Source organism: Bos mutus, chromosome 20 (assembly GCF_027580195.1).
Source record: "Bos mutus isolate GX-2022 chromosome 20, NWIPB_WYAK_1.1, whole genome shotgun sequence".
Lineage (NCBI taxonomy): Eukaryota > Metazoa > Chordata > Mammalia > Artiodactyla > Bovidae > Bos > Bos mutus.
In genome coordinates, this window is record NC_091636.1 from 21,153,809 (window position 1) to 21,275,704 (window position 121,896).

The 121,896-nt window shown below is 38.0% G+C and overlaps 2 protein-coding genes across 7 annotated transcripts; one reads left to right on the forward strand and one right to left on the reverse strand.

Annotated features, from left to right (window-relative positions):
* Positions 1-40,128: 40,128 nt before the first annotated feature.
* Positions 40,129-108,178, forward strand: KIF2A (kinesin family member 2A). Of its 4 annotated transcripts, none has more exons than XM_070357511.1 (20): positions 40,129-40,474; positions 78,537-78,631; positions 79,023-79,142; positions 80,876-80,930; positions 82,090-82,212; positions 82,756-82,874; positions 84,717-84,812; positions 86,596-86,650; positions 87,038-87,200; positions 89,102-89,192; positions 89,290-89,353; positions 90,204-90,295; positions 90,656-90,798; positions 91,107-91,311; positions 92,594-92,704; positions 93,762-93,829; positions 98,027-98,177; positions 101,349-101,450; positions 104,221-104,356; positions 106,463-108,178. In XM_070357511.1, the coding sequence occupies exons 1-20, from the start codon at positions 40,411-40,413 to the stop codon at positions 106,546-106,548; spliced, it is 2,139 nt and encodes a 712-aa protein (XP_070213612.1). In that variant the 5' UTR covers positions 40,129-40,410; the 3' UTR covers positions 106,549-108,178. The 4 variants fall into 4 exon arrangements, with proteins under 4 accessions (XP_070213612.1, XP_070213613.1, XP_070213614.1 ...); XM_070357512.1 differs by having other exon boundaries at positions 40,130-40,474; positions 82,774-82,874; XM_070357513.1 differs by having other exon boundaries at positions 40,130-40,474; positions 82,090-82,155; positions 82,774-82,874.
* A 1,394-nt stretch (positions 108,179-109,572) lies between these two features.
* Positions 109,573-120,136, reverse strand: DIMT1 (DIM1 rRNA methyltransferase and ribosome maturation factor). 3 transcript variants are annotated; one of them, XM_005900489.3, is made up of 12 exons: positions 119,872-120,136; positions 119,450-119,523; positions 118,113-118,199; positions 116,368-116,429; positions 116,191-116,284; positions 116,053-116,102; positions 115,169-115,292; positions 114,641-114,733; positions 113,491-113,555; positions 112,823-112,886; positions 111,580-111,686; positions 109,573-110,108 (listed from the first exon to the last, which is right to left on the reverse strand). In XM_005900489.3, the coding sequence occupies exons 1-12, from the start codon at positions 119,948-119,950 to the stop codon at positions 110,066-110,068; spliced, it is 942 nt and encodes a 313-aa protein (XP_005900551.1). In that variant the 5' UTR covers positions 119,951-120,136; the 3' UTR covers positions 109,573-110,065. The 3 variants fall into 3 exon arrangements, with proteins under 3 accessions (XP_005900551.1, XP_070213616.1, XP_070213617.1); XM_070357515.1 differs by lacking the exon at positions 119,450-119,523 and having other exon boundaries at positions 119,872-120,131; XM_070357516.1 differs by lacking the exons at positions 119,450-119,523; positions 119,872-120,136 and having other exon boundaries at positions 116,368-116,431; positions 118,114-118,177.
* Between the last annotated feature and the right edge of the window lie 1,760 nt (positions 120,137-121,896).

Here is a 121,896-nt window from a genome sequence, read left to right on the forward strand (position 1 = left end):
ATACAGGTTCCAGGACCCCGCCCCAGAAACTCTGAATCAGTGAGCATGCAGTAGGGGCCCAGAATGAAAACCAGTGATGCAGGGGTACACTGATGTGACTGCTTTCAGAGAGCCACTGTGCACATTTGTGTAGCAGATCCCACATGAGGGCCCTGGTTGTTGGGAGCTGACATCAGCCTACAATTCACTCCCACCAGCCCTTGAGACTTGACATTGAGCAACATCTCCTGGGAGAAGGAGTGACTTTCACTAATTTACACCAAAGCACCTTAAGACCAGAGGAGCCTGGAGGCCCGAAGTCCATAGGGTTCCAAAGAGTTGGACACAGCTGAAGCGACTTGGCACTCATGCACTGAGGTGGCTCTCTCCTGCTTGTCTGATTCTCTGCCACTTAGAACTTTGGGCTGTTGTCCTCACTGCCTTTACTGAGACTGAAACCTGAATCTGGGGGTTGAATTGGAGCTATGCTTTTTATATGACAAGCTTGCGGTGCTCAGTCATGTCCAACTCTTTGCAACCCCATGAAGTGTAGGCCTCCAGACTTCTCTGTCCATGGAATTTTCTAGGCAAGAATACTGGAGTGGGTTGCCATTTCCTACTCCAGGGAATCTTCCCGACATAGGGATCGAACACACGTCTCTTGCATCTCCTGCATTGGCAAGCAGATTCTTTACCACTGTGCCACCTAGGAATATATATATAAACTACCATGTGTAAAACAGCTAGCGGGAACCTGCTGTATAACCGAGGGAGCTCAGCCCAGTGTTCTGTGATGATCTAGAGGGATAGGTCACCCTGCTTATTTAACTTATATACACAGTACATCATGTGAAATGCCGGGCTGGATGAAGCACAAGCTGGAATCAAGATTGCTGGGAGAAATATCAATAAATTTAGATACGCAGATGACACCACCCCTATGGCAGAAAGCGAAGAAGAACTAAGAGCCTCTTGATGAAAGTGAAAGAGGAGAGTGGAAAAGTTGGCTTAAAACTCAACATTCAGAAAACTAAGATCATGGCATCCAGTCCCATTACTTCATGGCAAATGGATGGGGAAACAATGGAAACAGTGACAGATTTTATTTTCTTGGGCTCCAAAATCACTGCAGATGGTGACTACAGCCATGAAATTAAGAGATGCTTGCTCCTTGGAAGAAAAGTTATGACCAACATAGACTGCATATTAAAAAGTAGAGACATTTCTTTGCCAACAATGGTCCATCTAGTCAAAGCTATGGTTTTTCCAGTAGTCATGTATGGATGTGAGAGTTGGACTATAAAGAAAGCTGAGCACCAAAGAATTGATGCTTTTGAACGGTGGGGATGGAGAAGACTCTTGAGAGTCCTTTGGACTGCAAGGAGATCCAGCCAGTCAATCCTAAAGGATATCAGTCCTGAATATTCACTGGGAGGACTGTTGCTGAAGCTGAAACTTGCAATACTTTGACCACCTGATTCGAAGTACTGACTCGTTGGAAAAGACCCTGATGCCGCAAGATTGAAGGCAGGAGGATACAGGGACGACAGAGGATGAGATGGTTGGATGGCATCACCAACTTGATAGACTTGAGTTTGAGCAAGCTCTATGAGTTGGTGATGGACAGGGAATCTTGGCATGCTGCAGTCCATGGGGTCACAAAGAATCGGACACAACTGAGCAACTGAACTGAACTGAGAGGGATGGAATGGGGAAGTAGAAGGGAGACTCAAGAGAGTAGGATGTATGTATACTTACAGCTGATTTATGATGTACTGCAGAAACTAACACAACATTGTAAAACAATTATAGTCCAATTAAAAAAATAATTTAAAAAAAGAATTAGTTGTCTTTTTTTTTTTTTTGGCTGAATCAGGTCTTAGTTGCAGCACGCGGGATCCAGTTTCCTTACCAGGGATCAAACCTGGGCCCCTAGCTGCTGCTCCTGGGAACATGGAGTCTTAACCACTAGACCACCAGGGACGTCCCTGGAGCTAAGCTCTTGACACTTAGATCTTGCCTGTCTTTTTTTCTCACTCCACCCGAAACCCTGCTTGGATTAAGGCTGCTTAAATCCCCTGTCCCTTGGCCTTATTCTAGAGTTCTTTACTAGACTAAACTTCTGCCTTCTAATTTTTCTGGCCTAGCCCAATCCATTATTCTTTGAGTACCAGGTTAGAAACTGCAATAATTCTCTTGGAAATTTTCTCGAGTGTTTAAATAGCTGTTTAACACTTCTCTACCACTAACCAAGTTACCGAGAGTTACATAATCTGAATTTGTGCTCAGTCACTCAGTCGTGTCTGACTCTTTGCGGCCCCATGGACTGCAGCCTGCCAGGCTCCTCTGCCCATGGAATTTTTCAGGCAAGAAAATTGGAGTGATTTAGCTTGATTTTCAATCTCTATTCATATCTGATCTTTTTCTCCCCCATGAGTAGCTTCCATTTGAAGATACTTATTTTCCTTACCTTAATGGCCATGACTTACAATGTCACCACTGCGGCCATTTCTAAAACAGTCCCATCTGCCCCAACCCTGACTCAACAACCTGACTTTTTAATAAGCCATTCTATTCTGAACTGCTGCTGTTAAGTCGCTTCAGTCGTGTCCGACTCTGTGCGACCCCATAGACGGCAGCCCACCAGGCTCCACCGTCCCTGGGATTCTCCAGGCAAGAACACTGGACTGGGTTGCCATTGCCTTCTCTGATTCTGAACTATATGTTATAATTTCAAAGTAGTCATTAAAATATACATTTAAAAATGAGAGAGTATTCCTTAAGATCTCTCTACAATGACATTTTTTAATGATGAATACAATATCCATGGCTGTCTCCAATTTTCTAGAGGGTTCCCGAGTGAGCTGAGGTTCTGTTTACATTAATATTCCCTGGCACAGTTCCCTTTGACTCTCCCTGAGACAAAGAGGGTGGTTCAGGCCCAACCACATCTCCTCCTAGTCTTTGATTCACCTACAGAAGTTGCTTCACTACTTCTGGAAGCTCAGACATCAAATAACAAACTGAGGCTCCATTCACTTTTGGTTCAGCAGACTCATATTCCATTGTCTTTCCCTCCCACTCAGGAGCAAGATTTAGTTACTCATTAATTTTCAGGGGATTTCCTAAGAGACACCAGGAAAGATTTACTGGTGATGTGGGCTGACAGCTATGAAAGCACTAACAAGGGAAGTCATAAAATCTCTTCCCTGGGAGTCTTATGAAAAGCAAAATCAAATGAGTCTTGTTGAGAAGCTGTATTAGAAGGATGTGGGTAACTTGAAACAGGTGAAATGTCAGCTGATTCTATGATTTGGTAGTAACAAATGGACTGCTAATTCAAAATAAGCAACCATCAAGTGACAGAGTTCATGATTCCCATATTCCATGAGTCTTTTAACCACAGATTTATGCTCTAACTACATTCTCTACCTTCTTCAGACTTAAAAAAATGTCTACCTGAGTTACAGTGCAGTATTAACCATTACACAAATAGCAAGTTTAATTTGCTCTTTGATATCTGATAGCAACCTATCTCCCTCCTCCCACGTCATTCCAATTTCTAGTAGAACAAAGATTTTCTGATGTGAGTAGAATGTAGGATATGGCTATTTATTATTCAAGTTCCCTGTTAACTCCCTCTACCCTTCTTGTATAGGAAAGGATGAACCAAGAACACAGCTTGTCTGTTGTTGTTTAGTTGCTAAGTCGTGTCTGACTCCTTGTGGCCCCATGAACTAGAGCCCACCAGGCTCCTCTGTCCATGAAATTATCCAAGCAAAAATACTGGGGTGCGTAGCCATTCCCTTCTCCAGGGATCTTGCCTATCCAGGGACTGAACCCATGTGTCCTCCATTGCAGACTTCCCTAGTGGTTCAGACAGTAAAGAATCTGCCTCCAATGCAGGAGACCCAGGTTCAATCGCTGGGTCAGGAAGATTCCCTGGAGAAGGGAATTCTTGCCTGGAGAATTCCATGGACAGAGGAGCCTGGTGGGCTCCAGGTCCAAAGGATAGCAAAGAGTCTGACATGACTGAGTGACTAGCTCTTTCACCCCTCCACTGCAGGCAGATTCTTTACCACTGAGCCACCAGGGAAGCCCTTACAGTAGCTTTAATCATTATCAAAACTGGAAGCAACCAAGATTTCCTTCAGTTCAGTTCAGTCGCTCAGTCGTGTCCGACTCTTTGCGACCCCAGGCCTCCCTGTCCATCACCAACTCCCGGAGTTCACTCAGACTCACGTCCATCGAGTCAGTGATGCCATCCAGCCATCTCATCCTCTGTCATCCCCTTCTCCTCCTGCCCTCAATCCCTCCTAGCATCAGGGTCTTTTCCAATGAGTCAACTCTTCGCATGAGGTGGCCAAAGTATTAGAGTTTCAGCCTCAGCATCAGTCCTTCCAATGAACACCCAGGACTGGTCTCCTTTAGGATGGACTGGTTGGATCTCCTTGCAGTCCAAGTGACTCTCAAGAATCTTCTCCAGCACCACAGTTCAAAAGCATCAATTCTTCAGCGCTCAGCTTTCTTCACAGTCCAACTCTCACATCCATACATGACCACTGGAAAAATCATAGCCTTGACTAGATGGACCTTTGTTGGCAAAGTAATATCTCTGCTTTTTAATATGCTATCTAGGTTGGTCTAGATAGCATAATACTCCTTCCAAGAGGTAAGCATCTTTTAATTTCATAGCTGCAATCACCAACTGCAGTGATTTTGGAGCCCAAGAAAAGAAAGTCTGACACTGTTTCCACTGTTTACCCATCTATTTCCCATGAAGTGATGGGACCAGATGCCATGATCTTAGTTTTCTGAATGTTGAGCCTTGGGTGAATTAATAAACTGCAGTACATCCACAAGAAAAAAATAATTACTCAGCAATGAAAAGAAATGAGCTGTCACTCTATGAAAAGACATGGATGAATCTTAAAAGCTTACTGATAAACCAAGGAAGCCAGTCTGGAGAAAAGGCTACACACTACATGATTCTAAATATACGATATTCAGGAAAAGCAAAACTATAGGGATGGTGTGATTTCCTCTTGCTAAATCAAAATGGAATTCAGCTTTGACATAAGTTCTCACACCTGATTTCTCCATACAATTTACAATAGTAATCACATGCTTTAACCAAATTGTTGGCATCCAGTGAACATAGCAGCAATCCTTAACTTTACCTGTGAAATCAAATATTTATATCATTTGTACAGGAGAGGTCTCCAACTCCTGTTAGGAACTGGACTGCACAGCAGGAGATGAGCCCTGGGTGCTTGAGCTAAGCTCCATCTGCCACTCCCCATTGCTTGCGTTACTGCCTGAACAACTACCACCATCCGTGGAGAAGTGTCTTCCACTAAACTGGTCCCTGATGCCAAAATGTTAGGGACTGCTGTTTTACAAGTTTGCTGTGGTGACCCTATCAACATCGTGTACAAATGCCCCTACAGAGACATGTATCTGTGTTTTTCTTTTAAGGACTTTGTTACTACAATACAAATGATTTTAAACTATTCAAGTGAAAAAATGTTATAATTGTTGAGTCTCAAAAGCCAAGCACCTGAGAAGAAGAATCAGAGCAGAGATGTGGAGCTATATTTATCTATTGTACACTGAGTTTTTTTTAATTCTAACATTCACAGTAATAGAATAATATTCAATTATTGAGCACCTAGTATATGCCAAACGTTGTTCTAAGGGCTTTCTTATATACCTTATTTGAGTCTCTTAACAACCCTGCGAAATATTCCTGTTATTACCTCCGTATTAAAGACAGGAAAAAGAAACAATGAGGTTGAGCAACTTGCTCAAAGTCACAAACAAGGGAGTAGTAGAGCCATGATGAGCCACTTGAGGTTCAAGTAAGCTTTTATTATTCAAAAGGGCTTTTGCATCCAGAAAAGCATGTTTGTAATTGCTTATATTTTGATTAATATTCAGTTTAATAAAATATACCTTTTAAAATCCATTTTTGTTATGAATTTTTATACCAAAATAAGAACAATCATTTATACTTCTTCGATTGATGCTCATTTATTGTTATATTTGACAACCCTTATAAATATTCAGTAATTTACACATTTAATTAATCAGATTCTCTCAAACATTCTAAATTAGAATGACAAAAAACTCATCTGACACGTCAGTATCAAAAACTAGAAAAATTTTTCTCATAAGCAATTTTATGTACCTAATAAACACAGATCTTTACATTTAGGAGCTCAAATCCTCTTAAGCCTAAGACACAAACAGAATATACAAAAGTGGCTTGATTACAAACCTAGCTATTAAATATGTTCTTAGATTTAATATAAAAATATTAAACTATAAGCTTCTGATTTAGCAGTTCATTATTTCTTCCTGAAGTTACAAATTTATTTACCCAAACAAAGAGAACTGTTACCCCTCCAAAACTAGTTGTTTTAGGGGCACCAAGTATGAACACCTCTTCCAAGACTAAGCCAGTAAAGATTGGGGAGTGCCTCAGTTTGTGGTCGGATTTTATCTCCATATCTTCTGGGATTCCTAAACCTGTCCTTCCAGCTTGAATAGCTATATTTACAATCCCTCATCCCTTAAAATACTGGGGGCTTTCCAGGCTCTCGATTTTTAATTTCCTCTTGATTAACTACAGACTGTTTCAAGGCCTGGTTAATAATGAATATTTGAACCTGCTACTAGACTTCAATTTCCCCCCTCTCACTTTCATCTTTCTTATCAACCACTATTTTATGGCAATATTTCCCCTGTTCTAAATACCCTAAAGAACCTTCCTGTGCTTTCTGTAGCATCTCTACCTCTGGGAATGAGTTTCTAACCATTACTATCTTCAATAGCAAAGCAAAGTTGGAACACTTCTTTTTCACTGTGGAAGTCTTCAGGCTGTGCCTCCAGGAGGTACAGAACTGAATTGTCCTGTTCAGAGTTCCACGTGAAACCAGCAGAAAGGATTTTTCCCACCAGAGTCAGAACATAAGAATACCAAGAAACATTCAAGTGAGTGAAAGTCGCTCAGTCATGTCCATTTTTTTGACCATGCCACATGGCATGTGGGATTTTAGTGTCCCAACCAGGGATCAAACCCACAGCCCCCATACTGGAAGCATGGAGTCTTAACCAGTGGACCACCAGGGAACTCCCCACAGTGCTCCTTTAAGCTCTGTCCATATACTCTCAGGCCTAAAAGCCTTCTCAAGAAGTCATACTCAGTAAAGAGGCCCAGGAAACAGGGTCAGGCATGTCTGAGTAGGAAATTAAGGGGTTCCTTGATACCCAGAATGTGGTCAAAACATGGGAGAACAGCTTCCAAGCGGGCGTGTCCCACTGGCCCTGTGGACTCCTCACCCTATGCAGAGTGATAGGCCCAAAGGAGGTTAGAATGGAGGCCTACAGCCCATTCCTAGGGAAAATATCAGTGGTAGAGACACGAGTTTCCTGAAAAGTATACCCAGTTTATTTTACCAAACAAAGCTGCTCTGTTGGATGCTTCTGCTCCTGAATAACTCCTTTGCATTACATTTTTTCCCCAAGAACAATGGGAAAGAACTTAATTTACTTTTCAATGTAGCTTTTCCCAAAATAAAGAAAATGTCTGTTCCACAGGTAAGTTTAAGTCTCAAGCTTAGAAAATAAAAAATGCTTACAACTATGAAATGGCAAGTTTTAAAAAATGCTGCCACACCCATGAAGTTTTTCCCCAGAATTAATGTTTTGAGTACCCCAGCACACCACAGCACCCTATTACCTGAACTTCAAACTTTCTGGAGTCAATCTACATTTAAGAAGGGACAATGTAGAATGGATATTATTTTATCTTTGATGATATACAGAGCTGATACATTTGATACCCAGGAACAGATATTGGGCTCTGTACCAAATGATGTCTCTAAGACAGAAAGTCTTAAAACATAAAGCTATTTCCAGCTAACCATTAATGCAAACGTTTCACCATCCTTAAGATAAACGTTCCTGGAATGAAGACACAGCGCACTGCCTCCTTGATATCACCACTGCCTAGGACCCTGGACATTCCTCTTCATGAATGCCACGGTGGTGGCCACACGTGAAGTTGTCACCTAGACCTCTTCTCTGGGGACTGCTCCTAGCCCTGGCTTGTTTCCCAGAGGTCAAGCCTGTGTTATATAACTCTGCAGCCCTGGCAACAGTTTCTTGGTCTGGGGGCACCTGACTCCAACTGGGTCAGCTTGATTCCCTTTGAATTAGGAGAGAAAAAGAGAATGTTTCTCTATGTAGCTGAACCTGAAGTAGGCCAATTTGGGAGCTGAGGACCAGTGATGAATTGTCCCACACAGGTTGGGCACCAAGGAAGCCTATCTGCATAGACTTAAGTGAACCAGATGTTCAGAGAAGAGAAAGGAATACTCCCTGTGTTCCTACAGCAGCTGCATTCCTGGCTTTGTGTCCTGTGGGTCATCACTGGAACCTGACAGTAAATTCTTTGGAGGAGCTTAAGTGAACTCATAAGGGTTTTTGTTACTTGCCACTGTTCTGCCCAGAAAGGCACCATGAGTGATGTACTAATTGGATTCCACTCTCCCCTTTAGGCCACCATGCAAACACTCAGGAATTCCAATTCTTTTCAGCTCTTAATACTCTGTTCACTGCCATACCTTCATTTAGATACACAACTTGAAGTCACAGAGATCTAAATTCAAGTCCCAGTCTTGCCACTTACTAATTGTGTGACCTTGAGCAAGTTACTGAACCATCCCAAAATAGGGATAGTAGTAGTATTTGCCTCATGAGGTTGTTATAAAAATTGAACAATACTTCATGTAGCAAAACACATGACCCGTAATGCCCAATAAATATCTATTATCATGGCTATACCTCTACTAGTTTTACTTATGTTATACTATTATTAGGGCTTCGCTGGTGGCTCAGGCTGTAAAGAATCTGCCTGCAATGCAGGAGACCAGGGTTCGATCCCTGGGTCAGGAAGATCCCCTGGAAGAGGAAATGGCAAACCACTCCAGTATTCTTACCTGGAGAATCCTTTGGACAGAGGAGCCTGGCAGGCTATGGTCCATAGGGTCACATAGGGTCAGTCACGACTTAGTGACTGAACACACGTACTATTATTAAAGGAGAAAGTTTAAGTGACTTAGAGTTCCCAACTCAATTGCTAATAGACTCAATCATAATTTTTTTAGGAATCTATTTTAATGATTGTAATAATGTATATAAAAGACTTTGCTTTATTACAACATACTAAACTTATTTTAATTTAATTCAGGTTTCTAAAAGGTAGAAAATATTAATATTTATAGCAGATTTGATCTACCAGATACTCTAATAAGCATTTTATATACATTTTCTAATTTAATTTATAAAGATGATACTACTGCTGCTGCTAAGTCGCTTCAGTCGTGTCCGACTCTGTGCAACCCCATAGACGGAAGCTCACCAGGCTCCCCCTTCCCTGGGATTGTCCAGGCAAGAACACTGGAGCGGGTTGCCATTTCCTTCTCCAATGCATGAAAGAGAAAAGTGAAAGTGAAGTTGCTCAGTCGTGTCCGACTCTGAGCGACCCCATAGACTGCAGCCTACCAGGCTCCTCTGCCCATGGGATTTTCCAGGCAAGAGTATTGGAGTGGGGTGCCATCACCTTCTTTGAAAGATGATATTATCTTTATTTTAAAGATGGCAGAACCGAGGCTTACAAACATTAACTTACCAAGGGACAGATCTGGGGTCCAAATCCATGTCTGTCTGACTGCGAAGTACATACTCTCTGCACAGTACTTATTATTTAATCTCCTGATTCCTGGGTATATTTTTTAATATTCCTTTCACTGTGTCAAGTCTTAATTGAGGCGCGTGGGGTCTTTCTTGTGTCACACTGGGATCTTTCCATTGCAGTACATGACCTCTAGTTGTGGTCTGCGGGCTCGGTAGTGGCGGTGCACGGGCTCGGTAGTCGTGGTGCGGGCTCGGTAGTCATGGTGCGCGGGCTCGGTAGTCGTGGTCTGCGGGCTCGGTAGTCGCGGTGCGCGGGCTCGGTAGTCGCGGTGCGCTGGCTCGGTAGTCGCGGTGCGCGGGCTCGGTAGTCGTGGTGCGCGGGCTCGGTAGTCGTGGTGCGCGGGCTCGGTAGTCGTTGCACGCAGGCTTGGTAGTCGTTGCACGCAGGCTTCAGTAGTTGTGGCACCTGGGCTTAGTTGCTTCGCAGCATCTGGGATCTTAGTTCCCTGACCAGGGATCGAACCCAAGTCCCCTGCGTTGCAAGGTGGATTCTTAAACACTGGACCATCCTGGATATATTTTTATACCGGACAGATTTAGGAAGAATTCATGACAACAATTTTGGTATATGCTTTTGTAAACATATCATTTCAACCTCGTGTGATAGCTACCAAGAACCTATTTTTAAGGAAATAATCATCTGAGCATGTTGAGTACCCTGAAACTCTGCTATCCCTAAGTCGAACCCCTTCACTCAACCTTGCACAGTAAACTGAAATGACAGTAGAAGCCATTTAGATGGCGCTCTGGGCAGCTTTAAAATAAGCAAAAAGTTGAATTGCTGATGTAATAGATATAAAGAGTCTGTCAATATACCAGATGTTATAGAGGCATAGATATAGGTATAGATGGAAATACATACTGAATTCACAAGATATTTGGCATCTAAGGCTTTAATAATAGGTAATTAACATGAATTTGGAATACATACAATTTTTCTTCTTGGTAAGAAAATTTAGAATACTGCAACTTTTCCAGAACTTTCTCTTTTTTGATGGGAACCATTAATGCAGACATGTTTATAACTCTTCCTGTCTGAGGGTACATATTACTTTCAGATAAATTTAAGAAAAAGGAAACAAATTCAAAGGACTTTTGATGCATCAAAAATTAAAAATAAAAACTAAAAAAGGCGGATTCATTTTGATATTTGGCAAAACTAATACAATTATGTAAAGTTAAAAAAAAACTAAAAAAGGTATTTGCTTTTATCATTTCAAAGACTTCTGATGTTCTGAAGGTTATAAAAACAAGTTACACTCTAAGAAAATATTCTTTCCTTAAATACAAATTCAGATGAAATAAAAAGAAAATATTTTTAAAATGTGTGCTCTATGTTTAAAAAATCACTGTCCTCTTTAAGAACAAAGTTTAATTTGCTTCAATACAAAAAGCAAAACATATAGTTCATCTCATTCTTTAAAAATCTGACTGGTAGGTAAGTCATTTGGCCTAATGTGAAGAGAATATAATTTCTCCTACGCAGAGTTTTATGTTGAGTCCTGAGAATGTGAGAATGCCTTGCAACACAGACTACTGTTTATATCTTCCTGAAACCAAAATATGTTTGAGAGCGCACTTTTATTGTGGTGTTAAAAAAAAAAAAACAGCACTCAGGGATATTTTAAAATAGGAAAATATCCTTAGTTGAGAATGTTGATTGTATTGCTACTACTACTATGGTATTTCCTAATCCTATTTTCCCCTCCATAAGCTTCTTCAGTGTGCATTCTCTGCTAAAATTGAGGGTCAGAAGCGAATCACATTTCTGGTTCCTGCTGATAGTGTGAACCCAAAATAGCAGCCAATGAAAGCAATCATCTGTCAAAGCTTAGTTAGAGCAGTTACTCACTAGTAACATCTCTTGAAGTGCCCCTGCTTTTACTCTCAGAATAAAAGTCTGATGTCCTTGTTCAGTGTTTAGACCAGCACCCTCTAATCACCAAAGTTATCGTCTAGGGAAAGGATGTGTACAGAAAAATAGCCTTCCCACCAAAATTGAAGTGGGAGATAATGCACACCACCAAAAGTATTGAGAACTCAGTAGTACTGGCATCAATCAACACAAATGGGATACAGACATCAGATTTTCCAAATTCAAAATATTTTATGGCAAAGCCATACCCTTCATTAAATAAAATCATACATATTGATACAATTGGTGCTTTTCACTAAGTAAATATCACTGGTTAAGAGTGACACGTTAGTATTCAAATTCATCAACAATACACTGAACAAAAAATTTATTTCTCAGTTTTAAGGATACCGATGGAAGGATTGGATGCAAAAGGAATGACACTGATTCTCCCTTGTAGATGAGCTATCCAGGGAAAAATACCTCAGAAAACCAAAACTATCTACACATGGGGTATATATTTATAAATCTATGTAGATTTCCTAACAGATTCCTAGAGGTATGGCAAAATTCCTTCTTAAAACACTTTTGCTAACCATCCTTAACAGCAAGGAAAAGCACAGAATACCCCACCACAGACTCTAGCAATATCACAATGCCCATGAAATCCATTCATTCATCCAGCAATTCTTTATTGAATGAATTATTGGGACTTCCCTGATGGTCCCATGGTTAAGACTCCAAGCTATCATCGCAAGGGACACAGATTTGATCTCTGGTTGGGGAACAGACCCTGCATGCCATATGGTGTGACCAAAAAAAGTATTTTAAAAAAATAATAATCACTGATTATTAAGATATGATTAAGAAAAAATGTTATAGAAAGTCTCTTTACAAGTTATTCATACATCACAACTGGATCTGACTGATTTCTTGCACTTCTAGTCAATGTATTAGTAGTGTTGAAGTGAAGTGAAAGTCGCTCAGTTGTGTCCAACTCTTTGCGACACTATGGACTATACAGTGCATGGAATTCTCCAGGCCAGAAAACTGGAGTGGGTAGCCTTTCTCTTCTGGGATCTTCCCAACCCAGGGATCAAACCCAGATCTCCCGCATTGCAGGTGGATTCTTTACCAGCTGAGCCACAAACATCTATTTTACTAGATCAACTATCTTATCCTGAATCTGAAATTATACATTTGGGTTTCATTATTTTATGAGTAATTAGGGTCACCAGAAGTCAAACGATGGACACTCTTTGCTCCTGGCCTTGTTTTGATGCATTTTGCATGGCCAGCCCTATCAGGGTCAATTTCTTAGACTGCCTCACATCATTGACTCTACAAAGAAATTTGCTAAAAATGTGGATATGACATTCTTGAAATGACCTCTCCCATCCTCATTCTGTAGACTGTAATTTGCACATTGCTGCTGCTGCTGCTGCTAAGTTGCTTCAGTCATGTCTGACTCTGTGCAACCCCAGAGATGGCAGCCCACCAGGCTGCCCCATCCCTGGGATTCTCCAGGCAAGAACACTGGAGTGGGTTGCCATTTCCTTCTCCAATGCATGAAAGTGAAAAGTGAAAGTGAAGTCGTTTAGTCGTGTCCAACTCTTAGCAATCCCATGGACTGCAGCCTTCCAGGCTCCTCTGTCCATGGGATTTTCCAGGCAAGAGTACTGGAGTGGGGTGCCGTTGCCTTCTCCGAATTTGCACGTTATGTTGACCCTTTTAAAGTGGCCCTAGTGGTAAAGAACCTGCCTGCCCATGCAGGAGACAAAAGAGACTTGGGTTTGATCCCTGGGTCAGGAAGATCCCCTGGAGGAGGACACGGAAACCCACTCTAGTATTCATGCCTAGAGAATCCCATGAACAGAGGAGCCTGGTGGGCTATGATCCATAGGGTCACAAAGAGTCAGACACGACAGAGTAACTACCACTTTCACATGCATGCTTGAAATTAAGAGAAGTCAAAGAGGGATCTGGCTGTTGCACAAGGACACTGTGGTGGGTTTAAAAAAAATGGCTCCCTGAAGATCTGCCCATATCCTAATCTCCAGAACCTATGAATGTCATCTTTAGGTGAGATTGCCCTGGATTCTCTGGGTGGCCTTAATGCCAACATAAGTGTCTTTATAAGAAAAAAACAGAGGGAAGTTTAACACAGATACATAGAGGAGAAGATGATATGAAGATGGAGGCAAAGACTGGAGTGATGGGACCACAGGCCAAGGAAACTGAGGAATGCTGACAGCCACAAGAACCTGGAAGAAGCAAAGAAGAAATTGTCCTTAAAGCCTCTGGAGAGAAGTCCTTGATTTTTGAGCTTCTGGCCTCTAGAACTGGAGGAGAATACATTTCTTTTGTTTTAAGCCACAAAATCTGAGGCAATTTGTTACAGAAAACCTAGGAAACTAACACAAGTACCTTTACTCAATTCATCAACTTGACTTTGCTGGTCCTGAAAATACAGTTTCATTAGTCCAATCATACATGCACTGATTCTAGATGACTACATCCCACTAATCAAATTCACAAGAAATGAAATAAAAACCAGATTATTAATCTATTCATTTACCAAGGAAAACATCCATGCTTTAATAACTGGAGCTAATGATATACTTAGAACATGTTCTATGTTTAGAAAGAACAAGATTCCTTAGACTTGGGTATTAGATTTCTGGGACGTCATTAGCTTAGTCTGGGGAGAAGACAGACAAGACCTAGGGACAATGGGAGAGGTTAGGAGAAAACTGATCCTTCTGTAGAACCGGTGCTGGCAAAAGTGAAAGTATTAGTTGCTCAGTCATGTCTGACTCTTGGCAACCCCATGGACTGTAGCCTGCCAGGCTCCTCTATCCATGGAATTCTCCAGGCAAGAATACTGGAGTGGGTAGCCATTCCCTTCTCCAGGGGATCTTCCCAACCCAGGGATCAAACCTGGTTCTCCCACATTGCAGGCAGACACTTTACTGTCTGAGCCAGCAGGGAAGCCTGCTAAAGGCCACTGGAAAATAAAATGTCCAGTATTCTAAGAAATGGAAACAATCATACTTGGGACAGGAAGGTAATAGCATTGGTGAGAACAGATACAAACAACATGACAATGGGAGAAGAACCAACAAAGAACAAATCTCAAAGTCAAGGGGTAAAGTCATCAAGGTTCAGAACAATGAATCATTATTATTAGTAGGCTCTCCAGAGAAATAGAACCATTAGGATGGAAAAAGAGTGAGGTTTTAAGGAAGATGCTCACTTACCTGTGGAGGCTGGCAAGTATGGAATGGGCAGAGGGGCCAGCAGCCTAGAGACCCAAAGGCAGACTAGAGCCACAGCTCCTTCTTCCTCAGTCTTTTCTCTTAAGGACTTCAATCAGTTGGATGAGGCCCACCCACACATAATTTAAGGTAATCTACTCAAAGTATGTAGACATTACTTTGCCAACAAAGGTCCGTCTAGTCAAGGCTATGGTTTTTCCAGTGGTCATGTATGGATGTGAGAGTTGGACTGTGAAGAAAGCTTAGCACCAAAGAATTGATGCTTCTGAACTGTGGTGTTGGAGAAGACTCTTGAGAGTCCCTTGGACTGCAAGGAGATCAAACTAGTCAATCCTAAAGGAGATCAGTCCTGGGTGTTCTTTGGAAGGACTGATGCTAAAACTGAAACTCCAATACTTTGGCCACCTCATGTGAAGAGTTGACTCATTGGAAAAGACCCTGATGCTGGGAGGGATTGGGGCAGGAAGAGAAGGGGACGACAGAGGATGAGATGGTTGGATGGCATCACTGACTCGATGGACATGAGTCTGGGTGAACTCTGGGAGTTGGTGATGGACAGGGGGGCCCGGTGTGCTGCAATTCATGGGGTCGCTAAGAGTTGGACATGACTGAGCGACTGAACTGAACTGAACTGAACTCAAAGTGTGCTGATGTAAATGTTAATCACACCTTAAAAATACCTTCACGACAACACCCGGACTGATATTTGACCAAACAACTGGGTGACATACCCTAGCCAGGTTAATACATAAAGCTAACCATCACTCTGCCTGTTCATGGCAGGACTCCAACCAAGAGACAGAGAGCACAAAATGCAGGCGCTAGCTCTCCAGAGATGGTCAGGGAGTGAAGTAAAGGGCCCAGAGAAGCCAAGCCTGGGAATTATTGAAGATTATGAAGAGGAGTAAAGAGTGCTAAGGACTGAATCCTTATCTATGGCAACCTTAGTACAAGGCACTGTCACCAATAGAAAGAGAATATCTATCATATTTAAAGTGGGGTCAGGTCTTAGATAAAAGAGTTTGCTTCGAGTTTTACCTTAAAATATAGTTGCAATCCACTGACCTCTCTACATTTCGCATTAAGATGTAGGTGGCTGCCCAGTAAGTCTAGAGGCAACTGGAATCATCATTCCAGCCAGCTGGGTGACGACACAACTTCTGGGCTATGATGTCAGTAGGCACAGGGAGACACAATTAATATCAATTCCAAAATTCTGCAACCAGAATGACTGGAAACAAATCCAAAATTTAAAAGGTGATGCTGCCATCCAAAGAATTAAAGCCACACAGGGTGAAAAACAAAATCAGAAGTATGTCTTTAAGATTTTGTTGATTGGAGGGCAGGGAGGGCGTCGTAAATAAATGTTCCTTCACCTGTCTGAAATATCATTTATTCCTCTGGAGAGAGTGGCAATAGGGGAACTTCTGAGGGTTGCCTGCAGGGGATGAAAGGCAAAGAGCAGAAGTCTGAAGGGTCAACTTCCATGAGAGACTTTCAGAAACTCTGGGCACAAGTAAGGTTACTTTGGATCCCGAGATGGAAAGAACTCCATGACCCAGAGTCATGGAGCAGATGCCAACAACATCAGGAGACGGCAGCCTTAGTACAAGACACTGTCACCAACAGACATTTCAGATATTTTTATACCTCATTACAGTTGTTGCAGATATCTCAAAAAATCATTATAATCAGGACTGTAGCCCGTTAGGCTCCTCTGTCTATGGAATTCTCCAGGCAAGAAAACTGGAGCTGGTAGCCATTCCCTTCTCCAAGAGATCTTCCCAACCCAGGGCTCAGACCCAAGTCTCCTGCATTGCTGGCAGATTCTTTACCATTTGAGCCACCAGAGAAGCCCGTATTCATCACTATGTACTTCAAAATTATGGTAGTTATTGGACACAATCACTTGATTTAATGGATTGATTAAGAAATCCATGTATTATTTTATCTCAATTTTCAGAAATACTTTATTTCTTCAATATATTTGATTTCTTTTGTAATCTTGCATGTTTTATGTATTAAAGCATTATTCTGAAATGGGTCCATAGGCTTCATTAGACAGCCAAAGAAATTCAGACACAGTAAGTTAAGAAGCCAGACTAAAATAATCTATTATTCTGTCCCTATTTATATTTATTCATTTAACAAATATTTATTGGAACTTACTTTGTTTCATGCATGAATTCCTAAGTCAAAAGTGTTTGGGAGGAATTTGGGAGAAGGAGTTTAAAAAGAAAACATAGAAGATAGTACAGTATTAATTTAAACCACAACATAAATGCTACAAAAATAATGACACAATGAAAACCATGAATTTAGAGACAAATCCGTTTGAAGGATTTCTTAGCACTGTGTAATTTGTTACTGCTAAGCTTCTGATTACTATATAATCAGGCTGACAGATGACTAATACTGGGCAGGTCCAAACAAGTGAATTCTAGCTTTGTTTGGGACTCTGTCTCCTCATCTCTGTGCAGAGTCTTACAGAATGTAATGGCCCTACCCCACTTTGAGTTGTCTGTCTCTGTAGGACTGATAAAAGTTTTATAACTTTTCTTATCTAGACCACAGACACAGGATGGATTAATTACCCAGAAGCTTAGAACACATTTACTTTATTATTCATTTTTAAAAATTATATTCAGAAGTGGAGAGAATATACAGATTTTCCAAAATGTGAAACATTTTGATAATAAAATACTTGAAAATAAATAGAAGACAGAAAAAAGTGTAAATCTGCCAAAATTCATACAATTCACTTTTAGGAGTTGACCATTGATTATTTAAAGGAAACAGAATTATAATAATAATGAGCAGTAGATGTTGGCCTTGATGAGTCTGAGAAGAACATTACATCAAAATTTGAACCTCAAAGTAGATTTAAAAAATCAATGAATGAGAAGACTCTAGATGAAGGCTGGATCTTAATGGAAAAGCTAGTGGCATTAAACATAGTCCCAGAAATGTGAAAAAGCCTAAAGTCAGGAAACATGGAAGGCCAGCAGAAAATGAGCATGATAACGTAACAGGCAGCAGAGGTGGCTGGTATATGCTTCCTCCTCTTTCAGCCCTCACAAAGGCGGAAATGAGCAGAGAACACTGGTGTTGTGGCAAGCATTTTCCCTGGTTCTAATGTTGACTTCAGTGATACTACTAAAAGCATGGTGAGTATTGTCTATGATAAACAATAAAATGGATAGTTTTGACTGGGGGGCATTGAAGAAAGGATCTAATAGACTTCATTCTTCCTAGTTCCTCCCCTCAAAACACTCACACACACACACACACACACACACACACTATCTTATCCTTGCTGATTTGAAGCCATTTACTTGATAGTAAACTATTGGGGCTTAAATGCTTTTGATCCCCCAAAATTCATATGTTGAAATCTCAACCTCCAAGGTATTCGGAGGTAGAGTCTTCCGGAAGTAATTATGTCATGAAAGCAAAGCCCATGGAATCCACCCACGGAATTAATGCCTTTTTAAAGGAGACCCTGGGACTTGCCTGATGCTTTAGTGGTAAAGAATCTCCTGCCAATGCAGGGGACAAGATTCGATACTTGATCCTGGAAGATTCCACATGCCGCAGAGCAATTAAGCCTTTGTGTCCCAACTATTGAGCTGTGCTCAAGAGCGCGGGAACCACAGCTACTAAGCCAATGAGCCACAGCCACTGAAGCCTGTGCGCCCTAGAGCCTGCGCTCTGCAAGAAGAGAAGCCGCTGCAATGCCTGTGCACCGCAACTAGAGAAGAGCCCCTACTCACCTCAACTAGAGAAAAACCAGTGAAGCAACAGAGATCCAGCACAGATAAAATAAATCAATTAATACAATTATTTTAAAAGAGACCCTGAAAGTTTCCTTGCCTGTTCTGCCATGTGAAGTTATGACAAAAAGAGAGCCCTCAAAGACGCCAGCTCTCACCAGATACTGAATCTGCTAGTGCCTTGATCTTGGCCTTCCCAGCCTTCAGAACTGTGAGAAATAAATATTTGTTGTTTATAAGCTACCAGTATTTTGTTATAGCAGTCCAAAACAGACCAAGAAAGGAATGTTGTAAAGAAGTAACTTTAACGTGATCATAATTTCTATTCCTTTAAAAACTAGATCAAGAACATATTCTTCTATACTTTCACGTTCAATAATCTTACATTTTCTATTTTTACTGTAATAACATTTGTAATGGAAGTCTTAAGGCCTTTTAGAGACACTTTCTTTTTTGCCAAAGTACATGAAACAAAAAAGAGGAGGTAGCATCAAAAAACATTTGTGTTTAAACATAGGCATTAAACTCCCAGATGCTGAAGTCAGTTACTAGCAAATCTACCACTGTTGTCACCAAAATTTTAGAAGGAGGTAGGTGTTATAAAAGTCATCTGGATCCTCCTTTACAGCTAAAGAATGTAGTTAATGCTGTAATCTATAGTTAATCTCTTCTGACACCTTCCTCAACACATCAGCAAAGGAAATTAAAATCTTAAATAAACCCTTTTCATTACATGGAGCAATACAGACAGTGCTTTCACTCCAGCCAGGATGATGTTGTAATTATGACAAGAACATGAGAAATGTTACCCTGCCTCAGACCAAGATTCCAACCAATCATTTCTTACAGTGACATAGAGACTATCTTGGGACTTCACAGCAAGCTCCAGAGACTGTGTTGGACCTTGAACAAACCTCGTGTTTTATAGTGAATATGTCATCCTTTAACTTATCTAAATCTTCATGGAAGAGAAGCCTATTATTTTGTCTACCCAGCAGCTATTTTCCAGGAGTTGCCTCCACCCAATGGTCCAATCTCTAGGGTTGCAGCAGCTTTTGCAATATTTTTACAATGTGACACTGCCCCCCAAGCATGCTCAGTTTGTTTTGGGAAGGGAGACTTGACCTTAAAGGAGTCTATCGGTCATTTCCCACGAATTTTACAACTGGAACTGAGAGGAACAGATCATCTCTCTCTAATCTACTCTACTATAAATACTAACTTGAGACCCGTTCCTACTGACATGTGGTTTGAAAACAAGAAAGCTGGTCAACACTGAGAAAGTGAAGCAGATGTAGGAAGAGAGCAGAGATAAGGGTCATGAGGAGAAGAATTTCTGGGTTTCCTTTTGTGCTACAGTTAGTGGTTCTAGTCTTGAGGACCTGGAGCCTCTTGGATTCCATTAATTACTCCAGTGTACCCTTTTTTTTTATTGCTAAGCTAGTTTGAGCTAGGCTTCTGTTCCTGGCACCAACAAATAAAAGTCTTATCAAATTTTCATTTATTCAATAAATGTTATTTATTTAATGTTGAATGTAAATTATTCATACTCTAGCCTATTCTAACTTTTGAAGATATAAATTTCATAAACTTCTAACTCATTTCATCCAAAGAGCATGTCTTTCAAGTGTCAAGAAATGACTTCTAATCTGAGATTTGATGTTGATTCTAAATACTAACCATACCTTGAATTATTTAAGAACTCTGCTCATGTCCTATTGGAGAAGGAAATGGCAACCCACTCCAGTGTTCTTGCCTGGAGGATCCCAGAGATGGCGGAGCCTGGTGGGCTGCCGTCTACGGGGTTGCACAGAGTCGCACACGACTGAAGCGACTCAGCATAGCATAGCTCGTGTCCTCGTCTGCTTAGTTCCATTCAGTTCATGTATATTTGGTCATCTACTTTGTGCCAGATAACGTACTTGGTGATGTAGATTCAACATGAAAAAAGGGATCTCATAATCTAGTAGAAGAGAGATATTTGTAAATTGATGATTGGGATACAGAATGCCAAGAGGTACCACAGAGATTCATTCAAAGCATGAATAAGAGTGTTTTTAACACTGTGACTAGTAATCAACATTTATCTTTTCCCCAGCATTTTTCCCCAATTTTTCCAGATATTTCTTCTTCATCTACTCTGTCCATGTAGTGTCTCTTCTCTTCCCTTAAGGGACTTGAATGTTCTCCTGTGATATCATATTTTATCCTCACTCTGCCCACATAGACTAAGAACCTAATGCAAGCTGCGCAAATTACAAACACCTTGGGATCCATCCCCTCAAATTACCCCCAGTGAATCTCACCTCCTGGCATTCACACACGCAAATAGTCTCCTCCCACACTAAATGAGGCTGACCCATATAACTATTAGGATATTAAGGAAAAACAGAGTATGACTTCTATGTCTGCTGCTGCTACTGCTGCTGCTAAGTTGCTTCAGTCGTGCCCAACTCTGTGCGACCCCATAGACGGCAGTCCACCAGGCTCCCCCGTCCCTGGGATTCTCCAGGCAAGAACACTGGAGTGGGTTGCCATTTCCTTCTCCAATGCCTGAAAGTGAAAAGTGAAAGTGAAGTCGCTCAGTCGTGTCTGACTCTTAGTGACCCCATGGACTGCAGCCCACCAGGCTTCTCCGTCCATGGGATTTTCCAGGCAAGAGTACTGGAGTGGGGTGCCATTGGTAGGTCACAGAAAATATTATAGCTTCATAATATATGATTATATGTGTTATACCTCAATAAAAAATAAAAGTAAATTTTAATAAAAAATAAATTAAAAAAGAAAATATTACAGCATCTTTCTTGCTCCTTTAGGTCACTTACTCTGTGGGGGAGCCAGATGTCATGTCATGAGAACATTCAAGCCATTCAAGCAGCTATGAAGATTTCCACATGGCATGGAACTGAGGCCTCCAGCATTAACTTAGCAGGTGTGTAAATGAGTCCCATTGGAAGTGAATCCTTCAGCCTAGTCAAGCCTTCAGATCATTGCAGCTCCAACTGACATCTTGACTGCAATTTCATCAGAGATGCCTTCTACTTCTGCCCAAGACAGAAACCTAATGAAGCTGCTCCTAAATTCCTGTTGAACAGAAACTGTGAGATAGTTAGCCAGAACAGATAGCCTTTGCTTTCTAAAGCTTCTAAATTTTGAAGTAGTTTATTATACAAGAACAGATAATTAATATCATACTCCATCCTTTGATACTACATAATTTATCCAAGGATGGACAACTAACCCAAGTAAAACCTATGAGTAATTTCCCCCAGATTTTTTTTGATGGACTATCACAGAAAGTACAAAGACAATTTAATGATTTAAGTGACCACGTTTCTACCAAGTGAAAGAAAGCAGTTTTAAGTGAAAAAGGATGAAGTTGACACAGATAAACAGAATAGCAGGAAGAAAGTCATGGTGGTTTAAGATGTTAGTTCCAACTATTCCTGACACTCAGCTGAAACTTGCCTTTCCTTTGGCTTAGGTATTTGCTATTATTGCTTTAAGACCTTGGTATATCTTGGTCATTTTATTCTGTGGGTCCAATCTCCCACTTTAGTAGCTGTGAAAATGTCATCTCACCAATGAGACCACCCAGCCCAAACTAGATTATCCAATGTGTGCTGTGTTTCTTAATTTATCAACTTGGCTGAGTGGAACATTTCCTAGAATTCACTTTCTTTTATGTGTCCAGTTACAGTGGACCACGAGGAAGATTCTTGAAAGATTTAGAGGATGTTAGGGAAACAGCAACTGCTCTATCTTCCCTGGATCATCCTTTAGCTCCTCCAACTCCTGGTCCAAGTGTGTATTTTTTGTCTCCGTGCTGAAGAGCTCTAGCTCCCACAATATACACTTATCATCATCAGAGGCAACAAGAATAAAAATACAGGTTACTGTTTGTCCTTGTGGGATTGCACCTCAGGCTTATTGGATTCCTGCCTGCCCTTAGTCATCTTTCCCACTTCACATCTTTCTTCCCTCCCAGTATTAGCAGAGATAGAGACAGTAAGTCCTACATGGAGAGTGCTCAACTAGCTCCAACAGTTGCATAAGGCCAAATATAGATGATAGATAGGATTTGTGTGTGTGTATGTGTGTGTGTGTGTATCTACATTAAAGAGAGAGAGTGAAAGTAATAAGATTTTAAAGACTAAAATGGTTTTCATGAGCTTAAAGAGAGTTGAGGGAGAAAAATGCTCCAAACCAAGAAACAAGCATATTCAAAGACAAAGAAATATGAGACGGCTTATTAGGAAACATGTTTCCCAAAACAAAGATGGCAGTTATAGTGATAGCACAAAAAAATTAAAAAGCTGATAGAAGTCAAATGCTAAAGAGCCTTATATACTCTGAAAAGAAGTTTAGATTTATCTTACAGATTAGCATTCACACCAAAATTTGGGTATAAAAACCACTTTCTAAATATACAAGTCAAAAATGCAAACTTCGGGATTATGTCCCCAGAGATTCTAAGTCTTCCATCTGGCCTAGGAATTTGTATTTGTAATATGCCGTCCAAGTGATTCTAACCAAAGGTGTTCTAAGGACCACACTTTGATAAACAACACAGTACAGGCTTCCCTGGTGGCTCAGACTGTAAAGCATCTGCCTGCAAAGCACGAGACCTGGGTTTGATCCTTGGATCGGGAAGATGCACTGAAGAAGGAAATGGCTAGCCACTCCAGTATTCTTGCCTGAGAAATCACATGGACGGAGGAGTGTGGCAGGCTACAGTCCATGGGGTTGCACAGAGTCGGACACAACTGAGCGACTAACAAACAAACACAGCACAGTCGTGACCTGCGGGAGGGTTTTAGACAGGAGCATCACTTCGTGAGACCTGAATCTTAGAAAGACGGCACTAGGTGCAGTATGGGAAAATTTGGAGGTAAATCTGGATGTAGAGAAATTGATTTGAAGGTTGTTGCAATAATTCAAATGGGAAGTAGTCATAGCCTCAACTAAAGCAAGAGAAAGAGTGACGAGATTCTAGAGAGATGTAAAATATAAAATGTTGATTGACTGGGATAATGGGGAAGCTAAGGAGAATCCAAGATGATTTTTCTAGATTTTTTTCCATGAATAAGTATGTGGGCAATTAGATAAAAATACAGTTGAAAATACACGATTACAAGATTGGAATGTATTTGAAAATAATGAGTTCAGTATGATGGACTTTAAGTTCAATATACCTATGTGACATGTCTTACTGTAGCTGTATACTAGATAGTTACATGTAAACTATTAATCAGGAACATTTCTCCCCCCACCTGATGTTACCATGTCATGGTACTTCCGTTAGAGTAACACATCAGTCCTCCTTTTTCCTCATCACTCACTGACCTCCACAGAGCAGAGAGGCATCTGATTAATGAATTTGGAGGAAGAAATTAAGGCATGTTCAATTCAAACCATTCTTTCCTCTTCCTCTGAGATTTGCCCGCCTGTAGAATGCAAATATTGTATGTATGTGCCATTACATATAAAAAATGTATTAACGGAGGGGACTTGAGGACAGACGTTGTAAGGTTGTCCAGGCAACCACCAGCTGAAAGAGTTGATGTTCTTTCAGAGAAGGTCTTTGGAGTTGTCCTAGTCTACTCAGAGTGCTGCAACAGAATACTATGGACTGGATGGCTTATTTGTTAAACTTTATTTCCCACAGTTCTGGAGGCTGGGAGATCTTAGGAAGTCCAAGATCAAGGCACTGGCAGATTCATTGTCTGGTGAAGACTTGCTTCCTGGTCCATAGCTGGCCACCTTCACATTACATCCTCACACGGTGGAAGGGGTGAGGGAGCTCTCTGGATTGTCCTTTATAAGGGCTCAATTCCACTCATGAAGGCCCTTTCAAGAGCTAATCACTTTTCAAAACCCCAAGCTCCTAAAGCCATCATGCTGGAGGTTAGGATTTCAACATATAAATTGGAGGGGGAGGGGTACATAAACTTATTAACCCATAATGGGAGTAAAGGATGAAAGAGATCCTTAGCATCAGAGACAGCCAAGATGACTCTGAGAAGTACCCAGAGAAAGTCTCACTCACCATCTACAAGGTAGAAGCAGAGTCCAGCTGCTGAGTCCAGCTACTGAGCAGACACCGGGCAGAGTCCAGCTACTGAGAACAGGTCTGGACAGAGTCAGAGGAAGATCAGTTATACAAGGCAATCCCACCTCTCCTCCTAGAGAATTCTTACCCAGTGAATGAGAAGAGTGGGGTAGGGGAAAGAGCCAAAGAGCTGACTTTGAAGTTCCTTAGGCCACCGATCAAGTCTCAGTTGGTGGAAAAGTAGATATGTGGTTAGAGTTTAAAGTGGAGTCCACCACTGTTTTTAGTCTAGAAAGCTGTGGGCTGTTCCTGACACGTCATGAAGGACCTATTTTAAGGAAGAGTTGATATAACATTGTTAAAGACAGAGATGGGAGAAAAGTAAAATCTTTAATGTTGGTATTCTATTAAGTTATTATACTCAATAAATTGGTGATGTTTATATGGACAGTTTTCTGGGGTTGAAGGTCATCATATTCTCAAAGAGTTATATGAACCAATAAAGGAAAGGAATGCACAATGATTCATTGTGAGAAGAGAAGAGGACTAAGGGCAGAACCTAGGAAGTATCTCAACTTTAAAGAGTCAAGGATGGGAAGAAGAGCCAGTAAAGAAGACTGGAAAGTCAGAAGAAGCAAGCCAAGTGTGGGGGTCAGGAAGGAAGTTGTTCTGTAGTCATTTATGTTGCATTAATGCCAACTGACTGGCCCCAAGTCCCACCAGTCTACGGATATAAATCTCCTTGCATTCATTCCCAGACTTCACAGGCCTGACCGCTTATCTGTATAAGTGGTAACAGCCTTCCCCCATAAAGTCTTCTCTTCTGTGAGCTCTTCAAGGTAATATTGCCTCTTTGCTGCCTGTCAATTCTGCAATATCCAAAATCATGAAATCCTGAATAAGCTAAAAGGACTGCACTTCGTTTATTCTTCTGTGCAGTGAAACCACATTCTCTTCCCTACAAAAATGGGAAGCATGATAGAAACAGAGATAGCTGACTGTATTTGATGTCCTTTCTGTCTGTCTGCTGTTCTAGGCCACCACAAATAAAGGCTACATAATCCAGATTTCCTTGAAGCTAGGTATGGCAATGTGATTAGATTCTAGTAATGATTGAGCAGAAGTAGCATATGCAACTTCTGGGATATTTCCCTTTCATTCTCTCCGTTCTTCTAGCTGGTTGAATACTGGAGTTACAGCAGCCATCATGAACCACAGGTGACTTTGGGAATGAAGAGGCCACAGGAACTGATACTGAGATGTACCTCCCAGCATTTCTTCAATGAATGCTGCTAGGAGTGATGGCAGTAGATAGCCTAGAGCTCTTAGTCCCCTCAGCTGCAGAGAGCCACCTTGCTCAAGGTCACAGCCATTCCACGGTGGCCCACATCCAATGACAGGTCACTGTGAGAGTATAAAGGCCTGACCATTTGGACCTAACTCAAGACAACTCTGAGGGATTGGCCATGGCTGCATCACAGCTTGCGTCATCACCTCTGTTCACTCCTGCTCTTTCTCAAACCAACCAGAAGGACTTTGTGTGACTGCTTCCTCAGGCTGTGGTGCTCTTCGCCCATGTAGTCATGTAGTCACAGAGTTAAATTCCTTCAGATCCCTCTGGTCTGTGTTCACAACCCACTATTTCAATGAGTCTTGCCCAGATTCTCCTCCTTAATCCTGCAGATTATCTGCCCCACCAACACTTCTCATCCTTTTTATCCTGCTCTACTTTTTTTTCCCGTATACCTACCACCCTCTAATATACTATACCACTTAGTCACTTATTTATTACTTACTTTCTTTATAATAGGATGTCAGGTTCCAATAACTTGCGGACAAGGATCTTGGTTTTGTACACTGATGTGTCCCGTGCACCTACAATAATGCCTGGCACATAGCAGGTATTCAGTAGATATTTGTTGAATGAGTGAACAAGTGAATAATTTTTAAGGAAAATTTGGCAAAATTCACTTTTCAAGATCCCCATCTCAGAAACAGTTTAGGAAGGATTCCTTGGCAGCAGATTCACAAATATAATATATTCTACACTATCTAATAAGACAAAATTGGTCATGTATTTTTATGGAGTACCCTAAATCATTCCTTTTATAGTTTACATTCATCAGCATTTCATACACTGACTCACACATACACGTAAGTATTATGAAGCTTTATTTCATAGGTAAGGCCTATGACTTCTGTTCCAATGAGATAACCATCAAAAAGATTGATTGTCCCTAGAATAGGAAACTTAGAAAAAACAAACCTGAATTTCTCAAGTGTGGTAATCCAGGACAGTTTGCTGGGCTACATGATAGGGTACAGTTACTTCTAACAGGAACTGTCTGTTCCCAAGTACAATTCAATGCAACTGAGTTTGGAAACTTTGTTTTGCTTCATATTACCAGCTTCTGAAAGAGGTCAGTATTTGTGAGGTTTCAGGAAGTTTCCTTTGAAGTCAGCACTCCAGTAGAAACATGAACTAGATCAACTGTGCACCCTTGGAGTCGGTCTGAGGATTTATTTCTGTAGCTGTGAACTCTTAGGGGGATTTCCTCTCCTGGGCAAGTTCCCACTTTTTCCATTTGTCTTAAGAGTTAGTAAAGGTTATCTAAATGTCATTGTGTGAATTAGAAAGTCATGGGGTTATGAATGAATATAACTCAAACCAGTCATTTTTATAAAAAATAAAGAATATAACTTTAAAATATTTACAAGTTATAAAAGATCTTTAACTATGAATAAAATAATTATTATTTAGTAACAAATTATTAGCTATTAAAAGTACTGGTGCCAAGATATGGAATCAATCCAAGAGTCCATCAAAAGATTAATGTATTAAATAATGTTGCATACATATATGCAAATTTATACAAGTAATGGAAATAGTACTCAGTCACAAAAAAGATGAACCTTGCCATTCACAACAACATGAATGAACCTAGAGGGTATTACACTAAGTGAAATATCATAGGAAGACAAATACTATATAATTTCACTTATTTGTGAAATCTAGAAAAAAACAAATATAAACATAAGAAAACGGAAATAGACTCATAAGTACAGAGAACAAGTTGGCGGTTGCCAGAGGGGGATGAACGCAATAGATGAGAGAGATTAAAAAATATAAACTTCCAGTTAAGTCATGATACGTAATGTACAGCATAAGAATGTAGGCATTAACATTGTAATAATTTTGTATGGTGACAGTTGATAACTAGATTTATAGTGTGGTGATCATTTTGCAATATATAAACATATCAAATTCTTATGTTGTATGTTTGAAATTAACATAGTTTTGTAAATCAATTATACTTCAATAAAAAAGAAAGATTATATAACAATAAAAAAGTACTAGTGAGTATACCAGAGAAGGCAATGGCACCCCACTCCAGTACTCTTGCCTGGAAAATCCATGGACAGAGGAGCCTGGTAGGCTGCAGTCCATGGGGTCGATAAGAGTCAGACACGACTGAGTGACTTCACTTTCACTTTTCTCTTTCTTGCATTGGAGAAGGAAATGGCAACCCACTCCAGTATTCTTGCCTGGAGAATCCCAGGGATGGCGGAGCCTGGTGGGCTGCCGTCTATGGGGTCGCACAGAGTTGGACACGACTGAAGTGACTTAGCAGTGAGTATACAAATGTTAATTATATTCTTTTTTTGGGGGGAGGGTAATTTGAGGAAAATTACCTTAGAGGAAAAAAGGTAGATATTCCATCACTGCAGTTCTTTTGTTACCCCTGGAATATTATTGCCCTCAATCTACAACCTCAGTCGTTCAGACTCTATGAGGCAATCAGAGTTTGGGATGTAATTTTAAAACATTAGACTATGCTCCAAATGTAGTTTATCTTTGGGCAAATTTTCTACCCTCTCAAGACATTGTTCTGCAGCAAATACTAAAGATTCTTAAAGAGAAAGATTGCCTTCTTTAAAAATGTATTAAGAATCAAGTTTTAAAGACCTCACTGAACCTTTGTTTTGATCATTTTAATAGTCTTCAACTGGTTTTCAACGAAATATTATCATTAAATGGGTAATCAGAAAGTCAGTGGAGGGTAACATTTAGAAGCTGTGCTTGTATTTCAAGCTGTTGCTGCTGCTGCTAAGTCGCTTCAGTCGTGTCCGACTCCGAATGACCCCATAGACAGCAGCCCACCAGGCTCCCCCGTCCCTGGGATTCTCAAGGCAAGAACAATGGAGTGGGTTTATTTCAAGCAGTTATCTTTAACCAGGTCTTTTGGTTTTAACCAAAAGGAAGATTCCCCGACTTCCCCTATCTACCCATCTTCTGCTGTCTTAATATTATTTTCTCAAACTCCTTGACATTCAATACAGACTTTACTAATCCCTTGGCCTTAGTAGGCAGTCTCCTTAGTAAACAATAAATAGCTCCTTGGCTTATTCATTAAAAGCATATTGTCACTCACAACCCAGCTTCTGGAATATTTCTGAAGTGGATATGTATTGCACTGCCCAGACCCATCTTTAAGGCATTAATATCCTGTTACAGGAGTGTTGGCTACTGAGGACTCCCAGACGAATTCCTCTTCAGGCGCTGCCCACTGCCAAAGGAAGCTGCCTCAACCAACATCATCTCCCCTCCCCTAGGAAAACTCACATGCAAAACCTGGCCCACATACAGGGGTACAACTGCTTCCTCATTTCAACTCGAGAATCTTTGAAAGAATATCCTAGCTCTAAAGCTCTCCATGCAACTGGAGCGGCCTTTGTTGCCACTGCATCGAAATACAACTTCTCCTTCTGCCCAGTCCCACTTCTTATGCCCTCCAGAAGGTGTTGATCCTTAAGCCACTTTCTAGTAAATTTCCTGCTGCTGCTGCTAAGACACTTCCATCATGTCCGACTCTGTGTGACCCCATAGACAGCAGCCCATGAGGCTTCCCCGTCTCTGGGATTCTCCAGGCAAGAACACTGGAGTGGGTTGCCATTTCCTTCTCCAATGTATTCAAGTGAAAAGTGAAAGTGAAGAGTAATCTCTATTTCAGAGTCAGTTTCCTAGGAAACCTGTGCCCTATGAGAATTCTCTGGTCATAATCAAACCACCACTTTTAGTTATCATTTAATAATCTAAAATGTTGATGGTGACTTGTGTATTAATCATAACAGACTAACTTCTGTAATAAACAATACCAAACTGTTAGTGATGTAATCCAGTAAAAATCTGCTTGTTATCCAACACTGTATAGTGCACTGTAGTTCCGAGGGGAGAGGGACAGTCATTCAGGATCCAGGCTCCTTCCGGTTTTGGGCTTCACTAATTTCTAGGAGTTCTGTCCTTCAACTGAAAGGTGAGGGAAAAAATGAGAACAATGCAGGAAGGTTTGATGGCTTGAAAGAGTGCACATCAATTGTACTAACCTTCCGTTGGCCAGAACTCTATCATATGGCTGCGCTAAGACAGGGAGGCTGAGGATCAGCAGTTTCTGCTATTTATTTATAGAATTCTTGTGATTTTCATATCTTCCATTTTCCATGACATGTGACATTCTTGTATCAATCTTCAACTTGTAAGGACTGAAAATTTCATCTTTATTAAAGAGTTTAAAAGATTCACGGTGTCTCCCCTTTGATAAAAGTCTCTGTATGGTGTGAGTGTGCATGTGTGCAGATGCATGTGTGTGTGTATCTTTAACAAATAAGGGATATTTTTAAATAGCAATATTTAAAAAAAAACAGAACAATGATATATATCACTTTCACACTCAATAAAATTAAAGATGATTCTTTAACATATACAATATTCAGTACGTGTACACATTCTGACTGTTCCTCAAAAGTCTCTTTCTGAAGTTCTGTTAATTCCTGGACAGGTACTGATGGTTGTGTCAGAGTTCAGCAAAGTCTTCCCAAAACTTCTGCAGGATCCACTTATTCCTTCTCTTTGAACTGCTCTGAAGGCCTTTGTCACAATCAAAGCCATGCCTATTTAAAAACCATAAACTAAACGTGCCTGGATTCTCTAACATCAACTGATACTTTACTTATATTTTCTTTTCCTTCTTCAGATAGTTTTCATCCACTTTCTTAGTTATCACTCTTTCAAACATGGCTCTGGCCAGCCCTTCAACAGCAACTCTTACAAATGCAAGTCTTGGGGCCACTCCTGCTACAGTCCTTCCAGGTCTAACATGATTTATAGGAAACTGCTTCTACAGTTCGAGAAAAACCACTTTTTAAAAAAGGATTAAATCTTTAAGTTCAATAATAAGGGTATATGTTTCCTCAATGACTTGTTTCAAATAGCACCTTATATCTTCAGATTGTATTTGGGATCTTATGTAAAACCAAGTGAATTGATTTCAAAATGAAATCTTAAATTTCTATTTTTTTTTTACAGCTTCTAATGTAGTACAAATACTTCTCATCAAGAGGTTAGAAAATAAACTAAAATGACTGACCCAAACTACTTTACATCTTTAGCCCCATTTCTTCCAGTACTCAGTTAAAGGTAAAACGAAGCTTGATAGGAGATTGCTAAAAATAATTTCTAGAAGCCAACTGATAATAAATCTACTAGTGAGACTATTTTAAATTCTATACCCCTGTGGGAATTTGAACCTTAGGGACTTCAACTTCTGCTATAAACTCTGTCAAAGCACAAATTCAAACCCTAATGTTTGATCCATTTTCTGCACATGACAACCTCTTACAGAGTTCAGGACAGTACTAACATCCACAAGGGCTATGTCACTTGCATTTATTGGGATTTTTGGCTGCAGAAAGGAGAAAATTCAACTAGCTGAAACATTGAAGTGAATTTATGGATTATGTTGCAGGAAAACTCAGAGATAGATATGACTTCAGGTAAGCTTTCACTCAGCCCAGCAGGTCAAGAATCAGGGCAAGCACCCAGTTTCTCTCCCTCAAAATTTTGGCTCTGCTTTGTCGATGTTGAGTCCATTTTTTTCACCAGGCCCTCACTTTGTGGTCACAAAGATAGTTGCTAACAACTCTGGAGCTACCGTCTTCAGGTTCATTTTCTAGCAGAAAAGTGGGAGTTTGTTTCCCTAATTACTCAAACCAGTTTTGAGAACGGAGACTCTTTGCACCTTACTGGAGTATTTTCATCTATGAAACAATCATTGGGTCAGGGGGATGAAATCTACTGACTGGCTTATACTAATCAGGGCCTACCCTTGGAGCTGTTGGAGGAGGGGTCAGTCCCATTCAAACTGTATAATTGAGAAATTCAAGGTATTACTAGGAAGAAAGAAGAGATTATTGAGAAGGAAGCAACACATGTTCACTACAATACCAAATCTAAATTGACTGACTTGGGCATTCTATCAAAATAAAATACAAAGTAAATTATAGCTTTAAATAAATTGGGTTTTTGCTTTGTCATACCTGTCCTCAAAGGAATTCCCCACTGATGTCCCTACCAAGGGTGAACATCTCTGCACAATGTTCAAAGCCCATCACAATAATATCCACCTTCAAGGTGTACGTCTCTTATCAGCTATGTCTCTTCAATCTCCCTCCTGCAAACACTGGTGATTCTATACTTTTGTGAAAAAAAAAATCTGATTATAAAAAAATACATGCTAACTTAAAGGTCAAGCAATACCGAAGTGACCAAAGTAGAACACAGAAGTCCACCATATTTAGAGTGAGTATTAGAGACAGAATACAGATGTCTGGTTGTACACATCCACATTGGTTTAAGGCAGAAATCATGACTTTTACATTTTAACTGGGCTGTCCTACCTCTTGTCAAAATGGCTTCATCAAGTGGTTGTATCAAAAATATCCTACTTCTGTTTGTGGTTGGTTTTTTTTTGTTGTTTTTGCCTTGTTTCCTTTCTTCTCTGCTATTTAGATCTCTGTCTATATGGATCCCAGTCATCTTTCAGGGCCTAGCTTGATCCCTACTCCCTTTTTAAAACTGAACTTCTTCAATGGTCATAAACAAAATATAAAAACATAAAGGGTATTTTAAAAATTCTTTCCTGACTTCGCTAGTTCAAATGGACTTTCTTCTCTACTTAGAGCCTACACTACACAATCAGCATGTAACTACAAATTATTTATATAGTTTGTTATTGTTCCATATGTGTAGGAGTAGGTGAGAAGGATGTGGGTGGAACTGTTTTATGGAGTCCTGGGGTGGGGTGTGGACTTACAGAATCATGACATAGCAATGAGTACAAGGGAGGTGTGGAAACAGCTAGCCCTGGGAAATTACAGAAAACTGGGCCATAAATTTAAAGCAGGGGTCGGAATCAACTCCTAAAGCAGGCTTTGTACACAAGCTAGAAGTCAGAACAAGGCAGTATGTCAAGGCCAAGAATTTGGTTAGATATCTGGAAATCTACAGGAATGGGAGAGGGTATATCAGGGCATAGATTAACAATGAAAATGATGATATATTATGCTTAATTAAAATAATATGTGAAACATAATTGATGTATAACATCAAAAATATCAAAACAACACAAAAATTGCTCAATTTTACCCTGAATTGAAAATGTGATTATCTTTTGGCTCAGCAATTCTACTTCTAGGATGTTATCCTATAGAACAATTCACACAACAGGACAAAATGAATGTATTCAACACTGTTGATAAGAGCAAGAGATAAAATGGAAACAAATAATTATCTACATGCTTATCTGCCTATACTCTACTATTCAAACATACAGTGGAATAATAACCAGCTATTAAAACAGAGGTAGATCTGTGAACATTGTCATGGAAAGGGGTCCAAAATATATTTTAAAAGAAACTTTCAGAACAATATATAAAGCATGACTTCTTTAAAATATAAATTATAGGCATTACTCATATGTTAAATGAGTTTTTAAAAAGTTTTTGAAAGCATCATCATCTATTTGTATGAAAATCACCTAAAGTACCTAGAGTACATGTTAAAAATACATATTCTTGGACTTCATGTAAGATCTCCTGATCTATTAGACCATATAAGATCTTCTACTGAACTACATACTAGACCTGCTGAATCATAGTCTCTGGTGACTGAACCCTAGACTCTGCATAACAATCAACCCACATGAATCTTGTGCCCAATACAGTTTGAGGATTACTGGATTGATATAGTATTAACAGGGGTTCCACCCAAGCCAAGGAACTTGGAGGGCAAGCAAGGGTGAGGGAGTATGTGAGAGGTTGAGGGGGTGGGGTGGAGGGCTGAGAGTTTTCCCTTTCATTTTACTTTATACTCTTTTGCATTTAAAAATTCTTTATAAGAATTCATTACTTAGTAATTATCTATCTACTAGAGATTTTTGAGGTTTAGAAGACAAAAACATTAAATATGGATTTTCTAGGTCTTGTAAATAAGAAAATACATTACCAGTTCAGCTCATTCGAGAAAAGACTATCACATCAGCAAGTATAAATTTGGGTATTTTTTTTACTCATATCTGAAAGATAACAGAAACAAGTTGACAAGTTGAGCAAGAGTCACTATCTTGATCTGGGGAAGAGCTTGAAATATTTAAGGGAAAGTAAATAACTCAGTGAGGCTAGAGAAGAATGAGCAGGAGTGTGTGGTACCAGACTCGGGTGGAGAGATCACCAAAGCTAGATCATGTGTTGTTTTGTAAAGAATTTAGAGTTTATTCTAGGATGCTGGTGATTGGTTTTAAGAAGAAAGTGATGTTATCTCCTTTGCAATTTAAGTGATAACTTTCATATCTTTTGATGTGATATTTTCAGTTAGAGGAATTTTCCCACAAAAAAAGTTTTTCAAAGATGTTCCTAATTAGAATTTTACATTGAAGATAACCCAACAATACAGTGAATGTATAAGCAAAAAATGACTTAGAGATACATGGAATAGCAAGGGAATTCCCTGGCAGGAATTAGGACTCTGTGGTTAGGACTCTGCTTTTTTGCAGTAGCGGTCATGGGTCGGATCCCTGATTGAGAACTAAGATCTCATACGCCCCAGGGTGTGGCCTCCCCCAAAAAAGAAGAAGAAATATATGGAATAGATATGGCTATTAAAAATTATAAATATATGGGACTTCCCTGATGGCACAGTAGATAAGAATCCACCTGCCAATGCAGAGGACAGGAGTTCAATCCCTAGTCCAGAAGATTCCACACGCCACAGAGCAAGTAAGCCCATGCACAACTACTGAGACCTCGCTTAAAGCCTGCATGCCTCAACAAGATAAGTCTCCACAATAAGTCCATGCAACTAGCCCCACTCTCCGCAACTAGAGAAAGCCTGTGCGTAGCAGCGAAGACCCAGCGCAGTAAAACAAAAACCAAAATTATAAATATAGGGACTATAAAAACACACTGAAATAGTCATAAGAAGTGAAGTCAAGCAAAACAAATATTTTAAGAGATTAAATCTACAATGAAAAAATGTCTTTGTTTCCACTGTTATGTGTTTTCTTTGTCCTAGCTAGGTTCCAATCATGGTACAGAACATGTATGTTTCATTTAAAGGAATTCAAACAGCCATAAGAGTAAGTATGTATATTAACAAAGATTAGGGACATAAGGGATGTTTGGGGTCTTAATATTTACTGGAAACTTGGCTTTCTGTAAAGTTTTTTATTATTACATCATAACAGCAACCAAAAAAATCAGATGCTATCCTTTAATGACAAGAAATATTTCAGGGAACCTTATTCTCTCTAGTTAAACTTGACTTAGACTGAATATATTGAACAAACTAACACTGGTCATAGTTTTATAAAATAATGAGTATGTGTAGCACAACATCAATCATTCCATTTTACTTCATTGATGCTCCACAGCAACTCTATAAAAGAGTTTACTAAGCTCTTGAATTAATAACTGTTGTCAGTTCAGTTCAGTTGCTCAGTTGTGTCCGACTCTTTGTGACCCCATGGACTGCAGCACACCAGGCTTCCCTGTCCATCACCAACTCCCGGAGTTCACTCAAACTCATGTCCATTGAGTCAGTGATGCCATCCAACCATCTCATCCTCTGTCATCCCCTTCTCCTCCTGCCCTCAATCTTTCCCAGCATCAGGGTCTTTTCCAATGAGTCAGCTCTTCGCATCAGGTGGCCAAAGTATTGGAATTTCAGCTTCAATAACTATTGTAATACTATATAAAATAACTATTGTAAGGATATAGAAATGATTTTCACTTTGGATATATTACTCCAAATGGTGAAAAGACCATTTCTTGTTATTTATGAGTTATATTCATCAAATTACTGAAAATCTGATTTAAGGGAAAACCTCTATACTTCCTATTTTTGAGAGGAATCAGTCATGTAAATTAAAAGGCAAACACTTCATGAACAAGTATAAGGATTAGGAATACATCAAAGCAGACAATAATTGAATATGATACCACATTATTGATATTCCTATACAGATCTAAGTCCCATATGGACCTTAAAAGGCCTTAAAATTAGCTCTCTACCAAAAGTTTACTGTTAATATAATCCAAGACACTATCAAAAGGTATAGATGAAAGTATACTATCAATATAAGTTTGATAAGTAGACAATTGAAAAGTATACATGAAAGAATTTTAACCAAGAAGATGGACTAGATAAATAACCAATCAATGTCTATTCAGTACCTAGTCCCTAAGTGGCCAGTGTTTAGAAAATACCAAATTATGGAAATTCAGGCATAATCAATAGTTCTCAACCAGTTATACATGTATTTCAGAATCTTCCTGATAAGTTTTTTAAAAACAGACCACATTAAGCTCCCCACCCCTAGAAATTTTAAACTGTTAGGCCTGAAGTAGAATTTGTGTTTATGCATTTTTATTAAAATATTTCTTAAATGTGTCTGATGATCCTGGCTGGGGGAGAATCACTCAGACAGAGCAGTCATTATAGATTGGATTGAGCGGACAAAATACCATAAAGAAAGCCTGCATACCTACAGCTGTGCTTTGCCACATGGAAAAGTTTTAGACAGAGAATAATATGGGACTTCCCTGGCGGTCCAGTGGTTAGGACTCTGTGCTTCCACTGCGGGGGTCATATGTTCAATCGTGGTCGGGGAAATAAGATCCCACAAGCCATGCAGCACAGACTAAAAAAGAGGAGAGTAAATTATTTACTCTTTGAGCATAAACTGAGGTGGGAATGGGCAAGGTATTGTTTGGGAGAGAGCAGGTTGGCCATTCTCCAGTGAATTCAAGGTAAATAAAGATGGTAGTGTATACTGAATGAGGTAATTACAAGGTAATTGTTGACGTTAAAAAATATAATACAGTAGAGGACTGAATCCAGGTCTAGGGGTTAGGAAATGAGTGATGTGGAATCAAGGTAGTGAGCATTTAAAGCAGTCATTTGAGAATTTTGCAGGGGAGGGAAAGAAAAAAATAGAATGGAATTTGAATAGGAAGAGAAGAATCAAGAAAATTTTTTTCCAAGACAAAGGAGTCTGAAAATGTTTGCAGGCAGGAAGAGAAATCCAATAGAGAAGAAAAAAGCAGATATTATAGAGTGGGTACAATTGGGATTCATATCTCCCAAGTGTTTTTAATGTATTTGTTTAAGGACTAAAATATATTACAGTAAATTAGATATATATATATAAAATATATATACAGTAAATTATATATATATACTAATATATAAATATATTAGTAAATTAGTATATTACCAGTTTAATTAGAATTAAAATTTGAGTAAATTTAATGGCAATGGGAATCACTGACAACCAGAGTCTCCCAAACAGCCTAGGACAGAAAGTAGACAATAAAGTCAAAGAAAGTTTCTATCAACTCTATTATCCTTCCGTTCGATCCTAAATTCACAAACTTTGTGAAAGTAACTTAGATGCAAACATTGAATGGAAATTTTCAAATAAGAAGATGTAGACAAGTACATATAATTTGAGCTAGAACTGAAGCCAGGTCCTTCCTCTGCTTTTTGCCAGAGGAGCAGGTAACTGGTTCCGGTAAGTGCTGCCCTCTGCTTCAAATCTTGCTCACTGACTTAATAGCCTCTTTCTTGGAATAATCTCTTAACGTTTATGTACTAATGACTCCAAAGCAGACCAAAAAAAAAATTTAATCTAGACTTTATAAGGAGATTGGCTTGGCTTTATTACAGAAACTATGATTTTTTTGAAATGGTTTATCAATTCAGGATAGGGTAGGACAACAGCAGCCACTATTAAAAGGATATGACTTGATGGAAATTATCCTTGAGCAAATTATTCTGTAAATTAAGGTAGGAAGGACTTAAGTGGGTAAAAGAATACAGACGGGTCTGTTAAGCTCTTGCTATCCTCTCAGATATGAGTTGTTGAGGGGCAGAGCCAAATTGCAAAGTGTGTTTAATTTTATATCACTGGATATAAAATTTCAACTAATGATTTGAAGATTACAGTAAAGCATTAGGCTATGTTTTATAGGGTTGTTTACTCTCTTTTTTTAACTTGATTGTACGTATAAAATATTGTCACATTTTATTATTTCATTTGATCCTCATGAAAATTTTCTGCAATTGAGAGAATAGAAGTTATTTTTCCAGGCTGTTTAAGAAAGTAACCGAGATTTGGAGCAGTTTAACAAGTTAATTCATTGAACAAATGTCTGAGTGCCTACTATATGCCAGTCACTGTTCTAGTCAAGGTTATATAGTTTGCTAACGCTGGAGCCAGAGTCAGAATTCTTGATCTAGGATGTCGATGGAAACGTAGCTGCACTGCATTTATTTACCCGTGCTCTTCAGAAGGCCACTGGCGCAAGGCCCAAGATGCAAGTCTTGGGAAATACAGATGCTGGGTGGGGCATACAGAAAAACATACGCCTTTTGGGTATGACCTATAAAGGAAAGGTTTTTATGTTTGACAAGTAGCACATCTCATACATTTTTTATAGAGCAGATTAATGTATATATTTTTAAAATACCTTTGACTATGGATTAAAGGTTTAGGCTTCTTAATTATATAGCCCACGGAGGGCAAGGTATGTGTCAGCAACCATGATAAAACACATTTATGAAGCAATTTTAAATTTAATAGATGTATAGCTTGATTTATTTGTATTCTTTAAAGAATTTGCAAGCAAATACATAGATACTTTATACCTCAGTCATAGAGACATCAGAGGTGCTCTACTAGACAGAAGCTCAAAGAGTTCAGATAAAACGCTCAAGATAATTAAAAAAAACCAAAACAAATCCTGATTTGGTCAAATCTTATTTTGAAACAGAGGTCCTAAATTGAGATTTACAGTAATGTCATTTCTGATATGTAAAAGCTGGTTTTCAAAGTTGTCTGCCTAGTGTTTTTCTCACAGACATTATTTTTACTTTGGACTGGATCTAAGAAACTTTGTTCTTTGACAAGTATGCCTTCAATACATTTAAGTTACAGACTCCAAATCTTTCTCAACAAATTTTTTAGGGTCTACTTGACTTGATTATATTAGGATTAAAAACTCTAGCTATTTGCATATACTCCTACACACACTTAACACACATATATCCAGTTTCCAATTTTTTAATTTTAAAACTGTATGTTTTATATTATCATTACAGGGAGATTAACAATGACTAGAGAAAGCAGGGCACGATAAATGTGTTTCCTCCATATCAAGTCCTAAAACTAGAAGCAAATGTCACACGTTTGGAGGTTTGTACAGAATGCTGTAAACATAGTTTCCACGGTCCCTGTCCACAAGGCCTTCCTGTTCTGCCAGGATGAAGAATCCTGCTCTCCACACGCTGGTGTGGTCAAACTATCAACTGACTACCGAAAAGGCACATTTCTTCGTCAACTTTATTTGGCCCTCTGTCCTTGAATCATAGTTACTGGTTTTATGGTCCAGGGCAAATAGTCTTGAACTCTACAGCAGAGCCAAGACATCTGCATCCGATGCATCATAAATCCAGCAGTCAAATCCCCCACTCCCCGCCCACGCCGAGTTTCTTTTTGAATGGCGATGAGCCGTAAGCCGAGGCCATAAAAAGCGGATCTTCATTCCGACTAAGTGTGGGTGACAACTCAAAGGTGTTTCTTCTACCACTGGATGGGAAATCTTGGGACATCTCGCACAGGCCACCTCTAAGAAGCAATGGAGGTGACACTGTCAGATGAGACACTGAACCCATGCTGTCAATGGCCGACCCCTAAATGCACATCCCCCAGCCTCGCGCTCCAGCTGGAAAGCCCAGAAACCGCAGGGAGCTTAATCCATTCCAGCAACAATGCAAATTCTTGGAAGCGCAGATTCCCGCCTCTTCCAGGCCGCGCGCCGAAATCAAACTAGACGCAGGCTCCCTGGGGGCCTTGCCGCGCGCGCTCCGCTCCCTCCGCCGGCCTAGCCTCGGCCGCCGCCCGCCCAGCCGCGGAGCTGGGCGGGGCCGCCTCCAGGCAGCGGGGCAAGGCGGGCCGACCAGGAAAAGACGCGGGAGGCACGCTCTGCGCAGGCGCGCGGCGCCCCGCCTCCCCAGCGTCGGCTCTTGGGCGGGCGGCGCGGGCCCTCCCACTCTCCCCCGCGCCGCCGCACCGCCCCGGCCCTCGCTTCACCCCGACGCCCCGGCGTGCGCGTCCTCCCGCCGGCCTGCAGGCCCGGGGCCTCTGCCTGCTAGCCCGCCGCTGCTCCTCGCGGCCCCGGCTCGCGTTCACGCTGTCGCCCGGGCCGGCGCGGCCGCGGGCAACCGCTCCCCCTCCCACACCTACCCCGCCCCCTCCCCGCCTTTTCCGCCCTCCGGTCCCCCTCCCTCGGCCCGCCGCCGCTGCTCCAGATGAGGTGATGGCAACGGCCAACTTCGGCAAGATCCAGATCGGGATTTACGTGGAGATCAAGCGGAGCGATGGTGAGCCTCGCCGCCGCCCCTGCCGTCCGGCCCGGCTGTCGGCTGTGCGCGGCGGAGACGCGGGCGCCGGCCGCCTCATTGATTGCTCCGCCGGGCTGTGGGGGCGGGAAGGCGGCGGCCGCGGCGCTTTTGTGTGTGGCGTGTGTGCGAGTGAGGCCAGCTTGGGGTCCGCCCCGGGTGCCGCTGCAGTGCCGAACCGGGGAGGGGCCCTGCGGGGGCCTGGGCCGGGGGGAGGCCGACGGGGAAGGGCCCCGGGGTCTCCGGTTGTCTTCGGGTGGGTGCGCCGGAGGGTCCCGGGTCGGGGGGCCCCCCGCTCCTCCCCGCGATCTCCATCCTCCCCGGGGACCCCCGCCCGGGGACGGCAGGCTCCGATAGGATTGACCCAGCCTCGCGGCTCACCCCGGCCTTTTCATTTTCCGGCCTCATCTCTGAGGGGATGGGGGTGGGGAGAGCGTGAAGACCAGAGATTTCAGCATTTAGGGAACCGACTACTGGTCCGAGGCCAAGGTGGGAGAGAAAGGCCAACCCCATTGGTTTAAGCTGTTTGGTTGTCAGGTTTCTTCGTCTTTCATTTCTCGAGCATGCCTCTTTCTTTTTTGCCAGTCCCTTCCTTGGAAGAAGGATGGGGAGCCTGTGGTGCTCAGCCATGAATAAGGGTGGGGGAGCAAAGGGAAGAAGTATTCGATAAGCTTCTCAAAGGTGATGAGACTGAAAGGGAAGGAGCAGGATGATCCTTGTCTGTGCGAGGCACTCCTGAGAGGGTGGGGGTGGACGACCGGATGTTGATATTCTCACACCCTCCTGAGAGGTAACCGAGAGAAAAGTGTAAGACGAGGTGGAGGCACATGCCTAATTAAAATTATAAAGAGAGAAAAAGCCCTAGGCTTGTGTCTCTTTCTATAGGTTTCTCTTGGGGAAAATGTTTTACGCCCCTAGCCAGCCAGGATTGGAAGTCATTTATATTGTAAAGGAGAAAACGCATGGAGGCGGGTAAAATTATGTTTCAGTCCAAACATTGAACGAAGTAGAGGTGTGTAATACCGAGAGGCGTGCGGTGTATCTAATCCTGTGCCTTTAGGTTATGGCTTATTATCGTTTAGCCTAGTCAATGGTAACTGTCGCCGTCTCATCTACAGCCTCTACCGAGAGGCTTCTACAGGTTTGATCAAGTTATGTGAAGCTTAGATTGACTGCCTTGTTTATCTGTGATAACATATATTGGAAGACCCTGTGCAGCTAATGATTTTTTTCCCTTTCCTTATATCTGACATAATTTGTGTCAACATTATTATGCAGTATGTGAAAAGATAAATTATAACACATTGAGCTTTAGAAGTTACCCATAACACTAGCGGGGAAGAGATGTCTCTTACTTTGGTTGGGGTTTCTTCATATTTTCTCATTGCTTTCCTTAGGCTGTGCTGTTACTGTAATTTCATTTTTAGGTAAATGCAGGTTCACTGTATACTAGTAAAAGTAGGGTTTATATATATTATTTAAAATTTGGGGGAGAAGCAATAAAATGTGTGAGTTCTTTACATTCTAAGACTTTTAACTGTGATTGTAGGTTTAACTACAGAATTTATCAGAAAAAGTATCATGATACTTGAAAGGTTTGGTTAATTTTATGTTTTCTAGGCTAACATCTTTTTAAATGTGTCAGACTGCAGACAGTTTTGGTTTTTGGGGGGATTCTAGGATATTCTTTATTTAGTACTATATTTAGTACTCTTTCTGCCTTCATCTTCTGCCTATACCAGAAACCCAGACATCTAAGAGCTTTGTGTTCTTACATAAGTGCTAGTAACCTAAAATCATATTTCAAAGCAGTTTGCCCTGGAGAAATAATGGAAATCATTACAGTGTATTTCATCTTAACTTACAGTCATGTATGTATTTATGCTCCTCAGGTGCATAGTAGAGTTGAAGGTAACAGATAAGCAGAGAACTTAAGGAAATGATCATTTGCATTGGGTAGTGGTGTTTCACAGTAGAAATTGATGTCTGGGAGACTCACCGAAAGCCTTCCCTTTTTCACTTTAAAGAAGCTGTTTTGTTTCCGCCCATTTCTATGGTCTGTCTATTTGGATAAAACACTAGTGATCTTTGTAACAAATAAACTTTGTAGTTGGATGAGCACTAACGTAATGCCTGAGACAGAGGAAACCACATGAGTGAAGAGGGGTGTTCTAGACTGCTGTTCACTGGTGATTTTGATGTTTCTCTGCATGCTTGCTAAGTGGTGATCCTTGTCCTTGTTTCTGAGCATGCTTCTCCCATCCGCGATGCTCATATATAAAAAAAAAAATTTCTAGGTAATTAATGTGGACTTGTTAGTATCTTTCAACACCCTGCTCAAAACTAATTCCCAGTATGTTTTCACTAATTACTAAAACTGGATGGCCAGTCAGTCACTGGATTCCTAAGTCATTAGGAGACTCATGAGACAGCATATTTCCTCAAGTATTAATGTTTGGGTACATTTTTCTTAATATTATGTTTTCAGACTGCACCAGAGAAGGGGTGGTATGGAGAATGCTATTGATAGATGGCAGACTGCCCACTCCCACTTCAGCCACAGCCTGGGCATTACAGGATTTTAAATTCCCAGAATTCATCTGCTCCTCGATGAGTTCGTTGCATATAGTTTTGAGTGAATCACTCATTATTGGACTCAGTTTTCTAATGTTGTTTTGATTAATCATTACGACAAAATCTTACCTGGAAGGAAAACAGTTCCATCTATGCTTATCCTGTGCTGCTGCTTCTTTATTCTGCTCCCCACCCCCACCCTACTGCCTCATTCAGGCCTCTTAGTTCAAGATTCCCAGTGTTCATTGAAATTGAGTGATCTAGAAAAGGCTTACTGACTGTTTTGGTATTCTGAGATTAAAAGTGACAGAGGTTAGGCTTGGACTCCTAAGATTATTCCTACCCATAGGAAATAACCTGGCATGAGATTGGACTGGTTTGTGGAAATGAACACTCAATGTTTGTTTTCTTGCATGTGTCTTTCTATTATCTTTCTGATTCAGTTTCTTTTTGAATCTAATGACTCTAAAAACTGCAATCTTAACTGTTGTGTAGCTAGGTAGTCTTCATTAGGAGACCTCACACACACAAAACTGTACTGTTAAATTATTTCTTGTTTGTTCTACAGTAGCTTTGACTATCCTTTGGAGGCTGGGGGAATGATGAGAAATGTTTTGCATATTTGGAAGCTGCAGCCACGATGGAATTACTCTTCGAGGTGTCTTAGTCACGTAATTGATAAATGTGATCTGAAGAGACTCATGCACTATTTCAACCAGACAGATCCTTGGAGATAATCAAGTTCTCATTTTTTAAAGATGTGGAAATTGAGTCCCAAGTCACTGTAAGTGACTTGTCTAGATTCATACAGTGGAAGCCAAGAGCCTGGCTTAATGTAGCCTAGAAACCAAACTATCAACTGTGACAGGAAAGGAAGAATTCTCTATTCCAGTTGAGAAGTCGGAAATTGCTTCTCACTCATGGGAAAGCCATTGGAGAGCAGCGTTAGAGAGCCCAGTTGGAATGATCCGGTAAAAAGTGTTGTGGTATGTTTACTAGGTCACAAAACTCAAAAATTGTGAGAGGAAAAAATACATCTGTTTCTTAATTAAACAGTGAAAAGAGTGCTTTAATTAAGCATCTGAAATCCAGAGGAAAGATTTCAAAGGACCCATCAGGAATCTTGGAGTTTAGGGCAGGCCATCTTAGAAAAGATTTTAGTAACCTAATTCACTACCTGTTTTGCCACATTTATTCTTCTGCTCATTTACTTTTCCCTGTCATTAGACAGGCTTTTAGAGAATGGACTGTGAATTTAGTTAATAAAAATGAACCACATAGCAGTATAGTTCCTTTTGGTACAGTTATGTGATTTTGATTATGGAGTGAGTGGAATGGAGGGAATTGTGGATTCAGTTCAGGTCAATTCAGTCGCTCAGGCATGTCTGACTCTTTGCGACCCAGTGGACTCCAGTACGCCAGGCTTCCCCATCCATCACCAACTCCTGGAGCTTACTCAAACTCATGTCCATCAAGTCGGTGATGCCATCCAACCGTCTTATCCTCTGTTGTTCCCTTCTTCTGCCTTCAATCTTTCCCAGCATCAGGGTCTTTTAGTGAGTCAGTTCTTCACATCAGGTAGCCAAAGTATTGGAGTTTCAGCTTCAGCACCAGTCCTTCCAGTGAATATTCAGGACTGATATCCTTTAGGATGGACTGGTTGGATCTCCTTGCAGTCCAAGGGGCTCTCAAGAGTCTTCTCCAACACCACAGTTCAAAAGCATCAATTCTTTGGTGTTCAGCTTTCCTTATGTCCAACTCTTATATCCATACATGACTACTGAAAAAACCATAGCTTTGACTAGACAGATCTTTGTTGGCAAAGTAATGTCTCTGCTTTTTAATATGCTCTCTAGATTGATCATAGCTTTCCTTCCAAGGAGCAAGGATCTTTTAATTTCATGGCTGCAGTCACCATCTACAATGATTTTGGAGCCCCCCAAAATAAAGTCTCTCACTGTATCCATTGTTTCCCCATCTATTTGCCATGAAGTAATGGGACCAGATGCCATGATCTTGGTTTTCTGAATGTTGAGTTTTAAGCCAACTTTCTCACTCTCCTCTTCACTTTCATCAAGAGGCTCTTTAGTTCTTCGCTTTTTGTCATAAGGGTGGTGTCATCTGCATATCTGAGGTTATTGTGATTTCTCCTGGCAGTCTTGATTCCAGCTTGTGCTTCATCCAGCCTGGCATTTCACATAATGTAATAAGTTAAATAAGCAGGGTGACAATATACAGCCTTGATGTACTGCTTTCCCTGTTTGGGACCAGTCTGTTGTTCCATGTCCAGTTCTAACTGTTGCTTCTTGACCTGCATACAGATTTCTCAGGAGGCAGGTCAGGTGGTCTGGTGTTCCCATCTCTTTAAGAATTTTTCACAGTTTGTTGTGATCCACACAGTCAAAGGCGTTGGCATTGTCAATAAAGCAAAATTGTGGATTAATGATTTCTTTTTACATGGTGATCAGCGTGATGTTGGTTATATATTTTAGGTCTTCATAATTTTTCAAATAGGTTATCTACCTGGATCCTCCTAGAAACCCTGTGAGGTAAGTAGGGTAATTGGGTGGCAGATTCATTGCTTTATAGGTGAAGAATCTGAGGTTGGAGAACTTGGCAAGATCATATGGTTAATAAAGAGGCTTGACTTGGACCAAAACCTGAGTCCTTTTGCTCCCAGCTCACTTTAGATGCTGGCAAATGTTTGCTGATGATAGTATGAAGTTAATCACTTTTTATTTTTTGAGATATAAAAGCCTCTTTAGCTTTAGATAACCTACAATTAGTAATGTTGCTTAAATTTGCCCAACTAGTGAGATCAAATTGATTTGTCATATTGTATTAACTATAAATGTTAAGATTCTTGAATCTAAGGTTTTAAAGCCCCTTTTCAATAGTCTGTCACTTGTTGCTTCCAGAACTACCACAGAAAGAAATCTATATTCTTTGCCTAGTCACTTGAATTTTGTGACAAAAATTTTCCAACTGTGGGGAAAGGCTATTTGTTGTTAATGCGTGATAATTTTTTAAAATATCTAGAGAAAATAGCAAAGAGCCAATTAAGCTCATTTCCATACTTGTAGGAAGAAGGTACAAGTATGGAAAATCCAGACCAAGATTCCCTTGAGAGATATCCAGACCCATTCTTTCTAGTCACAAATAATACTTGTCATTAATATTACACTTATCTTTTGCAAAGCTTAATTCTTAGAATTAACCACCCACTTTGCTTTTAACACCTCTGTCCTGTAACTTGAAGTAATCTTTTAAGGTGTTTGTTTTGAGGTTGTAGTTTTGAGCTTGAGAATAGATACAGTTTTTAAATCCTGGGTAAAACTAGTTTTTCACTCTTGTGGTCCAGTTGTGGAGCAAATATAGGAGGGTTGCCCTTCTGTCACACACTAACTCTTGTAATTAAAATAGTACTAATATTGTTATAGTGTCTAAGTGAAAATAGATGTTAGAACCTCACCATATTAAGCATTTAAGTGCTTAATTACACATAGTGGATGCTGTGACATATACTGTGTGTATGAGAACTAAATACAAATTGCTGATCATGGGATATGTCTAGTGAAAGCTTACACAAACTGAAATGGAGTATCGTTTCATCGTTGGTTAACCTTTCATTTAACTTTTTGCTACTATCTCCCAAGGGTAAAGGCTTCCCAAGTGGCACTAGTGGTAAAGAATCCCCCTGCTAATGCAGGAGATGTAAGAGACGTGGGTTTGATCCCTGTGTTGGGAAGATCCTGTGGAGGAGAAAATGGCAACCCACTCCAGTATTGCCTAGAAAATTCCGTGGACAGAGGAGCCTGGCTGGCTACAGTCCATGGGGCACTCAGACATGACTGAGCAACTGAGCACATGCACACTCAAGATTAAAATGAGGGGAGGAGTGTCCCTTCTAAAAATTGTGCTTCTAAATCTAGTACTGGCCTTTCCCATTTGGAGTATTGCGTATTTTTCTCTGTACCTACTGCAATCAGCTTGCTGTTCAAATGGGCTTTTACTAGAGTGAGAGAGTATTTTTGTGTATAGACCTTAAGTGATTATGCCATATCACAAAATAATGTGATCTCATAATTCTTTGTTTCCTTATTACAGAGTTAATTAAATATACCTTTAAATACTTTATTTATTTATTTTTGGCTGTGCTGGGTCTTCGTTGCTGCTAGATGTGGCCAATGGGAGCGACTCTAGTGGTGATTCTCTCGTTGCGGAGCACAGGCTCTAGGGCACGCGGACTTCAGTAGTGCAGCAGGTGGGCTCAGTCGTTGGAACTCACGGGCTCTGGAGCCCAGGCTCAGTAGTTGTGGCACGCTAGCTTAGTTGTTCTGTGGCGTGTGGGAGCTTCCTGAATCAGGGAGCAAACCCGTGTTTCCTGCATTGGCAGGCAATTTCTTTACCACTGACCCATCAGGGAAGCCCGAAATATGCCTTTGTTCATAGTTGCATATAAGGCATTCTGATAGGTGTTGAAGTTCCTGCCCTCAGAAACAAATAAGTGATTTTTACGTAGTATGATGAGTTCTGATAGAACTGTGCTATTCTGTGTGTACATCATTGCCACTTACCTTTTCCGATACAGATTCTTAGATTATACTGTCTAAGTTATGAGCCTTCTGAATGGAAAATATCTGTCATCCAGGATGCTGCCCCTTTTGCATCCTCTGCCCATTACAGTATCCATTATCTCACATGGCATGCTTCCCTGATGAACCGGTATATTCACTCTCAGAATTCTTCTTAAAATACAGCACCACCAGTCCTGGTAGCCCTTGTCAGTCAGTTGAAATTGGCATTGTTATTCTTAGCCTATTTTCTGTTCTCTAATATTCATTTGATTTTTTTTTTTTTTTTTAGCCGAGAGCAGGTTTCCCTCACAACCACCTCTTCCCGGGCGCCAGGCGCTGCAGCGAGCGACAAGGAACACGGACGTCTGAAATTTTTACTTTATACCTTTTAATCTTTGTTTTGATGCCTAAAGGAGTGAAGTTTATTCCATTTTAAATTTCTGGCAGACCAGTCCCTGGCAGCAGGTTCCTCTCTGGATATCCTATGTTGGGATGCTTGTAAACACAGGGACCACGGAAGCAGATAGAGCCAGCTGCCGGTTCTTCTGTGTGAGAACAGCCTCCTCACATGATGTGGCCAAGGGCCTGTAAGAATCAGCCATGTCCCAGGGCTGTGTTTTACTTACTTTCGAAGACTTTGTCTCCAGGTTTTTTTTAAATTGGTTTTTGGCATTAATTTTAACCAGATTTCACCTAAATAGGATTTTTTTAAAGGAAAGTTTGGATCAGGATGGGACATTCTTGCGGTAAAAATTTGTCCAGTGTTTATACTATGAATGACCCTTTGATTAGAGCTCTTGGCCAGGAGCTCCCTACTCAGCCTCATCCAGATAGCTATGTCTTCCATACTGCCACTTAAGTGTTGTTTCTTAAAAAGTGAATCCATGTGTTATTCTTGATATCTGAAGGGGTTTAACGTTTGTGCCTTTTATAATTCTTTTGTTTTGCTAAGTGTATAATATCCAGTATCTTATTTGACTTTTGTGACATCCCTATAATGTATACAGTATCTTCCCCATTTTACAAAAGTGAAACCCTACACTTGAGTGTATAAACTACTGTAAAGTGCTTAAGCCTCATGATGGACTATTTTAGATATTCACATTATATGCGTTGGTCAAGGCTATGTAGTAAGTGTATTTTAGGGATGTGGATATGTTTAGGGAGCATAAATGTTACGGGAGTTCTGTTTCTAGCCTGGGTAGAGTTAATGTAGTGGTTCATGGCCCTGATTGCTTATTAAAATCACATGTAGGGCTTTGGAAAAAACAACCAAATATAAACAACTCCCCACCTGTCACCACCAGTATCTGGGTACTTTGCCCAGAGATTCTGTTTTAATTGGTCTGATATGAAGCCAGGGCCTCAGTATTTAAGACAACTACACTGGTGAAACAGCTTTATGCACATTGATGATTCTAGTATACACCCAGAGTTATGATCCATTATGTTAGAAAAAGTAGCATTTTCTAACAGTGATCTGACAAGACCTCATGGCAAGTGAAGTTAAAATGATGGAAGATGACCAGTAGACTGTCTTGGGGGGAATGAGGGATTCCAGGCACATGGCACCACATGTGAGTTGGAAGTGGAGGACTGTCAGGTAAAGGGCATTTAAACCTGGCATAGCAGGGCTTCCCCGGTGGCTCAGTGGTAAAGAATCAGCCTGCCAATGCAGGAGACATGGGTTCGATCCCTGGTCCGGGAAGATCCCCTGGAGAAGGAAATGGCAGCCCACTCCAGTATACTTGCCTGGGAATCACAGTGGACAGAGGAGCCTGGCAAGCTACAGTCCATGCGGGTCACAAAGAGTCGGACGTGACTTAGCAACTGAACTGCTGAACAATGAGAAGGTGATAGATGAGGAGAGGAAAAAGGAGGAGTAATCTGGGGCACCTTATTAAAGACTTGGCAACGAAGGTAAGGTAATGCATCTTGGAATTAACTGCTAGGACACTTGGAAACTACTGTAGGACTTAATCTCCTAAGAGCAGTAATAGGCAGCTAGTGATTAGTGATAGATTAGAGGGGGAGAAGTACTGAAAATGGAACTAGCAAGGCTAGGATTGCATCAGTCGAGGAGGGTAGGCAATGATTAAGAAACAGGTGAGATACAGAATACTGGAAAAAGAGTTGATGCTGTATGCATATATCACTTGTGCCGAGTAAAGGGCAGATGTGTTGAAAAGAATGGACTTAGCGTTTGAAAAGTCTGAGTGTGGGTTATAAAATCTCTTCAGTCTGTTTAATCAAGCTAATCCTATTCATGAATACAGCATAGAGAACTGTAGAGCCAGTGTACAGTGTGCTATCAGAGAGCATCCAGCTCGGGTGTTCATAGTTTTGCCACTAGTGTTTTAAAAGTGAGTGGGTCTAAGGTTTGAGTCACTTCCAGTAAATGTTTATATGGAGATCAGGAATTTACTTAAGCTATCACTGCTTTGCCTACTTAAGACTCAGTTATAGTGTATTAGCCAAGACCCTCTTAGAATTCCTAGAAGGAATGGAAAGGAAAAACCGTACTTAAAGGATCTGGCTTTGGCTCTTTAAGGGGTGGAGTGTTTTGATTCTTAAAATGCAGCTGCTCTCCTTTACTTTTCCTTTGCTCTTATTTTTGGCCTATTTTTTTCTGCCCTGACTTTTGCCTTCCGTTTTCATCCTCAAGATTCTGAATGTCATTTCAGCATTTAGAATCTCTTAGCTACTATTTGCAGTTTAGGAGTTAAAAATCGGTTTTTCAGTAGTCGTGTATGGATGTCAAAGTTGGACCGTCAAGAAGGATGAGTGCCGAAGAATTGATGCTTTCGAATTGTGATGCTGGAGAAGACTCTTGAGAGTCCCTTGGACAGCAAAATCAAACCAGTCAATCCTAAAGGAAATCAACCCTGAATATTCATTGGAAGGACTGATGCTGAGGCTGAAGCTCCAATACTTTGGCCACCTCCTGCAAAGAGCTGACTCACTGGAAGAGACCCTGATGCTGGGAAAGATTGAGGGCATGAGGAGAAGGGGGCAACAGAGGATGAGATGGTTGGGTGGCATCACTGACTCAGTGGAGACAGTGATGGACAGGGAATCCCGGTGTGCTGCAGTACGTGGGGTGGCAGAGAGTTGGACACAACTCAGCAACTGAACAACAACAAAGCAAAGGATGAGTAGACAGAACCCAGTGGATTTTTGGGGCAGTAAAATTATTCCTTATGATTTTGAAATGGTGGTTACATGTTGTAAATTTGTCAAAACTCAAGATACGATACCAAAAGTGAACTCTAGTGTAAAATATGTACTTTGAATAGTAATGATGTGCCGGTGTACGTTCATTGATTGTAACAAGTGTTCGCAGTGTGGGATGTTGACATTATATAGGAGGCTATGCGTATGTGCGGGCAAAGGATATATGGAAGATTTCTGTACCTTCTGACCAGTTTCGAAAACTACTGCTCTTAAAACTGCTTTTAAAGGAGGGAGGTGGATGCAAGCTTTAGGGGTGATGAATGACAAGGGTTTATACATTTTAAGAATAAGAACCCAATAGGGTTGTTTTTGCTCTTCATTTTTTGTTATCTTTAGTCTGTTGGCCAATATGAGAGACTTGGGGTTTGCTGACAGAATTTTTAAGTGAGCTGTAGTGCAATGAGAGGATTCAGATAATGCTTACCAGCTTCAGCTCCATCTCTTTACTTTGGCCCACAGACATTTTGAGTTATAATTCAAATACTATAACAAATGTCCAAGTAGTGTACTAGAAGCTTCTTCCTTGAAATTGGCCAAGGTCTAGTTTAAATAAGAGTTTACCTGTTCTAGTTAAACTTTAGGTAATTCGTGTTCTTAAGATATACATATGAAATCTAATTATGTGTCATCCTGTGAAAGCTTCGGAGAAGGCAGTGGCACCCCACTCCAGTACACTTGCCTGGAAAATCCCATGGATGGAGGAGCCTGGTGGGCTGCAGTCCATGGGGTTGATAGGAGTCAGACGCGACTGAGCGACTTCACTTTCTCTTTTCACTTTCATGCATTGGAGAAGGAAATGGCACCCCACTCCAGTGTTCTTGCCTGGAGAATCCCAGGGACGGGGGAGCCTGGTGTGCTGCCATCTGTGGGGTCACACAGAGTCGGACACGACTGAAGTGACTTAGCATAGCATAGCATAGCATGAAAGCTTAGTTGGGAGTGTAAATAGCATTGCATTTTGGAAGGTGAGGAACATGGTATTTTTAAGCCTGAAGTTTACTATGGACAGCCTAAAGAGAAATGGATATAGTGATTTACCTAAATGGTTCTTAGGAAATTGGAACAAATTTGAAACCCTGATTAATGAAGTAAGTCTTAAAATTTAAGCACAGACAGCTCTCTAATGAAATACTGCTATCGGTCAAAACTTGCTTGTTTTTCTGTAGTGAGGAAATTGACTTGTCCAAGGTCATACATAAAGTAGCAGAAATGGCACCCCACTCCAGTACTCTTGCCTGGGAAATCCCATGGACAGAGGAGCCTGGGAGGCTACAGTCCATGGGTTGCAAAGAGTTGGACACGACTGAGCGACTTCACGTTCACTTTATGGCTTCCCAGGTGGTGCTAATATTGAGGAATCTGCCTGCCACTGCGGGAGACACAAGAGACACAGGTTTCATCCCTGGGTTGTGAAGATCCCGTGGAGCAGGGTATGATAACATACTCCAGTATTCTTGCCTGGAAAATTCCATGGGTAGAGGAGCCTGATGGGCTACAGTCCATGGGGTTGCAAAGAGTCGGACACAACTGAAGCAACGTAGCACATACTTCATTAAAAAAAAACAAACTAAAAATCTCATTCCTGTGCGTATGTCCAGAAAAGATGAAAACTAATTCAAAAAGGTAGATGCACCCCAATGTTCATAGCAGCACTGTTTATAATAGTCAAGATGTGGATAAGTGTCCATCAACAGGTGAATGGTTAAAGATGTGTGTGTGTGTGCATGCACAAAAAGAATATTACTCAGCCATAAAAAAAGAATGAAGTATTGCCACTTGCAGCAACTTGGATGAACCTAGAAACTACCATACTGGGGAATTCCTGGCGATCCAGTGGTTAGGACTTGGCATTTCCAGTACAGTGGTCCAGTTCAATCCCTGGTCAGGGAACTAAGATCACACAAGCCATGAGGTTTGGCCAAAAAGAAAGAAGGAAATTATCACACTAAGCGAAGTAAGTCAGACAGAGAAAGACATGTTATATCACTATATGTGGACTTTAAAAAATAATACAAATGAACTTATTTATAGGACAGAAACAGACTCATAGACATAGAAAAAACTTGTTACCAAAGAGGAAGTTAGGGGAGAGATAAATTAGGAGTATGGGATTAACAGATACATGCCACTATATATAAAATAGATAAACAACAAGGATTTGCTGTATAACACAGGAAACTATATTCAGTGTCTTATAATAACCTAAAAATGGAAAAGAATCTGAAAAAGAATGTGTATAACTGAATCACTTTGCTGTACACCTGAAACTAACACAGTATTGTAAATCAGCTATAGTGCAATTGAAAAATTCTTGGTGTAAAACTAAAAACCCTCCCTGCTCTTTTGGGTTTAATTTTTTTTTTTTTTTGTCGTATTTTTTTTTTTAATTTTATTTTATTTTTAAACTTTACAATATTGTATTAGTTTTGCCAAATATCGAAATGAATCCGCCACATGGGTTTAATTAAGAGCCATTTCTTAACTAAAGTAAAAGTAAATAAAACTTATTTTCTTCCTACCCCTCATACCTTTCCTTCTTAATTTACGAAGATGCATCTTTCACTCTCGTTTCTAACTGTTGGTGTTCTTCAGGGCTTGGTCCTAACACTGCAGTACTTGCACACTATTCTCTCTGGGTGAACTTAACGCTCCTCCTCACCTCAGACTAGCTGAAGACCTGTACTATTTGTATGTCTAATGTGTTACTGATTATTTCCACTTGGATAGCTCATAAATACCACAAATCCAGCATGTCCAAAATTGAACCTATTACCTGTTCCCCAGATCTGTTTGTTCAGTATCTCTTATCACTTTCATTCACCCTGTTGCCCCAGTCAGAAACCTAGCTATCTTTCTTGACTCCTAGTTCTCTCTTAACCTCCTATCCTATCATCAGGTTCTCTTGATTTAACTGCTTAAGTGCTTCTTCAGTCCATACACTTTTTTCCCCAACCCTGTACTATACTTTGGTCAGGCTAGCATTATGTCTCATCTGCCACAAATTCATAACCCTAAAGTCTCTCTACCTATGGTTTGGTTACTCTTTCAGGATGACCTTTCAAACATGATCACCTACTTAAAACTTTTAAATAACTTCCTCTATCTCAATTACACTTTGGGTAAAGCCCAGGTCTGTAACATAGGTTACTGTATACGCTGAACCGTCTGCCTTCCTCTCCACTGTCATTCCTTGCCACTGACCTGAGGCACTCCAGACACACTGAACTCTTAGAATTTGTACCTAACGTATCTAACTGCTGTTGCTCCTTTTTGTCTCTGTTAAACATTTCATCCTTCTTTGATTCCTAGACTGGGATGGGTCCCCTGCTTTATGTTCTCTGAATCCACCTGTTTACTCTGTCAGAACAATCAGGACAGTCTTACGTGTTCTGTTGTCTCTGGTCATACTCCAGTTTTGTCATATCCACAGTGCCTAGCACAGGACCTCTATATACTTAATAAATGATCTATTTGCTAAATAAAGGAATAACTATCTGTGCTATTCTGTCACTATGTCTATTCAGATTTTGACATTCTGATAAGAGTCGATTTGTGTTCATCCTCCAGGTATTAAGAATATGACTTAACTCAGTACGTGTCATTGCTTTTCTTATCTATTCATTTGGCTGTGCTAGGTCTTCATTGCAGCACACAGCCTCTTTGTTGCTCGGAAGGCTTCTCTAGGTGGGGTGAGAGGGGTTCTCTAGACTCAGTACAGCGCACAGGCTTAGTTGCAATATGTAGGATCTTAGTTCCCTGAGCAGGGATCAAACCTCGGTCCCCTGCATTGGGAGTTTGGAGTCTTATCCATTGGACCGCTAGTGAAGTCCCAAATGTCATTGCTGTTTTAAAAAATTTATTTACTTAATTTTGGTTGTGCTGGGCCTTCATTGCTGCATAGGCTTTTCTCTGGTTGGGGCAAGTTGTAGTGCATAGGCTTCTCACTGCAGTGGCTTCTCTTGTAGAGCACAGGCTCTAGGGAAAGTGGGCTTCAGCAGTTGCAGCGAGTGGATTTGATAGCTGTGGCTCTCACGGGCTCCAGAGCGCTGGCTCAGTAATTACGGCACATGGGCTTAGTTGCCTCGCAGCAGGTGGGATCTTCCTGGAGCAGGGATTGGACCTTTGTCCCCTGCATTGGTGAGTGGATCCTTAACCATTGGACCACCAGGGAAGCCCTGCTTCGTGATTTTATTTTCATTTAATAATAACAATCTCTTGGAGAACCTTTGAGTATGTAAATAAAAATTATTTTTCTTTTTTTAATTTTTATTTTATATTGGAGTATAGTTGTGTTCATTACAAGTGTATTATTCTTTTTCAGATTCTTTCTCCATTTAGATTATTACAGAATATTAAGTAAGCAGAGTTCCCTGTGCTATCCAGTAGGTCCTTGTTGGTTATCTGTTTTAAATATAGTAGTGCGTACATGTCAATCCCAGACTCCCATTCTGCACTGTCCCCCCTTTCCTCCATGGTAACCATAAGTTCCTTCTCTGAGTCTGTTTCTTTTTTGTAAATAAGTTCATTTGTATCAGTTTTTTTTAGATTCCTATAAGCAATAGCATGTGATGTTTGTCTTCCTCTGACTTACCTCACTTATTCTTTTTCATAGCTGTATTTTATTAGTGATTTAATATGCCACTAAAGGTTATGCCCATTCTGTAGCTATTGTACAGCTAGTACAATAGTGAATAACCTTGAACTTACGTCATTTTTTACATGCATGATTATATCTGTAAGATAAAGTCCTAAAAGGATGGATGATCGCTGGGGCAGAAAATTGTATGTTTTAAAAGTTGACACATCTTGCCAGTTTGCTTTCATAAAGAGTATGTGAATTTACCTTCTTGTTTGCAAGCGTGCCTGTTTCCTCATACCCCTGTCCATACAGGATACAAAAATATATTTTTGAGCTTTGCTAGCTTGGATCATGGAATTCATACTGGGCCTAGAGAATGTTTTTTTCTGAAGTTAAATGGCCCATAGAAGGTGACAGGTAGTGTTTATGAGATCTGGACATATAATGAAAAACACTCAAGTTATTGTGTTGTGAAAGCCAGTATAAAAAAATAAGATTTCGTGTATTGTGTCTGATTATGAGCAGAAAGTGATTTTTTTAATTAAAAAATTTGAAAAATGGACATTATTGTTTTTAACCCAATAAACTTGAACAGCCTTACTAAAGAATTGGGATTTTTCAAACTCTGAGCACAGTAAAAGTAGATTATACTAATGAATTATTTGCCTATATTTCTATCAGTTTGTACTTGGTTAACTCACTTAAGTAAATTGTCTGATTGTTTTAGACCAGAATCAATTAACTTAATCTCTATAGAGACAAAAAGACTAGTGATTGCTTATGATTATTAGTGATTATTGGAGGAATGGGGAGGTAATAGCTAAGGATAAAAGGGTACTGTTTTGAGGATAAAAGGGTATCCTTTTGAGGTAATTAAAATGTTATAAAATTGACTATGGGAATTGTGTTTAAAGTCAAATCTTAGACCCACCAGAGATGCTTGGAGGGTGCAAACAAAGCCTTGTGCACACCAGGACCCAGGGAAAGGAGCAGTGACCTCCACAGGATACTGAACCAGACCTGCCTTTGAGTGTTTGAAGTGTCTCCTGCGGAGGCACCGGTCAGCAGTGACCTACCGCGGGGACAGGGGCTCTGGCTGCAGCAGACCTGGGTGGCATGGCCTATGGCGTGAAGTCCTCTTGGAGGAGGTCATCATTAGCTCCACTATAAAGCCGTAGAGCAGACGACCCACAAACTGGATGATAATTATACCAAAGAAGTTCTCGCATTATTGCAAAAGTTCTAGGACCCACAACAGATTTCCCAACCTGAGGATCCTACAAAGGGACTGAGAACCCCCAGGGAATTTGCCTTCGAAGGCCAGTGGGATTTGATTACAGAACTTCCATAGGACTGGGGAAATTGACTCTTAGAGGGCACAACAAAACCTTGTGTGCTTCGTGACCCAGGAGAAAGGAGCAGTGACTCCACAAGAGACTTACCAGACTTGCTGTTCCAAATCCTGAAAGATGATGCTGTTAAAGTGCTGCATTCACTATGCCAGCAAATTTGGAAAACTCAGCAGTGGCCACAGGACTGGAAAAGGTCTGTTTTCATTCCGATCCCAAAGAAGGGCAATGCCAAAGAGTGTTCAGACTATCGCACAATTGCACTCATTTTGCATGCTAGCAAAGTAAGGCTCAAAATTCTCCAAGCTAGTCTTCAACAGTATGTGAACCGAGAACTCCCAGAAGTTCAAGCTGGATTTAGAAAAGGCAGAGGAACCAGAGATCAAATTGCCAACATCTGTTGTATCATAGAAAAAGCAAGAGAATTCCAGAAAAACATCTCCTTCATTGACTACGCTACAGCCTTTAACTCTGTGGATCACAACAAACTGGAAAATTCTTAAAGAGGTGGGTATACTAGACCACTTTCCTGCCTTCTGAGAAACCTGTATGCAGGTCCAGAAGCAGCAGTTAGAATAGGACATGGAACAACGGACTGGTTCTACATTGGGAAAGGAGTACATCATAGCTGTGTGGTGTTACCCTTCTTATTTATCTTACATGCAGAGTACATCATGCAAAATGCTGAGCTGGATGAAACACCAGCCGGAATCAAGATTGCCAGGAGAAATATCAGTAACTTCAGATATGCAGATGACACTACTCTTAATGGCAGAAAGTGAAGAGGAACTAAAGAGCCTCTTAATGATGGTGAAAGAGGAGAGTGAAAAGGCTGGCTTAAAACTCAACATTCAAAAAACTTTATCATGACATCTGGTCCCATCACTTCATGGCAAATAGATGGGGAAACAATGGAAAGAGTGAGAGACATTATTTTCTTGGGCTCCAAAATCACTGCAGGTGGTGACTGCAGCCATGCAATTAGAGATGCTTGCTCCTTGGGAAAAAGCTATGACAGATCTATAGACAGCGTATTAAAAAGCAGAAACATTACTTTGCAGACAAAGGTCTGTCTAGTCAAAGCTATGGTTTTTCCAGTAGTCATGTATAGATGTGAGAGTTGAACCACAAAGAAGGTGAATGCCGAAGAATTGTTGTTTTTGATCTGTGGTGTTGGAGAAGAGAGTCCCCTGGACTGCAAGGAAAGCAAACCAATCCTACAGGAAATCAGTCCTGAATATTCAGGATGCTGAAACTGAAGCTCCAATGCTTTGGCCACCTGATGTGAAGAGCCGACTTATTGGGAAAGACCCTGATGCTGGGAAGGATTGAAGGCAGGAGGAGAAGGGGCTGACAGAGGACAAGAGGTTGGATGGCATCACTGACTTGATGGACATGAGTTTGAGCAAGCTCAGGAGATGGTAAAGGACAGGGAAATCTGACGTGCTGCAATCCATGGGATCACAAGGAGTCAGACACGACTGAGCAACTGAACAACAACAAAATTGGTGTGGCCACTATGAAAAACATTATGGAGGTCCCTCAAAAAATTAAAAATAAAACTACCATATAATGCAGCAATTCTATTTCTGGGTGTTTAGTGGAAACAAAGTTCTGTCTCGGAAAAATATCTGCCTTTTCCATGTTCATTGCAACAGTATTTATAATAGCCAGTGCATGAATTTGACTTAAGTGTCCATCAGTGGATGGATGGATAAAGCAGATACAAGGGGCGGGGGCGGTGTGTGTGTGTCTTCATATACGCAATGGAATATTCAGCTGTAAAAAAGAAAGAAATCTTAACTTTTGCAACAGCATGGATAGTCTTTGAGGGCATTATGTGAAGTGAAGTAAGAAAGAGAAAGACAAATACCATATAATCTCACCTATATATGAAATCGGAAAACAAAACATTTAACTCATGTGCCTGAAATAGATTGATAGTTGTTTAAAGTGGGAGGTAGAGGGGTTTGAGGGTTAGGAAAATGGGAGAAGGGTATCAAAAGGTACAAACTTCCAATTATTAAATAAGTAAATTATAGGATATAATATGCAATATGGTGACTAGTTAAAATTTTATTGTGTATTTGAAAATTGCTAAGACTATTCTCATCACCAGAAAAAAATTGTAGCTGTGTGTGGTGATGGATGTCAACTTATTGTGGTGATCATATCCCAGTAGATACAGATCATTATGTTGTACACCTGAAACTAATATAATGTTATATGTCAATTATGTCTTTGTAAATAAAAGGAAAAAAAGTAAACTTCCAGGTGAAGGGGGAAAATTTGCCATTTAAAAGTGTACAGTTCAGTGATTTTAAGTATATGCCAAAGTTGTGTGACTGTTACCACTGTCTGATTTCAGAACATTTGTATCACCCCAGAAAAGAAACCTATACCCCTTTAGTAGTCCATTAGTGGTCACTGCATTCTCCTTCACTTCAGCTCCCAACATCTATTAATCAGCTTTCTGTCTTTATGGATTTGCCTGTTCTGGACATTACATATAGGTGTGTTAGTGTTAGTCGCTTAGTCGTGTGCAATTCTTTGCAACCCCATGGACTGTATGTAGCCCACCAGTATCCTCTGTCCCTGGAATTCTCCAGGCAAGAATACTAGAGTAGGGAACCATTCTCCAGGGGATTGAACCTGGGTCTCCTGCGTTACAGGCAAATTCTTTACCATCTAAGCCACCAAGGTAGCCCCAAAAGTAAAATTATTAGTCACATCTGTCTCTGTGACCCTATGGACTGTAGCCTGCCAGGCTCCTCTTGTTCATGGAATTCTCCAGGCAAGAATATTGGAGTGGGTAGCCATTCCTTTCTCCAGTGTATCTTCCTGACCCATTGATCGAACCTGGATTTCTGCATTGCAGGGAGATTCTTTACCATCTGAGCCACCAAGGAAGAGCCTACATATAGGTAGAATCGTTCAATATGCAACCTTTAATGTCTAACTTCTTTGACTTAGCATAATCCATGCTCAGAGTTTATCCATGTTATAGTATGTTTCGCACTTTATTCTTATCTGTGTCTAAATAATAATTCATTTTACTTATTCAATCATCAATTGATATTTGAATTGCTTATTTTTTTTTTTTTTTTTTGCTATTGTGAGTAGCATTTACCTACAAGTTATTGTGTGGACATAATATTTTTAGTTTTTTGGGGTATATATATTTATACCTATGAGTGGAATTGCTGAATCATGTAAACTAATGTTTAACATTTAGAGGAACTGCCATGCTGTTTTCCATATTTTCCGTTTTACACTCTAACCAATAATAATTGAGGGTTCCAGTTTCTCCACATCTTTGCCAAAACTTGTGTATCTTCTTTGGAGAAATCTCTTCAAATCCTTTGCCCACTTAAAAAATTAGGTTATTTATCTTTTTATTGTTGAGTTGTAAAAGTTGTGTAAATATTCTAGATAGTGTTTTCTTCCCACATATGTGCTTTGCAGATACTTTCACCCATTGCATGGGTTGTCTTTTCTCTTTCTTGATTAGTATCCTTTGAAGCACAACAGTTTTGAATTTTGATGAAGTCCGGTCTGTCTGTCTTTTGTTGCTCTGCTTTTGTTATGTCTAAGAAGCCGTTGCCTAAATCAAAATGTGATCCACTTGTGTGTCCTCTTACTTCTGCAGTCCTTTTCTTGCCCTGTATCACCTGGAATATTTACGTATGTTCTGCTTTGATCCTAACACTCATTCTTGATCTTTTAACAGAGAGCAGATTAATTTAGCATTGTCAGCCAGTACACTGCAGTTTTTTTGATATGAGATGAATAAGGTTTTTTGACATATTGGAATCCTAATTGTGAAGTCAGCTGTGTTTGTTACCAGAGTTGAAAGATTGCTATAATATGTGTAGATATGCATATGTGATATAGTATGTCTAGTGTTAGTGGAACCTTAGTAAGCACAAAATCAAGCATAGAGTGGGAAGTAGACTTTAAACTTGAACTGTGGTAAAGGTGATTTATTTTGGTTTGGTTTCTCTCATGATCATATCCTTAATATTATTTTTAAACAGATCAATGGCATGTAGTTCGATTTATTTAAAACCCTTTTAGCTGTACTAAATCATCTGGGAGGAGAGAAAAAGTAAATTCATAAGAAGGAATTTCCTTTTAAAAAGAGAATGTGAAAACCCCATAAATTATATCTCCATACATACTGAAGTAAATATAGATAAATTGATATGATATCTGGGATTTGCTTCAAAATTGGTGGTGGGAGGAATGGCAATAGAATTGGCCATTTGGTAAAATTAATGGAACTGAATGAATGGTATCTGTATGTTTGTGATTTTCATAATGGCTTCCCTGGTGACTCAGTGGTAAAGAATCCACCTGCCAGTGCAGGAGAGATGGCTTCCTGATCTGCTATGATCCACTGGATAAGGAAATGGCTACCCACTCCAGTATTCTTGTCTGGAAAATTCCATGGACAGAGGAACCTGGCATGCTACGGTCCATGGGGTCTCAAAGAGTTGGACATGATTTAGCAACTGAACAATAACAAATTTTCATAATAGATTTAAATTTTTTAAATAAAAACTTTTTAAAAATGCCCCCTTAAACCTAATCTATCTCTTTAGTTTCAGATCCAACTTCCAAATATTACCATATGGACTTCCTCTGATATTTCTAATTAAAGTGGTCAAAAATGGAATCCATTGCCTTTATCTCCAGATTTCTGTATTTTCTGTATTCCTTATATTGATTCCTTGGTGGTTCAGATGGTAAAGACTGCCTGCAATGAGGGAGACCCAGGTTCAATGCCTGGGTCAGGAAGATTCCCCTGAAGAAGGCAGTGGCTAACCCACTCCAATATTCTTGCCTGGAGAATTCCATGGACAAGAGGAGCCTGGTGGGCTACAGTCTGGGGTCACAAAGAGTTGGACATGACTGAGTGACTAATACTTCACTAAATTGGTTGATGGAAGCACCATATACCTGGTTTTCCGAGATAGAAACTTGAGACATTGCCAACTTCCCTAATTCCTTGAAGGTTTTTGCTCCTGTTACTCTCTCCTGTGCTCTTCCTATCATAGTGTTTGGTAATTGCGTCATTCATATATAGATGATCTTTCTAGTACCCTCTCCTCTTGGTTCTTTGAGCTTGTTTCCTCGTTCTCTCCCATCTCCTCGGTTCCCCTCCCTTCCTCTCCCCTTCCTTCCTTCTAGTAATCTTGCCCTTCGCCTTAGGTCATCACATTCCTGACATCTCCATAATCTCAGTTTCAAGCATCCCAGTTTTTAGTCACCTTTCTGTCTTTCCAGCATACTCCTTCTCATATCCTGACTCAACTGATCTTTTGACCCCACGGCATTTATAATCCTACTACTTTTTTATTGTTCCTATCTTTCCCTCATGTCCTCACTTAACTTTCTTATGAACACTCCCTTATATGTCTAACTTAAACCCCCTTGTCCCCTCTTTTGATTAGCAGAACCTCAAATTATTCCCTTATATATGCTTTAAATCTCCTTCCCCTTCTAGATTGTTTGAAAATGACTGGAGGGGAAAAAATCATAATTATGCTAACTGGTCACAGTTTAAATTTACGATTACTTCCCTTTGAATAAGCAATCATATCTCTAGCCCATTCATTCTTTCCTAGCTGATTTGTCATAAAATCCTTAGTGTTTATTTACTTACCACATTCTGAGCAGATGACCTCGCTTGCCATTTCACCACTGAGAAATACAAGCAATCAGGAAAGAACTTTTACAAACCTACCATCTACCCAAGTACCAGTACCTGCACCTGTAAATCTTCCTTCCTTCTTTGCCATGGATAAGCTCTTTCCTACGCTTGTGTACTAGATCTTATCTCCATTTACTTGCCCAAAATTACTACTTCATCAGTTCTTTGTGCTGTATCATCAATGTTTTCTTTTGTACTGAGTTATTTCCATCAACATGTTGGACTGTTATTTTTCTCATCTGAAAAAATGGTAACTCTTACTCCCACTTTCACATTCAGGTGTTGCTTTTATTTTACTTGATCTGACAGCATTTGACACAGCTGACTCATTCTCTCATCCTTGAAATACCTTCTTAACTTGACTTTTAGAACTTTATTCTTTGGATTTTTTTTTTTTTTTTTTTCTGACAATTTTTTACCACTCTTATAACCTTATATCTGGTAGTACCTCATTGATTTCAAAAAACAAATGCCTGTGCTTTTTTCACTTACATCTTTCTAAAAGCTGAGCATAGTAAAGGACCTAAAAAAATCATTGGACTCAGCTCTCTGGCTAAGTTAGGAAATGTAGAGATTTTTCAGCGGCTACACTCAGAGGCAGCTTAGCTGGGTGGACAGAGCAAAGGCTTTGGAGAAAGTCTCTGGCAACTTCTTGGTCTCCTTTGCTGGTATCTCATTATGTCCTTGACTCTATGCATTGAAGATCTATAGACATCTACCTTTGTTCTTCTGGTAGTCATGTCTGCTTTCCCTGCCTTAAATACTATCTATATTAGTGTTTTTCAAATACTATCATTATTTGATAGTTTTTTCATTATTGTTCCTCTCCAAAGAGCCATTTTAGATTTTTTTCCCCACACCTAGTCATGCTTTGCCATGGTATTTTAATACTACATATACTGTGTTTATGTGTTATGTTCTTCTATGACTCTACTTTTCTTTATATACCTTTTACTCTGGCCACACCGAATTTACTATTCCACATTTTACCTTACTGGTAAAGGAGTTTAAAGGAGTGATTATCTGTGTTCTTAATCTCCATCGACCAGGCATTGAGAGTAGACATTTCCTTGGATCAGAGCCACTACCATCATAGGCTTCCATAGGTAGAGTGGAGCAGAGATTGTGATGACAGATTTCTGGAGGAAGTAGTGACATTGCAACTAGAGATTGAGATTTTGGCACAGAGCAGAGAATGGGCCTTATTTATCTTTGCATTCGTACTGCCTGATTATGTCTTTTACCATTTGAAAGAGGATATATTAGTCTGCATGGGCTGCTATAACAAAATACCATAGAGTGGGTGGCCTAAACAAGTTATTTATTTCTCACACTCCTTGAAGCTGGAAAATCCAACCAAGATTAAGGTGCTGGCCGATTGGATTCCTGGTAAGGGTCTTCTTCCTGTCTTGCAGGTGGCGGCCTTTTCACTGTGTCCTCATATGGTGGTGAGGGAACATCTCCCCTTAACCCTTTGCAAAACCACACATCCTCCTAACATCAGGACCCTGCCCTCGGACCTCATCTAACCCTCATTACCTTCCAAAGACACCATCTCCAAATACCATCTCATTGGGATTTAGAACTTCAACGTGTGAATTTGAAGGTGGGGCATGGGGAACACAATTCAGTCCATAGCAGAGGATCTATGGGTGACATTCTGAGTCTGGACCACTGTTTAAAACCACAGCAAGACAGTGTTGCACCAAAGAACACTTTTTTGTATAGTGGTTAAGAATGTGACTGTTTTAAAATTAAACTGGTTCATTTTCAGTGATGAGTAATTTAATAAAGGCTTGGCATTTTCAATTAAGCTTTCTATTACATCTGTAGCCGTTTTTAATGTTTAAGTTAGATACCATTATTTGTCTTGGATAGGTATTTCCCACATTCTCTTCTAGTGTTGGCGTGTATTACTGTTTCTAGAGCCAGTAGCAAGTTTTCTCTTCTAAGTGTTACAAGAATCACGTAAGATTTGCCTCCTAGTGGAATATTCAGATTGTTTAGCCTCTTTTTATCCGTGAGAGGTTTGGTGGTATTTTTGTTTTGGGGTTTTTGGCAGGGTGACAGGTGTTTTTTGTGTGTGTTTTTTGCTTTTTTTAAGATTGTAAAGTTACCAGTCTGCTTGAGTCCGCTTGGTGTTCACATTATCACATCTGCAAAGCACTTATTGCACTCCATCACCTGAATTCAGGTGACTCATCACCTTAAATTCCCTAATGAAAGTTAGGAGTATAGGTGAAAAACTATAGAGATGGTCAAACATTTTATAATGTTTTCAGCAGCTGTCTTAGTTGTTTAAATCTGTTAATAAATACATGTACAAATCTCCATTGCCTGGGTTACTGCTTTTGAAAACTGTTGAAAAGCATCCAAGAATATCCCTAGCTCTTGTTAGAGTGTAGTTAAGCATGAGAGAAGATGATATGTCTATGTAGATACAAAAAGTTCACAGACTAATGCAGCTATATTGGCATGGAATTCCCTTTTGAGTAAATCGGAATTTAAGTCAGGGAGCAATTAGGTAGCATTGCTCAATATATGCAGCAGATATCTATGAAAGTAGTTCTTCATAGCTTTGGATTAGTGCTTGCTTTGGGAGCACATATCCTGAAAAATTTTGAACTATCAGCAACATGTTGTTTTAACACCGCTACTTTTAAAACTTCACAAATCTTTTATTGTTATAAACAAATGAAGAAGGATGTATTTTGGATATTGTCACCTATGCGAATGACCTTTCATTAAAATGTGTTGAGATTTATTTAGTTATTCAACATTAGTTAATATACTCCAAGCCTTTATTTAATGCAGTTTTCCAAGGTTTGTTTGTTTAAATTTTCACTAGTTCAGTTAGCATCATAATCAGGTAAATTATTGTGATTTTAGAAATTCAGTTTTTATGTTTTCTTTATTAATGGTTTTGGACACTTTTTTAACCCTCTCTTCCCCCAACCCCAAATATGCAGCATACATAATGTTAGAAAACTGCAGTGATTTAATACTATTTAATGGAGTCATGGCCCCTTTGTGACATTTTTATTATTATCCTTGTGGATAAAAATGGATGGAAATTTCCTAAAAATCTGCACGGTGGGCTCTTCTAAATGATCATTTTACCCAAATTGTTAGTGTGCAGTGTGTTTCAAGCATTTCCATAAAAACCCAACAAGATTTGAAGTTCCCTATCAGCCCAGAGAAACTGAGCAGTGTTGAATTTTCACATGCCTTCTCAAAAACAATGGACAGATGAGGTAAGAAGTGCAAATTTTGTAGTTTGTTTACAATTAAATGAGGTTTGTCCCATTTTTAAGTTGTTATTTTCTGTATGAAAATTCTTAGCTGTACCATTCCCATTTTTCAAAGCTACAGCTTTGGGTAACACAAATTTTGTTGGGTAAACACAATTTTGTGTTTAAAATTGTGTCAGAATTCCAGCTTTGTGTTTAAAGTCTAAGAAAGGAAATGCTAGAACTTTTGAATTTAGTTATAAACAGTAACATCTTAAATGTGATAAACCACAACAAAAAGGTCCCTATGTTTGGCAAAGTCACATTCCCCAGGGATTCACTGAACAGCAGCAGCTCTGTCGCAGTGTCAGCTGAGGCTTTATTTGTGCCTTTCTCTAATGGCTCCTTGTTCCCCCAAAGCTGCTGAAGAAGGTGTGATGCTTGCATAGTCCTCATTAAGGATTCTTTTCATCACTGCTTAGATTAGCTTAGGAAACCTAGATATCAGAGTTTGGGAGTTTGACTTCTACTGGATCTGCTATAATGATCCCTGAAAAATCACCAGATTTTTTTTTCTGTCCTCATTTATTGGTTGGTGGCATCTAGGAACAGATTGACATCTACTGTTGGAGAGAATATAAATAATTTATCAATAGCTTTGCAGTAGCTGGCAAGATAAAAAATAATGTATGGATATTTGCATTTAACATTTTTCTAAATAGTGCTCATAGTAACATCCTTTGTCAAATCTAGTCTTTCTATTTTAAAGCAGCACTTTGGAAATCTCAGTTTTTCCCAGTTTTCTCCCATTGAAATATCATTATGTTCCTGAAAGAGCATCTTTTTAATAAGTTGAAGAAAGGAATTGTATGTTTTAAAAGACAGCTTTAAAACAAATCTCCTTAGATAACAAAAGTTAATTAACATGACATGTTTTGCTATGATTCTACTTGAAAAGATGCACTCAGATTTGCATTCTACGCTGGCACTGGTTCTTTTAGCTGAACATACAGGTGATTTATTGTACTGGAATCAATATTTTGTACAAAATTTAGAAATAATAAGAAACCTGTTTAAGACAGATTTTAATCACATGATACGAGGCTTCGAATGTTTTGGATTTAATGTGTTATAAGAAAATTTATCAGGATTCTCTTCTGTTAGGAACTGACTTGGAAGAAAGTGCTTCTTTCAAATATTTATTTACCAACTACTTTGAATTGAGTAAGCATATGCATTTTACTCATCGTCTGGAAACAATATTATGCCCAGCACTTGTTATGAATGTGTGATTTTATGATTCAGAGCAATATTTAATTTTTTGATTTTCCTGGTATGGATATTTATACTTTAGTCCCTGCTTGCAGAGAGTAGATAGTTTCTATTACCATTTTTTGAAAAGTCAGTGTAAAAAGAAGAGCCTTTCAAATTATGCAGTGGTGTTCTATTGAAAACTGAGGAGGTTACTAGATGTTTTACCAAGAATAGATATACTGGAGCACTATTTATTTAAAATTATTAGCATATAAGCCAGATTTGTTTTCCTTTCATTTTCACATGAATGATCAGTGACTACTAGTTTATCCAAAATTTGTGTAAAATGTTTTTAAAATATTTTTAACTAATGATATTTATAAAGCATTGATTTTTGTCATGTTTTTAAATTTATCAAACTTTAAACAAAAATAGATATTAACTTTTAAGGGTTTGTCAGTTGCCATTGTAAACCATTACCATGCAAGTTTTATTTCTACTAATCATTTTAGTTGTGTTATTCTTTCATGTTTAGTTTTGAAATGTTTATTTGCATCTTACTACTTTAGAAATATGAAAAGAAAATTTCACATAAACAGCTCAAGATGGACTGATAAAAATGATGTTTACTTGAAAGACTTGTTGCATGTATACTCATGTAATCAAACTCTGTGATTAGGGTAATTAGAAATAGGAAAAAAAAAGCATGGAGTTTGTAATCCTAGGTATGTCAAAAACAGCTGCAACTTTTTTTTTTTAAAGCATGGGTTTGAATTGTCGCTTTTTCATAATTTTCCTTACGTTCTACCACTGTATCCTTTTAATAATATATGTATATTTGTTAGCATTTTAAATATTCATACATTTACATACTTGTAATGATATTTTATTAGTATTCTTGGATGTTTTATTTTAGCTCTTGCCTTCTGCATTTGCAACCAAATTATACTTTATATGCTAGACAAGGTTTATGCCAGCCTAATTGGTTGCTGGCATTTCTTAGCCTCACAGCTGCTGTGAATTCAGCTGTGAACTACATATAATAGGATCCTGTTTTCAACGACCAAAAGGCAATTGTCAACATGTAAAACTTGTTTTTGATAAATAAATATATGAGGTTTTATGGCAAATTAAATAATACCAATAGCAACCTTAAGTAACCATCTTAATTTTAAAGATTAGAAAATCCTGAAATGTAGAATTCATATGTTTGTTATTTTTTCATCACTGGGGCAAAGGTGGCTTGAATTCAGGTGTTTGTTCTTCTGTTCCTTTGCAGGTTTTTTCTTTTTTAAAAAATCATTTGTCTTCATATTTACTAACAGATTTTTAAAAATTGAGAGCTGAACTTTTCCCCTTTTATTTCTCCATGACAGAAAGTTGAGGCTTAAAATGATGTACAGATATTTCTTAAAATGAACTAAACATAAAACTTTGAAATAAAAATTACAAATTCAAAATTTTTCTCTATTTACATTACTTGACTTAGTAAATAATACTTTTGTAAATTATTCTGACATCTATATTTGGGGTGAAATTTACATTTCTCTTAGGTTTAACCATATGAAATTGTCAATTTTTAGGTTAAAAATAAAAATATGGACTATTTTTTCCTTCTTATAGTTATGATAGTTCTTATGTGATTTAATTATATTTAAAACTCTGTTAGTTCTCAATAGTAGAAACCAAGAAGATCTCTTTTTAAACCATGCATTCATCTCCCACTGAGGTCAGTAATCTGTTTCTAAAAGTCAGATATTTTGTGTAGAAAATGCTGTCTGGAAATCTATCTGCCTTTATTATAAATAGGAAAAAATTGCAGTGTTAATCATCAACTCAGACTAGGACTTGCTCATGGCCCAGTGGTTAAATCTCTGCACTTCCAATGCAGGGGACGCGGGTTCTATCCCTGATTGCAGAAACTAAGATTCTGTTTGCCACGTAATATCATTAAAAAAAAAAAAGTAACTGACATTATAAATCCACCTGCATATAAGATACTGTTACGTTTGCTGCTGCTGCTGCTGCTCCTAAGTTGCTTCAGTCGTGTCCGACTCTGTGCCACCCCATAGACAGCAGCCCACCAGGCCTCCCCGTCCCTGGAATTCTCCAGGCAAGAACACTGGAGTGGGTTGCCATTTCCTTCTCCAATGCATGAAAGTGAAAAGTGAAAGTGAAGTCGCTCGGTTGTGTCTGAGTCTACCGACCCCATGGACTGCAGCCCACCAGGCTCCTCCGTCCGTGGGATTTTCCAGGCAAGAGTGCTGGAGTGGGGTGCCATTGCCTTCTCTGCTGTTACGATTAACAAACAATAAATAAGGGTACCAAATCCATTCTTTCAGTTCAGTTGCTCAGTCGTGTCCGACTCTTTGCGACCCAAATCCATTACATATACAGTAAAATCTTTTCTTCTATTATAATTGCTGTTTCCCTGTCCTCACTGTTTCCTTTCAACATTTTCTTAAATGTTTGGGACCTCATTCAGCACTGGGCCAAACAAGGACTGCTGCTGCTGCTAAGTCGCTTCAGTCGTGTCCGACTCTGTGCGACCCCGTAGGCAGCAGCCCACCAGGCTCCCCCGTCCCTGGGATTCTCCAGGCAAGAACACTGGAGTAAGTTGCCATTTCTTTCTTCAATGCGTGAAAGTGAAAAGTGAAAGTGAAGTCGCTCAGTCTTGTCCAACCCTCAGTGACCCCATGGACCGCAGCCTTCCAGGCTGCTCCATCCATGGGATTTTCCACGCAAGAGTACTGGAGTGGAGTAAATAAATATAAAAGGCTGTGGAAATACATTTAGGACAAGCACACCATGTCAGAAAGTAGCTGACACTGAGTATCACGCCCATGTTTTGTATCACTTTGATACTTGGTGTGCTTTTTTATTGTGATTCTGACCATCTATCAGTTATATTTGGAATGTAACTCAAGAACATTTCCTTGCACATTCTTGTTTAAAATGCAAATTAAGTTTTGGCATGTACAGATATAAACCTCCTATTTAAACACTGGCCAAAATATCTTACATTGAGAAATAATTTTTTGAAGTTTGGGTATTAAAAACCAAGAGGTGTTTTCATGGGAAAATGATTGGAAAGACATTTGCAGGATTTCCCTGTTTTTGTCAGAACTTTGCAACTATTTTTTTAACTTCTCTCTCAACAGATGACATTTTCTACACTGTAATTTATTTTTATAAGTAGGTTGAAGTAATGCTGAAAACTTTAAAATCCGTCTCTAGATTATTAAATTTTAAAAAGTAGTGTTTTGGAACTGTAAGAGTTATTGATTTACATAATAGTATTGATTTTAATATTAGTGTGAACTTAATAGCTTTCAAATCTAACTTTCATTTTCTGTGAATATGAAATATGACTTAAAGATGGATTGACACTTCTGGTCAAAATAGTAGAATAAAATTCATGTACTGGCATCCGTATACCCCAGATATGAGAAGACCTTTAAAAAGACATAGCTGAGCTCAAGAACAAGGTATCACCATGGATCAGAAATACTAAGGGATGAGTGAGGCTGAGCAGGTGGTGCTGGTGGTGGTGGCTTAGTCGCTAAGTTGTCTCCAGCTCTTGTGACCCCATGGACTATATACAGCCTGCCAGGATCCTCTGTCTGTGGGATTTCAGGCAAGGGTAGGTAGCTAAAGTTTGATTCTGAAGGATGATGGGGGACCAAAAAAAAGAATCAGAGTCAGGTTCACTGTTTGAAGACAAAGACTTATGACTCCTCTTTAAAGATGCTGATTAAAAAAAAAAAAATTCCTGGTGATTTGCTCCCCAGAGCTAGTTTTAAAGGAAATTTTCCTCCAAGGGAGGCAATCCAGTCTAATTAAGGTAGAAATACAAGGGCACTCCTCAGCCACCATGCACTGGGTAAATCAGACCGATTACTTGTGGCTTTGTCTGTTCTGATTGGTGATGGATCTCACAACAGGATTACTGAGAGTCAAAGAATCATAAAGAAAATTAGAAAAGAGTTTGAACAATAACAAAAATACTACCTATGAAAATTTTTAAGATGCTGCTAAAGCTGCCCTTGGAGAGAAATGTTTAGCTTTATTTGCTTATAAAGAAAAAAAAGATAAAGATGATTGAACTAAGCATCCACCTTAAGAATTTAAGAAAAAATACCCAAAGTAAGTTGAAAATAAGAAATAAGGACTAAAAGCAATAATTAAGTATTTAATAACATATAATAAAGGGGCTCAGCAAACAAGTGTTATTCTTGGGAAAGACAAAATTGACAAATCTCAGATGATTTATCAAGGAAAAAAGTTGAAAAAATAGGAATAAAAAGTGATTATTATTACAGATACCACAGGCATTCAACATAATTATGAACAACTGTGTGCCCCAAATGTGGAACCTTAAAAATATAATTATCAAAAACAATCATAGAAAACTACAGCAATCTTATATTAAGGAAATTGAGTCTTCTCACAAATAAAACCCTAAACCAAAGTGACTTTAACCAGTATCCACCAAACACTCAAGTTTCAAATAATTATTGTTTTATATGAAGTATTCCAGAATAAGGTTGGTATGAGAAGGAAAAACTTCTGGTCAGTATTAAGCTTGATAAATGATGTAAAAGTCTAAAACAAAATATTCAGTGCAATTCTAATCAGAATCTTAACAGGTGGTTTTTTTTTTTTTTTTTGCTAATTTTTTTTATTTTTGGAACTTGACAAGCTGATTCTAAAATGTATACAGATCTGCAAAAGTCTTAAGAAGACCCAAAGAAACTTTAAGAATATCTGGTAAAATAAGCTCTTACTTTACCAGATAGCAAGATTCATTGCAAAGCTATAAAAGTAATAAGACAAAGTAGTTTTGATCCAGGAGTAAAGAAATAGACTTGTGTGAATGCTGGAATTTGATGGATAGTTTTGCAGATAAGTAGAAGGAAGGGCTTTTCAGGAAATAGCACTGGAGAAATTTGTTTTTCATGGGGGAAAACTGGAAATTGTGTTACCATACACAGAGATCAAAATAACAGTGGATTATAGCCTTGAATATAAAAGGCTTTGTAAAATTTCATTTTTAAAAACATTTTTATTAGAGTGTAGTTAATTTACAATGTTGCATTTGTTTCTGCTCTGTTGCAAAGTGTATCTGTTATATATATATTCTCTTTAGATTCTTTTCCCATATTGATCATTACAGAGTATTGAAAAGAATTCCATGTGAGTCCCGTAAAACATCAGAAGAAAATATAAGAAACTTTCTTAATGACCTGAGTCTCAGGAAGAATTTTTTGACATAAAAACCCATAATTGAGAAATATATATATATATGACTACATTGAAATTAAAACTCATCTAGTTCATCAAAAGACACATTAAAAAAAAGTGAAAAGATAAGCCACAACTTTGGAGGAAGTGTTTGTTACCTATGTAACAGAAGATTATTACCAAGGAAATACATAGCGAATTTCTGTAGAGAAGTAGTTAAAAAAATTTTTTTAAAACACGTGAAAGGCCTGAATGCCCAATGAACTCAAAATAGGCATAACCTCATTAAGTTAGAGAAATTAGAACCGCAGTGTGATATATTAAATCTGACAAATATTTTAAGTATTAATTTGACTATGAAGTAATTGCTAGTGGGGTTACAAATCTTTACAGGTACAGCCACTGTAAGAAACATCATAACACTAACTGGTAAAGCTATAGATGTTTTTACTCTGTATTTCTTCTCATTGTATGTTCAGAATACTTGTATATTTGTATCAGTACACCTATGTAGGAATGCCTGCAGCACCAGTCCTAACAGTAGAACCATAAAAATAGATGTCCATCAACAGAATAAATTTTGGCATATTCATATATAGTGAAAATGAGTGGACATAAAGGGAGGCTTGGTGTGCTGCTGTTTATGGGGTCGCAAAGAGTCAGACACGACTGAGCGACTGAAGTGAACTGAAATGAGTCAACAGTGACATAAGTGAATCTTGGGGAAAAAATGTTATGCAAAAGAAAGAAGTTTTAAAAGTAGTGTCCATTTATGTACAGTTTAAAAATAGGCCAACTTTAGGTTGTTGTGGGTGTTACATTTATAAGTGAAAAAACTATAAAGAAAAGCCACAGTATAATTATCTCAGATATCAGAGTTTTGGTTACTTCAGATGGAGGGGGAAGGAAGGAGGAGTTTCACTGGGGTGGGGGGTGGAGTAGGGGGATATGAGGTTTCAAAGGTATTGATTCTTAACCTGCCTTATACACAGGTGTTTGCTCTATTATGTGTTAAAGTGTGTTAAAGTGTAGATGTGAGTGTGATAGAGCTTAAAAGTTACAAGTCGTTGGGGAATCAGAGTCAAATGACAATTTGGGATAGAGTATAGGAATATTTTCAAACCAGAGAAATGGGATGGTCACATGGAGGGCCACATGGGAAGATTGTCACAGGTTCTAGAAAAGGTATTTCTCATTGCAAAATTCAGACTTAAATTGAGGAAAGTAGAGAAAACCACTAGACCATTCAGTTATTACCTAAATCAAATCCCTTACGATTATACAGTGGAAATAACAAATAGATTCAGGGATTAAATCTGATAGATAGATAGAGTGCCTGAAGAACTGTGGTTGGAGGTTCGTAACATTGTATAGGAGGCCATGATCAAAACCATCCCCCCAAAAAAGAAATGCAAAAAGGCAAAATGGTTGTCTAAGGAGGCCTTACAAATAGCTGAGAAAAGAAGAGAAGCTAAAGGCAAAGGAGAAAAGGAAAGATATACCCATCTGAATGCAGAGTTCCAAAGAATAGCAAGGAGGGATAAGAATGCCTTCCTAAGTGATCAATGCAAAGAAATAGAGGAAAACAATAGAATGGGAGAGACTAGAGATCTCTTCAAGAAAATTAGAGATACCAAGGAACATTTCATGCAGATGGGCACAATAAAGGACAGAAATGGCATGGACCTAACAGAAGTAGAAATATTAAGAAGAGGTGGCAAGATTATACAGAAGAACTATACAAAAAAATCTTCACGACCCAGATAAGCACAATGGTGTGATCACTCACCTAGAACCAGACATCCTGGAATGTGAAGTCAAGTGGGCCTTAGAAAGTATCACAACAAGCAAAGCTAGTGGAGGTGATGGAATTCCAGCTGAGCTTTTTCAAATCTTAAAAGATAATGCTGTTAAAGTACTGCACTCAGCATACCAGCAAATTTGGAAAACTCAGCAGTTGGCCACAGGACTGGAAAAGGTCTGTTTTCATTCCAATCCCAAAGAAAGGCAATGCCAAAGAATGTTCAAACTACCACCCATTTGCACTCATCTGACATGCTAGTAAAGTAATGCTCAAAATTCTCCAAGCTAGGCTTCAACAGTACAGGAACTGAGAACTTCAAGATTTTCAAGCTGGATTTAGAAAAGGCAGGGGAACCAGAGATGAAATTGCCAATATCTGTTGGATCATCGAAAAAGCAAGAGAGTTCCACAGAAACATCTGCTTTATTGACTACGTCAAAGCCTTTGACTGTGTGGATCACAACAAACTGTGGAAAATTCTTCAAGAGATGGGAATACCAGACCACCTGACCTTCCTCCTGAGAAATCTGTATGCAGGACAAGAAGCAACAGTGAGAAGTGGACAAGGAACAACAGGCTGGTTCCAAATAGGGAAAGGCGTACGTCAAGGCTGTATATTGTCACCATACTTATTTAACTTCTATGCAGAGTACATCATGTGAAATGCTGGACTGGATGAAGCACAAGCTGGAATCAAGATTGCCAGGAGAAATATCAGTAACCTCAGATATGCAGATGACACCACCCTTATGGCAGAAAGCGAAGAAGAACTAAAGAGCCTCTTGATGAAAGTGAAAAAGTTGGCTTAAAGCTCAACATTCAGAAAACTAAGATCATGGCATCTGGTCCCATCACTTCATGGCAAATAGATGGGGAAACAGTAGAAACAATGAGAGACTTTATTTTCTTGGGCTCCAAAATCACTGCAGTTGGTGACTGCAGCCATGAAATTAAAAGACGCTTGCTACTTGGAAGAAAAGTTATTAAAAAGCAGAGACATTACTTTGCTAACAAATGTCTGTCTAGTCAGAGCTATGGTTTCTCCAGTAGTCATGTATGGATGTGAGAGTTGGACTATAAAGAAGCTGAGCGCTGAAGAATTGATGCTTTTGAACTGTGGTGTTGGAGAAGACTCTTGAGAGTCCCTTGGACTGCAAGGATATCCAACCAGTCCACTCTAAAGGAAATGTCCTGAATATTCATTGGAAGGACTGATGGTGACGCTGAAACTCCAGTACTTTGGCCACCTGATGGGAAGAACTGACTCACTAGAAATGACCCTGATGCTGGGAAAAATTGAAGGCGGGAGAAGGGGATGACAGAGGATGAGATGGTTGGATGGCATCACCGACTCAATGGACATGAATGAATTTGAGTAAACTCCAGGAGTTGGTGATGGTCAGGGAAGCCTGGCATGCTGCAGTCCATTTGGTCACAAAGTATCTGACACAACTGAGCTGAGAGAAGATTCCACATGCCAAGGGGCTACTAAGCCCAGGAGCTGCAACTATGGAGCCTGCATGCCTAGAGCCCATCCTCTACAACAAGAGAAGCCACCACAACTAGAGTAGCTTCCTCACCACAGCTAGAGAAAAGCCTGTGTAGCAGCCAAGACCCACTGCCACACCCCCAAAAAAGAATGGTGATGTTGGTCTTGCCTTTTGAAGCATTCACATGCTTTTCCCTAGTCTCATTAATGTGATAATTCTGTTGGGAGTTGCATGGAGATCCCTATCTGTACTGCTCTTCAACAACCTCAAGCACAGCCTCTCCGTTTCCTGCTGGGTGCTATTCTTTATGGTAGTTCAGTGCTCAGATACATCTTCTTTGGGGTCCTTTCCTATTGAGGAAATTGTTATCAATGTGTTATGATAACCTTTATAGCAATAATCTTCTTGGCCCTACTAGTGGAATTATGGTTGGAGGCTGCTAAAGGTGATGAGTGGGGGAAGAGTGGCTGCTGGGTCTCAGGCTCCTACAGAGATGGTGATAAATTCAGAGATGATGATAAATTCGGGGCTTGATGCAAGCCTTGGTAGCTCCTCTTAGGGGAACTTCTTCCGCTTCAGGGAGAATAGTTAGCTGATAGCCTCAGCTATTAATATCTTTAAGCCTCCTTGGCTTTTGAGCTGAGGCCTTTACGTTTCCTGGGAATCCTCCAGCTAGTGACTGGGCATGGCGTGAGTACTAGAGCATTTCCATTTTGGCCCTCTGTGGGACTCCTTTAATGGTCAGTCTTTGCTCTGGAGCTCCCTGAAGGGTTGGCCAAGACTGTCAGATCTGCCTCATGATCTGAGACTTTCTTTGCTCAATCCTGCTTTATGTCCCCTTTCTTTTACAGGTTGCAGATAATGCATCACAGTCTGAAAGTTTTCCATGACCAGTCCTGTTTCCTTCTCCTTTTATCTTTTACAGTAAACCTTTTGTTCTCAAAACTATCTCAACATCTGCTTCCCAGAGGACCCAACTGACATATACTATTTGTACTGGTTATTTACCTAATTTCTGTCCAAATCAAATTTCAGTGAGTGTTATCTAATTTCCCTAAAAAGCCTCTCCCTTGAATCCTCTCAGTATTTTCCAGTTCATCATTTCCCTCCACTCCCAAGACTTGCTTCCCTACTGTCCACTTAATCTGAATAAATGACACCACTATTTACTCAGTTGCTTTTACTTTTGTCTTCACATTTTAGTCCTTGACCCAGTATAGAACTTTTTGAGGGGAGGGAAAATAACTGTGTGAGACAGAGATCAGTCAGTAAAACTGGAGATTACGGTAGTCAGGGATGAATGAGGTCACAGAGGTGGGGAGGGGTCGGATCATGTAGGTATTTGTTTCAGGACATTAAGTGCCATTGGAAGCACTTTGGTTTTTACTCTGTGTGAGATGGGAGCCACTGGAAGGTCTTCAGCAAAGGAATAATCTGACTTGGTTTTTACCAGGAATGTTTAGACTGTTCTATAAAGAATAGGCAGTAGAAGAGAGAGTAGTTGGGAGAGAATTGCCATAATCCAAGATTAAGGCCTTGGTGACTTATACCAAGGTGATTGCAGTGGAATTGGTAAGAAATGATACTATCTGGGGTAAAACTCAGGCCAACATCATTTTATTTTATTTTATTTATTTTTTCATCATTTTAATTAAAAAGAAAAAAAAAACTCTAGGAGTTTCTGGGTACACAGTGAGCATTGAGGATCTGTGCTACAGTTTATAAGTGTTTCCAGGGGTACTTGGAATTTAAGCCACACAGGCATCTTCCTCGTCAGCTTAATCTTAGGAGAGTAGAGAAACATAGTGATAATAGCAAGTGCTTTTGCATGTGACTGAGGTTCAAGTATGTGCCAACTAATAGCTGTGTGACTGTGAATCTCAGTATCTTCATTTTAAAGAAAGAAAGCTCTACTTTATAGGTATGTTTGTAATGTTAAATGAACCAGTGTAGATTTTAAATGAGCCAATCTTTGATGTGTATGTGCTCACAAAGTAGTAGCTTAAAGGTCTAACCTATCATATTGGTAAAAATATTTTAAATTGATAATGCTCAGTGTTGATGAGGATATAGAAGAATAGGCCCCATCATTGGTGGGAATATAAATAGAGACTAATTTTCAAATAACTATCAAAATTTCAGTTTCCTTAACCCAGTCTGCTTCTAGAAATTTAGAAATCTAGAATTTAGAAATCTAGAATGAAAACATTCATACTATGTACTTATACTCAGTGCAACATGTTTTAATGGCAAACAATTGCAAACAGTTTAAATTCTTCTTAGTAAAAGAATAAATTATGATGTATTCCTTTTATAGAATGCTTATGAAGTTGTTAAAATTAACGTTGATCCATAATGCTGTCGCGGAAAGATTCCAGTATATATTTTAGTTTTTTAAAAAGCACCAATATATTGCTGACAGTATATACCTAAATCTTCAGTATTTGAAATTATAACAAGATTATATGTATTCATCACTTAATTTTTATATGAGCCCATGTATAAAATAACTGAACTTTTTGGACTCAGATCCATTTTCCTAATAATTTCTAAACAATTTGATCAATTGTACAGGGAATGATAGTGAAATTTAAGTTAAAAGTATTTTGTATCTATATAGTATTAAAAATTGCTTCATGAATTTTTGTTATGTGTTCTTCAGGATCATTGTTGGCTTACAATAAGGACACTTTAAGGATTCAAACTGTTGTAACAGTATAAAATTTCAGGCATTCCATGCCACATGTAACCATTTATCACATATGCTGAAAATAAAACTTTCAGTCTAATCCAGTTTCTTGAGTTCTTGGTCTTGACAAGTGGCAAATTCATTTATGGTTCCATAGACAAAGTTCAGTCCCCAATCCCAAGAATCTGTGCAAATCCCTCGTATGATAGTCTTTTAAACTTGTAAATTATAAAATTATTTCTGACAGTGTTTAGGGATACCATAATTTGTAGCATTTTAAAAGTGTATATTTTATTCCCACTTAGGCCGAATACATCAAGCAATGGTAACATCTTTAAATGAAGATAACGAAAGTGTAACTGTTGAGTGGATAGAAAATGGAGATACAAAAGGCAAAGAGGTATGATCACTAGGTTAAACTTTATTTCTAGTCTTAAAATCAAGATTCTGAATATGAAACAAAACAGAAAACTATATAGTTTAATATAGTGCATGTATCTGCTATCATTCTTTGAAAAACTTTCAAAGTGATTAAAAAATTTCACTCAAAGAAAGGTAGATACCTCCTGTATATCTCATGTAATTAGACATATAATCAGACCACAAAGTACTACCTTAAGAGAGAGTCTTTTAAATAAATATATGTTGGTTGTAATTCTAGGTAATTTAATTTTTAAGGTAGTATTATTCATTAGACTGAAATTGTTTAACATTTATCCTTTATGTGTAAATTTATTTGAAAATGAAAGATTGTCTAAATTCACCGAAAATATATGCTTTTTTAAAAACAGATTGACCTGGAGAGCATTTTTTCACTTAACCCTGACCTTGTACCAGATGAAGATATTGAGCCCAGTCCAGAGACACCCCCACCTCCAACATCCTCAGCCAAAGTAAACAAAATTGTAAAGGTTAGTGATACAAATTCAGAGCAGTGTGTGTGTGTGTGTGTGTGTATTCTTGTTTGAAATGGGACTGTGAAGAGTATGTATTTGTTTGCTTTTAGAAAAACCTTAATTCTTTCTGCCGTCTGCATGTATATATACACACACATACTTTAAAGGATTGAAAAATGATCTAATTCACAATTCTAGATCCTAGAAATTTCATGACTGGTTAGGATTTTTCCTAAGACTAGTAGTTTATTAGAAGACAGTGGTCAAAATCTTTGCTTGTTAGTATTTGTTGAGTGAATAAATATGACTTTGATAAAGAAAAGATTAATTTATTTTTCATAATAAATTTCCATTTTAGTAGTCTTTTCAGATAGTAATTCTGCTGTTTAGATTTATTTTTAAAAATGAGATGACAGTTTAACTATTTCTGTATTATCTGTGAAGATAAATTTTAAAGCCATGCTATGCCCCTCCTAACAGTTAAAAATGTATGTGATTTTAAAATTATTTTAAAGTAATTCCTCTTCTCTATTGAAATGTCTCAATGTTAAAACTTTGTATCAAAATACAACTTTTTAAAAACCAGATAGTCCCTGACAGTTGTTAAATCTGCAATTCTTTGTGTTCAAAAATTTTTACTACATTGTTGATTTTATCTTCTACAAAGATTAATAAGATTTTAGCCCCGTAGGAGCTCACTGTCTTGCATGGAAGACATTCATAGGCACCCACATATAATATGATAGAAACTCAACAATATCAGCAAAATTCTGATATCAACAATATTCTGCTTTTATGAACATAAGACATTTTCAATTCATATAATTTCAGCATATTGAGAATCACTGCTTAGAGATCCCCCTTAGAATTACTCCCTTGTAAATGGACTGTTTTTCATATTTGGCTTCACAGCCTTGAAGGATCTTCATAGTTTATCTTTCTTGATATGTCCTTAGCAACCTTTGCTGTATATTAGAATCACCTGGAAATTTTTCGGAATACACTGATTCCTAACCCCACTCCTAGAGATTCAGTTTTATTTTATCTAAAGAGTGGCTCTAGCATCAATATTCTTTTAATAGTAGCCATCTGATTTGATGTGCAGTTAGCATTGAAACTCATGGCATTATTTGGTTTCTTTTTTTTAGGTGAATAAAGTAAAGTCTTGGTAAATAAATAATAGGACCAAAACCTTGCAAGTCTAATGAAACCTTTTCGTGAAAACCAACAGTGTATTTCATAGTATTTTGATGTTTCAGTTTAACAATGAGCTGTACATTGCCTAAAAATTCTGTTTTGTTACTTACCCCTGACATCCAAAGATGAAATTTTGGCAGGGTAGCATGATGATTAAAAAACACACACTTTAATGAAATTATTTAATCTGTTTTTGCTTCAGTTTCCTCATCTGAGAATCCAGAATAACAATAATAGTGACCTCATAGGGTTGTTGTGAAGATGAAATGAATTAATACATATGAAGCCCTTAGAACAGTACCTGGCTCATTTTAATTCCTGCCTGTTTTGGGACAGTGGCAGGGTATTTAAATAAACTTGAATATTGATGGCATTACAGGTAATTTATTATAAGATAATTTTAGTTTTTCTCCATTTATTTTTTCCCTTTTTTCCGTTTAGTTTTGTATTATTGTATGTCTATTTTTGTTTAATTAAAGGAAGCTGATTATGATAGATGTATATATGAGGAATAAAGAGAGAAAGTAAAATGAATGTTTTCTCTTTTATAGAATCGACGGACTGTGGCTTCTATTAAGAATGAGCCTCCTCCAAGAGATAATAGAGGTAAAATTTTATGTATTAATTTTGCCTATGGCCCTGCTAAGGTAAATCAAAGGTAAACATTACCCCTGGTGGTGTTATTTATTTAAACTTTACATGGCTAATTTTTAAAATTGAATCTTCCTAATTTCCCAAGACAATAATGTCAGTGATATCTAAAAAATGATTTGTAAAGGTATATGATAAATGTGAAACTCCATGTTATGTGCAGTTTTGATCCATCTTATTTACTCAATCATTTTTCAGATTTGAAAAGAGTATTATGAGAAAGAAAGGAATGGGGAAGTAGTCAATTGATTTAACATTTATTTATTTAACAATTTATTTAACATTTACTTATTTAACAATAAATTTATCATTGATATTTTTACATAATTTTCTGGCTAACAGACTTTTAAAAAGTATCATGGGTAACTGAAGACAAATTGAATAGGTATAAATTGTAGTTAATTTCAGGACTCTCATATGTTTTCAGCTGAGTGATGTAAAGCGCAGTTAATTCTTTTCTGCTCTTCAGAATGGTCCTTTCTAATAGTGATGTTTCCTTGTATGTACAGACAATGACGCAGGACAGCTGTAGGTATTAGGGGAGATGTTCAAGGTAGAGGGAAAGCCCCGCACTCTCAGCACTATTCTTTGAGTCTTGTGAAAATTTACATTTCTTTGTAAAATGTAATGTTTATATTTAACTCAGTATTGTTTTTTCCACTTTTGTAACATCCACAGTGGGAAATTCTCTGTTGAAGATTTGCGTATTTGAAGAGCAGAGTGGGATTTAAAATACAAAGAGGGTTGAAATACTTTTACATTGTTACTTTCTAGTTTATATATTTTTTTATTTTATTTTTAACTTTACAATATTGTATTGGTTTTGCCATATATCAACATGAATCCGCCACTTTCTATATGTCTGAATTGTTTGAGTTTTTCGAAATGAGAGTGCATATAAAATCTGTATTTTGCCCACTTTTTTTTTTTAATGATTATTTAAAATCAAGTTTGGCTTTGGTTTTTATATAAATTATTCAGATTGAGTTTTGTAGCTACAATTACATTGGTAAAACCTAAGTCTGTACATGTTACTTTGAAAACCTCTCAGCTTGTCAGTGTATTGAACAGAATTGATCATTACATATATTTAAAACTTGTGTTTCCCTTTCAGTGGTTGGTTCTGCACGCGCACGGCCTAGTCAGCTTCCTGAACAGTCTTCCTCTGCACAGCAGAATGGTAGTGTTTCAGATATATCTCCAGTTCAAGCTGCAAAAAAGGAATTTGGACCCCCTTGTATGTAAATCATGTACCAAGGATTCAGTCGTTTTAGTCATACATGTAACTTCTCTTGGTCAACTTTATAAGTCCCCAAATTGCAAGCTTAATTGCAGGTTTTATTTTTACCATTGTGGAAAATTGTTGTTGTTGTGAGTCTGTTAATTGGGTTTTTTAATGTATATTTTGGAAGAAAAAAATTTATAAATATAAAACTATAACAATGTTTCAGTTGCTTTAAATTTAAAATTCTGGCCAGATGATCTTGACAGATGTTACAGAAGAAATATGCTCCTTTATCCTTATCAGTTCAAAGATCTTTGATTCTAAACCAAGAGATGATATGTAGCAGTATGTTAGAGTCACTTTTCATGACTCTTACTCGTATTTTGTCCTGTTCCTATTTGTGTTAAAGCAGCTCATAAGTAAGTTCACATATTTGTCATGGGCATGTTTTGTCCCTGTGTACCTTTTTTTGGGTGTATGTGGTAAAATCACATTGATACATAAAATTTTTCTGTATAAGTACAGTACTCTAAAAAGAAAACTATACTTCTACAGCTCATCTTTTTCTTCTAGCACGTAGAAAATCTAATTGTGTGAAAGAGGTAGAGAAGTTGCAAGAAAAACGAGAAAAAAGGAGACTGCAACAGCAAGAACTTAGAGAAAAAAGAGCCCAGGTTTGTAACGAAAACATATTTTGTTTATGCACCAACCAAAGATTTTACTGTGTCAGTGAAGGTGATTGGCTTATGAAAAAATAACTCCTTTAAAGATTTCAATATAGTTCCTTAGATTGGCATTGAGGAATAATATAAACTCTTGAGAAAATAAGTTATTAACAGATTTTTTTTTACTACATAAATTTCTCGTTTAGTTGGTATGTCTTAGTCCTGAGGCTTTTTCCATTTTGAATAGTAAGCCATTGTGCTGCAGAATTCTAATAGATTTATAACATCAAGAATAATAGGATTTTAGTCGTGTCTGACTCTGTGCGACCCCATAGACGGCAACAGCCCACCAGGCTCCCCCGTCCATGGGATTTTCCAGGCAAGAGTACTGGAGTGGGGTGCCAGCAGCAGCAGGTTTTTTAAAAGGACTAAAATTGCATTCTGAAAGTACCAGTTAAAGTGTATGGTTATACTATAAATGTTACTGTTGTTTTTCCATGGTTAATAAATGAACATATCATAATGAGAGAGTGGAAATTTGTTGTATGTTGATTTATGCTAGATGTTGAGAGTGTAGCTCTGTCATGCCCCCCTTCTCACGTTTCCTTTAGATAGTTAGCAGAATTTTACCAACAATGGAAAATTACATAGAAGACTGGTCTTTTATCTCTCTACAGGTCTTCACATTTTTTACTGTTGTACAAATAATTCCTCCATTGTGCTTATATTGTAACTATTATAATTCTCAGAACTCGTTTCCTGTAATGAGATATCAGGATTGTTTCCTTATTAGGAGTATGTTCAAGTGCCCTTAATCATAAAGATGTTGTGGAATCAATATAATATTCAACCTGAATAAATCAGCTTATATCTGAAAGTGACCTGAGAATGACCAGTTGGGTTTTGAAATAAATGATGCTGATATCATCTGATTCTTAGCACAGATGCCACCTGGTGTCTCCTGTGGGTACTTCATGATATTTTTATCTGTGATCTCTATATTCTACTTTTCAATTGATATAGTTGGTGTTATTTATCAAAACGTTAATTGAAAGTATGTTACATTAACAGTTTTGAAATTGAGTTGTACTCAAAGCAAATCTGCAATAAAATACATGGGGGGAAAAACTGACATAAAATATTTAATAATTTATACTCCTGGCCTGGCTAGGAAAGGCTGTTAGCTATTGCTATTTGTGTCTTAATCTGAATTTTCTCAGTTTTGAAGCAAAAAAGTAAATTGCTGTTACCATTCAATAATTTGAATTTTAAAGATTTAAAAAATTGTCTTGGCTTCCAGTTCCTTTAAATCCTATATCCTGTTGATTTGGAACTGTTTTATACCATGCCTTAGTTTTTTTTTTAGAGACTCAGTAAAAATAGGAAATGAACATAAGTGAATCCATAGTTCTATTTTCTTGAAACATTAAATTAGGAGTTGGAAATAAGAATCTGATTAAATGCATTTTTCTAAGAATTTCTGCTTTTCTAGAGTTCTTTTTTGATGTTTAGGATGAGTACTGTTTCTCTTGCTCAATTTTCTAGGACAATTAAGGTATGTGTATAACATTCGAAATGAGACAAGGGTGGGTTTAATAAGCAATATTTGGCTTGGAGTTAACAGATTGCATGTAGACTAACAGAATTTTGTTTTTAAAATAAAAGTAATTTCTGGGCAATTACTGATCTTGAACTCTGAAACTATATCACATCTCTGGTTTGAGTTTGGGCTTGGGTATTATTAGTGACACAATTTATTACTTTAATTTTAATTTTCAAACCATGTATAAATGCAACAAATGCTACTTTATTGTAATTATAATAAATGATGAATTCTCTGTCTTCTTACAGGATGTTGATGCTACAAACCCAAATTATGAAATTATGTGTATGATCAGAGACTTTAGAGGCAGTTTGGATTATAGACCGTTAACAACAGCAGATCCTGTAAGATTCTTTGTAAATGATTGCCCTGGAACTTTTTATGCTGTGAATAAAAATATGTTTGATACCCCCTAAATTAATATTGTATTTAGATTTAGCTCTGTAACTTTTTCCTCTTTTTATGAGTGTTCCTTCTCCATATTTTAAGAAGAAAATCAAGAAACCATTGAGAATTCCCTGGTGATGCAGTGGTTAGGACTCCAAGCTGAGGGCCTGGGTTCAAGCCCTGGTCAGAAAACTAAGATTCCACAAGCCACTCAGTGCAGCCAAAAAAAGAGAAAGAAACTACCCACATTTACCCATAATTCCCATAATTGATATGTTAGACAGGCTTCTCACAGAGATACCCGTTTCACAGCAAAACTTTTAAGTCCTTGGTGGTGGTTGTTCAGTCACTAAATCGTGTCCGACTCTTTGCGACCCCGTGGACTGCAGCACACCTGGCTTCTTTGTCCTGTCCTCCACTATATCCCGAAGTTTGCTCAAGTTTAAATAAAAAGTTAATCAGTAGTAAGTGGGAATGATGGTGGGATCGACAGCCCAAGCCAAGAGGAAATAACTTGGAAGTGAGATAAATGATGGTCAGAAAGCAGATTGCGTCTTCTGACATCCTTGACTGTTGCTCTGCCCTACCAAGGGCTTTGCTAAGCAACCATCACTTATACTTTCATCTCAATTCCAAGTTTATTTCCTCTTGGCTTGGGCTGTAGATCCCATCATCATTTCCAACTTCTAATTAATTTTTTATTTTTAAATAAATGTCATTTTGGCTTTTAACAGTAATGATTATTGAGGAATGCTGTAAACCAAAACTCTAGTGCTTAAAAAATGTCTTATTATGCATTCCTTTCCTATTAAAGAATGAGAATTTACTAGACAGGGAATACTTGTGTAATTTGTATTTGTGAAAAATAATACATCTGACCTAGCATACATGGAATGTATTGGGTATACAAAATAAATGTTTGTCAGGCAGATGTATTATATATGATTTAATAGTAGTTCATAACATCTGATCTCGTGTATTTTAGTTCTTGTTGCCCCTCCATTTGTTTAACTTATATCTGAGCTCAGATTTTACAGTAGTGTTTGCAGAACTTTTTCTGAAAAGGGCCTGATATTTTTGGCTTTGTGAACCATATTTTCTGTGTTACAGCTTCTCAATTCTGACTTTGTAGTATGAAAAGCAGCCATAGACAATACATAAATGAATGGGTATGGCTGTTTCAGTAAAACTTCAGTAGTGACTTGGGTTAGGCTTTTAGGCCATACTTTGCAAATTTCTACTTTATATTAAATATCATTACAAGACAGATATTGGGAACATAAGTTTTATGAATAACTATGTCTAATTAATTGGCACATTATGAAATTGTTCAAATTATTTTGCCTAATAATCTTCTGATAATCCTGTTTCTTGTCTACAGCTAGTTATCTTTGCCAACAACTTTCCCTCCAATTCAGTCTGATAGGAAATTTTACTTTTGTTGTATACAGCCCATCTTGACATGAATAAGGTGGCTTCTTAATGTGAACCTGTTGCAGTTAAGAGTAGTCGTGTCGTCTGCAAAGTTATTTCCTAGAGGTTTACCAAATGACAAAATCAGCAAGTTTCCATTATACTTTGAATTTTTAAAATAATTTTGTCTGATGACTCTTAAAACTTGTGAATTACATATCGTATTTTTGCTGTGTATAAATTTCTAAAACCTTAGAAATATTGCATAATGAACTTTTCAGTGTTATAATTCACCAATAATAACTAGAAAACTTATTTTATTTCTAGATTGATGAACACAGGATATGTGTTTGTGTAAGAAAACGACCACTCAATAAAAAAGGTATGTTTGTTGAGCTCCAATCAAAGGTCAATTTTTGTCCTGTTTGCGGTTTATTTTGATTGTAGCAGAAATCAAATTGATTTGGAAGAGTTAAACGTAAATCATTTCATTTGTATATAAACATTAGGCAGACTTCTGTGGTTAGGGCTCTTGATGTGTTATTGCTGTAAGACTCTTTGCCTTTCCTGGCTTTATGGAAATCTTGGGTTTTTTTTTTTAAAACTTTGTTGTTGAAATAGTCTATTTGAATGGCATATTTATGGGATATTTATATTTACAGGGTTATACTACTTTTATCTAAATTCTTACTACCTAAAATAATTTTTGTTCAGTAACTCAAATGATGTGGAAATTACTGGCCGTTGATTTTTTTATTTATTCTTTTAGAAACTCAAATGAAAGATCTTGATGTAATCACAATCCCTAGTAAAGATGTTGTGATGGTACATGAACCAAAACAAAAAGTAGATTTAACAAGGTACCTAGAAAACCAAACATTTCGTTTTGATTATGCCTTTGATGACTCAGCTCCTAATGAAATGGTTTACAGGTAGGTAAATTTGTTGTAAATCATAATTTGTTCTTGTTCTGTGTTCAGGGTGTTCACCACCACCCTGAAACTTACATTGATCTTGGCATATCTCTCCAGAGGTGCAATATCCATAACTGTTATACATCAGACACTTATTTGTCTAAATCTTTATTGACCACTTAAGGAAAAAAGTTCTGAAATCTACGTGCATTTGCCTAGTTTATCATATTTAAACTTTGGAATAGTTTTAGTACATCAAATTCTTATGTTTGCATATTTAACCTACAAACATTTCAAACTTACGTGTATTATGCATTGGTGTCCCACATTTTATCCGAATTTAGATTTTCATACATAGTTTGTAAACATTTACTTCTCATTATTTAACAGGTCAATTTTAGCAACATTGTTATTTCAGTCTATATTAAATGCTCTTGGCAGTTACTTGAATGCTATGCTTCATTGCCCTTTTATTTTATAAATTTGACTGGAAAACAAAATTAATTAGAATGCTAACAAGTTATGATAAATGAGATCCTGTTAAGATCAACTCCTCTGGTCTTAAGCCAGTAAACTGGGAGTTCAGCTCTAAAGAAGAGGGCAAAATTAAAGAGTACGTGAATGCTAGATAGAGGTATTGTGAAGAATTTGTTTAAAAAGGGAATTATAATTATAAATTGTGTATTTTTTACCTTTCTGAAAACTGAGTCCTCTCCTTCTCCCTCACTCCCTTGTCTCCTCCACTACTGTCTCATAAATATCTGTCTGACTTTTATAATCATTTTCAAGAAATCATTATAAATGTGTGTTTCTGTGTATGTGCTAGATTTAGTAAACATTTTGTTTCACCCTGTATTTATGCTTAATTTTACCAATATTAATTCTGTCCCCTTTCTTTTATCCTTAACTTCCGTGGATTGAGGAATTAGGCTTTTTTTTTGTCCTATCACTCTTCAGACTCATTTCTAATTCTGTTTGATTCAAACTTTTTTCTGCTTCTTTTGTTCTGTACTTTCTCCAGTTGTGCCTTTGAAAAATCAGTAGAGCTGTATAAAGTGTTCACATATGTTCTTTTGAAGCCTGTGTAAAAAACCCATTTGTTTTGTATCACGCTTTTTAGAGCACTGCTCAGTGAAGTATTTTTTTGTCCCTCCTTACCTTTTTAATCTTGACTCCAGCGGTGATTATACCAATACATAATACTGGGCATCCTTTTCCTGAATCAAGACTGTCAATTCAGAATTCATTGTCTTACCAGGATTGTTTATATTTGCTTATTTATAATATTTGGGCATCCTTTTCCTGAATCAAGACTATTCATCAGTTCAGAATTCATTGTCTTACAAGCATCATTTATATTTGCTTATTCACATTCAGGAAAATTTTACCACTTTTATACTTGTTAAGATAATGTTTTTGTACTTTTTTCCCCCTCTAGCTTTTCTTTTCTGAGATTACCAGTCTTGATTCTGTGTCTGTTGAAACCTTTGATATATTTTTGAGTTTGGGTTGGGGTTTTTTGTTTTGGTTTTCATGTATGTCCTACTTATCTGGCTGATATTACCATATTTTGTTGTTACTTTTTAAAACTTAACTATTGTCTTCTATTAATATGTATGTCTTTAGCTCAGCTACTATCAGGTTTTTTTATCCCCCCTGGCAGTTATTAATTTTGTGGCCATTTTTTATTATGGAATTATTGCTTGAAGATATGCGTTAAAGAGCTTTAAGCAATTCTAGGACATGGACATTTAAAATTTTAAATCAGTAGACTCAATTGTGGTCTTAGAGTTGAGCCTACTGGTTTGTTAAAAATCTTGGTGTAAGATTTGTTTATTAATAACACTATATACTAGTTTGATTACTTATTTAATTTAAATATTAACAGTACATTCTGACTGGTGCATTTTATTTTTAAGGTTTACAGCTAGACCACTAGTGGAAACTATATTTGAGAGGGGAATGGCTACATGCTTTGCTTATGGGCAGACTGGAAGTGGAAAGACTCATGTAAGTAATTCGTTAGTTACATCCTGGTAGGAAGCGGGTTTATTTTTCTTATACCTTAATTGTAAGACCTAAACTCTTTCTTCTTTTTAACATATAGACAATGGGAGGTGACTTTTCAGGAAAGAATCAAGATTGTTCTAAAGGAATTTATGCATTAGCAGGTAACTCCTTTTTGGGTATCATTTATAACATTCTTCTTGAATATTATTCAGGTGGTTTGGGAAAAGATTTGTAAGTACAGTGCAGAATTTTAAGGGTAATTAATGCTGTCCTTATACGTATTTTGTCAGTTTTAGGTTATCGGACTGCTTTGGAAAGAGCTTTGCTTTGGGGGCAGAAATCTTGATTGTGTGTGTGTTGTAATCTGACACATTGTTGGAGCTTAGTATTGTTGAATAGCTGCTTTGTGAAAAGTTCCCATTTGGTGTAATTATGAAAGTACCCTTATTGTGACCACCTGTAATCTTATGCTATTTATAAAGATAAGTCAGTTCAGTTCAATTCAGTCGCTCATTCATGTCCGACTCTTTGCGACCCCATGAATCGCAGCACGCCAGGCCTCCCTGTCCATCACCAACTCCCAGAGTTCACTCAGATTCACGTCCATCGAGTCAGTGATGCCATCCAGCCATCTCATGCTCTGTCATCCCCTTCTCCTCCTGCCCCCAATCCCTCCCAGCATCAGAGTCTTTTCCAATGAGTCAACTCTTCGCATGAGGTGGCCAGAGTACTGGAGTTTCAGCTTCAGCATCATTCCCTCCAGGGCTGATCTCCATAAGTAGTAGCATTCTTTTCTTGAATATGAAGGAGAGTGACTTCTAAACTGTCAATGTAGACAAACTTACTATTTTTTGTAAGGTTAGTATCCACTTTAGTCTTCATTTTTATTATTGATACTATCATTCTAGGTAAGCATAAACTGATTCCTCTGAAAATAGAAAATTTGAATTTCTTTTTAAAAACAATTTTTTTGCATCTTAACAAATTTTCTCCATATGAAATTATTGGCAGCTCGGGATGTATTTTTAATGCTAAAGAAGCCGAACTATAAGAAGTTGGAACTTCAAGTGTATGCAACCTTTTTTGAAATTTATAGTGGTAAGGTAAGTTGAAATTTTAAAATAATTTTTGTAAGCTTTTTAAATTGTGGTTTAAAAATACATAACATAAAATTTACCATTTTAACTATTTTTTAGTGTAGAAGTTCACCAGAATTGAGTGCATTCACATTGTTGGACAGTTGTTGCCACCACATAATTGCTATATGTATTTAGAATATTACTTTAAAGTTTTGTGTATAAGATTTTTTTTTAATTCCCTTTGAAATCTTTAACTTCAATATCAATCATTACTATTCTAATAACAATTATTACTAGGATTCTCTGAAAAAATTTTTTAGACTCTGAATGACTCATTTTTATAGAACTGTTCTTATTTTCAAAAGCTTTTTTTTTTTTTTTTAGGTGTTTGACTTGCTAAATAGGAAAACAAAACTAAGAGTGCTTGAAGATGGAAAACAGCAGGTTCAAGTGGTGGGATTACAGGAACGGGAGGTCAAATGTGTTGAAGATGTACTAAAACTCATTGACATAGGCAACAGTTGCAGGTAACTCATTTTAATAAAGAGGAACAATTTGATGATCAATTTTAGATTATTTGATTATAACTTGAGAGCAAAGCAAGATGTTATCTGATGTATCTTGGAAGTAAAAATCATTGGTCATCCAGACTTTTTAAAGTGTGCCAGGTTAAACTGCATTAATCTCATTATATTTGTGTTGTTAATTCACAATAGCTCTATTGTATTTAAATAATAAAAACGGAATAGTTTTTTGTTTCTATTTTTAATGAAAACATTGTGGCTTGCACAAATTGAACTTTTTACATATCAAAATGTTCTTAATTACATTGTAGAACGTCCGGTCAGACATCTGCAAATGCACATTCATCTCGGAGCCATGCAGTGTTTCAGATTATCCTTAGAAGGAAAGGAAAACTACATGGCAAATTTTCTCTCATCGATTTGGCTGGAAATGAAAGAGGAGCTGATACTTCCAGTGCGGACAGGCAAACTAGGCTTGAAGGTGCTGAAATTAATAAAAGCCTTTTAGCACTCAAGGTAAATAAAGTCCTTTTAATTGTGAAAAGTCTCTTACTTTTGACTTTAATTTTGTTTTACTCAGTTACAAAATGATAGTGTTTGTTTTTTTCTAATAAGAGAGATTATCAAAATTTAGTTATTTATATTTGCAGTTATAGATTTTTATTGTTCCCAGAAATTTTCTTTATACATATTATTTATTCTTTTTAGGGTAGTTAAAAGATCTGTTAGTTGACACACCACTTCCAAATAGTTGACAGGCTATTTAGGGAGATTCCAGGGAGCCTTAATCATTAATCAATCTTTTTTCTTGAAGGAGAACAAGGAACCACAAAACTAAGCTAAGAAAGTTTCTCTGAAAAATGTGGAATGGCTTTCAGAAAGTTAGGCCAATATTATATATCTCCCTTGACTAACAAAGAAAAGAAAACATTCTATTTTTTCTTTTATGGAAAAAGTTTAACAAAGCTATGACAAATCTAGATAGCATATTAAAAAGCAGAGACATCACTTTGCTGACAAAGGTCCATAAAGTCAAAGCTATGGTTTGACTATAGTCAAACCAGTAGTCATGTATGGATGTGAGAGTTGAACCATAAAGAAGGCTGAGCGCCAAAGAATTGATGCTTTTGAACTGTGGTGCTAGAGAAGACTCTTGAGAATCCCTTGGACAGCAAAGAGGTCAATCCTAAAGGAAATCAACCCCGAATATTCATTGGAAGGACTGATCCTGAAGCTGAAGCTCCAATACTTTGGCTACCTGATGTGAAGAGCCGACTCATTGGAAAACACTGATGCTGGGAAAGATTGAAGGGAAATGGAGAATAGGATGTGGCAGAGGATGAGATGGTTAGATAGCATCAGCGACTCAATGGACATGAAGCTGAGCAACCTCTGGGAGATAGTGAAGAACAGGGAAGTCTGGCGTGCTGCAGCCCATGGGATCACAAGAAGTCAGACATGACTTAGCAACTGAACAACAACAGTTATCCTGCTGCCTGTCACTTCTAAACACCAGTCATAGTCTCCGGCAGAATCTCTTGGAATTAACAAAGTAGTCTTCTGATTAGATTGTTTTATGGGGTTTGTTTCTGGTGGTTTTATTTCCCAAATTTCATTTTCTTGAATAAGGATTTATAAGAACATTTTTACTGTGCTGTAAACAAAACTCTTGATAGAATCTTCAGAGCTGATCAGATCTTAAATGTTAGGGTTATTGTAAGAGATCTTTTAAATATGTTCGTTAAGATTACTGTTTATAAGAAACATAATCTGTGAAATTTGCTTTCTTAATTTTCAGGAGTGCATCAGAGCCTTAGGTAGAAATAAACCTCATACTCCTTTCCGAGCAAGTAAACTCACTCAGGTGTTAAGAGATTCATTCATAGGTGAAAACTCTCGTACCTGCATGGTAAGTTTGCTTGTTTTGTCTTAATCCTAAATGAATAATTATACAACATCTATGGGAAATTTATGAAATACATTAATGGCATTTAAAGTTTTCTACTGTGATACAGTGAAACTTAAAAATGTGGTCCTTGCCAATCTGATAGGATTGTATTACAGTTATAATACATTCATGCATTCTATTAATTACAACATCTCTGAGTCCTCGTGAGATTGGTTTCCATTGCTTTCTGTTTTCCTTACATATTGGTCACACTTCTCTCTTTCTTCATATGTCTAGAATTTTGGATTATATAATTTTCATTATGAATGAATATCTTACAGACACTCTGGATTCTGTTATGTTCTTCTGAATATTATTGGTTTGTTGTTGTTACTATTATTTTAGCAGAAAGTTAACTTAGCTGAACTCCAAACTCTTGTCTCCCCTGCTCTGGGCAGCAACTGACCTTGAAATCTCTGTTTAGCTCTTTTAGACTTAGCTATGTTTCTTATAGTCGGCCTTGTGTACTCCAGTTTGGGGGTCAGGCAGAGATGTGGGTAATGTGTGTATTTGGGTAGAGTACTCACGTGTATGTATACATACACACACACACGAGTTTCTCACTCTGTGGTTACTTCTCTTCTGGGACAGACTTCACTTCCCAGTTGCTATGGTGCCCACCTCCAAACTGTGCTTTATTTATTTAGTTTCTTAACTAGTGAAACTCCAGGTTTTTATTGAAGTTTTAGTTGTCCTATGTGACAGCAGCACAATTTGCCCTTAGACAAAAAAAAAAATTTATCAAAAAGAGGGGCAGTGAGTACTCAGTGTTACTCCCTTCTTTGAGGTGTTGACCTCCATTCTCTGCCTGATGTTTGATCATTTTGTGGTGCTGTTAGAGCTGTTTATATTTTAACTGGAGTTTGTAATTACTATATGACTACATGTGTGAGATACTGAGTTACCTTGGAGTTTCTTTCCTTTGGGAGACCGTATTAAGATTAGACCTTAAGGAACCACGTGTCAGTATTACTGTCATCTATAACATTTTCTTTATCTTTGCATTTTCCCCCCATAGATTGCCACAATCTCTCCAGGAATGGCATCCTGTGAAAATACCCTCAATACATTAAGATATGCAAATAGGTATGAGATATGGTTATTTTGAAATTCAAAAGGAATAGAACAGTATCTGATTTGATTTAATATCTTACAGGGTAAATCTTACTGTTCTTTCCGTTTTCAAAAAAATTTTTGCATGATATTTGTTAAAATGATATTTAAAATAATTTTATCACATCCTAAAAATAAAAATAATTAGGGTTGTGTTGAGCAACTTGAGAAGACAGTTACATTTTTAGTAGAATTGGTCTTACTCAAGAACATGATACATTTTTCCATTTAACCAAGTTATATTTCGTAGTATTAGTTCTCATTATGTTAAGACTCAAAAGTAAGTGAGTATCAGGCGCAGTCTGTATTTCTTAAATTATTTTGCTATATGCTAAACAGTTATTTCTGATAATGTTAAATGTTATACATGGGAAATCTAGGGATTTAATAGTGATAGCACCATTCTTTGTGGTGTTCTATATGGTGAAAATATAGTTACAAACTTGAATAGACAATTGGATTATTACAAATGAGAGGACAGAAAGCGTTATACACCATTAAAACAATTTGTTCCCATTGCTCTTGTTTTAAATAACTATTTATATAGTTTAAAATTTCTTTTATCACATACTGCATTTGTGATTTTAACCTAAAGATAAAATTCCTCTTTGTATTCCATTTCTAGTGTGATGAGTCTTTTAATTTTGCTAAACATGAGTATTTTGTACTGCTTTTGTTTTAGTCACTATTGAGACTTTATTTTTAATCTTCCATTAAGATGTTAAATATATATGCATATAGGAAAGTACCCAAACATAATAAATGAAAACTTCATACTTTACATAATATAATGTAATGAATACTTATAAAGTACAAATTCTAGTCATCAAACCTGGAAATAGAACATTTCCAGTACCCCCAGAAAATTCCCCATGTGTCCCATCCTGATCACAGATCCTGAATAACATGCATAAATACATAAATCTCAATCCATTAATCCATTATCCTGATTTTGGAATAAATTGCTCAATTTTCTTTCTTTCTCCCTTTTTAAAAATAGTTTTACTACCTATGAATGTATCTTTGAACAATATAGGTAGCTGTATTTGAACTTCACATAAATGAGAACACCCTTTGTTCTTTGGTATTTTGCTTTTGCTTTAAGAGATTTAAAAAAATCATCAGTAGAAACTGTTGAAAAGTATAAACTTAGCTTTTGCCAAAAGATGAAAAATAACAATTTCTTTAAAAAATATAATAGAATTTTATTTTTAAATTTAATCCCTTTTAAACTTTGAATTATAAAATCTTGGCTATGAATGTTTAATCATTCTTTATAGTGAACATTTTTGGTATTGTAGGGTTTTTATCACTAATTTAAAATGCTTCTTATTTCAGAATTGTTCATGGGAGAGATGAGGAACAGCTTAGTGTTATAGTCCTGCTGTAGAATTAAAACCCTCATGTCTTCAGACTTCTGTATTTGGCTATTCCTCTAGTTCATTTAGACCCAAGTAAAATATTTTAATTTATTATCATGTAATGTGATTCATTTGCAACATTACTAACCATCTGGGACCAACAGTTCTGTCTTTTATTTCCATATCTCTAGGAATAAAGATTTTCAACCTCCTTTGATAGCTCATTTGAGGAATATAATTCCTGCATATAGTATAGTTCAGCTTGGGCAAGAGAGCTTTGAATAGAGGGAAAATGTGTGGTTAGGGGCTAAAAGGGTACCTAAATTAGGATATTCTGAAAGAATAAGATAAGTAATGGGGTTGGGAGTAAAAAAGTGATTAACTCAGTATTAGAAATTTAGGTTTGTCAGCATGTATGTAAATAAGCTTTATAAAGTGACTATAAAGGATAAAGGGCAAATGAATGTGATATTGAACCTTTGAGAGTAGACATTACCAAAAGGTCAAAGAAAGATTCTAAGTATAAGATATTACTAGTTTTATCTATGTGACTATTTTGATGTGTATAAACAGTAATTTCATTTAGTTTAATTTGAGAAGTAATGAGAAAAATAGAGAATATGGTTGGTATATATTGAAGTGTTCAAACATAAAATTTGTACTCAGCCAGGTTTGAACCTCAGTTAGGCCACATTCTCACTGAATGAACTTGGGTAAGGTACTTTATTGCTCTGAACCAATTTCTTATCAGTAAAATGGTGGTAATATCACAACATTGTCGTAATGGTTAAATAATGTCTGAGAAATACTAATCATGCTATCTGCTGATAGAAAGTAATTAATAAATATTGCTTGCTGTTATTAAGTAGGATTGGCCCAAAGAGGATATAGGAACTCAAAAAAGTTGGTGCAGAAAACCCGTGATTTGGTTAATACACCTGTTAGAGACATTGTCAAGAACAATTAAAATTCCATTGCTAAAGGATTTTCTTTGCCATGATTCATCATCTGAATCACCAAACACAGAAAATTATTTGAGTGACTGTTTTTTCAGTTTGTTCCAAAGTTGCTTCATAACTGATACATTCTAGGTGCATAGGAAAGAAGTTAATTCAGTATAAAGATTGTATGCCATTAGGACTTTAGTTCTCTTCTGTCCTGTTTGAAAAGACTGCAAGACTGTTGAGGACTCATTAATGCTATAAAATACTCATGGTATTGACTACAGAAGGAAGTTAGACACGAGTGGTCATGTAGCTTAATACAGGGCATTTCAAATTTAATTGATGGTCTAGTTAAACTTCTAGAAAAGATCTTGGGAAAAGGAAGAATTATGGAGTTAGGGAATCAATAGAACAGAGGGGTTCAAAAACCTCTTAACTTTAATTATTTTTAAGATAGTGTAAATGCATTGTCACAACAAAGTTGATCCTTTTCTAATCAAGTTAGTATTAAATGAAAACTTGAAATGTGCATTCCTGTCTTTACAAGAGCATTTTCTTTTAATTTGTTGCTGTTTGGTGCTGCAGAGTAAAGGAGTTTGGAATTAGTCCATCAGACATTCCCTTCTCACAGGGTAGTGGCAGTCGCCCTGATCTCTCTCCTTCTTATGAGTATGACGACTTTTCTCCTTCGATTACCAGGTCTACTTTATTCTATACATACGATGTTTATTTTAAATAGTTTCTTTTGGATTGTGCTATATATAAATGTTTCGTAGCATTTACTTTCATGGCATATACTTCTTTTGTCCTGAGCCATTTTATTTTTCATTTTCATTTTGTTTGACAGGTGGTGGTTATACTGCATGATCTTAATTTTTACATACTTTATTCATTTATTTGCTTTAAAATGTTGATTTAGAATTCAGGCTTCCTTTTCCCCCTCTCATATTTTTAAGGATGATGTCATCTTTCCATATTTATTATTGAAGGATAGACTGTCTTATTTAAAAGGAAAAGTTTACATTCTTTGTGCAAGGAAATCACAAGGATCCTCTTGACTTAAAAAATGGATACCTGGGGGCTTCCTTAGTGGCCCAGTGGTTAACAATCCATGCTTCCAGCACAGGGGGTGCAGATTCAATCCCTGATTGGAACTAAGATCCCATATGCCGCATGGTGTGACAAGTAAATATAAATTAAAAAAAAAAAAAAAGTGTACCTCTCCCAAATGTGTAAATTTGAGTATAAGGGGGTAAACTTTTTTTAATGATAAAGCTTTACAGCTTCTGATCTTTATGGATTAGAAATATTTCATGTGTAGGTATTTTAATTTTATTTGAGCCTTGTAACTACCAAAAATCTGCAAAGTATATTAAATTCTTTGATTTTTGGAGGACTTTCCTGGTGGTCCAGTAGTTAAGACTGTGCTTCCACTCCAGAGTGGTTTCAATCCCTGGTCAGAGAGCTGAGACCCTACCTGCCACACAGCAGCACCCCCCCCCCAAAAAAAAAACTGATTTTTTACAATGATGCATTTATTAATCTAAGTACTGTTGTAACATTTTTAACTGTATCACATGTCTCTTATTTATTTTGAAATTCTGAATAGCATACTTTGATTCTCAATTTGTTATGCACAGTAATTATGTTTGAAGTAATTATATAAAGTTGTACTTAAGTAAATTCCTAAGTTTAATATCTCAGCATACCTTTAATATTTCCACAGATTTCAGTTAGATTTGATCTGGAAAGCTGACATCATCAATATTAATATGTTAATTGAATTGCTTTTATATTAAATAGGTTGATATTTCTTATCCCTCATGAGTCTTTGTTAATTAAAGATACCTCTTATGTGTTTATAGGGTTAAAGAACTGACTGTGGATCCAACTGCTGCTGGTGACGTCCGTCCAATAATGCACCATCCCCCAAATCAGATTGATGACTTAGAGGCACAGTGGGGTGTGGGCAGTTCCCCTCAGAGGGATGATCTAAAACTTCTTTGTGAACAGAATGTAAGTGACATAATATAATGGTAATTATCTTAGTTGTTTCATACATACTAGAATAAGTGAAAACTGGCCTCTAAATCAGGAATCAATAAACTAAAGCTTGTGGGCTTGCCATCTATTTTACAAATAAAGTTTGTTGAAGTATGGCCATGCTTGTTAAGAACAGAGGTGACAATGACCATACAGCTCACAAGCCAAAATATGTACTAAAGTTTGCTGACCCCTGATCTAACTATTCTTTTTTCCAGATTTTATACTGATTAAAATTGGGAGATTTATTTTTAGCTGTGCTGGGTCTTTGTTGCCATACGGGCTTTTCTTTAGTTTCATTGAGCGGGAGCTACTCACTAGTTGAGTTGCACAGGCTTCTCATTGCAGTGTACAGGCTTTAGGGCACGTGGGCTCTGAAGTTCTGGCTTCTGGGCTCTAGAGCACAGGCTTGATAGTTGTGGCTCACTGGCTTTGTTGCTCTGCAGCATGTGGGATCTTCTTGGATCGGGGATTGAACCCCTGTCTCCTACATTGGCAGGCAGATTCATTACCACTGAGCCACCAGGGAAGTGCCTAAAATTGGGAAATTTTTAAAGTAATACAGGAAACAGACAAGTTTGAGAATTGTACATGCAATATATTCTATACATAAAGCTTAGAAACAAGATTACTTTAGACACATGGATATATACTGAAAGGACTCATAAACTATATCAAAAATGAAAAAATCTGACATTTATTACACCTAGCTGCTTTCTGTATTTTTGAATGTTTGGTGACATTTCATTATTTAAAATTTTGATTCCCCCGTTGCTCAAAAATAATAATGCATAAGGACAAAGATGTATTAAAAAATAACAAAAAAGCACAGATATTTTCACATAGTTATTTAACTTCATTTTTAAAATGTATAATCTGTATAGTTTTGTATCACTTTTCCCACTGAGAATCCTATAAGTGGCATTTTCTTATAATGATAAACGATAGCATTTATTAGTTGCTTATTACCTCATGACACATATTTGCTAAGCATTTTATTAACTGACATAATCCTCACATTTTCTAAAAGATTAAGTAATACGTGCTGAAGCCAGGCAGGATTGAAGTCTGGGTCTTTGTTATTCCCGAGTGAATCTTATGTCAGCTAAATTTAAAGTCCAAATATTCTAGAGTAACAAATGAACATACTAATTTTGTTATCATGTTCCAAAATACTTCCTATTAATAAAGCAGGACTTAATGCAGCAGTTCTCAACCAGGAATGACTTGGCCCCTCTCCAGGGAAAAAAATGTATGGAGACATCTTGGTCATCCCAAGTGGGATGGTATTGCTAAGATCTAGTGGGTTGAGGCGGGGGGTGATGCTCAGTATCGTACAATGCACAGGGACATTCTCCCTCCACAAACCCCCACAAAATGTCTGTGATGCTGAAGTTAAGAAACCGGGTTTAAATAAGAGTTCTCAACTTTGAACCGTAGATGATAAATAACTAAAAATGAAATCCTGGTGTGAGTCTATCCTCTGTCCCCCAAAAGCTTTGAAAGAGACTGTAGTTGCTTTTGAAATCCTTAAAGCAACCCTGCCTTGCTCCTGCATATGGTGCCTTCAAAGATACAGAAAACCAGAATGAGATAGGCACGCCCTACAGCATATCTCTCCCATTTTATTCTTGTATCTGTTGGGTCTCTGTGGGACCTTAATTGGGAGAGCTTGGCTAGGTCACTAGAACTAATCTAGACGCTTTTTAAGCGTGACATTATGGGTTCTTGCAACCTTCTCCATGTATGAGAGAGGGTGAATTTCTTTCAACTTTGCCTTCCCCAAGGAACTATCTTGAGATAGTTCAACTATTGATGCGTGTGTTACATATTCTTACTGCTACATTAAATTTTAACAAGGTAGGTAAAATGGACTCGTGTCTAGGACATACTCTGGAGATAAAAGTAATACAGTAGACAGACTAAGAGGATAATCAAGTGCATTAGAATTCTGTAAGTAGTTGTATAGATAAAAAAGTTCTCTGCATGGACTGCATGGAAGTGATAGGAATTTGCATAGTATATTGAAGCAAAGGAAACACAGGACGTTCTGGGCTTGGCAGGGAGGTGGGCAGATAAATAAGTAAAGGTTTTTGATTGTGGGTTTACCAGAAAGACATAATATGAGAGACTCATGCCTGCATGTCCTGATTAAAAACAGATAGATGGTTCTTTTCGCAAAGAGAAAATAAAAAATTCTTTAGCTAATGTGATTATATAAACTTGTAGGGATGGTAGTGTATTGATGAGTCAAATGTCTACTTACAATATTTAATTTAACCAAGATACACCCATATATTTAGAATTGTGTATTTTGTTTGACAAATGTTGCTTTTGCACTGATATTTTATACAACAATTTTAAGTGAACTTCTCTATCACTGTGGCTGCGTTTTGAGGAAATAAATCATTAGATAGTAGCGTTGGAAAGGAAGCTCAACAAAGAAAACAAAGCTGGAGAAGTTTGACTTGTTATAGGACCAAAATATATGATGTGTACATTTGTAGTTTTTTGTGGATGAAGTAGAGTCATGAATTATCCATTAAAACTTCTGTAAAAAAACAATAAGTAAATTATGTAGTGCAATTCAGAGTTTAAATTTAGTAAGAGTTAAGACCTTCAGAATACCAATTTGATAGTCACAGTCATGAAGGATGTAATATTTACATCTCTGTTATACTGAAGTGTTATTTTAAATGAACATTGAATGAACTTAAAACTCAACATTTTCCTTCTTATACTGAAAAGAAATTTAAGACATATATATGAATTCTTAGTGAAAATAGACAATGCTGAGGAAATATTTCAGTATATTTGTAGCCTGTGATAAGTGTACTTTTGAACAGTTGCACTCCTGAAAGAGACTGCTTTTTTAGAGTAATTCTGTAGTAAAGCTTGGGCTAAGTGAAAACTATCTCTTACTGATACATTTAAGTTTGAGTTGTCTTACTGAATGTTAAATATTTTTGACCCATGAAAAGAAATTCTGGTTTTGCCTTTTGTTTTTTATTTTTAGTCTTTAATATTCAGGCTTCCTCACTTTCTCAGTTGCATTTTTGTAAATGACATAGAAAAATCACTTTTTTATTATAACATTTAAAATATAAACTTATGTCATAGTTTTTAAACTGTTTTTATTTTAAGGAAGAAGAGGTTTCCCCACAGTTGTTTACCTTTCACGAAGCTGTCTCACAAATGGTAGAAATGGAAGAACAAGTTGTAGAAGATCACAGGGCAGTATTCCAGGTGAAGTATGGTGGGGTCTTCAATCACATGTGTTTCTGAAAAATTAGCTACTAATGACTTTTGAATGTCACACTAATCTAAAAAAGCCCTTGTTTATGTTTATGCATATGTCTATTTGTAGGGCATATTTGAATAGAATGAATGATGACTACAAACAGACTTTCTTTGCAACTGTGGGAAAAAGATGTAGTTGATTTCTACTATTCTCCCACTTTCTTTGCTTTTGTTAGTTGTCTATTTTTAGAGGAGTTGATCTTCTGCCCTCCTTTACCTCTTTCTTCATGGTAGGCAGTTGGAAAACTCTTCTAAAGGGTATCAGGGCAGTTGAGGAAGAGTTAGTCTTTGCAGAAAAGGAAGGTTATTTCAGGAGAGTTACTGCACTGACTGAGCCATCAGTTGCAGATGAATGAGGAGGAATATATCCCTTCATATAGCCATAACTCCTTAGGTATTTATCCTCTTGTGTGTTCAGCCTATTTAAAAAACCTTTTACTGTATGATCCTCCCCTCTTTATTAAACAAGAAAATATTCTGGAGAGTGATACCTATTTGAACATCTTTATGGAGACTGCGTGGTCGGCTTGCTCCTGAACCCCACCCCCTTCCCACAGTACTATAAATCCTTTGTCCTATTAACCTGTATATCCTTCTCTGATATTGAAGAAATCTTTATCTGTAAACAAATATTAACATTCCTCAACTCTAGGCAATTCACGCATTTGGATGACGGGCTCAAAAATATGAGAACTATTTATAATTGTAGAATTGGATACACAATGATTAAAACTGTTAAAGTCAAACCCTTATTATGACTCTCTTAAGAAGAGCCCTAGGTATTTAGATTAAATCAAAAAGGACTCTTGTAATTTTAAGAAAATTGTTAGAATAATAAGAACACCCGTAAAACTCAAACAGGGTCCCCTGGTGGCTCAGTGGTAAAGAGCCTGCCTGCCAATGAGGAGATGCAGGTTCGATCCCTGGGTTGGGAAGATACCTGGAAGGAAATGGTAATACGCTCCAGTATTCTTGCCTGAGAAATTCCATAGACAGAGGAGGCTGGCAGGCTACAGTTCATGGGGTTGCAGAAGAGTCAGACACGAACTTTGTTGTTTAGTGAGGCTTTCAAATTGAAATTTATGCTTGATGTGTCAGAATTAAATTGGTACATTTATAGAGTAGTTGTGTGTGCAGCATAGTTGAATTGGTTTGGAATTCAGCAGTAGACTTGTGAATGCTTTATTAAAGTGAAGTATACTTATCTTCTCAAAACAGATTTCTTAGGAAGTGTGCCTGCCTGTCTTCTTACCTGATTTGTTTCAAGTAATTTAATAAATTCAGCAACTAAAATTACATTTATATATAGTTGTCTGTGCCCTTCTTATTATATATTCATATATAATGGGTGTGTATATATATATGTATATAAAGGGCATATATATGTATATGCCCTTAATATATATTATGTATTCAAGTGAGTTAATAAATTCAGCAACTAAAATTACATTATATGTAGTTGTCTATGCCCTTCTTGAATGAAGTGTCATATGAAGCCCATCATTTCCCACTTTGCCATTTTATAATGAAGTCTAAAATTTGTTTATTGGAAGAACTGAGTATTCTGACTTTCAATCTAATAGTCTTAAAATTCTATTCACTGTTCCTCCCTTCTGTGAACTGCCATTTTTCACACTGGGGTTTTGTTTCTAAAAATTAAATGTATAGCTGAAGGAAAAGAAAAATTACTGGGAGGTTGTGTGCCTGTGTTTTAATCAATGCATATTTAGTCTTCTAATAGATGGTGATATATAGTCTAATTGTAATTAGTCATTGAATTACATTGGTGTTTGGAAAAGTGAAATTGTGTGTACTGTAAAAAGTTAGAAAGTGTCCGTATTTATATCCCCTCTTTAATTTAAAATGATCTGACCTTGTTAATAATCTATGGTTCATGGCATTGTGAAAAAATGAAATTCATAAATTCCACATATCTAAACTGAGTTAACAGTGGTTTCGTTAAAGCACTTAGGAATAGTAGTAATTAGTTACTATTTAGTGGTTCACTTGACTCTTCTAAATGGGCTTTCTTGGGAATTCGTTGGTGGTCCAGTGGTTAGGCTCCACACTTTTACTGCTGAGGGCCCAGGTTCAGTCCCTGGTCAGGGAACGCTTAAGATTCTGCAAGCCACACAGTGCAGCCAAAAAAACGGGAGCTATCCAGTGTTTCCTTACAGTCAATAATTTTGAAGAGCTACTGTTTCGAATTTGTTTACCTCTTTGCGCAACCTCTGTGAGGCCCAAATGGATATCAGATAATTTACAAGTTATAGTCTCCCATAGGCCTCATGAGATTGCTCAGAAGTTCTATTACACCTGTTGTTTTAGGGATCGCTGAGGTTTTGAGATTTACTCTGCTCATTGATGGGTGTGTGTGCGTGTGTGATTCATTCCACCTGTTTGTGTGTTTGCTTCATTCCCTTCCCAAACCCCACTTGTTGGGATGTGGGTCTGTGTGTGTCTGTGTTTGATTCATTCCCTCCCCTAAACCCCGCTCAAAGTAAAAATAGGACGTTTTTTTTTTCTATCATGTTTGCATTTGAATGTAAAGAAATATTTCTTGATTTTATTCTATAAATAAAGATGTTTTATGGTTATAAATATTTCAGAGAATACTGTCTTGAGTATGTTTGAGTATATTTAAAATAAATCTATACACTGGTTTCTGTCTTATAAAGAGGCTTACTGGGTTTTTTTTTGGGGGGGGTCATTTTAGGAATCTATCCGATGGTTAGAAGATGAAAAGGCTCTCCTAGAGATGACTGAAGAAGTAGACTATGATGTGGATTCATACGCCACGCAACTTGAAGCTATTCTTGAGCAAAAAATAGACATTTTGACTGAACTGCGGGGTAATTCTGTTTTCATTTTATCGTTTGAAATCTGCCTAATATTTGTATGTAATTAGTGGGAGGATTTCATATTGTAAAAAGACATCTGAAGTGAAAATTATGGGCACGTTTAGCATCTTTCTAGAGTTATAAAGACCAACCCACCATTCCGTTTTTTTTTTTTTTTTCCCCCTGAAAATGAAACATGAAATATTTTAAGTGCTCTCTAGTCATCTTTTTTGTTTTCGTCTTTGGAGAAGATAGACATCTTATGATTAAAGAGGGAAAATACATTTTAACAAGTTTTTTAAGTTTTATATACCCATGCAGAGCTTTGTTAGGCCAATTCTTTTCAGTATTATTTTCCTTGGTTTAGATCTATTCCAGGTCATCTTTCTATCACCTCCTACCTGCATCTCCTTTCTGTGCATATTTTGTCATGATTTTCCTTTGAACTCTTGTTTTAGAAAATGAAGGGGGAAAGGTTCCAAACAGCTAGTCTTTCTGCTTTGCTTATGAAGGGAAGCATGTGGCTTACCAAATGCCATGTCTTCTTTCTTGGCTTTTTAGTTAGCTTATCTGTGCGACTTCAGATAAGCACGTATTATATGTGCTGATTTCTTAGGCTTTGGCAAATTAGCCATCTTCATTTATATGCAAGTAGACTTCTTTGTGTGTACATGCAGTGCAACATGAAACTTGACTGAAGTTGCTAGATTTTTTAGCACCAAACAAGCTGCTTAATTTTTTAAACTAGGTTCTTTGTAAAGTTAGTTATTTGAAATTATATCCTACAGAGTCAGCAGTGACCATTTTGCCAATTTAGAATTGTTTGTGCAGATGTAGGGTTTCTAACATTTGCTGTTTTTCATGTTCTTCATATTCAAGCCTTGATTTAACGTGTTTTGATCATTTTTCTAATCTGCCATAATGCATAAGCAGCTTTCTGTATGCATTTTATTCAGGAGACAGATCACAATGTATCCTTATTTTTTTCAATGCAAGATGTAGATTTCAACTTAGTTCCCTTCCTTTTCTCAGGATTCATGTAAATATTAAGTATATCCAAACTTTGAAGAAATTACTACCTAAAAATTGTATAATTCAGTCCTTAGGAAAAAAAATTGACCAAATATAATTTTGATATTAATATAAATTTGAGAGCTGTAGCAGGCATCAGATCCAGAAGTCCTTATATTCCTTTCTAAATTTCAGAAAAAATCAACTTTTTCAACATCACTGTACTTAGGAAGAGGGGAAAGAAATTGAGATTCCAACACTGTGTCTTTCTCTTTTTTTTGAAAGCCATAATCTGCACTACTAACACATTTTCAGTTAGGAAGCTACTGGAAGGCGCCATCTCCTGTGCGTTGTGCAGGGCTTACAGCTGTCCTGGTCTCCACTGACTGGGTGGCAGTAGCGCCACCCCAGGATGACAATCAAAAGTGTCTGTAGGCGGTACCAGTGTCCCTGGGAGGGGAGCAGAAAGCACCCCCAGTCGAGAACCACTGCTGTAGAAAGGTTTCTCATCTTCACACAGCTGACAGTTACTTGCCTCTTCCAGTTTTTACTTACCTATTTCTTACTCTTATGTGACTCTGAATCAGTACATGATAGAACAGACAGTAAGACAGAACTGTTAAGACCAAGAAATGTATATTCTGTAATCTCCCTTCTTCATCGTACCTTTTGTAATCCCCGATAAGGAGAAAGTAACATGTCTTAAAAATTCATGTGCACTTAAAATTTCATAGCTTAAAAGGTAAAATAGGAATTGAAAGCAGACATTTTCTAATATTCTGAGAATAACTATTTTACATACATTCCTTTTTATACTGTAAAAAGGAATTCAAAGAAATTAAAATTGAACACTGTAAAATAGGCCAAATAGAACAGAAATCTGTTGTGAAGAGAACAACAACAACAAAAAAACCCCACAAGCATTTCTCAGAATCTGAATCTGTTGCTGTACCTGAGCACTACGTTTAGTTCTGAGTTTCTGGACCACAAAGAACAAAAGGAAAAACCCTGAGTTGACATTGTAAGAGATGACTTGATAGGATGCATAAAATTATGTACTGTATCACATGTAATGCAAAACTTACTTTCTTCTTTTCTTTTTCCAAGATAAAGTGAAATCTTTTCGTGCAGCTCTGCAAGAAGAAGAACAGGCCAGCAAGCAAATCAACCCGAAGAGACCCCGTGCCCTTTAAATCAGCATTTGCTGCTAAAGGATCCCCAGAACCCTCGCTACTGTAACATAACAATGGTTCAGCTGTAAGGGCCATTTGAAAGTTTGAAATCTTAAGTGTCTGTGGAAAATGTCTTGTCCCTTCACCTGAATGACATTTCAATTTTGTGAAACACTCTTTTGTCTACAAGATGCTTCTAGTCAGGAGGCACAACCAAGATTTGGGAATAGTGAAGCATTTTGTTTCATTTACCCAGATAGTGAGTTACTTTTGGAGATCCTTGCCAATTTTATTTTCTATATGATGAAGTAAGATTGTGGACTTGATCCAGAGGTGAATAGTAAGGGGAAGCCACAGCATTTCCTTTTAACTCAGTTCAGTTTTCTTAGCAAGACTGAGCAGTTTTAAATCCTTTGCGTGCATGCATACCTCATCAGTGATTGTACATACCTTGCCCACTTCTAGAAACAGCTGTGCTCACCTCTTCCTGCTTTGTGCCTTGACTAAGGCTATTGACCCTAAATTTCTGAAGCACAGCCAAGATAAATTACATTCCTTATTTGTCATTGTAAATTACCTTTATTGTGTGTACATTTTTACTGTAATTGAGACATTTTTGTGTGTGTGACTAGTTAATTTTGCAGGATGTGCCATATCATTGAATGGAACTAAAGTCTGTGACAGTGGACATAGCTGCTGGACCATTCCATCTTATATGTAAAAAATCTGGAATTATGATTTTAAAACCATATAACATGTGGTTATAATTTTCTTAGCATTTTCTTTGTAAAGAACTAAAATATAAACTAGTTGGTGTATAATAAAAAGTAATGAAATTCTGAAAAGAGTTTTATCTTAGGATAATACATATATACGCAGTGTGTGTTCCAGTGTGGTATTAACAAGACTAATAGTGCAATTTGATCTTTACCAATACCATTACTTAAGTTGAAGTGTCCATTAGCACCCCAAAATGTACTTTTTAAATGGTACAAAGGAAATTGGCTTCTGATGCATGAATATGTACATGTACATTGAAAGTAGTCCATAATAGAACTGTTAGGTTTAAGTCAAGTGTAGACAGTACATAACTTATGTTGAAAAAGAATTTAAGCTAAAAAAAGAGTTGACTTCGCCATAAAAGGCAGATCTAATGCAAGCTCCACCCATTACCTAATGTTTGATGTTTCACCACTATTTGGCGAGAACCACCAAATTCTCACCAATCAGTTCATCTAGGGCATGCTACTTTTTAAATGGTGGCATTTATTTTTACAGATTGCTATTCCAAGGAAGAAAACTGGCCACTTTTCATGTAAATATTTTGTTAGAAGATTTATATCTCTCTCTAGGAGTTTTCCCTCGGTTCCCAGGATAGTGTCTAAGGAGTACATTAACAAAAAGTCTCCCAGGGATATCTTGTTTTGATTTACTCTAGGGAACTACCAGCTCATTCCTGTGGGCTAAAGGGAAGCTATGAACAGAGAGTCATATGAGCCAGACTCCCTACTTCACTGTCCATAGAATTCAAAGGGTAGTTATAGGAAATCCTAACACCATGGTGAAAAGCTCCTCTGTAAACTTGAAATCTAGTACAAATGTAGATTTTCACAGTGTGCTTATTATTAATAAATTAAATCTGTGTAATGAGTTTTAGAGACAATTTACTTCAATACAATCACCTTTGTTTTGGAAGGAACTCAGGTTTTCTTGCAGCTGTGAGATATGTTCTACTTGTGTTTATTTCAAGGAAAAGAGGAAGAATGGAGAACTGTTAGTATTAACCTTACAGAGGCTTTTTAAAAATGTAGTTTCTGAGCCTAACCAACCTTCAAAGGGCATAAAGATACATGAATTTACTCATTTTAAGCACAACAGACTAGTCTTAATGTATTAAATTAAAAGGGTACTGTATCTGTGGAAGGTCTCCTGAAATTGAAATACACTGCCTTATACTATAAAGGCTTCATTCTGAATAGCATTCAAAGTATATTAAAAATTAGTACCAGAAAGGATCTTGGTAGTATAATCCATTCTTTCTGTTTTACAGATAGGGAAATCTAAAGGTTATAAAAGGGACTAAAACTCAGCAAGCAATTCATAGGACAGGGAAATAAGAGGGAAAGCTGAATTAAATCTTTAAAGATAGAGATGGTACAAGTAAACTTTGCTAAGTAGTTTTGTGTGATTTTAAAAAACCTGCTCTTAAGCTTATGTAGTATTTATGTACAAAAGTGGCTTTATGCAGTTGTTGTCTAAAGAATGACTTACATTTTTTGGATCTGGATTAAACGTTCTTTCCTTTCTCAGACTTGAAAACTGATATCCCTATTAATAATTATTTAAAATTAACTAAAAATATACATTATTTTAGTTATATAGGAATGTTTTTAATATAACTTTGAGGCCAGATTTCTAAAAAATCTGTTTAGGCAAACAACCTAGCTTTCCTTCTAGGTTCACTCGCTGTATGGACCCCTGTTAAAGTAATCTGGAGACATTCCTTCTATTAAACTAGGTATAAAGAAAACCAAATGTCACTGAAAATATTTTAATTAATTTCCTTATATAAATAAAATAGCTACTATAATTCTTTGTTAAAGGGCATTTACAATATTGAATATAATATTGATAATGATTTAAACACTGTAGCTAATTTAGACTTATTTATGACATCTATTGAAATTTTTAATTACCCAGAAATCATGAATCCTGGGAACCTGTGGTTGTGGCAGAATGGCTGGTTGGGTCGGTTGGTTTTGAAATTGAAGAGCAGAGATTTTAACTTTAAAGTCAGTTTTGATTTATAAAACTCTTTGAAATTTTAAGTCTATGAATTTTTTGTATGAAAATGCATACAAATTTATGAGATGCTCATTTACAAGGAATGCCTAGAAGTAATATATGCCTGGTACCATGCAGTGGCAGTAGCAGGCTCGGGCTTACCTAAAACCCTGATGCAGCCTGTTAACACTACAGGATTGCTAGAGGGATAGGCAGTGACAGAAACTGTACGGGAAAACAGAAAGAATTCGAGACGCAAAATAACGTTTTAAGACAACTGCTTTACTGTACACATGAATAACAAGAAGAAATGGTATGGGGGATATGTGACTAAATTAAACATTTCAACTTTTTTATGACTTGAAGGACAAAGGCCTAAAGAGTTAAAGCCTAAAAGAGGTTCTCACAATAATATATAACACAGAAAATAAAAGGGTACCATCTTTATACACTGTTAGAAATAACTTGAAGTGTAAAGTTGTGCGTATCTGCGGCTCTTGAAGATTATTATTACCCTGCCTTGTATTATATATTAAACCAAAATAAACAAACAAGAGCAAAAAACAAAGAAACCTTGGACACTTAGAACTGACTTACTTTCTTAAAAATTCAGAGAACTAAATGGTGACAGTCGTAGTCCATCAAAAGCAGTCAGGCACATAGTGTCCAAGCATAGTTCATTTTCTCAAACTATTAAGAACATATAATTCCACTTTTTTTCCTTGAGCTTGAAAAACTTCTCTTTTCCAGATACCTAAGAAAAATGGATACCTTCTGCATTGAATCCATGTAGCAATCTGAAAAAAAGAAACCAAGTGGGATAGTATTCAAATGCTAGTTTGTAGTAAGTAACAACGCATACACAGTCCCTGTACCATGAGTTCTAAAACACAAATACTCCTAAGATGTCAGTAAAGAAACTATTCTTCAATTAAGTTTATGAGAGATATATTGGTTAAAGCCACCTCATTTTGGTGCCTCTCCTGTCGTAGCCTGTATGTCTTAAGGCATGATGAATTTAACTAAAATAATCTTAGACCTACACTAACCCTGGCCTAAGAGCACATTGGTACTTGTTCCATTTCAACCTGGTAGTGAATGCAAAGCTGTTTGGAATTAGAGACAGGAGAGAGATGAATGGCTAATCTCGTGTGTCCTTTCTTGCTCTCTGAGCTCAGTTATTCAGACTCAAATACTTCTCTCTGGATACCTATGTACTTATCAGATCACTGTTTTAGTAAGCTGCATGTTTAGTAATCTTGCAGAAAATTAATAAGAATGAAGGAAAATAAGATGAAATATTTCTATTTAGACCTGCCTGAGATTATTTTCAGGATGGCCCATAAGAACCGACAGGATGGGTTAAGGTATCTAAAGATGGGTACTTATGGATAATGTTCAACTCCTGGCATTAACATCTAATGAAGACAGTAGTACTGCTCGCCTGCCAATAAAATATAAGTGTCATTTGTCTCAGTTACATACAACTGTGTTTCCAGCATAAAAAAGTAAACCAGTGACTTTTATATCAATCTACCCTCTTTTTTTCAGCCTCTAGATCATGGAAGCTTTGAAAATGAATTGGTTAAAGAGACAAAAATTTATGGTTTTTTAGTTAGGAAATCAAAGTGTTAGTGATTAAAAACAATGAATGCAGGTCAATTGTTATCTGACTATTTGACACCTTACTCTGCTTTTGTAAGATTTACTTGCTTAATCGAAGGAAAACAAATTTTGCTCTATATTGCCCAGTTACTTATGACACCATTCTTTCTTTCTTACTTCGGGTGTATAGAACTTGTCTCAGTCCATGAAATAAGTTACTGAACCAGTTAGAAATGATAACCAGATACGACTGTAACTAATATTATTTCATACTTAAAAGCTATTCTCAGTAAAGAAGATCCAACTATATGTATTGTGATTCTTCTACCTGAACGGCTACTTTGAAGAGACAAACTATTAAGACTATGAATGGGAGTTGGGGGAGGGGGCTGGAAGGGAGAAGCACACACACCATAACTCACACTGTCACAGAGGTTATCTCCAGGCTTGGACTGTTCTTCATGTACTGTTCTTAAGAAAATGCATTCTGCTGCAGCTAACTAGCCTCCATCTTCTACACCAAATACTATTCCATGCCATGGAAGTGCTATGCAATAACTCCCAGGTAGCACCTTATAACCGCTTAAAAGCCTTTAAATCTCTAAATATGAAGGTGTCACAGTAAAGAAATGTAAACATGTAGTAAAAGGAAAATGTAGTTACCTGATGAAATCATCTATGTCCATGGAACGGGCCCGCTTGTCACTAAAACCTGTGCTGGTTAGGATTTGCTGTATTTTATCTGCTATGCTGAAATCTTCTGGTATTATCTATCAATACAAGATGCAGAATAAATGAACAACATATCTTTAATGAAGTCACCTTGACTCTTTTTTTTTTTTTTTTTCCAGTTAAGTCATAAACAGTCACCTTATCTCTTCCTGATAGTTTTGGAAAGTCTAACTGTGTCGATAAGACTTGCATCTCTTAATTCATTAAGTGGTTGATGTTCAGCACATACCGAGTACTCATCGTGTATACTGCCCTTTTTCTTCTTAGAAATTCTGAAATACTTATGTTTCAGGCTTCGCAAAGTACTTCATAACATAATTAAAGCTGTAAACTAGATTTTACAGCAATTGTTAATATCTTTGAAAATTAACATTTTCTTGGCACAAATTTCATTAGCTAGCTAGTTTTTCTCAAAGATAGCCTCTCTAACCCTTGAGATATCTTCTCTAACCCTTGAAAATGCTTCACACTTCACATCTTCCATCCAAAAACTTCTTAATCCAATTTAGTATTTCCTATGTAGGTAGTTCAGAGACTGTATTCATAAAATGGAGGTAGCTATGCTACCGGTACATTAAACCACGTAAGAGCTGAATGAAAAAAAGAAAATTTGCTTTTACCTGCTACTCTGTTTAGATTGGAAAACTAAAAAATTATCAAACATCACAGTCATATATAGATGTCTGTGTGTTCACACAACTCAAGAAAATGTTGCACAGATAATGGTAGGAGACATGAGGTTCACAACCAGAACTTGCCATTTATCCCTTACTTTATTCTAATTATTTCAATTTCTGGGCATTAAAAAAAAGGCACTGAGAAAATGGTAACTTTAAATTTGTAATTTCTATATGAGCAACAAGCAAGAAGGGATGGCCCCAATTCAAAAGCTAGCAAATACCTTTAAGCTGAGTAAGTTATACATGGTTAAAATTTGGGAGAAAATTATGACTCAACTGAATCTTTTTATAGCCAAAAGAAAAAAACTGTCAGTAAAAAAGGACAGAGTATTCAAGGCTGCTCATTCTACGAAGTATACAGCAGCACTGACCTATGACATACGATCTTTTAAGGGTCCTATGAAATGTTCAGAATTAAGAGTTTTGTAATATATGAAGCAGTAGGAAATGGACATTTTAAAACACAACACATTATTGAAACATTTTGTGCTTACAATATTATGGACCGAACAGTGAATTCTGTAGTTTTTTTCCAATAGCTGTTGGACTGCACTTGACCTATAAAGAAATGATGTCACTATTATTCCAAACAAATTATAAATATAAATTTCCTTTACTATAAGATTAAGCCTATGTTCCACATGGTAAAATTAAAGAACTAAAAAAGGTTGAATATTTAAACTTCTGAAATAATCACAACTCCTAATATTTAAACCTAATACACATCTTAAGGAAGTTTTAGATTACAAAAAAACATCATCTCAAAAATTAGTTTTTTCATTGTGGCTTTCACCATTTTTTTTACCTTGGGTTCCAAATTGCTATTATATTTTTCCAAGTTAAATGCCATGAATCTTTCAAAAGTGTGGAAGGGGTCCATCTGTCACCTCATTTTTCCAAGGAAAAGCAGATGTGGGGTATAGTTTTTGGGTTTTTCCCATTTCTCAAAAAAACAAACAAACCCGATCTAATTCCCAAATCCAGGAACTTTTCTTCATTAAAATCTCCTGCCTCCCAAAGTACAAAATTAAAAGTGTGTCTGGACATGGATCATGTGTATGCTTTAGGGTAATACTGTTCAGGAAAATGACCAAATTTTAGCGCTTAGCACAGTATCTGAAGCATTGATCCCTCATATATCATAAATTAGTAAAATACTTACTTAAATGCAGCAGACAGTGTCTTGTTTTTCCTAACAAAGGTGATCCTTACTAGGCCATCCCATTCCTGAAACAGTAGATGGTATTTTCTTAGAAAATATTAAGCCCCACTGATAACCTAGTAGGCACAATTTTATCTTACTATATAAAACTAAAGGCCTTCTGAAGTGATAAAAATGTTCTATATCTTGATGTGTCTGGTTCATATATACAAAAGTAAGATCTACATTTTTCAGTTTTGTGCACCTCATTGACTATTATACCCTCAATTTTAAAAATAGAAAACATTTGTGCCACATTGGAACAAAGAACATTGCATTTATTTAACTCTAAGTATTGTCTTCAAAAGAACATGACTCAAAACAGACGTGATTTAGAATACAGCCTGTGTAATACACCTAGCTAAACCTTGTAGAAATAGCTGACAACCACACCACCGCCACCAGCTACTGACCACATAAGCATGTTTTTATCCAATGTGATTGCAGTGAGGTTTTACATCAAGTCATGTGGCTTTCTTCTCTTTTTAAATGGCAAAAATTAGAATTCTGATTAAACAGTGTTGCTGCTGCTGCTAAGTCACTTCAGTCGTGTCCAACTCTGTGCAACCCCATAGACGGCAGCCCACCAGGCTCCCCGTTCCCGGGACTCTCCAGGCAAGAACACTGGAGTGGGTTGCCATTTCCTTCTCCAGTGCATGAAAGTGAAAAGTGAAAGTGAAGTCACTCAGTCGTGTCTGACTCTTGGTGACCCCGTGGACTGCAGCCCACCAGGCTCCTCTGTCCATGGGATTTTCCAGGCAAGGGCACTGGAGTGGGGTGCCATACCCATACTATTACTTTAACACAACTATTTTCATTTTGTTTCCCATGTCTTATTCAAATAGATATATGTTTTCTGTAGATATAATCTTCAGCAAACTGCAATGGTATTCTTGTCTTTTTATCTTTTGCAAACATTTTCCATGCTCTTCTGAGGTCTTCAACAACTGTGTTGTGTCAAAAAATTCTAAGTACTCCATCACAGGATGTATTATAATTAATATTCTCCTATTTAGACATTTAGGTTGACTCATTCTTCCGCTGCTACAGACACACATCTTCTACCTTGGACTTTTTTTCCTTTTATTGAATGACCCTATTTTAACCTCACCTGAAAATTGATAGGTGGTGGTGGATTCTTAGGTTCTATCCTTACGACACTGGATTCCACCTTGGGTGGTGGTCTGAAATTATTCTTTCCAACCTGTTAATCAGAAAATGTTTAGTAGTCCTCTCAAAAACAACTTTAAATAGTAATCAGGACTTCCCTGGTGATACACTGGATAAGTGCCAATGCAGGGGACACTGCTTCAATCCCTGGTCCGGAAAGATTCCACGTGCCAAGGAGCAACTAAACCCGCAAGCCACAGCTACTGAGCTGGCATGCTGCGACTACTGAAGCCCACACGCCTAGAGCTCACGCTCAGCAACAAGAGAGGCCACTGCAATGAGAAGCCTGTACACCGCGATAAATAGCAGCCCCTGCTCGTCACGAGAAAGCCCGCACAAACAACGAAGACTTGCTGCAGCCAAAAATAATTTTTTTAAAAAAATAGTAATCATACATGCTCTTCACAGAAGGCACAGCTAGATGCCCAGTGATAAGTTAAGCCCCATCATTTGAACAACAGTCACTTACTTTCATTAGATGGTCCACACGTGCTAACAGCTGTGTGTTAATCGACAGTCTGCAGTATAACTTATCTCCAGGTTTTGCGACCAGTCGGAGAGCAAATTCTCTTTGAAACATTAGCACGGCACATCTGAAAAGACAGCAGAAAGGAATAAAAAGAGAAAGGTCATTTTCAACTATAAATGTACTTTAACTTCAATGACTTTTCTTAGGTGGGAAACAGTAAATCAGTAGCTATGGTTAATAACAATCAGCTGGCCAGAAGGGAGGAGAACAGTTTCAGCCTGAGCCTTATTCCCACAGAATGACCCACCTACCTTTGTTTTTCATTGTATAATGGTTGTAGCTCTAACCCCTTGTGAACATAAGCCCTCAATGATCAGATGAGAGAGTATTTCAGGTCAACAAAAGTTTCACGAAACTATAATCACCTGGATGATATGAAATGAATGCCCTGATATATTCCATTCCATGTCATTTAAAAAAAAAGTGACAGTCATGGCTCATTAAATATATTTTATAACTACTAAGGAGTTTTTGACCTGCAATTTGAAAATCACTGCTACAGAGTGTACTAGAAACCAGTTAGCAGGACACTTCAGAATCTAGACATAAGAAGTTTGACCTGGGCTAACAACAGAAGCCTAAGAAAATATGGAAAGGCCATCTGGTCTCAGAAGCACGACTCAGCCCACACCTCTCCCAGGTAACTAGCAACTGCTAAAGAATGTGAGACAGAGAGAGCAGCACACAAACTGATACTTTCTACAAAACAGATTCTCCAGTAGTCTTTCAACTGAGTTAACCTTAACCTTTGGCTATCTGTGTTCATGGCCTAAACTGTAATTTTTCTAAGATTTGGCAGTAACTTTAGTCTTCTGGTCACAAACCTGAAAAAAGGTCGGTGCAGCAACAGCTTGAAGACAAAAGGAGAAGAGATCTGGAAAAGAATTAACTGATTATTTCTGGGAAAGACCCACCAGAGAACCATTTAGTAAATATAATGTTCATACATTTGGAAAACATACCTGATAAGGCAAATTTGCCACACAAGCATCAAAGAATGGCAGATCTGCTTTTAACACATCACCCACCATTACTTGAAGTTTGCTGGCCAGAGGCCTGATGATAAAAAAAAAAAGCAATTAAAAAGAACATCATTTCACAAGATTGAAATGTACTTTAATTCTATTATGTATACTCACGTGCCCTGAACTCTTTTGTGAAGTTCAGCTACTAGCCTTGGGTCAAGTTCACAAGCAATTACCTAAATTAAAAAAAATTTTTTTGTAGGTTAATTATGGAGAATAAATCTTTTCCTATTAATAGGAACTTACATTATTTAAATGAATTAAAATTCTTTTCCCAATTCCACCATCATTATTCTTCAATTGTACTCTACCAGTATATTTTAAAGAACTTACCTGAAGAGAATTTAATGAAGAGATGATTTTACAAAATGTGGCAAGGGGGTTAAAGGAACAACAAAAAACATCACCCAGAAAAGTAAGCAACCAGACTACATGACCGTTCTACCCAAATACTTCACAGGATTACTGTGCTCATATGGCTCCATGCTTTGTAATTCAAGTGATGATGAAAAAAAATACACAATATGTCTCTGCAGTAAATGTTCTTTAGAAGCATACAAAGCAACTGCTGTGGAATGAGTAGATCACTTCTCTCACCTACTAAGATCCAGAGCAGATAGCATAATTTCTCAAGTAAATGAAAAGGGATACCAGGTAGGCTGAAATTTTATTTCAGTATAAGCTGAGGTTTTGCTGACTTCCAGACTCTGTCTACAAAGCAGATATATGTGAGGTTTAGTCTGTTTAGCTCCCAGATCCATTCTCCAGCTTTGCTGTGCCTGTAGGGTAATACAGTCCAGCTCCCTCGCCCTTTGACTTCTTGTTGGGCCAGGCTAATGGAAGGCATTACTGGATCCAAGGGGTGGGGTTGAGAACTTCCTAATGCCTGCGCCTGCCTCGCACAAGTTCTGGCAGCGGCCGTGTTTGGCTATGAGTGGTCCCTGTCCCTGCTCTTTCTGGGCTCCAGTAACACATTTCCCTCCTCTTGTCCCTTGAGGTTGCTCGATGGTAACTGTTTCCTGCTGTTGATAATCCCTAGGTTTTTCACTAACTGTTTACTGGTTCCCTTAACATTCCCACATCTTGTCAATGGTCTCTTCACTGAACTCTCTTCAGATAAGTTCTTTGTTGCCTACATCCACCAGAAGACACAGCAATGATCCGATGTCACTGGAACTGGATCCACGAAGAGACAAAGAAGGCGCCAACAGCAGCCAGGTGACACTAGTCTCAGAGGCCTGTGCTGGATCTCCTCCCGAGTTCTAAGTCCAATAACTCCAGTCCCCTTGCTTTGTTCCCCTGAGCCGAGAGGTGGTAGCTGCTCTTTGTAATTCAACTCTTGGGTTAACCTCAGTGTTTTATTCTCTTGGTCCTCTAACAACCATGTAACCAATTCCCTGTACTGAAGTATCCAATGTCATTTGTTTTCCTGATTGATATACCCATATTTTTTTCTTTTAATCCATTTAAAAAAATTGAGACAATTGACATAAAACATTATATTAGTTTCAGGTATACAATACAATGATTTGATATATATAACATTCATGACCACATAATTACAATTTTTTTTGTCATGAGACTTTACTCTTTGCCAACCTTCAAGTATACTACAGTGTTGTTAACTACAGTCATGATGATGTCCATTACATCCCCAGACATATTTATTTTATCCTGGAAATTGGTACCTTTTGACTCACTTCACCCAATTTGCTCATATTTTATAAGATAAAGTTTCTAGCAAAGGAGCAAGAGTTACTGTTAAAATAACAGCAATTCATTAAAACAGATTTATACTTGTAAACCACCTGAGCTTACTCACATGATGCCTGATACCAAACACTAAATCCTCTCTTTACCTTTTTTGCCTTTTCCAGCAACTTTACAGTCATATTGCCAGTTCCAGGTCCAACCTCCAGCACCACATCAGTTGGTCGTAAGGCAGCCTACAAGCAAGCACAGCTACTTTAGCTTTACAGGCACATCTGAACACAGAATTTAATTTACATCAGAATATCTTTACTCAAAAGTGCACAGTTAGGAGATCTTATTCTGACTCCATTTTTAGGAGATTACTTCATGACCTATGTTTAAAAAAAGTATCTCATTAACGTTAGGCGCAAGTGGAAATTGAATAGTCCTCCTAACTTGGGGTAATAGGAGTCAGAGAAGTAGGAACAGCAGACAGCAGTTCTAAGAGTGGCATTCTCCTTCCTATCTTTGAAATGATTCCAACAGCACCTTGTTACCAACACTATTATCACTAGGTTCAAAAAGGAAGGACCAAAATGATGAACCATAGCATGTTGTACTAGTATTTCTCAATTCCACATCCATGTATGGTTTCAAGAGTGCAGAAGGATCCAGAAATTGTACACAAAAATTAATGTCAGTCCAGTGGTTAGGACTCCATGCTTCCTCTGCAGGGGGCGGGGGTTAGATACTTAGTGTGGGAACTAAGATCCCACAACCCTCAACATGTGGCAAAAAAAAAAAAAAGTATATGTATGCACATAGCTGGAGTATTCTGAGTCCGTAACTTTCATCAGATGCACAAAGGAATTCATGAGTCAAAAAGGTTAAAAAGCTAGGCCAACTCTCATTTTGCATACGACACTAAGTTGACATCTCTCACCCTGGTAATGTCCTTTCTACGGCGCCAGAATATTTCCTTTGCAACCATGAAAGTAATCTGCACCACCTATTGTTTCATGTCCTAGCTCCCAATCATACAAAACAATAGGAAAACATCAATAACCCATACAGGAAGAATACTCTGAAGAGTTTACATGTGGCATTGGCTTATAACATACAGGTTTCTCTGGGGAACAAACTTCCAAAGGTGTCTGTTTAGATATATTTTTAGGGTTTGCAGTAAACAAAAACTAACAGTAATAGATGCTGCCTAGAAAAACTGGTAATAGAAGAAGAATCTGGAATTGAACAGGTAGAAGTGTCAAGCTAAGAAGTAAATAATCTACAGAAAGATAAACGAATTTGGAGTTAGAACCCGAGACTCACAGAATAAAGCAAATCATATTGAAGAGAACTTGCGAATCCTACACAATTCTTCAATTCATTCAACAAGTATTTATACAGCATCTATTTTGTGTCAGGAATCTTTTCTGTGCTTAGATATCCCTAAAATTAAAATCAATAACCCAGTAACTCTCTCCCTCTCCTCTTCCAAACCCACCTTATCGATAATGCTGTTAACAATTAGAGGATTTTTCAAAATATGCTGCCCAATCCCCGTGTTGAACATGAGTCCTGCAATAAAACATGAAATAGCTTTAATTTCCCAACTAAAAACATTAGATCGTCCCAGAGAAGAAAACAGGATAGCTAGGGGACGATAACTGCGCCAGCTAGGGGCGCCAAACGTCACGCTAAGGAGCCTGGATGACAGACTTTTAAGTCCACCCCTTCCGTGAAAGAAAGTCAGAGGCGGCGCGCGGGGCCTGCGCTCGTCGCTCGGGGAAACCCGGGACTCCCGCGCTCTCGGAGCGCTGGGCCGTCCGGTATCACTGTCCCCGCCAGAACTCCGACCTTGTCCCGGCTCGGTCCTACCGGAAGTCCCAACCCAAGGGATCCCAGCTCTCTCGCGGCTGTCCCCACCTCCGGCGCTCTTCAGCTGCCCGCGTTGTTGTTGCCGCTCGCGGCGGCGGCCGCTAGCCGCTGATTTGATCTTCGGCATCTCTGCAGGCAGAGAGCTCACAGGCCGAGGAAGTCAAGAAGGACCCGAACCGGCAACCTCTAGTCTCCGCACCACGTGGGAATCACCTGCCCGCACCACCAGCACCCTATCGGGCCACGTAGGGGTGGGGCGAAACCACGCCCCTTGCTTTGCTCCGGGGTCCGCCCCCAGAAAGAGGGAGGGCCTTTGGAGCCCGGTGGCCGCCGGAAATAAGCTCGGCCGCTCGGGAAGCCTAACCTCGGAAGCCTACGGATCCCAGAAGACACCGCGCTGCCGATTCTAGCAGTTTGGATTGGCTAGTTTAGAATCGGGGGCGGGGCCTTGCCCCTACACGCACCAAGCTAGTTAAATAGGTTTGGGTGTGAGACCTCAAGGAAGTGGAGGAAGCTTAAGTTACGTAATGTAGTTAAGCTTGCGGATGCTTTACCAGGCTAGGTTGTTGAATCTCTCAAATACGAAGAAAATTTATGTCATGTATTTCTCTCGTGTATCCCAACCGATTGTGGGTGAGGATCCCAGGAGCTTGGGAAGAGGAGCTTGCTCCTCTAGCGGGAGTGAATTCTCCGCTGCTTGTGTTACGGAAAGTAACTCTGAAAATGTAATTACGTGTTTAGTTTGACTGGACCTACTGGTGGTTTCGCTTCTTTCTGTGGCACGTGATTAATTTTCTAAACCTTTCCGTATTGAGCTCTTGCTGTGTATTAAACACTGCTGGGTGATGGAGATTCGAAGATAAATAGGAAACTGATCTCAAAGTTTATTCTATTGAGAGAGTTAGACAAAAAGTCTGAAACTGTAAATGCGCTCATTGTTATGTATTGGCTCTGACTGAAAGTTACATGAAACAATGTCCATGTCTGTTTTAGCTGTCAGTGTAATGTTTCCGTGTGAACCTTATTTACCTGAAGAAGCAATCTGTTTTTACCAAAGCTGACTTCTTTTCCCTGCATAATTTATTGTGTGCATTCCCTAGCCTTGCTCTTTCTTTGCTGTAATTCTAATTTAGGAAAAAATGTGTATACCCTGTTAGCAATTTCAACTATGCCTTTAATTCCATTGATCATTAATTTATTCCACAACTCTGGAACGTCTACAGTGTGCCAGGCACTGGGTCAAATGTTAGGAATTTTAAAAATTAACATGAATGACAATTCCTGCTTTTAAAGAACTTTCAAGAGAGGAAGACATGCAAATAATTACAATAATAGCACCATTTATTGATATATCTTTTCACCATTTCAAAGTTCTCTAAAATAGGGGCTTATCATTGTGTTCATAATACAGATGAGGAAACTGAAGAACAAAAATGTTAAATATCTTACTCAAGATCACACAGTAAATGACAACTGCATCTGGAAACTCGTTCTGTATTCTGAAGACAGTGTGCTCTAAAAGAGGAATGATCTTAGCACTATGGCTAATACTTGAGGTGCCTGGGGAGCATTTTCAAAATAGAATATTTGAGCTGGATTATTAAAGGCCAACCAAAAGTTAGCCAGGGAAAGTTTGAGAATTCAAAGGGAAAGCACTAAAAAAGACAGGAGGTAAGAGTATTTGAGGAAGAAAAGGAAACTTGGTATAACTGAGAAGTAAACAGGTAATGTAAATGGGAACGTATGGTAAAGGGCCTTGAATGTTTTGCCAAGGAGCGATGGTAATCATTGAGAAATCAAAATAACCATTTTGCCCTCTGCTCCTCTGTAGCTGTGAGAACTGCTGGAGATCATACAATAGAATGTATTGGTAACATAAATGGGCTCCCCATATATGCTGAATTGAGGCCAGCCTAGCCAGCTCTTCCTGAATCCACTCTAATCTTCCTCTCCCATTCTCCATGCTGCTGCTGCTGCTGCTAAGTCGCTTCGGTCGTGTCCGACTCAGCGACCCCATAGACAGCAGCCCAGCAGGTATCCCCGTCCCTGGGATTCTCCAGGCAAGAACACTGG

What these genes read in the sequence shown, in the direction of transcription:
- DIMT1 (XM_005900489.3), bottom strand. Translation starts at nt 119,950, where the DNA reads ATGCCGAAGATCAAATCAGCGGCTAGCGGCCGCCGCCGCGAGCGGCAA. An exon ending in GTGTGGACCATCTAATGAAA is followed by an intron (nt 114,734 to 115,168) that starts GTAAGTGACTGT and finishes TCTGATTAACAG; the next exon opens with GTTGGAAAGAATAATTTCAG. An exon ending in GACATAGATGATTTCATCAG is followed by an intron (nt 110,109 to 111,579) that starts GTAACTACATTT and finishes TCTTTTTTTCAG; the next exon opens with ATTGCTACATGGATTCAATG.
- KIF2A (XM_070357511.1), top strand. Translation starts at nt 40,411, where the DNA reads ATGGCAACGGCCAACTTCGGCAAGATCCAGATCGGGATTTACGTGGAG. An exon ending in GAGATACAAAAGGCAAAGAG is followed by an intron (nt 78,632 to 79,022) that starts GTATGATCACTA and finishes TTTTAAAAACAG; the next exon opens with ATTGACCTGGAGAGCATTTT. An exon ending in AGGAATTTATGCATTAGCAG is followed by an intron (nt 89,354 to 90,203) that starts GTAACTCCTTTT and finishes AATTATTGGCAG; the next exon opens with CTCGGGATGTATTTTTAATG.